Source organism: Bombina bombina, chromosome 4, assembly GCF_027579735.1.
Source record: "Bombina bombina isolate aBomBom1 chromosome 4, aBomBom1.pri, whole genome shotgun sequence".
NCBI classification, from domain to species: Eukaryota; Metazoa; Chordata; class Amphibia; order Anura; family Bombinatoridae; genus Bombina; species Bombina bombina.
Window position 1 is genome coordinate 951,715,038 of NC_069502.1, and position 144,179 is coordinate 951,859,216.

Here is a 144,179-nt window from a genome sequence, read left to right on the forward strand (position 1 = left end):
GTAGTGTGGTCAGTCCACGGGTCATCATTACTTCTGGGATATTAACTCCTCCCCAACAGGAAGTGCAAGAGGATCACCCAAGCAGAGCTGCTATATAGCTCCTCCCCTCTACGTCACACCCAGTCATTCGACCAGAACCAAATGAGAAAGGAGAAACTATACGGGTGCAGTGGTGACTGGGAGTATAATTTGAAAATTTAGACCTGCCATAAAAAACAGGGCGGGCCGTGGACTGACCACACTACAGGAGAAAGGAATTTATCAGGTAAGCATAAATTATGTTTTCTCCTGTTAAGTTGTGGTCAGTCCACGGGTCATCATTACTTCTGGGATACCAATACCAAAGCTAAAGTACACGGATGACGGGAGGGACAGGGCAGGATCTTTATACGGAAGGAACCACTGCCTGAAGAACCTTTCTCCCAAAAACAGCCTCCGAAGAAGCAAAAGTGTCAAATTTGTAAAATTTGGAAAAAGTATGAAGAGATGACCAAGTTGCAGCCTTGCAAAATCTGTTCAACAGAGGCCTCATTCTTAAAGGCCCAAGTGGAAGCCACAGCTCTAGTGGAATGAGCTGTAATTCTTTCAGGAGGCTGCTGTCCAGCAGTCTCATAGGCTAAACGTATTATGCTACGAAGCCAAAAAGAGAGAGAGGTAGCAGAAGCTTTTTGACCTCTCCTCTGTCCAGAATAAACGACAAACAGGGAAGAAGTTTGGCGAAAATCTTTAGTTGCCTGTAAATAAAATTTCAGGGCACGGACTACATCTAGATTGTGCAGAAGTCGTTCCTTCTTTGAAGAAGGATTCGGACACAATGATGGCACAACAATCTCTTGATTGATATTCTTATTAGTGACAACCTTAGGTAAGAACCCAGGTTTAGTACGCAGAACTACCTTATCTGAATGAAAAATCAGATACAGAGAATCACAATGTAAGGCTGATAACTCAGAGACTCTACGAGCCGAGGAAATAGCCATTAAAAACAGAACTTTCCAAGATAACAGCTTGATATCAATGGAATGAAGGGGTTCAAACGGAACACCCTGTAAAAACGTTAAGAACTAAATTTAAGCTCCATGGTGGAGCAACAGTTTTAAAACACAGGCTTAATCCTGGCCAAAGCCTGGCAAAAAAGCCTGAACGTCTGGAACTTCTGACAGACGCTTGTGTAAAAGAATGGACAGAGCTGAGATCTGTCCCTTTAAGGAACTAGCAGATAAACCCTTTTCTAAACCTTCTTGTAGAAAGGACAATATCCTAGGAATCCTAACTTTACTCCATGAGTAACTCTTGGATTCGCACCAATGTAAGTATTTACGCCATATTTTATGGTAAATCTTTCTGGTAACAGGCTTCCTAGCCTGTATTAAGGTATCAATAACTGACTCCGAAAAACCACGCTTTGATAAAATCAAGCGTTCAATTTCCAAGCAGTCAGCTTCAGAGAAATTAGATTTTGATGTTTGAAAGGACCCTGAATTAGAAGGTCCTGTCTCGGAGGCAGAGACCAAGGTGGACAGGATGACATGTCCACTAGATCTGCATACCAGGTCCTGCGTGGCCACGCAGGCGCTATCAGAATCACCGATGCTCTCTCCTGTTTGATCCTGGCAATCAATCGAGGAAGCATCGGGAAGGGTGGAAACACATAGGCCATCCCGAAGGTCCAAGGTGCTGTCAAAGCATCTACCAGGACTGCTCCCGGGTCCCTGGACCTGGACCCGTAACAAGGAAGCTTGGCGTTCTGTCGAGACGCCATGAGATCTATCTCTGGTTTGCCCCAAAGTCGAAGTATTTGGGCAAAGATCTCCGGATGAAGTTCCCACTCCCCCGGATGAAAAGTCTGACGACTTAGGAAATCCGCCTTCCAGTTTTCCACTCCAGGAATGTGGATCGCTGACAGGTGGCAAGAGTGAGACTCTGCCCAGCGAATTATCTTTGATACTTCCATCATCGCTAGGGAGCTTCTTGTCCCTCCTTGATGGTTGATGTAAGCTACAGTCGTGATGTTGTCCGACTGAAACTGATGAACCCACCGAGTTGTTAACTGAGGCCAAGCCAGAAGGGCATTGAGAACTGCTCTCAATTCCAGAATGTTTATTGGAAGGAGACTTTCCTCCTGAGTCCATGATCCCTGAGCCTTCAGGGAATTCCAGACAGCGCCCCAACCTAGTAGGCTGGCGTCTGTTGTTACAATTGTCCAATCTGGTCTGCTGAATGGCATCCCCCTGGACAGATGTGGCCGAGAAAGCCACCATAGAAGAGAATTTCTGGTCTCTTGATCCAGATTCAGAGTAGGGGACAAATCTGAGTAATCCCATTCCACTGACTTATGCATGCACAATTGCAGCGGTCTGAGATGTAGGCGTGCAAAGGGTACTATGTCCATTGCCCGCTACCATTAAGCCGATTACCTCCATGCATTGAGCCACTGACGGGTGTTGAATGGAATGAAGGACACGGCAAGCATTTTGAAGCTTTGTTAACCTGTCTTCTGTCAGGTAAATCTTTCATTTCTACAGAGTCTATAAGAGTCCCCAAGAAGGGAACCCTTGTGAGTGGTAAGAGAGAACTCTTCTCTACGTTCACCTTCCACCATGCGACCTTAGAAATGCCAGTACTAACTCTGTATGAGACTTGGCAGTTTTGAAAAGCTTGACGCTTGTATCAGAATGTCGTCTAGGTACGGGAGCCACCGAAATTCCTCGCGGCCTTAGCACCGCCAGAAGAGAGCCCAGAACCTTTGTGAAGATTCTTGGAGCCGTAGCCAACCCGAATGGAAGGGCTACAAACTGGTAATGCCTGTCTAGGAAGGCAAACCTTAGATACCGGTAATGATCTTTGTGAATCGGTATATGAAGGTAGGCATCCTTTAAATCCACTGTGGTCATGTACTGACCCTTTTGGATCATGGGTAAGATTGTCCGAATAGTTTCCATTTTGAACGATGGAACTCTTAGGAATTTGTTTATAATCTTTAAATCCAAGATTGGTCTGAAGGTTCCTTCTTTCTTGGGAACCACAAACAGATTTGAGTAAAAACCTTGTCCGTGTTCCGACCAGCGGAACCGGATGGATCACTCCATTAGTAAAAGATCTTGTACACAGCGTAGAAACGCCTCTTTCTTTATCTGGTTTGTTGATAACCTTGAAAGATGAAATCTCCCTTTTGGGGGAGAGGCTTTGAAGTCCAGAAGATATCCCTGAGATATGATCTCTAACGCCCAGGGATCCTGGACATCTCTTGCCCAAGCCTGGGCGAAGAGAGAGAGTCTGCCCCCCACTAGATCCGTTCCCGGATCGGGGGCCCTCACTTCATGCTGTCTTAGGGGCAGCAGCAGGCTTTCTGGCCTGTTTGCCCTTGTTCCAGGATCTGGTTAGGTTTCCAGCCTTGTCTGTATCGAGCAACAGCTCCTTCCTGTTTTGGTGCAGAGGAAGTTGATGCTGCTCCTGCCTTGAAGTTACGAAAGGCACGAAAATTAGACTGTCCTAGCCCTAGGTTTGGCTCTGTCTTGAGGCAGGGCATGGCCTTTACCTCCTGTAATGTCAGCGATAATTTCCTTCAAACCGGGCCCGAATAAGGTCTGCCCTTTGAAAGGTATGTTAAGTAGTTTAGATTTAGAAGTAACATCAGCTGACCAGGATTTTAGCCACAGCGCTCTGCGTGCCTGAATGGCGAATCCGGAATTCTTAGCCGTAAGTTTAGTTAAGTGTACTACGGCATCAGAAAATAAATGAATTAGCTAGCTTAAGGGTTTTAAGCTTGTGTGTAATCTCATCTAATGGAGCTGATTCAAGGGTCTCTTCCAGAGACTCAAACCAAAATGCTGCTGCAGCCGTGACAGGCGCAATGCATGCAAGGGGTTGCAATATAAAACCTTGTTGAACAAACATTTTCTTAAGGTAACCCTCTAATTTTTTATCCATTGGATCTGAAAAGGCGCAGCTATCCTCCACCGGGATAGTGGTACGCTTAGCTAAAGTAGAAACTGCTCCCCTCCTACCTTAGGGACCATTTTGCCATAAGTCCCGTGTAGGTGGCGTCTATTGGAAACATCTTTCTGAATATAGGAGGGGGTGAGAAAGGCACACCGGGTCTGTCCCACTCCTTAGTAACAATTTCAGTAAGTCTCTTAGGTATTGGAAAAACGTCAGTACTCGACGGTACCGCAAAATATTTATCCAACCTACACATTTTCTCTGGTATTGCAACTGTGTTACAATCATTCAGAGCCGCTAAAACCTCCCCTAGTAATACACGGAGGTTTTCCAGCTTAAACTTAAAATTTGAAATGTCTGAATCCAGTTTATTTGGATCACATCCGTCACCCGCAGAATGAAGCTCTCCGTCCTCATGTTCTGCAAATTGTGACGCAGTATCTGACATGGCCCTAATATTATCAGCGCGCTCTGTTCTCACCCCAGAGTGATCTCGCTTACCTCTAAGTTCTGGTAATTTAGACAAAACTTCAGTCATAACATTAGCCATGTCCTGTAGTGTGATTTGTAATGGCCGCCCTGAAGTACTCCGGCGTTACAATATCACGCACCTCCCGAGCGGGAGATGCAGGTACTGAACACGTGAGGCAAGTTAGTCGGCATAACTTCCCCCTCGTTGTTTGGTGAATGATGTTCAATTTGTACAGAATGACTCTTATTCAAAGTAGCATCAATGCAATTAGTACATAAATTTCTATTGGGCTCCACCTTGGCTTTTGCACATATAGCACTTAAACTAGCAAGCTTGGAAATACTTTTCACTCAAATTACAAGTAATGTGAAAAACGCACTGTGCCTTTAAGAAGCACAGAAAAAAATTATGACAGTTTAATAATAATGAACTGGAAAAATTATAACAATCAGATTTTTCCCAGTAAAGGCATAAATTTAGCAAAGGATTGCCCCCATTAGCAATGGATAACTAACCCTTAATGGCAGAAAAAAATGTACAAAATATAAACGTTTTTTATCACAGTCAAAGCACAATCTCACAGGTCTGCTGTGAGTGATTACCTCCCTCAAAATAATTTTTGAAGACCCTTGAGCTCTGTAGAGACGATCCGGATCATGCAGGAAGAGAAACAGACTTTTGACTGAATTTTTGATGCGTAGCAAAAGCGCCAAAATAGGCCCCTCCCCCTCACTCACAGCAGTGAGGGAAGTTCAGTAAACTGTCTCAGATTAAAATAAACGATAGCCAAGTGGAAAAACAGTGCCCAAAAACAATTTTTCACCCAGTACCTCAGATATTTAAACAATTTAGCATGCCAGCAAAAACGTTTAAAATCAAATATCATGAAATGCCATTAACAGCCTGTTGCTAGACGTTCCCACTGCAAGTAAGGCTAAAGATTATATGCATATAGTATTACCCAGAGAAGTGCCATTCCCCAGAATACAGAAGTGTACACATATATACATAAACAGCCTGATACCAGTTGCTACTACTGCATTTAAGGCTGAACTTACATTAAATTGGTATTGGCAGTATTTTCTCAGTCAATTCCATTCCTCAGAAAATAATATACTGCAACATACCTCTTTGCAGGTGAACCTGCCCGCTGTCCCCTGATCTGAAGTTTACCTCACTCCTCAGAATGGCCGAGAACAGCAAAATGAATTTTAGCTACGCCGGCTAAAATCATCCAAAAACTCAGGTAGATTCTTCTTCAAATTCTACCTGAGAAGGAACAACACACTCCGGTGCTGTTTTAAAATAACAAACTTTTGATTGAAGATATAAAAACTAAGTATAATCACCACAGTCCTCTCACACATCCTATCTATTAGTTGGGTGCAAGAGAATGACTGGGTGTGACGTAGAGGGGAGGAGCTATATAGCAGCTCTGCTTGGGTGATCCTCTTGCACTTCCTGTTGGGGAGGAGTTAATATCCCAGAAGTAATGATGACCCGTGGACTGACCACACTTAACAGGAGAAAAAGCTCCTGAGCGGTAGGCAACTTCTTCAAGGGAATGCAATGTGACATTTTAGAAAAACGGTCAACCAGCATAAGGATAACAGTATTGCCATTGGAAACAGGAAGCTCGACAATGAAGTCCATGGAAAGATGTGTCCAAAGACGCTCACCATTAGCAATAGGTTGAAGAAGACCTACAGGAAGACGTCGAGGAGTCTTATTCTGTGCACAAACTGAGCAGGAGGCAACATATGCAGCAACAACAGAACGAAGACCTGGCCACCAGAATTGTCGAGTGACAGACCAAATCATTTGGTTCTTGCCTGGGTGACCTGCGGCTTTAGGATAGTGGTAAGTGTGCAAAAGTTTAGTTTGAAGATTCTCAGGAACAAAACACTTACCACTAGGTTTCTCAGGAGGTGCATTGGTTTGTGCAGCCAGGATCTCCTTCCCCAAGGGAGAAGTCAAATTAGTACGTATGGTAGCCAAAATATGGTCAGGAGGTATAACTGGAGTAGGTAAAGACTCCTCCTTGGACAGAAGCGAAAATTGTCAAGAGAGGGCATCAGCCTTAACATTCTTACTACCAGGCAGGTAGGAGACCACATAATTAAACTGAGACAAAAATAGCGCCCATCTGGCCTGACGGGGCGACAAACGTTTTTCTTCAGATAGATAAGTAAAATTCTTGTGGTCAGTAAGAATGAGCACTGACACGCTAGTACCCTTGTGTAGATGCCTCCATTCCTTGAGTGCCAAAATTATGGCCAGTAATTCCCTGTCGCCAATTTCATAATTGCACTCTGCTGGAGACAATTTCTTAGAGAAGAAACCACACGGATGCAAGGAACCGTCAGGCATAGGACGTTGAGACAAGAGGGCACCTACTCCAGTCTCAGACGCATCGACCTCAAGAATGAAAGGCAGGACAGGGTTAGGATGAGCCAGAACTGGAGTGGCAGCAAAGGCAGTCTTAAGACAATCAAAGGCATTAATGGCAGTAGGTGACCAATGGAGTGGATCATTCTCTTTACGGTTCATGTCTGTGATAGGTTTGACAAAGGAAGAAAAGTTTTTAATAAACTTTCTATAGTAATTAGTAAATAGAACCCCAAAAAGCGTTGAATAGACCAAAGACCAACTGGGCGAGGCCACTGCAGAACTGCAGATAACTTTTCAGGATCCATGGAGAACCCTGCAACGGAGATAACATAACCTAGGAAGGTTACTTGAGTCTGATGGAACTCACATTTCTCGAGTTTACAAAACAGGCCGTTCTCACGTAGTTTCTGAAGAACCTGTGTAACATCAGAATGATGAGCCTCAAGTGTGGGTGAGTGTATGAGGATGTCGTCCAAGTACACCACAACACACTGTTGCAACATATCTCTTAGGACATCATTAATAAATTCCTGGAAAACAGCAGGAGCATTACATAGGCCAAAGGGCATTACAAGATACTCATAATGCCCGCTCCTGGTGTTAAATGCTGTTTTCCATTCGTGGCCCTCCCCGATCCTAACGAGATTGTACGCTCCTCTCAAATCAAGTTTAGTAAACACCGTAGCTCCCTTGAAGCGGTCAAAGAGTTCCGTAATGAGCGGAATAGGGTAAGCATTCTTAATGGTAAGATGATTAAGACCCCTATAATCGATGCATGGTCTTAACTCACCACTCTTTTTCTTCACAAAGAAGAAGCCAGCCCCTGCAGGAGAGCAGGATTTGCAGGTGATCCCCCGCGACAGAGCATCGGCAACATACTCCTCCATAGCACAATTCTCTGCAACAGACAGAGGGTAAACCCGGCCCCGAGGAGGAATGGCTCCGGGTTGCAGGTCTATGGCACAATCGTAAGACCGGTGAGGATGCAACGTACCGGCATGCACCTTGTCAAAAAGTCTAGGAACTCTCGGTACTCCTCTGACAATTGAGATACCGAAGAAGTGCACAAGACTTTAACTGGTTTCCGAAGACAAGTAGAAATATATTGCGGAAACCACATCAAAATTTCGGACCTGCTCCACTCAATACTGGGATTGTGCTTTTGGAGCCAGGGATAACCCAGAACAACCGGAAAATGCGGAGAGTTTATCACCTGGAACTGGAGGGTTTCAAAATGGAGAGCCCCAACAGCCATGGATAACGGAGCAGTTTCGTGAGTAACGAGTGCGGGCTGAAGGGGCCTGCCATCAATGGCCTCAATAGCAAGTGGAACGGACCGAGGCAAAACAGGAATGGAGTGCTTTGATACAAAAGCACTGTCAATAAAATATCCCGCAGCACCGGAGTCAACAAGAGCCTGGGTGACTATGGAGGAGTCCACCCAGGAAAGGACAACCATGACTAAAGGTTTCTTCTTAAGTGGTTCCAGGGACGAGGATAAACCACCCAAAGTCTGCCCCCGACAGGACCTTAGGTGTGAGCTTTTCCTGGCCGTGTAGGACAAGACTTCAAAAGGTGGCCCTGTAACCCCCAATAGAGGCAGAGCCCCTCCCTCCTCCTAAAGGCCCTCTCCGCCACGAAGAGACGCGTAAATCCCAACTGCATCGGCTCAGCAGTATCTGGTGACTCGGGACCAGGAGGTATGGGAGGAGAGGGAAGCATGGGTGGGAACGAACACGTAGGAGACAACAGAAAAGGAGGCTTCCGCAAGCGCTCCTTGAAAGAGGGCCTCTCTCTGAATCTGATGTCAATTAGAATAAAAAAAGACACCAATGCCGAGATCCTCTGGTAAATCTCTGGCAGCAACTTCGTCTTTAATCGCATCAGAGAGCCCTTGAAAGAAGGCGGCAACAAGGGCTTCATTTTTCCAACCTATCTCTGCGGCAAGCATACGGAACTCAATGGCATACTGAGCAACAGATCTTGTACCTTGCTGAATGGACATGAGTCGTTTAGCAGCAGAGGAGGAGTGACCCGGAACATCAAATACCCTTCGAAAGGAGGCCACAAATTCTGGGTAATTTGAAATCACAGGTTTATTAGTCTCCCACAAGGAATTAGCCCAGGCAAGAGCTGTGTCAGAGAGTAACGAGATGAGAAATCCCACCTTAGCTATGTCAGAGGAAAATGCCTGAGGTAACATCTCAAAGTAAATGCCCACCTGGTTCAAAAACCCTCTGCACTGATTAGGATCGCCTCCATATCGCTGAGGTAAAGGTGCAAAACCGGACATGCTCCTGGTAGGACTAGGTGCAGCAGCGGAAACAGGAGCAGCCATAACTTGCGGGACACTTTGGTCCAAATGTGCAGTGCGAGTCAGCAGGGTTTGCAGGGCTAGTGCAAATTGATCCAAGCGGTGATCCTGTTCATTCATCCTGGAAATTATGGCAGGTAAAGGTGGATTATTAGCACCATCAGGATTCATTGCCCTTGCGTAATGTCATGATGCCAGGAATCAGACTGAGACGAGAAGTGCAAAAATAATCACACCTTTATTAATAGCAAAAAATAATAAGTTCACAAGTCAAATAACAAGCCAGAAATCAAAACCAGAGAGTGGCAGCAGGATTATGTTAGAATTGTCAATGAGTATAAAGAAGTCCCCTAAAATGAGAGAAGGGATGTTATAAAAAGTTAGTGTGGGAGCCAGGCTTCAAAGCGGTCTAGAAATTGTGATGCTGGGCCAGGAAGCCAATAGATAACAGCAATACGGAGAGCTACAGGGTAGAAGATTCAAAGTAAGATGAGAAAGAAAGGGAGGGAAGTAAATGAATGCAGTGGAAAGTACAGTATAGAGACAGAAGAATGCCTTATCCCCCTCCTTGTCTGTGTCCTGGTCTGGGAGTGTGATTGAAGTACAGGTTACCTTAAAACAGAGAGGCTATAGCAGCTGTGTTAGAGAAGGAGAAATAAGTTTCTGTGGCCTAGATTTAGAGTTTGGCGGTAGCCGTCAAAACCAGCGTTAGAGGCTCCTAACGCTGGTTTTTACCGCCCGCTGGTATTTGGAGTCAGTCAGGAAAGGGTCTAATGCTCACTTTGCAGCCGCGACTTTTCCATACCGCAGATCCCCCTACGCCATTTGCGTATCCTATCTTTTCAATGGGATCTTTCTAACGCCGGTATTTAGAGTCTTGGCTGAAGTGAGCGTTAGAAATCTAACGACAAAACTCCAGCCGCAGAAAAAAGTCAGTAGTTAAGAGCTTTCTGGGCTAACGCCGGTTTATAAAGCTCTTAACTACTGTGCTCTAAAGTACACTAACACCCATAAACTACCTATGTACCCTAAACCGAGGCCCCCCCACATCGCCGCCACTCTATTAAAATTTTTTAACCCCTAATCTGCCGCTCCGTACACCGCCGCCACTTACGTTATCCCTATGTACCCCTAATCTGCTGCCCCTAATACCTCCGACCCCTACATAATATTTATTAACCCCTAATCTGCCGCCCCCGCTATCGCTGACACCTGCATATTTTTTATAACCCCTAATCTGCCGCTCCGTACACCGCCGCAACCTACATTATACCTATTTACCCCTAATCTGCTGCCCCTAACACAGCTGACCCCTATATTATATTTATTAACCCCTAATCTGCCCCCCACAACGTCGCCGCCAGCTACCTACAATAATTAACCCCTAATCTGCCGACCGGATCTCGCCGCTACTCTAATAAATGGATTAACCCCTAAAGCTAAGTCTAACCCTAACACTAACACCCCCCTAAGTTAAATATAATTTAAATCTAACTAAATAAATTAACTCTTATTATATAAATTATTCCTATTTAAAGCTAAATACTTACCTTTAAAATAAACCCTAATATAGCTACAATATCAATTATAATTATATTGTAGCTATTTTAGGATTAATATTTATTTTACAGGCAACTTTGTAATTATTTTAACCAGGTACAATAGCTATTAAATAGTTAATAACTATTTAATAGCTAAAATAGTTAAAATAATTACAAAATTACCTGTAAAATAAATCCTAACCTAAGTTACAATTAAACCTAACACTACACTATCAATAAATAAATTAAATAAACTACCTACAATTACCTACAATTAAACCTAACACTACACTATCAATACATTAATTAAATACAATACCTACAAATAACTACAATTAAATAAACTAACTAAAGTACAAAAAATAAAAAAGAACTAAGTTACAAAAAATAAAAAAATATTTACAAACATTAGAAAAATATTACAATTTTAAACTAATCACACCTACTCCAAGCCCCCTAATAAAATAACAAAGACCCCCAAAATAAAAAAATGCCCTACCCTATTCTAAATTAAAAAAGTTCAAAGCTCTTTTACCTTACCAGCCCTTAAAAGGGCCATTTGCGGGGCATGCCCCAAATAATTCAGCTCTTTTGCCTGTAAAAAAAACATACAATACCCCCCCCCCAACATTACAACCGACCACCCACATACCCCTAATCTAACCCAAACCCCCCTTAAATAAACCTAACACTAAGCCCCTGAAGATCTTCCTACCTTATCTTCACCATGCCAGGTTCACCGATCCGTCCTCCAAAGTCTTGATCCAAGCCCAAGCGGGGGCTGGCGATCCATAATCTGGCTGAAGTTTTCTATCAAGACGCGGCTGAAGAGGTCCAGAAAAGGCTCCAAAGTCTTCATCCTATCCGGGAAGAAGAGGAGATCCGGACCGGCAACCATCTTGATCCATCTTCTATCTTCATCCGATGACGAACGGCTCCATCTTGAAGACCTTCAGTGCGGATCCATCTTCTTCTTCCGACGTCCACCTGAAGAATGAAGGTTCCTTTAAGGGACGTCATCCAAGATGGCGTCCCTCGAATTCCGATTGGCTGATAGGATTCTATCAGCCAATCGGAATTCAGGTAGGAAAATTCTGATTGGCTGATGGAATCAGCCAATCAGATTCAAGTTCAATCCGATTGACTGATTGGATCAGCCAATCAGATTGAGCTCGCATTCTATTCATTTTTCCGATCAGCCAATAGAATGCGAGCTCAATCTGATTTGCTAAACCAATCAGCCAATCGGATTGAACTTGAATCTGATTGGCTGATTCCATCAGCCAATCAGAATTTTCCTACCTTAATTCCGATTGGCTGATAGAATCCTATCAGCCAATCGGAATTCGAGGGACGCCATCTTGGATGACGTCCCTTAAAGGAACCTTCATTCTTCAGTTGGACGTCGGAAAAAGAAGATGGATCCGCGCTGGAGGTCTTCAAGATGGAGCCGTTCGTCATCGGATGAAGATAGAAGATGCCGCTTGGATCAAGATGGTTGCCGGTCCGGATCTCCTCTTCTTCCCGGATAGGATGAAGACTTTGGAGCCTCTTCTGGACCTCTTCAGCCGCGGCTTGATAGAAGACTTCAGCCGGATTATGGATTGCCAGCCCCCGCTTGGGCTTGGATCAAGACTTCGGAGGACGGATCGGTGAACCTGGCATGGTGAAGATAAGGTAGGAAGATCTTCAGGGGCTTAGTGTTAGGTTTATTTAAGGGGGGTTTGGGTTAGATTAGGGGTATGTGGGTGGTGGGTTGTAATGTTGGGGGGGTATTGTATGTTTTTTTACAGGCAAAAGAGCTGAATTCTTTGGGGCATGCCCCGCAAATGGCCCTTTTCAGGGCTGGTAAGGTAAAAGAGCTTTGAACTTTTTTAATTTAGAATAGGGTAGGGCATTTTTTTATTTTGGGGGTCTTTGTTATTTTATTAGGGGGCTTAGAGTAGGTGTAATTAGTTTAAAATTGTTGTAATATTTTTCTAATGTTTGTAAATATTTTTTTATTTTTTGTAACTTAGTTCTTTTTTATTTTTTGTACTTTAGTTAGTTTATTTAATTGTAGTTATTTGTAGGTATTGTATTTAATTAATTTATTGATAGTGTAGTGTTAGGTTTAATTGTAGGTAATTGTAGGTAGTTTATTTAATTTATTTATTGATAGTGTAGTGTTAGGTTTAATTGTAACTTAGGTTAGGATTTATTTTACAGGTAATTTTGTAATTATTTTAACTATTTTAGCTATTAAATAGTTATTAACTATTTAATAGCTATTGTACCTGGTTAAAATAATTACAAAGTTGCCTGTAAAATAAATATTAATCCTAAAATAGCTACAATATAATTATTATTTATATTGTAGCTATATTAGGGTTTATTTTACAGGTAAGTATTTAGCTTTAAATAGGAATAATTTTTATAATAAGAGTTAATTTATTTCGTTAGATTTAAATTATATTTAACTTAGGGGGGTGTTAGTGTTAGGGTTAGACTTAGCTTTAGGGGTTAATCCATTTATTAGAGTAGCGGCGAGATCCGGTCGGCAGATTAGGGGTTAATTATTGTAGGTAGCTGGCGGCGACGTTGTGGGGGGCAGATTAGGGGTTAATAAATATAATATAGGGGTCGGCGGTGTTAGGGGCAGCAGATTAGGGGTACATAGGTATAATGTAGGTTGCGGCGGTGTACGGAGCGGCAGATTAGGGGTTAATAATAATAGGCAGGGGTCAGCGATAGCGGGGGCGACAGATTAGGGGTTAATAAGTGTAAGGCTAGGGGTGTTTAGACTCGGGGTACATGTTAGACTGTTAGGTGCAGACGTAGGAAGTGTTTCCCCATAGAAAACAATGGGGCTGCGTTAGGAGCTGAACTTTTTTGCAGGTGTTAGGTTTTTTTTCAACTCAAATGGCCCCATTGTTTTCTATGGGGAATCGTGCACGAGCACGTTTTTGAAGCTGGCCGCGTCCGTAAGCAACGCTGGTATTTAGAGTTGCAGTGGCGGGCAAATATGCTCTACGCTCCCTTTTTTGGAGCCTAACGCAGCCATTCTGTGAACTCTAAATACCAGCGGTATTTAAAAGGTGCGGGAGGGGAAAAAGCATGCGTAGCACCCCTTTGGCCGCAGAACTCTAAATCTAGCCGTAAGTGATTGTGAAATTAATAGGTTGTGAATAGAAGTGAGCTTATTGCATACAGAGTGTGCATTGCAGATAGGAGAAATGTAGCATATTTAACTAACAGGGGAAATTTAGAGAGATAAGAAATAAGAAACTAGACATGTGCAACATTAAAAAATTAGTTTTGTTTCGTTTTCATTAGTTAAATAAATCATTTTGATTCGGCAAATTAGTTTGGTTAAGTTTAAAAAAAAAATTGCTTCGGCAAATTAGTTATTTTAAGTTAAATCGGTTTTTTTCGGATCCGTTTTTTTTGGAGCCATTCTTTATTCATATGCTTTATTCTATTCTAAAGTTTAGAATAGAATAATGCATATGAAAGGAACATTAAACCCAAATTTTTTCTTTCATAATTCAGATGGAGAATACAATTTTAAACAAAATTCCAATTTAATTAAATTATCTAATTTGTTTCATTCTTTAGATATCCTTTGTTTAAGAAATAGCAATGCACATGGGTGAGCCAATCACATGAGGCATCTGTGGTGCAGCCACCAATCAGCAGCTTCTGAGCCTATCTAGATATGCTTTTCAGCAAAGAATATCAAGAGATCTAAACAGATTAGATAATAGAAGTAAATTAGAAAGTTGTTTAAAATTGCATTCTCTTTCTAAATCATAAAAGATAAAATTTGGGTTTAATGTCCCTTGAATAAAGAATGGTTCCAAAAAAGGATCTGAAAAAACAATTTAATTTAACATAACTAATTTGCAGGCGATTGCCAAAAACAAATGATCAAAAACCGCCGCAGCCACCCACATCACCGACACTAAATAAAGATACTAACCCCTAAACCGCCGTCCCCCCACATCGCCAACACTATCTAAACCTATTAACCCCTAAACTGCACCCCCCCACACATCGCCGACACTAAATCTATTAACCCCTAAACCGCCGTTCCCCGACATCGCCAACACTAACTAAACACTAAATAAACCTATTAACCCCTAAACCGCCGTTCCCAAACATCGACAACACTAACTAAACCTATTAACCCCTAAACTACAGTTCCCCGATATCGCTGAAACTAAATAAACTTATTAACCCCTAAACCGCCATTTACAAACATCGGCAACACTAACTAAACCTATTAACCCCTAAACCGCAGTTCCCAAACATCGCCAACACTAACTGAACCTATTAACCCCTAAACTACCATTCCCAAACATCGCCAACACTAACTAAACCTATTAACCCCTAAACCGCAGTTTGCGACATTGCCGAAACTAAACACACTAAATAAACCTATTAGTTAATAATTGTAACTTTAATTTAGGTCTAATCTAATTCTGTTAAAGTTAGGGGGTGTTAGGTTAAGGGGTTAATATAGTTTAATTTAGGTTGTTGCGATGTGGGAGCCGGCGGTTTAGGGGTTAATAGGTTTAGTTAGTGTAGGCAATGTGGGTGTACGGCGGTTTACGCGTTAATAGGTTTACTTAGTGTCGGCGATGTTTGGGAACTGCGGTTTAGGGGTTAATAGGTTTAGTTAGTGTTGGTGATGTCGGGAAACTGCAGGTTAGGGGTTAATAGGTTTAGTTAGTGTTGGCAATGTTTGGGAACTGCGGTTTAGGGGTTAATAGGTTTAGTTTGTGTTGGCGATGTTTGGGAACTGCGGTTTAGGGGTTAATAGGTTTAGTTTGTTTCGGCGATGTTGGAGAACTGCGGTTTAGGCGTTAGTTAGTTTTGGCGATGTTTGGGAACAGCGGTTTAGGGGTAATAGGTTTAGTTAGTGTAGGCGATGTCGGGGAACGGTGGTTTAGGAGTTTTTAGCTTTATTTAGTGATTTAGTTAGTATCGGCGATGTCGGGGAACTGCGGTTTAGATTAGAACAATGAAAAATTCCGAATATGAATAAAGAATGGATCCGAAAATTCGTACACTGATTTATTAATTTTCGGAATTTTTCGGATGTTAGTTATGGTGCCGATTCTGAAATTCGGATGCAGTCGAATCTCCGAATCGGCCAAAATTCGGCCAAAACGAAACGCACATGTCTATAAGAAACTATCTGTTAAAATGTTGTCCACTCCTGTGTCTAACTCTATGTAAAACTCCAACACACTTATAAACTCCACATATGCTGCATCTACACATGCCACAAGCTAGTAGTATTCAATTTATGGTGATAATTAGTCATAAATCAGAAAAGGAAAACCACAAGGCCTAAGCAAGCAATGGAGATGGCACATTCTTATCAGAAGAGGAAAACAGACACAGGAACATTTTTAAGGTAATAAAATAACATCCCAGAGAATTAAGATTAAAAAGAGCATGGGGCGTGTCTCTGGGCAGCACCTTGAATGGTCGCAATATTGGTAGCTCAGTGTGGAACACAGATAATCTGCCTTTTATTAGTGTAATTAATGTTCATCCAGCAATTCAACTTTGATATTTAGGGTCTATAGACCAAATTGATCTGCAAAATATATTCTTTGGTAAGATTTCCACCTCTGCACACAAATCCGGAGCATTGAGGCCTAAAGCAGGCTCTACACCGAGCAGTTCTCAACCCCCCCCACCGGCCGAACGCCGGTATTACGAGTCTTGGAAGAAGTGAGCAGTAGACCCTCTCCTGTCAAGACTCCTACCGCATTTAAAAGTCAGTAGTTAAGAGTTTTATGGGCTAACGCCATAACATAAAGCTCTTAACTAAAGTGATAAAAAGTACACTAACACCCATAAACTACCTATTAACCCCTAAACTGAGGCCCCCCCCATCGCAAACACTTAAATATATTTTTTAATCCCTAATCTGCCGACTGGACATCACCTCCACTTTAATAAATATATTGACCCCTAAACCGATCGCACTCCCACCTCGCAAACACTAGTTAAATTTTATTAACCCCTAATCTGCTGTCCCTAACATCGCTGACACCTACCTACATTTATTAACCCCTAATCTGCCGACCCCAATGTCGCCGCAACTATATTAAATTTATTAACCCCTAAACCTAAGTCTAAACCTAAGTCTAACACCCCCCTAACTTAAATATAATTTAAATAAAACGAAATAAAATTACTACAATTAAATAAATTAATCCTATTTAAAACTAAATACTTACCTATAAAATAAACCCTAAACTAGCTACAATATAACTAATAGTTACATTGTATCTATCTTAGGGTTTATTTTTATTTTACAAGGGCCGCCATCTTGGATGACATCATTTAAAAGAACCTTCATTCGTCGGGAGTCATCGGAAGAAGAAGATGCTCCGCGTCGGCTGGCTTCAAGATGGACCAGCTCCGCTCCGGATGGATGAAGATAGAAGATGCCGCCTGGATGAAGCCTTCTGCCCGTCTGGAGGTCCTCTCCTGGCCGGGTCAGATGAAGACTTCTGCCCCTCTGGAGGACCACTTGTGCCCGGCTGGGTGAAGACGGCTCAAGGTAGGGTGATCTTCAAGGGGGTAGTGTTAGGTTTTATTAAGGGGGGATTGGGTGGGTTTTAGAGTAGGGTTGGGTGTGTGGGTGGTGGGTTTTAATGTGGGGGGTATTGTATTTGTTTTTTTACAGGTAAAAGAGCTGATTACTTTGGGGCAAAAAGCCCTTTTAAGGGCTATTTGTAATTTAGTATAGGGTAGGGAATTTTATTATTTTGGGGGGCTTTTTTATTTTATTAGGGGGATTAGATAAGGTGTAATTAGTTTAAAATTCTTGTAATTATTTTTTTATTTTCTGTAATTTAATGTTTGTTTGTTTTTGTACTTTAGTTTATTTAATTTAATTGTAGTTAGTTGTAGTTAGTTTAGGTAATTTATTTAATGATAGTGTAGTGTTAGGTGTAATTGTAATTTAGGTTAGGATTTATTTTACAGGTAAATTTGTACTTATTTTAATTAGGTATTTATTATATAGTTAATAACTATTTAATAACTATTGTACCTAGTTAAAAAAAAATACAAAGTTGCTTGTAAAATAAAAATAAACCCTAAGATAGATAAAATGTAACTATTAGTTATATTGTAGCTAGCTTAGGGTTTATTTTATAGGTAAGTATTTAGTTTTAAATAGGATTAATTTATTTAATTGTAGTAATTTTATTTAGTTTTATTTAAATTATATTTAAGTTAGGGGGGTGTTAGACTTAGGTTTAGACTTAGGGGTTAATAGGGGTTAATAAATTTAATATAGTTGCGGCAACGAAGGGGGCGGCAGATTACGGCAGATTAGGGGTTAATAAATGTAGGTAGGTGGTGGCGACATTGGAGGGGGGCAGATGAGGGGTTAATAAATAGCATGTAGGTGTCGGCGATGTTGGGGGAAGCAGATTAGGGGTTTATAGGGATAATTTAAGTGGCGGCGGTGTCCGGAGCGGCAGATTAGGGGTTAATAATATAATGCAGGTGTCAGCGATGTCGGGGCGGCAGATTAGGGGTTAATAAGTGTAAGATTAGGGGTGTTTAGACTCGGGGTTCATGTTAGGGTGTATTTCCCCAGAGGAAATAATGGGGCTGTGTTAGGAGCTGAACTCTGCTTTTTTGCAGGTGTTAGTTTTTTTTCCAGCTGAATCTGCCTCATTGTTTCCTATGGGGAAATTGTGCACAAGCACATTTTTCCAGCTCACCGCTACCGTACCATTGCTGGTATTGAGGTGAGATGTGGAGCTATATTTTGCTCTACGCTCACCTTTTTGAGGCTAACGCCGGGTTTAAAAAAACCTGTAATACGAGCGTTGTCTTAAGGGAGCGTTGAAAAAAATGCTCGTTAGCAACGCACCCCTGTTACCGCAAAGCTCGCAATCTCAGTGTATGTTTCTATGTTTGTAAAATAAAAAATACATTTTTATAGTTCTGATAACAATTTTAAGAGACTGTTCAATTTACTTCTATTATGAAGTACTTTGTTCTTTTCATATGCTTTGAAATACAGCAAATCAGCACATGCTACCCAGGGTGCTGGACCAAAAATGGGCCGGCTTCTAAGCTTACACTCCTACTTTTTCAAATAAAGATACCAAGAGTACGATGAAAAAATTATAATAGGAGTAAATTAGAACGTTGCTTAAAATTGCACGCTCTATCTGAAAAAAATGTGGGTTTCATATCCCTTTAAACATAACATCTAATGGGAGGTTGGGATGACAGAAAACAAGTGTGGATACTCTATTTACCCAACAATTCATACCCCTGATCATGTGATGAATATCTTTCTTGATATACCTCTATCCACACATGCTACAGGGACTTTATATTAATTAGCCTATATAGATTCCTAATAAAAAAGATTATTCTGACATAAGCCTTCTGATTTGATGTGGAAGTGGCATGTAGAGAAGATGAAGAGCCAAGAGTCTGATCTTATATGTGACTGACAATGGTGCTGCAACTCAAGAGGTCTGATAAGATGTGCATGGGTGTTTGACAGAGGGGCTGCAAGTCCAGGAGTCTGATGTGATGTAAGTAAATTGCTGACACAGGGAATGGTGAGAATGAGGTCTAATCTGATGTAAGAGTGCAGGGACAGGAGTCTGATGTCAGATGTGTGCATGTGGCTGACATAAAGGTTGCATGGCTAGAATCTCATTTGTCATCTGATGTGGGTATGGGGCTGACAGAGGTACTGCAGGGGCTAGGAATCTGATCTGATGTTGGTATGTGTCTAACAGAAGGGCTGCAGACCCAGGGTTTTGATCAAATGTGGGTATGGACCTAATGCAAGGGCTACAGGGCCAGGGGATTGATATGGTGAGGGTATATAATTAAGAGAAGAACTGCAAAATCATGAGTCTTGTATGATTTGTGTATGGGCTTGACACCAATGCTGCAGAACCAGTTGTTTTGTTTCTTTTTTATTCTGGTGAGTGTGATTAGAGTGGGAGTGTGATGCCTCCAGATGGGGGCGTGGCCTATGTCCGTTATAGTCTATGTCGCAGTTACTAAGCTGGATGTGTTGTGCAGTCTGTATACTTCTATGCTCTGCAATAAAATTGAGTTGTACCTTCTATGCTAGGTCTTGTATCTCATGACATGGTGTCAGAAGTATTTACCTGCGCTTCTGTTTCCTGATTAATGACGATGTCGAAATTTACTCCACCTGAGCCTTTACATTTCTCTTAGCCTGCAGCGTGGCCCACATGGCGTCAGCAGTTTCAACACTTCAGGATTGCTTCCAAGCTGGACAAGGAGAGTGGTGAAGTACAAGTTAATTCTCTTTTATACTCTATGGGGAAAGATGTGACGCCAGTGTTTAATGCCTTTACATTCCAAGAAAGGGAAGAGTTTGACTTTGAAATAGTCATGAACAAACTCATTGCTCACTTTGTGCCCAAACGTAATGTGATTCATGAGAGGGCCTGTTTCCATAAATGCACCCAGCGTGTGGGAGAATCTGTGGAGTCATTTGTGCGCAGCCTGTATGAACTTGCTGAATTGGTGTTGCTAATGGAAAGCAAATCAGAGACAGAATAGTTATAGGAATTGCAGATGCTGAGGTCTCACTGAAGCTACAGTTGGATACAGAATTGACGTTAGATGGGGCTATTAGGATGGCCCACCAGAGAGAACTGGTGAAAAAGCAAAGTGCTAACATGAGGTCTGAGAGTATTGTGGATGAAGTGCAGCAGTTCAGGAGAGCTGCAGGTGAAAGGCAAAGTGTAAGCGGTAGACTAAGGGCAGCAGATAGGCCCAGAAGCGGATGGGTGCAGCAGGCTTGCTACACGCGGTGTAACCTTACCCATGATCAGAATGTCCTATGCCCCGCTAAAGATAAAAGATGTAGAAAGTGCAACCAAATGGGGCATTTTGAAGTGGTGTGTAAAACTGAGTCCATTAAGGAGATGCAGGTGGATAGTGAACAGGATGCTCAAGAAGTGTCTTTTGTAGGGTTTGTTGTTGAACGGTCCAGTTCAGACAAAGATTGGAGAGTTACCATTACAGTAATGGGAGCCAAGGTTGCCTTCAAGATTGACACAGGAGCAGACATTGCTGTTATGTCCCTTGCAGCATTCATAAAACTGCCTCAACAGCCTCAGCTGGCGAAAGTTACAACGAAGGTTCACTGTCCTGGAGTCCACATCAATTGTGCGGGGAAATTTCTCGCTATCTGCGATTACAAACAGAAGAAATTCCCCATGTGGGTACATGTAATTAGAGGATAGTGTGTTTACAACCCATTGAGCAGGAAAGCAGCTTGTGGTTTGGGCCTTGCCGCCAGAGTATAAGAGATTACGGAAGACATGTTTGGTGAATTGGGCCTGCTAAACTTTAAACCAGTCCGAATATAACTTAAAGTCGATGCAGTCCCATACAGCATTACTGCTCCTCGTAGAATTCCATCCCTGCTCTTGCCTCATGTAGAGAAGGAAGTTCTGCGTATGAAGAATATGGGAGTTATTGTCAAATTCCCCTTTGTCACAGATTACTAAATATGAATACGATATAAGACTAAACAACAAAGTGTGGTATTGTGTCACTGTGACGAACCAAAGTTGATTACTTTTCAAGGTTAGTCACTCTGACTTATTATAGCCAGAAATAAGAGTTTTAAACTCCAATGATATATGGAGCTCAGAACGCTCTATCTGTCAAAAACATTAGTTGTACCTTGAACTCCTGATTTTATGAGACCTCACTGGAAGTAAGGAGCAGTTTACAGCTTTCCTGCTGGCGAGAATTGTTAGACGCTTCTCTGGAGCTGCTTTCCAGTGTGTGAAGGGAGAGGAGTACAATCTGGCCGTAGCTGATGACGTCAGTAAGCAGCGATCTCTCACTGAATGCTGGAGACTGAAGAGTTGTATCCTGTGAGCGTACACAAAAGGGATAGGCTGGAGAAGAAGGTTTCATGTACTGGAATATCGGACTTGCTTTAGGAATCAAGAGGTAGGAATTCAGGAAAAATCCAAGTAGCTAGAGTTGAGAGATTTAAGGCTAATGCAACCTCAGCTTCAATAAACCAGCAAAGACTGGTAGCAAGGTGGAGCTAAAGGTATATCACATACATCACAGTTATTGAAGAAGCAACTGACTGGTGTGCCGCCATTGTGCCTGTAGCAAAGAAGAACGGGAAGGTACGCATCTGCGTAGATTTGAAATGGCTGAATGAGGCGGTGAAAAGAGAGAGATATGTGCTGCCAATGCTTGAAGATATAGCTCCGAAACCGGCTGGGGCAAAGTTCTTCTCTACTCTGGATGCTTCCATTGGCTTCTGGTAGATACCATTAGACCCAAAGTGCCGCAAACTGACTACCTTTGTTACACCGGTAGGTTGGTTTTGCTTCTGCAGTCTCCCCTTCAGGATATCCTCTGCTCCTAAAATCTTTTAAAGAAAGATGAGTTCCATCCTGAGGGACCACGTAGGCATGGCAGTCATCATGGATGATATTTTAGTGTATGGGTCCACACTGGAAGAACACGATCAGAGATTGAGCTGTGTGCTGCAGACCATTAGAGCGTCTGGGTTGAAATTAAATAAAGAAAAATGCCATTTTAGAAAATCTGAGTTATATTACTTTGGGCACATCATCCAATGAGATGGTATCAAGCCAGAGCCTGACAAAATCCTTGCTATTAAACCGATGATGTACATGAGCTGAGACAAATATTGGGCCTTGTGAATTATGTGGGCAGGTTCCTACCAGATTTATCTACAGTATTACACCCTATTAACGATTTGTTAAAAAGAAAAATTGCCTGGGTCTGGGGATCTCCACATGAAGAAGCTTTCACAGAGGTCAAGTCCCTGCTGGGGTCTGCCCCAGTGCTGGGGTTCTACGATCCTTCTAAAGACTGTGGTTAGTGCCAATGAAAGCAGTTATGGGTTAGGGGCCACTCTCCTGCAGCTGAATCAGAACAAACTACAGCCCATCACCTACTGTTCCTGTACATTGACGGCTGCAGAATCAAAATATACCCAAATTGAGAAAGAGTGCCTGGCTGCAGTTTGGGCCTGTGCGCGCTTTCAGCGTTACCTAGTGGGCCTGGAGAAGTTAAGTCTTGAAAATTACCATAAACCACTAGTTTCTCTGATCAATTCCTATGATATTGACCAGACACCCCTAAGATGCCAGAGACTTCTGATGAGGCTGCTCAGGTTCAACTTTCAGGCAGTGCATGTGCCGGGGAAACAGCTGGTAGTGACAGATACACTTTCCAGGCTCCTGCTGACTGCTGCTGAAGGATCTTCAACTGAATCAGATGTGAAAGTGTACATGGATTCAGTTCTGGCATCTAAATCCATCTCGTCAAGAAAACTAGAGCAAATAAGTAAGGAGACACGCTTGGACACAGATCTTCAAGAAGTTATCAAGTATATAAAGCAAGGTTGGCCCGAGAGCTGGGAGCCTGGATGTCTTTGAGCTCTTACCAGTCAGAAAGGTCACAGCTCACAGAGCTGGATGGGTTGGTGCTGTTCCAAGACCGCGTTGTTATTCCTGTTAGCATGCGGCAGGAGATGCTAAGCAGGATTCACGATGGCCACTTGGGCAATACAAAGTGCAGAAAAAGGGTAGCTACGGTGGTATGGTGGCCTGAAATCAGTACTGACATACTGACATTGCAAGTCATGTGTCAAAATGTGCCTTTTGCCGGTAAAGCCAGCCTACTCAGAGAAGAGAGCCCTTAATTTCTATCCCGCTGCCTGCAGGCCCATGGCAGAAGTTAGCCACAGATTTGTGCGAACTCCATGGGAAGAAGTACCTGGTTGTGATTGACTATTATTCCAGGTATTTGGAGATTGCACCCCTGAATGAAACCACCAGTCTGGCCGTCATCACTCGTCTAAAAAACTTGTTCGCTCAGTGGGGCATACCAATGGAGCTAGCAAGTGCTAACGGAATGCAGTTTGCTTCAATGGTGTTCAGTTCTTTTAGCAGTGAATATGATTTCATCCATTCTACGCCAAGTCCGCATTACCCGCAAGCCAATGGAATGGCCGAAAGGGCAGTTCAAACAACCAAGTTCATTTTAAAGCAATCTGAGCCGTACCTAGCTTTCTTGGCTATAGGGTGACTCCCATCCAAGCCACGGGTTTTAGCCTGGCACAGTTGATGTTAGGACGCCAGATCCGCAGCACTCTACCCTCTGTGGGTGTCTTCCAACCAGCCCCCCCCTGTTCCTCGGGAGGAGGTCCTTAGGAGGGATGAAAATGAGAAAAGGGGCTTCTTCTACAACAGAAAACTCTCTGTGAGGCCCTTGCAGAAGCCGAATGTGGGCCAGAATGTAAGAGTTAAACTGGATGATGAGAAGAAATGGAAGATGCCAGCCACTGTAATAGAACGCTCTCCAGAACCAAGGTCTTATGTAGTCCTTACTGATGGAGGGACAGTCACACCTCAAAATAGAAGACATCTTCAGCCAGTACCTGAGAGTTTGGGACTGGATGCTTTAGAGCCACAGCCGATGGGCTGTTTTAAGAGGGGTGACTTTCCTGCAGCAAGACCACAGCAGGGATACTTCTGTGCTTCCTGCAGAGTCTCAATCACCTTCTTCTATATCAGAGGATAGTTCATGTAAAATGACGTCACGTGGCAAAGTGGTGAAACTTCCAGCCCGCTACCGGGTTTAGCACTGTAGCTAGAACAGTGACCAGAAGAATGGACAGAATAATCCCATGGTCACTGTGGACTAGGGTAGTCTACCCCGATGTCCAAGACAGGATTGTATTTCTTGTTGTTTATATATAAATATATTCTTAATCCTTGTTATTTGTAAAAATGTATGCTTTATTCTTTGAAAAGGAGAAGATGTGATGAGAGTGGGAGTGTGACATCACCGGATGGGGTTGTGGCCTATGTCGTAGTTACTAAGCTAGATGTGTTGTGCAGTCTGTATACTTCTATGGTCTGCAATAAAATAAAGTTGTACCTTCTATGCTGTGTCCTGCATCTCATGACAGTGAGGTTATTTAATTAACAGAGGGGCTAGAGGGCCATGGGGCCTGATCTGATGTGTGTATATGTTTACCAAGGAAAGGAATCTCATTTTATGAGGGTATGTGGCTGACAGGCCCACAAATCTAATCTGGTAAAGTGGCTGACAGAGGTGGCTCAGGGTCAGAAATCTGATCTTATGTGTGTATGTGTCTAACAGAAGGGCTGCAGGCCCATAGTTCTGAAAAAAATATGGGTATTGACCTAATGCAAGGTTTGCAGGTCCAGGGTGTTGATCTATTGAGGGTATATAATTAAGAGAGGGACTGCAGGATGTTGGGTATTGTAGTATGTGTGTAAGGGCTTGACTCAAAGGCTGCAGAAACAGTTTTCTTTTGTTGTTTTTTTAATCTAGTGAGGATATATAATTAACAGAGGGGCTGAAGTGCCACAGGGTCTGATCTGGTGTGGATATGGGCCTGACAAAAGGGCTGTAAGTCCAGGGGATTAATCTGTTGCAGGTATATGTTTTGCAAGGCAGGGAAACTGATTAATGTGAATGACAGAGGGGCTGCAGGTCCACAAACATAATCTAAAATGTTAATGTGGTTTACAGTGGTGATGCAGGGCCATACATCTAATCTAATCTGGGTATGTATCTAACAGAAGTGCTGCAGGCCCATGGTTCTAATTTAAAATGAGTATGGGCTTGATGCAAGTGCTGCAGGGCCAGGGGTCTAATCTGAGTGCTGATGTGGGTATGTGGGTAACAGAGGGGTTGCTTTGCTAGTCATATTTCTTCCCAGGACCTTTTTAGCAGCTGTACCACCCAGCTGATTTTACTGACCACCCAGCAAAAATATTAGCCAATATTAAGCTTAAATTAGCCAGTATTAAAAATGTTCAAAAACATAAATTATGCTTACCTAATAATTTCATTTCCATCGTTACGAGGAGAGTACACGGCTTCATTCATTACTTGTTGGAATATAGAACCTGGCCACCAGGTGGAGGCAAAGACACCCCAACCAAAGGCTTAAATATCTCCCCCACTCCCCTCATCCCCCAGTCATTCTGCGGCGGGAACAAGGAACAGTAGGAGAAATATCAGGGTATAAATGGTGCAGAAGGAAAACAAAAGATATTTAGGTCCGCCCAATGGAGAACCGAACGGGAGCTGTGGACTCTCTCCGTAAAGATGGAAATGAAATTATCAGGTAAGCATAATTTATGTTTTCCTTCTAATACGAGGAGAGTCCATGACTTCATTCATTACTTGTGTGAAACAAACACCCAAGCTCTAGAGGACACTGAATGAAAAACGGGAGGGTAAAAAGAAAGGCGGACACTAATCTGAGGGCAGCACAGCCTGTAAAACCTTTCTCCCAAAAACAGCTTCAGCCGAAGCAAAAACGTCAAATTTGTAAAACTTTGTGAAAGTGTGTAAGGAAGACCAGGTAGCTGCCTTACAAATCTGCTCCATAGAGGCCTCATTCTTAAAGGCCCAAGAAGAAGCCACAGCTCTAGTTGAGTGAGCAGTAATCCTCTGAGGAGGCTTATGTCCCGTTGTCTCATAGGCCAAACGAATCAAGCTCCTCAGCCAAAAGGATATAGAAGTGGAAGAAGCCTTCTGCCCCTTACACTTCCCAGAATAAACAACAAAAAACACTGAGGTTTGTCTGAAATCCTTTGTAGCCTGAAGATAGAATTTCAAGGCTCGAACCACATCCAAGTTGTGAAGTAACCGTTCCTTCGAAGAAAAAGGATTAGGATACAAGGAAGGAACCACAATATCCTGATTAATGTTACGATCAGACACCACCTTAGGGATAAACCCCAGTGCAGTGTGAAGAATGGCCTTATCTGTATGGAAAACCAGGTAAGGAGGCTCACATTGAAAGGCCGCTAATTCAGACACCCTGCAAGCTGAGGCAATGGCCAGTAGAAAAAGAACCTTCCAAGACAAAGTCTTAATGTCAAAAGAATGCATAGGCTCGAACTGAGCCCCTTGCAAAACCTTCAGAACCAGATTTAGACTCCAAGCAGGAGCAGAATGTCTAAACACCGGCCTGATCCTGGACAGAGTCTGAAAAAAAGACTGTATATCAGGAAGCTCAGCGAGTTTTTTGTGTAACAACACTGAAAGCGCTGAAATCTGTCCCCTTAAGGAACTGGCAGCAAGTCCTTTCTCCAAACCTTCCTGAAGGAAAGAAAGAATTCTGGATACCCTGACCTTATGCCATGAATATTCACAAGATTCACACCAGAGTAGGTAGGTCCTCCACACCTTATAATAGATGCGACGGTTGACCGGCTTTCTGGCTTGAATGAGAGTATCAATCACCCTCTTTTGGCTAAGACTAGGCATTCAATCTCCAAGCAGTCAGCCTCAGAGAATATAGAATCTGATGCACAAAGGGACCCTGTACCAGCAGATCCCTGCGACAGGGCAACCTCCTCGGAGGGGACAATGACATCCTCACTAGATCCGCAAACCATGTCCTCCTCTGCGATGACTGAGCAATCAGAATAGTTGACGCTTGCTCCTGCTTGATGCATGCCACTACACGAGGTAGAAGTGGTAATGGAGGAAATATGTAAACTAGGGTGATCTATCAGCTCTGCCTGGGGATCCTTGGACCACAACCTGTATCTGGGTAGCTTGAAGTTGAGTCTGGACACCATGAGATCTATCTCCGGAGTCCCCCAACTGTTGCAAATCTCCGCAAACACTTCGGGGTGAAGAGACCATTCTCCCGGATGAAACAACTGTTTGCTGAGAAAATCCGCTTCCCAGTTGTCCACACCTGGGATGTGGATCGCTGATAGCAAGCAATCATGTGCCTCTGCCCACTCCAGAATCTGAGAAACTTCCCTCATGGCTAGAGAGCTTCTTGTTCCCCCCTGATGGTAAGGTAATGTTGTCTAACTGGAATCTAATGAACTTGGATGACCCCAGGGGAGGCCAAGCCCCCAGAGAATTGAAGATCACCCAAAGTTCCAGGATAATGATCAGGAGAAGAGACTCCTTCTGATTCCACCTGTCCTGTGCCTTCCTGGCACCCCAAACTGCTTTCCAACCTGAGAGAATTGCGTCAGTAGTCACAATCTTCCAAGATGGTCTGAGGAAGGATTTCCCCTGGGACAGCTGATCTGGACGGAGCCACCAAGAGAGAGATGGCCTTGACCCAATGTCCAGAGAGATCAGTTGGGATAGGTCCGAATGATCGCTGTTCCACTGCCTCAGAATGCATAGCTTAAGAGGCTTCAGATGGAATCTGGCAAATAGAATGACATCTATAGTGGATACCGTGAGCCCAATCACCTCCATGCACTGGGCCACCGATGGACTTGAATAGGATTGAAGGGCAAGACAGTTGGAGAAAATCTTGCAACGTCTCTGATCTGTAAGGAATATTTTCATGGCTATGGAGTCGATTATTGTGCCCAGGAACTCCACTCTGGGGACCAGAGAACTCTTTCTGAGTTTATCTTCCAACCATGAGATTGCAGAAGAAGAAGGGCTCTCAAATGTTCCTCTGTTACCCGGTAGGACGGAGCCTGAACCAGGATGTCGTCCAGATAAGGAGCAACTGTTATCCCTCTGGATCTCACCATTGCAAGAAGAGCTCCCAGAACCTTCATGAAGCAGTAGCCAGCCCGAAGGGAAGAGCTACAAACTGGAAGTGCTGATCCCGAAAGGCAAACCTTAAGAACCTGAAGTGATCCTTGTGAATTGGCACATGAAGGTAAGTGTCCTTCAAGTCTATCGTAGTCATAGACTGACCCTCTTGTTCTAGGGGCAGTATAGACCTTATCATCTTTATTTTGAACGATGGAACTGACAGAAACTTGTTTAAACACTTACGTGCTCTCCTGTAGTAGATATGAGTTTTACGCAACAAAACTGTTATATAAAACTCATAACTAAACTGTCACAAGGTACACTAAACACCCATAAATTGCCTATTAACCCCTAAACCGAGGCCCTCCCGCATCGCAAATACTATATTAAACTTATTAACCCCTAATCTGCCGCTCCCGACATCGCCGCCACTAATAAAATGTATCAACCCCTAAATCTTCAAATTAAAACTTACCTGTCAAATTAAAAAAACTAAGTTTAAACTAACAATTAAACTAATATAATTATTAAACTAAAATTAAACTAACTACCAATTAAATAAAACTAAAATACATATTAAAAAATCCTAACACTACTCTAAAAATTACAAACTTCTAGATTACGAGTCTTGCGTTAGCCTTCAAAAGCAGCATTGAGAGGTCCCAACGCTGCTTTTTAACGCCCGCTGGTATTACGAGTCTGGCAGGTACAGGTGTACTGCTCACTTTTCTTCCACGACTCGAGCTTACCGCAAATCCCCTTACGTAAATTGCGTATCCTATCTTTTCAATGGGATTTTCCTAACACCGGTATTATGAGTCTTGGAAGAAGTGAGCGGTAGACCCTCTCCTGTCAAGACTCCTACCGCATTTAAAAGTCAGTAGTTAAGAGTTTTATGGGCTAACGCTGTAACATAAAACTCTTAACTGAAGTGCTAAAAAGTACACTAACACCCATAAACTACCTATTAACCCCTAAACCGAGCCCCCCCACATCGGAAACACTTAAATAAAGTTTTTAACCCCTAATCTGCCGACCAGACATCGCCGCCACTGTAATAAATATATTAACCCCTAAACCGCCGCACTCCCGCCTCGCAAACACTAGTTAAATTTTATTAACCCCTAATCTGCCGTCCCTAACATCGCAGACACCTACCTACATTTATTAACCCCTAATCTGCCGCCCCAACATCACCGCTACTATATTAAATTTATTAACCCCTAAACCTAAGTCCAAACCTAAGTCTAACACCCCCCTAACTTAAATATAATTTAAATAAAACGAAATAAAATTACTACAATTAAATAAATTAATCCTATTTAAAACTAAATACTTACCTGTAAAATAAACCATAAGCTAGCTACAATATAACTAATAGTTACATTTGTATCTATCTTAGGGTTTATTTTTATTTTATAGGCAACTTTGTATTTATTTTAACTAGGTACAATAGTTATTAAATAGTTATTAACTATTTAATAACTTCCTAGTTAAAATAAGTACAAATATACTTGTAAAATAAATCCTAACCTAAATTACAATTACACCTAACACTACACTATCATTAAATTAATTACCTAAATTAACTATAATTAAATACAATTAAATTAAATAAACTAAAGTACAAAAAAACCCCACTAAATTACAGAAAATAAAAAAATAATTACAAGAATTTTAAACTAATTACACCTAATCTACTCCCCCTAATAAAATAAAAAAGCCCCCCAAAATAATAAAAATCCCTACCCTACACTAAATTACAAATAGCCCTTAAAAGGGCTTTTTGCAGGGCACTGCCCCAAAGTAATCAGCTCTTTTACCTGTAAAAAAAAATACAATACCCCCCCAGATTAAAACCCACTACCTACACACTCAACCCTACTCTAAAACCCACCCAATCCCCCCTTAATAAAACCTAACACTAACCTCTTGAAGATCACCCTACCTTGAGCCGTCTTCACCCAGATGGGCACAAGTGGTCCTCCAGAGGGGCAGAAGTCTTCATCCGATCCGGGCAGAAGAGGACCTCCAAATGGGCAGAAGGATTCATCCAGGCGGCATCTTCTATCTTCATCCATCCGGAGCGGAGTGGGTCCATCTTGAAGCCAGCAGACGCGGAGCATCCTCTTCTTCCGACGACTCCCGACCATTGAAGGTTCCTTTAAATGATGTCATCCAAGATGGCGTCCCTTGAATTCCGATTGGCTGATAGGATTCTAATTAAGGTAGGAAAAAAAGGATCAGCCAATAGGATTTTTCCTACCTTAATTCCGATTGGCTGATAGAATCCTATCAGCCAATCGGAATTCAAGGGATGCCATCTTGGATGATGTCATTTAAAGGAACCTTCATTTGTCTGGAGTCGTTGGAAGAAGAGGATGCTCCCCGTCGGCTGGCTTCAAGATAGACCCGCTCCGCTACGGATGGATGAAGATAGAAGATGCCGCCTGGATGAAGCCTTCTGCCCGTCTGGAGGTCCTCTTCTGCCCGGATCGGATGAAGACTTCTGCCCCTCTGGAGGACCACTTGTGCCCGGCTGGGTGAAGATGGCTCAAGGTAGGGTGATCTTCAAGGGGTTAGTGTTAGGTTTTATTAAGGGGGGATTGGGTGGGTTTTAGAGTAGGGTTGAGTGTGTGGCTGGTGTGTTTTAATGTTGGGGGGTATTGTATTTTTTTTTACAGGTAAAAGAGCTGATTACTTTGGGGCAATGCCCCACAAAAAGCCCTTTTAAGGGCTATTTGTAATTTAGTATAGGGTAGGGAATTTTATTATTTTGGGGGCTTTTTTATTTTATTAGGGGGATTAGATTAGGTGTAATTAGTTTAAAAAAATTTTTAATTATTTTTTTATTTTCTGTAATTTAGTGTTTGTTTTTTTGTACTTTAGTTTATTTAATTTAATTCTAATTAATTGTAGCTAGTTTAGGTAATTAATTTAATGATAGTGTAGTGTTAGGTGTAATTGTAATTTAGGTTAGGATTTATTTTACAGGTAAATTTGTACTTATTTTAACTAGGCAGTTATTAAATAGTTAATAACTATTTAATAACTTTTCTACCTATTTAAAATAAATACAAAGTTGCCTGTAAAATAAAAATAAACCCTAAGATAGATACACATGTAACTATTTTTTATATTGTAGCTAGCTTAGGGTTTATTTTATAGGTAAGTATTTAGTTTTAAATAGGATTAATTTATTTAATTGTAGTAATTTTATTTGGTTTTATTTAAATTATATTTAAGTTAGGGGGGTGTTAGACTTAGGTTTAGGGGTTAATAAATTTAATATAGTAGCGGCGACGATGGGGGCGGCAGATTAGGGGTTAATAAATGTAGGTAGGTTGCGGTGACATGGGGGGGCAGATTAGGGGTTAATAAATAGTATGTAGGTGTCAGCGATGTTGGGGGCAGCAGATTAGGGGTTCATAGGGATAATGTAGGTGGTGGCATTGTCCGGAGCGGCAGATTAGGGGTTAAAAATATAATGCAGGTGTCTGAGATGTCGGGGACGGCAGATTAGGGGTTAATAAGGGTGTTAGGGTGTTAGGTGTAGACATAAATTTTATTTCCCCATAGGAATAAATGGGGCTGCGTTAGAAGCTGAACGCTGCTTTTTTGCAGGTGTTAGGTTTTTTTTCAGCTGAATCTGCCCCATTGTTTCCTATGGGGAAATCGTGCACAAGCACGTTTTACCTGCTCACCGCTACCGTAAGCAATGCTGGTATTGAGGTGAGATGTGGAGCTAAATTTTGCTCTACGCTCACCTTTTTGCGGATAACGCCGGGTTTAAAAAAACCTGTAATACCAGCATTGTCTTAAGTGAGCAGTGAAAAAAAATGCTCGTTTGCAACGTACCCCTGTTACCACAAAACTCGTTATCTCGGTGAAAGTATCTAATTACAAAAAATAAAAAATACTAAATTACAAAAAATAACAAACACTAAATTGCGAAAAATAACAAACGAAATTATCAAAAATAAAAAAGAATTACACCTAATGTTATAGCCCTATAAAAATAAAAAAGCCCACCCAAAATAAAAAAAAGCCTAGCCTACAATAAGCTACAAATAGCCATTAAAAGGGCCTTTTGTAGGGCATTGCCCTAAGTTAAACAGCTCTTTTACCTGTAAAAAAATACAGAGACCCCCCCAACAGTAAAACCCACCACCCAACCAACCCTTCAAAATAAAAACTCTAACAAAAAACCTAAGCTACCCATTGCCCTGAAAAGGGCATTTGTATGGGCATTGCCATTAAAAGGGCATTTAGCTCTTTTGCATTGCCCTGAAAAGGGCATTTAGCTCATTTAAGAATAGCCCAAACCCTAAACTAAAAAAAAACTTCAAAAAACCTTAAAAAATCCTAACACTAACCCCCGAAGATCCACTCACAGTTTCTGAAGTCCCACTTGAAGGATCTTCATCCCGGCGGCTCCATCTTTATCCAGGCGGCTCCATCTTTATCCAGACGGGTCCATCTTCATGCAGGAGGCAGGCGGCTCCAGCTTCATCCAGGCGGCATTTTCTATCTTCATCCCGGCGGCGTCTTCTATCTTTATCCCAGCGGAGCGGATCCATCCTGAAGACATACGGCACGGAGCATCCTCTTCATACGGTCGCCGCTGTATACTGAATCTTCAATGCAAGGTACGCGATTCAAAATGGCGTCCCTTGCATTCCTATTGGCTGATTTGATGTTGCAAATTCAAATCAGCCAATAGGATGAGAGCTACTGAAATCCTATTGGCTGTTCAAATCAGCCAATAGGATGAGAGCTCCTGAAATTCTATTGAGAAACATCCACGACAGCAGCCGCTCAGGTCCCACACTGACTGAAGACGCCACCGGAAGTCCAGGTGTGAAGCCCAGGGGGCGCACGCCGAAACTACGGCCGGTTCCGCCACAGAGAAAACAAGCAGGAAAGAAAAAATCAGCTGCACTTGCGGTTTTGAAAAAGGTAAAAAATAGAATTTATTAATATGCCTTAAAAACAAGGTACATGCAGGCTAGCAGGATGAACATCCTAACATGTTTCGTGCCTATACTCGGCACTTAATAATAGGACTAGGGTTCATGGTATTGTCCCTTCCTTTTAAAGGGACAGTACCCAATAGCAAACTTTGTACAATTTTAAAAAAAGACAAAACACCAACGCCTAGATTTAGAGTTTGGCGTTAGCCGTCAAAACCAGCGTTAGAGGCTCCTAACGCTGGTTTTGGGCTACCGCTGGTATTTAGTGTCAGTCAGGAAAGGGTCTAACGCTCACTTTCCAGCCGTGACTTTTCCATACCTCAGATCCCCCTACGCCATTTGCGCATCCTATCTTTTCAATGGGATCTTTCTAACGCCGGTATTTAGAGTCTTGGCTGAAGTGAGCGTTAGAAATCTAACGACAAAACTCCAGCCGCAGAAAAAAGTCAGGAGTTAAGAGCTTTATGGGCTAACGCTGGTTTATAAAGCTCTTAACTACTGTGCTCTAAAGTACACTAACACCCATAAACTACCTATGTACCCCTAAACCGAGGCCCCCCCACATCGCCGCCACTCTATTAAAATTTTTTAACCCCTAATCTGCCGACCGCACACCGCCGCCACCTACGTTATCCCTATGTACCCCTAATCTGCTGCCCCTAACACCATCGACCCCTATATTATATTTATTAACCTCTAATCTGCCGCCCCCAACGTCGCCGCCACCTACCTACTATTATTAACCCCTAATCTGCCGACCGGACCTCACCGCTACTATAATAAATGTATTAATCCCTAATCCGCCTCACTCCCGCCTCACTAAGCCTATAATAAATAGTATTAACCCCTAATCTGCCCTCCCTAACATCGCCGACACCTAACTTCAAGTATTAACCCCTAATCTGCCGACCGGACCTCACCGCTTCTCTAATAAATGTATTAACCCCTAAAGCTAAGTCTAACCTTAACACTAACACCCCCCTAAATTAAATATAATTTAAATCTAACGAAATAAATTAACTGTTATTAAATAACTTATTCCTATTTAAAGCTAAATACTTACCTGTAAAATAAACCCTAATATAGCTACAATATAAATTATAATTATATTGTAGCTATTTTAGGATTAATAATTATTTTACAGGCAAATTTGTATTTATTTTAACCAGGTACAATAGCTATTAAATAGTTAATAACTATTTAATAGCTAAAATAGTTAAAATAATTACAAAATTACCTGTAAAATAAATCCTAACCTAAGTTACAATTAAACCTAACACTACACTATCAATAAATTAATTAAATAAAATACCTACAATTATCTACAATTAAACCTAACACTACACTATCAATAAATTAATTAAATACAATACCTACAAATAAATACAATTAAATAAACTAACTAAAGTACAAAAAATAAAAAAGAACTAAGTTACAAAAAATAAAAAAATATTTACAAACATTAGAAAAATATTACAACAATTTTAAACTAATTACACCTACTCTAAGCCCCCTAATAAAATAACAAAGCCCCCCAAAATAAAAAAATGCCCTACCCTATTCTAAATTAAAAAAGTTCAAAGCTCTTTTACCTTACCAGCCCTGAAAAGGGCCTTTTGTGGGGCATGCCCCAAAGAAAACTGCTCTTTTGCCTGTAAAAGAAAAATACAACCCCCCCCAACATTAAAACCCACCACCCACATACCCCTAATCTAACCCAAACCCCCCTTAAAAAAACCTAACACTATCCCCCTGAAGATCATCCTACCTTGAGTCATCTTCACTCAGCCGAGCCACCGATGGAACTGAAGAGGAGATCCGGAGCGGCAGAAGTGATCCTCCAAGGGGCGCTGAAGAAGTCTTCCATCCGATGAAGTGATCCTCCAAGCGGCGCTGAAGAAGTCTTCCATCCGGGCGATGTCATCTTCCAAGCGGGGTCTTCAATCTTCTTTCTTCAGGATCCATCTTGCAGACCTCCGACGCGGAACATCCTGCTGGCCCGACGGACTACCGACGAATGAAGGCTCCTTTAAGGGACGTCATCCAAGATGGTGTCCCTCGAATTCCGATTGGCTGATAGGATTCTATCAGCCAATCGGAATTAAGGTAGGAAAATTCTGATTGGCTGATTGAATCAGCCAATCAGATTCAAGTTCAATCCGATTGGCTGATCCAATCAGCCAATCAGATTGAGCTTGCATTCTATTGGATGATCGGAACAGCCAATAGAATGCAAGCTCAATCTGATTGGCTGATTGGATGGAAGACTTCTTCAGCGCCGCTTGGAGGATCACTTCATCGGATGGAAGACTTCTTCAGCGCCCCTTGGAGGATCACTTCTGCCCCTCCGGATCTCCTCTTCAGTTCCATCGGTGGCTCGGCTGAGTGAAGACGACTCAAGGTAGGATGATCTTCAGGGGGGTAGTGTTAGGTTTTTTTTAAGGGGGGTTTGGGTTAGATTAGGGGTATGTGGGTGGTGGGTTTTAATGTTGGGGGGGGTTGTATTTTTCTTTTACAGGCAAAAGAGCAGTTTTCTTTGGGGCATGCCCCACAAAAGGCCCTTTTAAGGGCTGGTAAGGTAAAAGAGCTTTGAACTTTTTTAATTTAGAATAGGGTAGGGCATTTTTTTATTTTTTGGGGCTTTGTTATTTTATTAGAGAGCTTAGATTAGGTGTAATTAGCTTAAAATTGTTGTAATATTTTTTAAATGTTTGTAACTTATTTTTTTTATTTTTTGTAACTTAGCTCTTTTTATTTTTTGCACTTTAGTTAGTTTATGTAATTGTATTTAATTGTAGTTATTTGTAGTTAATTTATTTAATTAATTTAATGATAGTGTAGTGTTAGGTTTAATTGTAACTTAGGTTAGGATTTATTTTACAGGTAATTTTGTATTTCTTTTAGCTAGGTAGTTATTAAATAGTTATTAACTATTTAATAACTATTCTAACTAGCTAAAATAAATACAAAGTTACCTGTAAAATAAATATAAATCCTAAAATAGCTACAATGTAATTATTAATTATATTGTAGCTATCTTAGGGTTTATTTTACAGGTAAGTATTTAGTTTTAAATAGGAATAATTTATTAAAGTATAGTGCAGTGTTAGGTGTAATTGTAACTTAGGTTAGTTTTTATTTTACAGGTAAATTTCTCTTTATTTTAGCTAGGTAACTATTAAATAGTTAATAACTATTTAATAGCTATTGTACCTAGTTAAAATAAATTTAAATTTGCCTGTAAAATAAATATTAATCCTAAAATAGCTACAATATAATTATAATTTATATTGTAGCTATATTAGGGTTTATTTTACAGGTAAGTATTTAGCTTTAAATAGGAATAATTTATTTAATAAGATTTAATTTATTTCGTTAGATTTAAATTATATTTAACTTAGGGGGGTGTTAGTGTTAAGGTTAGACTTAGCTTTAGGGGTTAATAACTTTATTATAGTAGCGGCGAGGTCCGGTCGGCAGATTAGGGGTTAATACTTGAAGTTAGGTGTCGGCGATGTTAGGGAGGGCAGATTAGGGGTTAATACTATTTATTATAGGGTTATTGAGGCGGGACTGAGGCGGATTAGGGGTTAATACATTTATTATAGTAGCGGTGAGGTCCGGTCGGCAGATTAGGGGTTAATAATTGTAGGTAGGTGGAGGCGACGTTGGGGGCGGCAGATTAGGGGTTAATAAATATAATATAGGGGTCGGCGGTGTTAGGGGCAGAAGATTAGGAGTACATAGGGATAATGTAGGTTGCGGCGGTGTACGGAGCGGCAGATTAGGGGTTAAAAAAAATATGCAGGTGTCAGCGATAGCGGGGGCAGCAGATTAGGGGTTAATACGTGTAAGGTTAGGGGTGTTTAGACTCGGGGTTCATGTTAGGGTGTTAGGTGCAGACTTAGGAAGTGTTTCCCCATAGAAAACAATGGGGCTGCGTTAGGAGCTGAACGCTGCTTTTTTGCAGGTGTTAGGTTTTTTTTCAGCTCAAAATGCCCCATTGTTTTCTATGGGGGAATCGTGCACGAGCACGTTTTTGAAGCTGGCCGCGTCCGTAAGCACCGCTTGTATTGAGAGTTGCAGTGGCGGTAAATATGCAATACGCTCCCTTTTTGGAGCCTAACGCAGCCCTTCTGTGAACTCTAAATACCAGCGGTATTTAAAAGGTGCGGGAGAAAAAAAGCAAGCGTAGCTAACGCACCCCTTTGGCTGCAGAACTCTAAATCTAGCCGCAAATGTGTACAATACACTGGGGATAAAACTTGTGGAACCATACAAAAAGGTACGTATATACATGCATAATAAACCAGGAAAAACAAAATTTATGCTTACCTGATAAATTTATTTCTCTTGTGGTGTATCCAGTCCACGGATTCATCCATTACTTGTGGGATATTCTCCTTCCCAACAGGAAGCTGCAAGAGGATCACCCACAGCAGAGCTGTCTATATAGCTCCTCCCCTAACTGCCACCTCCCAGTCATTCGACCGAAGACAAGCAAGAGAAAGGAGAAACTATAGGGTGCAGTGGTGACTGTAGTTTAAAAATTAAAAAACACCTGCCTTAAAATGACAGGGCGGGCCGTGGACTGGATACACCACAAGAGAAATAAATTTATCAGGTAAGCATAAATTTTGTTTTCTCTTGTAAGGTGTATCCAGTCCACGGATTCATCCATTACTTGTGGGATACCAATACCAAAGCTATAGGACAAGGATGAAGGGAGGGACAAGGCAGGCGCCTAAACCGAAGGCACCACTGCCTGTAAGACCTTTCTCCCAAAAATAGCCTCCGAAGAAGCAAAAGTATCAAATTTGTAGAATTTAGAAAAAGTATGAAGCGAAGACCAAGTCGTCACCTTACAAATCTGTTCAACAGAAGCCTCATTTTTAAAAGCCCATGTGGAAGCCACTGCTCTAGTGGAATGAGCTGTAATTCTTACAGGAGGCTGCTGGTCAGCAGTCTCATAAGCTAAGCAGATTATACTTCTTAACCAAAAGGAAAGAGAAGTTGCAGAAGCCTTTTGGCCTTTCCTCTGTCCAGAGTAGACAACAAACAATGCAGATGTTTGACGAAAATCTTTAGTAGCTTGTAAATAAAACTTTAAAGCGCAAACCACGTCAAGATTGTATAATAGACGTTCCTTCTTTGAAGAAGGATTAGGACACAGTGACGGAACAAGAATCTCCTGATTGATATTCTTATTAGATACCACCTTAGGAAGAAACCCAGGTTTGGTACGCAAAACTACCTTATCTGCATGGAAGATCAGATAAGGGTAATCACACTGCAAGGCAGATAACTCTGAAACTCTTCGAGCCGAAGAGATAGCTACCAAGAACAGAACTTTCCAAGATAAAAGCTTGATATCAATGGAATGCAGAGGTTCAAACGGAACCCCTTGAAGAACTTTAAGAACTAAATTTAAACTCCATGGCGGAGCAACAGGTTTAAACACAGGCTTTATTCTAACTAAAGCCTGACAAAACGCCTGAACGTCTGGAACATCCGCCAGACGCTTGTGCAAAAGAATAGACAGAGCAGAAATCTGTCCCTTTAAGGAACTAGCTGACAATCCCTTCTCCAATCCTTCTTGGAGAAAAGACAATATCCTGGGAATCCTGACTTTACTCTATGAGTAACCTTTGGATTCACACCAATGAAGATATTTACACCATATCTTATGATAGATTTTCCTGGTGACAGGCTTTCGAGCCTGAATTAAGGTATCAATGACCGACTCGGAAAAAACACGCTTTGATCAAATCAAGCGTTCAATCTCCAAGCAGTCAGACGCAGAGAAATTAGATTTGGATGTTTGAAGGGACCTTGAAGTAGAAGGTCCTGCCTCAGCGGCAGAGTCCATGGTGGAAAGGATGACATGTCCACCAGATCTGCGTAACAAGTCCTGCGTGGCCACGCAGGAGCTATCAAAATCACTGAAGCTCTCTCCTGCTTGATCTTGGCAATCAGACGAGGGAGCAGAAGAAACAGTGGAAACACATAAGCCAGGCTGAAGGACCAGGGCGCTGCTAGAACATCTATCAGCACTGCCTGGGGATCCCTTGACCTGGACCCGTAACAAGGAAGTTTGGCGTTCTGACGAGACGCCATGAGATCCAGTTCTGGTTTGCCCCATAGTTGAATCAGCTGGGCAAATACCTTGTTCCCCCCTGATGGTTGATATAGGCTACAGTCGTGATGTTGTCCGACTGAAATCTGATGAACCTGACCGCAGCTAGCTGAGGCCAAGCCTGAAGAGCATTGAATATCGCTCTCAATTCCAGAATGTTTATTGGAAGGAGAGCCTCCTCCTGAGTCCACGAGCCCTGAGCCTTCAGGGAGTTCCAGACTGCACCCCAGCCCAGAAGGCTGGCATCTGTCGTTACTATAGTCCAATCTGGCCTGCGGAAGCTCATCCCCTTGGACAGATGGACCTGAGATAGCCACCAGAGAAGAGAATCCCTGGTTTCTTGATCCAGATTTAGTAGAGGGGACAAATCTGTGTAATCCCCATTCCACTGACTGAGCATGCAAAGTTGCAGTGGTCTGAGATGTAGGCAGGCAAACGGCACTTTGTCCATTGCCGCTACCATTAAACCGATTACTTCTATACACTGAGCCACTGAAGGACGAGAAGTGGAATAAAGAACACGGCAAGAGTCTAGAAGTTTTGACAATCTGGCCTTCGTTAGCTAAATCTTCATTTCTACCGAATCTATCAGAGTCCCTAGGAATGAAACTTTTGTTAGAGGTGATAGAGAGCTCTTTTCTTCGTTCACCTTCCACCCATGGGACCTCAGAAATGCCAGAACAATGTCCGTGTGGGACCTGGCAACTTGAAAAGTCGATGCCTGTATCAGAATGTCGTCTAAGTAAGGGGCTACTGCTATACCCCGCGGCCTTAGGACCGCTAGAAGGGACCCTAGAACCTTTGTAAAGATTCTTGGTGCCGTGGCTAACCCGAAGGGAAGAGCCACAAACTAGTAGTGCCTGTCTAAAGGCAAACCTGAGAAAACGATGATGATCTTTGTGTATCGGGATGTGAAGATAAGCATCCTTTAAGTCTACGGTAGTCATATATTGACCCTCCTGGATCATAGGAAGGATGGTTCAAATAGTCTCCATCTTGAAGGATGGAACTCTGAGAAATTTGTTTAAGATCTTGAGATCTAAGATTGGTCTGAATGTTCCCTCTTTCTTGGGAACTACAAACAGATTTTAATAGAAGCCCTGACCCTGTTCCTCCTGCGGAACTGGGTGGATCACTCCCATAACTAGGAGGTCTTGAACACAATGTAAGAATGCCTCTCTCTTTATCTGGTTTGCAGATAAAAGTGAGAGATGAAATCTCCCTTTTGGGGGAGAGCTTTTGAATTCCAGAAGATAACCCTTGGACACAATTTCCAATGCCCATGGATCCTGGACATCTCTTGCCCAAGCCTGGGCGAAGAGAGAGAGTCTGCCCCCTACTTGATCCGTTTCTGGATCGGGGGCTGCTCTTTCATGCTGTCTTAGAGGCAGCAGCAGGCTTTTTGGCCTGTTTCCCCTTGTTCCAAGCCTGGTTAGGTCTCCAGACTGGCTTAGACTGGGCAAAAGTTCCCTCTTGTTTTGTGTTAGAGGAAGTTGAAGCTGCGCCACTCTTGAAGTTTCGAAAGGGCCGAAAACTAGACTGTTTGGTCCTTAATTTGTTGGACCTGTCTTGAGGAAGGGCATGACCTTTTCCTCCAGTGATGTCAGAAATTATCTCCTTCAGTCCAGGCCCGAATAGGGTCTGTCCTTTAAAGGGAATGTTGAGAAGTTTAGACTTTGAAGTCACGTCAGCTGACCAGGATTTAAGCCATAGCGCCCTACGCGCCTGAATAGCAAAACCTGAATTTTTAGCCGTTAGCTTGGTTAAATGAACAACGGAATCAGAAACAAATGAATTGGCTAGCTTAAGGGCCCTAAGCTTGTCAATAATATCTTCCAACGGGGTTTCAACCTGTAGAGCCTCCTCTAGGGACTCAAACCAGAAAGCCGCGGCAGCAGTGACTGGGGCAATGTATGCAAGAGGCTGGAGAATAAAACCTTGTTGAATAAAAATTTTCTTAAGGTAACCCTCTAATTTTTTATCCATTGGATCTAGAAATGCACAACTGTCCTCGACAGGGATAGTGGTACGCTTAGCTAGAGTAGAAACTGCTCCCTCCACCTTAGGGACCGTCTGCCATAAGTCCCGTGTAGCAGCGTCTATAGGAAACATCTTTTTTAAAAACAGGAGGGGGAGAGAACGGTACACCTGGTCTATCCCATTCCTTAGTAATAATTTCAGAAAACCTTTTAGGGATTGGAAAAACATCAGTGTAAGTAGGTACTGCATAGTATTTATCCAATCTACATAATTTCTCTGGGACTACAATAGTGTCACAGTCATCCAGAGTTGCTAAAACCTCCCTGAGCAATACACGGAGGTGTTCAAGCTTAAATTTAAATGTAGACATATCGGAATCAGATTGAAGTATCTTCCCTGAATCAGAAAAATCACCCACAGATTGAAGCTCCCCTGCTTCAGCTTCAGTATAATGTGAGGGTGTATCTGTCAACAATTGGCCTCTCACTATACCTTTAAGTCAAGTTCTCCTCCCAAACTCAATCCTATTTAAACACCTCTTCTCCCAGAAATCATTGCTTGATTATTGAAAGAGAATTTGGAGACCACTTCCAGTCTCTCTAACTTCTACAGATAAATAAGCCTAACGTTAAGCTGCATTGAAGTATAACTTTGACTTTATTTCTATTACTCCTTAATTACTAAGGAATTCCTGATGATGCTGTTTTATTATTCTCCTTAATAAATTGGAGATAATATACTAGCGAAAATCCTCAGCTGCGTGTACCTGCAGCTCAGACTGAATCAACTCAGAACAGAGACACACGCTGTGAGTGACGTCATCTCCGCTCTCACTGCGCACCATGCCTGAGTCGAAGGCTTTGCTGTCGGCCTGAACGCTGCTCTCACGCTCTGTCATTAGACGCTTTGAACACTTCGCTTCTAGTGAGACAAGCAACTTCTGTTAAACCTAATTCAGCTCTTAAAAAAGGTATGTGCACCAACGTTATATGAATTTAGCATGCTAGGACAAATCCTCTGTGTAATGCATTACTGAATAACCAAAGTACTTTGAGGAATATTATCCTTACCTTGCAAGTTCTATTAAATCCTGTCTTTGGTCATTTCTATGGAATAGATATTGCGATGTCACTCTAAAATAAACATACACTTTTTATTTTTTGCTCTAAAACTTATTCTAGAGTTTGTGATATTATTCACTAAACCACCAATTATGAAATATCAAAATAGGTTTTTCATTATATATAAATTGTTGTATCTTCACTTTCTCATAAACTCATAAAATAGAGTTGTCACAACCATAGAGTGTCATAGTTGTGACATTTAACACAAATCTCTTATTAACGTTGTAATCATACAGGTTCCTAATACTTCAGTCATGGTATTAATGGAGATTATGATTACATACATTTTAATAACACTTATTACTATGAAATATTGATACCTGACCTGTATTTCTCACAGTATCAGACATAGCTACTAAAGCGTCAGAGAGCTCTGTATTTATTCTAGTCCCAGAGCTGTCTCGCTTTCCTTGCAATCCTGGCAGTTTAGATAATACCTCTGTAAGGGTATGATTCATAACTGCCGCCATGTCTTGCAAGGGGCGCGCTAGATGTACTTGGCGTCCCCTGAGCGGGATTTATAGGATCTGACACGTGGGGAGAGTTAGACGGCATAACTTCCTCCTTGTCAATTTCTTCTGGTGATAATTTTTTTATAACCAGAATATGGTCTTTGTAATCTATAGTAAAATAAGTGCATTTGGTACACATTCTAAGAGGGGGTTCCACAATGGCTTCTAAACATAATGAACAATGAGTTTCCTCTATGTCAGACATGTTTAAACAGACTAGTAATGAGACCAGCAAGCTTGGAAAACACTTTAATGCACCACATCTCTCTAGCTACTTCCCTTGTCGAGAGCTGCAAGAGAATGACTGGGAGGTGGCAGTTAGGGGAGGAGCTATATAGACAGCTCTGCTGTGACTGATCCTCTTGCAGCTTCCTGTTGGGAAGGAGAATATCCCACAAGTAATGGATGAATCCGTGGACTGGATACACCTTACAAGAGAAATAAGAAAAATAATAATAGGAAGGTTATTGAAAAAATAAATAATTAAATAAATAAATATTTGAATAAGTAGGTGGATATTTGCTACTGAGTGGTACAAGGTATTCTGAGTACTGATTGTAACTCTGTGTGAATCTAAATATATTTGATTACTCTAAATATGCCTGATAAGATCTCAATTTGCTAAAAAAATCTCTGGCAATTATAACTTGATCGTTACCCTGCAAAAACCACAGAATATGCAATAGATACCTATGTCTATAAGGAGAGACCATGCCACATAGGAAAATGTGTGTTGTTTTTTTTTTTTAAGGTTATTAGAATAGGAGTAATTTTTATTGTTTTAGATAATGCCGTTTGTTATTTTTTGTAATGGTAGGTTTTTTATTTTTGTAATGTTAAGTTTTAGTGTAAGGCAGGTTAGGTTTTATTTCACAGGTAAGTTTGTATTTATTTTAACTAGGTAGTTATTAAATAGTTAATAACTATTTACTAATTAGTCTACCTAGTTAAAATAAATACAAATTTACCTGTGAAATAAAAATAAAACCTAAACTAGCTACTATTAGTTATATTGTAGCTAGCTTAGGTTTTATTTCACAGGTAAGTATGTATTTAGTTTTAAATAGGTATTATTTAGTTAATAATTGTAACTTTAATTTAGCTCTATTTTAATTATGTTAAAGCTAGGGGGTGTAAGGGTTAGGGTTATGGTTAGGTTTAGGGTTTAATAGTTTAATTTAGGTTGTTGCGATGTGGGGGGCTGGTGGTTTAGGAGTTAATAGGTTTATTTAGTGGTAGTGATGTGGGAGGCCAGAGGTTTAGGGGTTAATAACTTTATTTAGTAGTGGAGATGTTGGGTAGCGGCGGAATAGGGGTTAATAGATTTATTATAGTGTATGGGATGTTGGGGTGCAGGAGAATAAGGGTTAATAGCTTTATTTAGGTGGCAGCGATATCGGGAGCGGCAGATTAGGGGTTAATAACATTATGTAGGTGTCGAAGATGTCGGGGGCAGCAGATTAGGGGTGTTTAGACTCGGGTTTATGTTAGGGTGTTAGGTTTAAAATTAATATTTTTTTCCCCCATAGACATCAATGGGGCTGCGTTACGGAGCTTTTCTTTCCGTGATCGCAGGTGTTAGGTTTTTTTCTAACACTCTCTCTCCATTGATGTCTATGGGGAAAGTGTGCACGAGCACGTCAAAACAGCGCTTGGATTATGTGCGGTATGGAGCTTAACACAACCATATCGCACGCACAAGCCGGCTGTTTGAAAACTTGTAATGGCTGCGCTATAGAGGGTTAAATAATGCAACTTTTGTCGCGTAATCTAGGTGAATGTATTTTATTGTTAAGTGATTGATATCTGTTGTGAATATTATATTTATATCAATTTATGTGTTAGGGTGTGTGAGAAGCATACCTCCCAACATTTTAAAATTCAAAAGAGAGACAGCCCCCCTCCCCCCTCGGTAAAAATTTGAAATGTGGTGGTCAGGAACAGGGGCTTAAAAAAATCATAAGACCAAAGTAATATAAATCAAATTCTAAATAAAGTCATATCTTTTAATACTCTTAGGCTGCAAATCAAACACATGCTCAAACCACTGGTATAGCTATGTGAGCTCTGTATTTAATTAGCCTTTGCAGAAACAGTGCTAAATATTTTTATCTTAATTGGACATTTAATAATAGATTCTTTAAAACTGCTTTCTGCATTCCCCATTAATATTCTAAATTCTGGCCTTTTAAAGTCAGCAAAAAATGCACAGTAACACACTACATAGCATACACTTACACATGCAGATACACACACACTACATAGCATACACTTACACATGCAGATACACACACACTACATAGCATACACTTACGCATGCAGACACACACACACACACTACATAGCATACACTTATACATACAGATACACACACACTACGTAGCATACACTTACACATGCAGATACACACACACACACTACATAGCATACACTTATACATACAGATACACACACACTACGTAGCATACACTTACACATGCAGATACACACACACTACATAGCATACACTTACACATGCAGATACACACACACTACATAGCATACACTTACTCATGCAGACACACACTACATAGCATACACTTATACATGCAGATACACACACACACTACATAGCATACACTTATACATGCAGACACACAAACTACATAGCATACATTTATACATGCAGATACACACACACACTACATAGCTTACACTTATACATGTAGATACACGCACACACACTACATAGCATACACTTATACATGCAGATACACACACTTATAGATACAGATAGACACACATTACATCATATATGGGTATCTGTAATTCATTGTATGGGGTCCTGGGGTTGGCAAGCACATTAGCTGGCAGTCTAAGGCTGCCACTGTTCATTACCTGGTGTTAGCACTGCTCATCGTATAAAACTGAAGGCATGCTAGTATTATCACCTGGGGTTAGACGTCATCACTAACAGAGGTTAGAAGTCACCATTACCTGAGGTCAGAGGGTATACAGCCTTCTTACTCCTGCTTAACCCACACACCATTCCTTTTCCACAGGGAATCTAAATGGTATATAACCCTGGGAGAGAAAAGCCAGCTGCTTCTGAGTATGGGCCCAACAGAAATTTTATTTTTATGCATGGGCAATGTGGGACAGATGGCTAGCAACCCAGAACAGTGGGACAGACCCCTAAAATTGGGACTGTCCCGCAAAAATCAGGACAGTTGGGGGGTATGGATAAGTAGAATAAACACCTTTCAAAATATAAAATAAATAGGGCCATAAATAGATGTAGTCTTCTGCCTAACCAACGTAAACAATCACCAGTTATGACTGGTAGGAATTACAGTTGATGATGCCTGGTATATATTATCTAAATGTTTTCAGCATTGCTGCATGTGAAATTATGTATTAGTACCAGTTATAATAATGGCAGCTATTATTTTCATTCATTATTTCATCTTAAATGTATAATTCTATCTTTTTTTAACAGTAAGTTTGAAATTCATGGCGTCTTTTGTTGACATTAATTTTAAGGTTAATTAATCTATGAAGGGTGTTACTTTCCTGAGATTAAATCGTATCTGAACACTAAAGGTTTGGGTATTTATCAGCAGATTGGTTATGATATTCTTAGTCAAATCTATTTTCTTCTCACTCATCATAGCAAATCCACTCCCACGGTTTATCAGTATGTTTATTAAACCATGAAGCAGCAGTTTCTGCAACTTAATTTCAACATCTTAATCCTTTCCTAAACTGTTTTATGTATGAGTCAACATGTCATAAGAAAAACAAATAATTGTGGTAATGCTGTAAAGTGGTGTGTACGTTTTGCAATGTTCATTCTCCAAAACTAAGTGCCATTGATAGAAATCATTATATTACTACTTATATCATAACTATAATTTAAGGGACATAATGAACAAAACTGAAATGTGCGTAAGTATATAGATATTTGTTTATAACATAGAAAAACTTAAATTATGCTTACCTGATAATTTTCTTTTCTTCTAAATGGGGAGAGTCCACAGCTGCATTCATTACTTTTGGGAATACAGAACCTGGCCACCAGGAGGAGGCAAAGACACCCTAGCCAAAGGCTTAAATACCTCCCCAACTTCCCTCATTCCCCAATCATTCTGCCAAGGGAACAAGGAACAGTAGGAGAAATATCAGGGTGAAAAAAGGTGCCAGAAGAACTAATAAAAAATAATTTAAAGCCGCCCAAAGAAAAAAACGGGCGGGGAGCTGTGGAAGAAAAGAAAATTATCAGGTAAACATAATTTAAGTTTTTCTTCTTAAAATGGGGAGAGTCAGGTGAACAAATGGGCAGGGGGTTTGGACATACTTAGTCAACCAGCTAGAGCCTGGAGGCTCATGTGCAAATGGTTGGGCACAAACCATAGAATTAAGCAGCTCCTACCATGGCAAGAAAATCCGGAGTTCCCAGCTGGAATTACCACTAAAGCATTTAAATTTTGGAAGGAGAGGGGACTACACACTGTTGGTCAAACTTTAAAAGACGATAATAAGACTATGTTGACATTTGAAATTCTACAAACCAGATTTCAACTCCCAAAAACATATTATTACGCATATCTACAGGCTAGACACTACCTGCACTCCATCGTAGATGCGACTACTTTGCTAGCACAGACACAGATCACACAGATCATAGACTTGGCAGCAAGTGGCGTTACCTCTATATCACCAATATATAAAAACTACAAAATTCTAGATATATGGACACCAATATTAGGGGAACAGATACCAAAAGAAACATTCATTGAGAGTATATTTAGGGTACGAAAGGCCACCTTATCATCAGCTCTGAGAGAGTCGCATTTTAAACTCTTACACAACATTTATGTAACCCCAGACAAATATCAATATTGGAAGAAGGAAAGGGAAAATAAATGTCCCAAATGTGGGTCCTTAGAAGCAGATATAGTCCACATGACATGGAGATGCCCCCACATAATTACATTTTTTGAAAATGTTAGAACATTGGTTACGCACTGCAATCTCTCTTTCTGAGCTAACTCTGACTCTTCAGACTGTGGTCTCGCTTAATATTACTAATATTCTGAGTACCCAGAGGGCCTGTATTAATAACATAGTCCTAGTTGCTAGAAATCTGATATTCCAGAACTGGTTGAAGCGAAACCCACCTACTGTTACACAGCTAAAGAATGCTTTACTTAAGCAATTATTTATTGAACAATATGATGGGATGGGTGACATACTAAAAAGAGTTAAATCCTTTCTGACTAAATGGGAGCCCTACCTTCACTGCTTGCCTAGAGAGACACGAGGCATCATAATTGCACCCTTTAAAGATACAGAATATGTCATGAATGCAAGATTGAGAGGTGAAGAGTTATATGAGTAAACCAGCCGTAGGGAGAGAGACAACAGGAGGGGCGCCGGACTGAGAGCAGCGTACTGTGAGTTCAATTTAATTTTAATTTTAATTTAATTTTAATTTAATTTTAACTTAATTTGTTTGATGTATGTTAAAAATTTAGTCTACCACAAGTGTATTCAGATATGAGTTACACCTGTGATCATCTGTTCAGTCATGTCTCAAAATGTCCTTGTAGTTCCTACAACTTCTTTACTAATGTAATGACATGTAACCTGAATTGATTACTGTACTTGTTTTGTTTATAATTTATTTTGCCTCTTTGTTACTCTTGTGGTGACAAACAAAAAAAAAAATATTTAAAAAAAAAAAAATGGGGAGAGTCCACAGCTGCATTCATTACTTTTGGGAAATCAATACCCAAGCTTATAGAGGACACTGAATGCAACCAGGCGGGAACAAAGAGGTGGCCTATTCTGAAGGCACTACAGCCTGACACAACCTGGATACCTGATAAAAAAGTACTTCAACCGAAGCAGGAGGTACAAAATATGGAAGAAGACAAGGTAACTACCCATCAACAACCATAAAGATCCCAGTTAGAGATCACACTAAATTTTGAACTCCACTGAGCACAAAAGTCTCTGAGGAGACAAAATCCCACTCTCTAGAAGCACACAAAGAAAAACCTCTCCATGAACAATGGCAAGGGAAACAACAAACAAACTACCACACCACATTCTCCCTAACTTAAAGAAGGGAAGAATCAGATAATAAGGTCCGAAAGAACCTCCATAAACAATTCCTGAAGAATCAGGGACAAAACAGAGAGAGAAGCCCCTAGCATAACTAGAAAAGAGCAGCTACTAGGCTGCAAGAGGACAAAATCCTGTAGAAAAAAACTCTACCGACGGAGGAGAGCAAGGAAATGAAAAATTCCTACATGGATCTAAAAGGAACCAATGGAAAGCCTTAACCAGAACCGAAGTTCCAGAAGGACAAAGGGACAAAAGGTAGAACAAGACTACTCCCCATAGACAGCTACCTAGCACAAAGAAACTGAACACCCATAGGTCAGAAAAAAAAACAGGAGCAAAACAGGAATAGAATAGTAACATCCGTTTATGCCACAAATGAAAGCCACAGGATTCCGTCGGATAGGCAGTCAGACTAAATGTCCAACCATAGTAACTAGCCAACCGAGTAGCTAGCAAACTTGCACCAGGACATTCCTGGATAAGAACAAGAGAAAAAAAACTCAGAAAGCAGGGCGGATCAACTCCCTCCAGACTAGAAAATGTGCTAAGGGAGGACAACACCCTGACCCATAAAGAAGAACCCACTACCTGCTAAGGGAATGTTCCTGAATCAATTGCAAGGCCTCCCAACCTAAGTAAGGATCCTTCAGGAGACAAAAGACATGATCAAAGCCTAAACAAAACAGTCAGAATTCCTGACCCCCTACTCTGAGTGAACAGTCCCATCACAGAAACGACTGTCAATGTCCATAAGGACAAGAGAGATTAAAAAATTCCAGCATCGACAAGGACAATGAATCTCCAGCCACGAATTCCTAACTAAAAGAAGCAGGAAGAGGCACCGACACCCAGAGAGAATAACTCAGGATCCAGGATATCTATCCTGATTACCCCTCAGAAACCCAAAGGGAGGGTACACTGCAGGCAAGAGAAACCCTCGACCCACAGAACTCCTAGAGACAGATGAGGAAAACTACCTCAGGAGGAGTTAACTGGATAGGCACAGTAGACAAGAGCCTTCCAAATAGAAGGAAAACAAACAAACCCAGGAATATTCCAGTTAAAGAAATTCCTCCATCTCTCCAGAAGGGAGAAAGAACCGCCCCAGTAGGAACAAGGAGATTTGCCAAGTCAAAGACAAGGACTAGGTTAAAAAAAATGGACCCCCAAAAACAGGTGCCGGATCAAGACCAAAAACCTTGCGTAACAACCACAAAGTTACCTGGAATGAAAGTAGCACAAAAGTTGATGCATACCATACCCCCATGGGGTCTAGAACTCTGATCTCTCATGAAGTATCCCAGTGGCTGTCCATTCAGCCCCAAAAGGCTTCGAAGATAACACCCACAAAGTCCGAAGACAAAGGAAGGACCCAAACGGATCAGAACTCCATGATTGAGAAAAATGACAGTCTCTAAAGATCCAGACTGAATCAACCCTCAGACAACCTACAGCTCAAGGAATTAACGAATGAACGAGCATCCTAAAACTCCTATCGGTTGACGGCAAGAGAGACTGCATAACAATCCCCCAGATCCCCAAGGATATAGGATCAAAGAGAGGATACTGAAAGGACCAAAACGGTCCCTAAGAACCGAGTCTCCGCAACCAGATGACCGAAAGCCCTACCCCAAAAGGCAAGGGGAAGCAAAAAACACAGCAATCCTCAAAACAGAGGAGAGAAACACAGTCAAAAGAGATCTAAAATCGGACAATCCCCTCCACAAGTAGTATCAATAGGGGGGAATAATCGCCCCCTACACCAGGTACTGGAGATCTCCATGCAGACATCTGATCCTCCCCCTTCAGAAGGGAGGGCTCTAGCTCCTATCCAAAGGACCTAAGGAACTATAAACATACTGCCATAGCATAATTCGGAATCCCAGGAAACCATGCAAGCTATGCAGGGACAAAACACTAGTATCAAGTACTTAAATGTCAGTTAAGGCCATGCAAGAAAAATATCAAACGCCCCACTAAGATGAAATAAAGCAGGGCCAGCCGGATATCTAGGATAGAAGGGCCTCCTATAACTTGTAGAAACAAGAAAAAAAAACAACCTCGTAACAAGAGGTAAGTCAACTTAGTACCCAAACAGGATCAGCCTGTTGTCAAGGATACAAAATGTCTGATATAACCTCAAAAGAACAGAGTGAACTAGTACCAGGACCAGCCTGCTGACCAGGGTACAACTGAACTGTTCAAGGGCTAACTGAAAGTTCTAAAAACCCTAGCAGGGCTAGACTAAACAAAACAGACAAATGACAGACAAATAAGCTCTAAGGCTTAAACATTGTCTCGTAACATTTTTTTTTTTTTGTGACTTCCGCCAGAAGTAACAACCATCGCGACCGTAAAAATCGCTAGTATCAAAAATCCCAGAGAAGAAAAAAGTTTCCTAAAAGGAGAAGTCTACAACAGTCTCAAGCTCTGCAAATAAAAGAAAACACATCCTAATCGGATCAAAAGAAGAAGGCCGCACCCGCAGGTGAACGCCAAGAAAGAAATAGAAACACTAACAGGGCCAGCCTGTCAGAGTCAAAAGCTCAGAATTGGGATTAGATACCCAAGCAAAATAATCCACATCCCTCCCCTCGTCTAGCGCTAGTTGGCATCAGAATCAGAAGACAGAGAATCCGGAGGCAAATGAAGAATAAAATCCTCCCAAGCCTCCAGTACCTACCTAAGCAGTACACGCTGGTGCATCAGACTGAATCTAAGGCAAAACTCATCTCCGGCGGGGCATCTGAAGGCCACAATCCTGCCGGCTGTCTCCCCTGAAGCCTCAGAAAGAACCGCTCCCCCAGAGGAAAGACCCGCCAGGTAAAGAGGACACGGATAAGCTCTTCGCTGGCCCTCAAGAAGCTGTAAATGCGCCAACGCCACTAATATGGCCATGCGCAACCGGGCAGCAACATCTGGTGGAAAGAAACCTCCTTCTGGAGAAGGGGTAACAGAATTTGGGACAACTGCTTGTGTAGGAACAGAAAATTTCAGGGAATGCACCTCACGGGACACAGAATCCTCAGAGGCAGACAGCTCAGCGGTCTCCAATCTCTCCCCAGAGGGAGAAAAGAGCACTCTATTACGGCATACAGAACATAATTGATTGGGCTGGATTACCCGGGCCTCCATACAATCTAAGCAGGAAACAGAATCTGAGTCAGAGAAATCCTCCTCAGAAAAATCAGAATCCTATATAACTTGACCAGACAAATTTGGACAAAAATAACTGGCACCTCACACCCCCATTGGATGGGGCACTCACCACCTCCTATGACCTAGACAAGTAGAGAAACAGGTCCTCTCCACCGACACTCGGTCACGATACAGAAATGGAGAATGAAAACGTGACCACGCCCGGTCACAAGATGAGATATGTAGGCCAAAGAAAAGCGTGCCAGTCCACAAGAACTGCGTAGCTCCAAAAAATTCTACGTTCCGTAATAGCCATGAGCCCCAACATTTCTACACATAAGCAGACAGAATCACATAACAAACATGATTAAAGTCCCCCAATGCTCAATAACCCCCCTCAGGAGATATTAACCCTTGATTCCATAAAGATAAAGGAATCACACTGAGACCATGTCTTCTATCATTTACATTACATTCCCACAATGAAAGTAAAATGAAACGATCTTACCGGAATCTATGCTGTGTAACAGTAACACTGTCCTTCAAGTTTGACAGATAGTAGCGTTGCTTCTGACATGGACTTGAGTGAAGAAAGCAGACAGAGAAACTCTTCAACGCTGATTGCTTGTGGAGCTGTTAATATGAGTCGGGATGGTTTTGCAGAAAGACTCTCCATGCATTTTTGAAAACTCCCATCTCATTTCGAAGAGTACTACCCTCCATAAGAGACTGCTCCGTAATCTTCTGACACTTCTCTGCCAACCTCCTGTGACGAAAGGCAAAGAATGAATGGGGGATGAGGGAAGTGGGGGAGGTATTTAAACCTTTGGCTGGGGTGTCTTTGCCTCATCCTGGTGGCCAGGTTCTGTATTCCTAAAAGTAATGAATGCAGCTGTGGACTCTCCCCGTTTTAAAAAGAAAAGATGTTCTAGTACAAAATTAGCACAGCATTATTTTACACAGAAAAATATATACAGTACATGTCATACTGAGAATGTTGCAGCTTTTTAATTAATTAAGCTTTTTATTTTAATCAGCTCTAGATTGCATAGCTCTCAATAATTCAGCAACAGAACACTAATCACATTTTAAGAAAATATGAACAACATCAATTTAAACTAAAGACAAATATATATATTATTATTATTCTTTATTTATAAAGCGCCAACAGATTCCGCAGCGCTGAATATATATATATATATATATATATATATATATAATATATAATATATAGATATAAAAACACAGAAGGGGACTGCACTTTCAGACTGGACTGGGTACACATCCCATGACCCTGCAACATGCTCAGCCTTGGGTGCTCACTGGCACTCACAGGAAGCTGTGCTGTCCCCAGAGTCACAGGCAGTTAAACCCATACAGGTCTGGGTGCAAGGCTCATAGGGAAAATTACATAACAAATTAATATAACACACAGAGAAAGTCCAGCACTCACTTACAAGCAATCAGCTAAGATTAAAAGCAAAAATGGAAGGGTTAGTTACCGCATTTGGCCAAATGGGACAAGCCCAGATACCTCGTCAATGTCCCTTTCAAAACCTGGGTCCCTAAAGCAGCCACACAATGCAAGCTGTCAATCCAACAAACTGGGAATAAGGGCTTGTCCCATTTCGCCAAACAAGGGCTTGTCCCATTTGTATCCCCTTAATGCACACAATGTACCCTGTATGTCACTGGTCGTTAAGGGTTTTTTCCGGAAATATTAGCACAAGTCTAGCAAGAACACGCTATTAATGCCCTCCCTCCAGCAGGTTTTGTGGAATAGAGCAGTCTCAACGCTGGTGGCAAGATCGCGCTATAAAACAATCAAGTCCCAAAAAAAGGCCAGTGACATACAGGGTACGTCACTGGTCCTTAAGGGGGTATATATATATATATATATATTCACTGGCACAGAAACTATAACTGTGTGGTCTAAATTAGGGCTTGACAAACCCAGGCATCAGGGAGCTGCTGACACCTTAAAATTAGGCCCTGGTGCCCTAGTTTGGAAACCCCAAGACACCCATGGATGCCTCCATCTTGCAATGCTAGAGCTGTCAGTAACATGTTGAACAGATTGGAGGACAAGGAGTGTGTAAGCATACATACGGCTAGATTACAAGTCTTGCGTTATGAGTAAAAAAGCAGCGTTAAGGCTCATAACGCTGCTTTTTTACTACCGCTGCTATTACGAGTCTTGCAGATTTAGGGGCACTGCACACTTTTTTGGCCTTACCGCAAATCAATTTACTCAATTTGCATATAGTCTATTTTCAATGGGACTTCCATAGCGCCGGTATTACAAGCTTGTCCTGGGAGGCCAAAAAGTGAGCGGTACACCCTCTACCTCCAAGATCCCTAACGCATTTTAACCCCTTAATGACCACAGCACTTTTCCATTTTCTGTCCATTTGGGACCAAGGCTATTTTTACATTTTTGCGGTGTTTGTGTTTAACTGTAATTTTCCTCTTACTCATTTACTGTACCCACATATATTATATACCGTTTTTCTCGCCATTAAATGGACTTTCCAAAGATACCATTATTTTCATCATATCTTATAATTTACTTTAAAACAAATTATAAAATATGAGAAAAAAATGGAAAAAAACACTTTTTCTAACTTTGACCCCCAAAATCTGTTATACATCTGCAACCACCAAAAAACACCCATGCTAAATAGTTTCTAAATTTTGTCCTGAGTTTAGAAATACCCAATGTTTACATGTTCTTTGCTTTTTTTGTAAGTTATAGGGCCATAAATACAAGTAGCACTTTGCTATTTCCAAACCATTTTTTTTTTCAAGATTAGCGCTAGTTACATTAGAACACTAATATCTTTCAGGAATCCCTGAATATCTATTGACATGTATATATTTTTTTTAGTAAACATCCCAAAGTATTGATCTAGGCCAATTTTGGTATATTTCATGCCACCATTTCACCGCCAAATGCGATCAAATACAAAAAATCGTTCACTTTTTCACAAATTTTTTCACAAACTTTTGGTTTCTCACTGAAATTATTTACAAACAGCTTGTGCAATTATGGCATAAATGATTGTAAATTTTTCTTTGGGATCCCCTTTGTTCAGAAATAGCAGACATATATGGCTTTGGTGTTGCTTTTTGGTAATTAGAAGGATGCTAAATGCCACTGTGCACCACACGTGTATTATGCCCAGCAGTAAAGGGGTTAATTAGGGAGCATGTAGGGAGCTTTTTGGGGTAATTTTAGCTTTAGTGTAGTGTAGTAGACAACCCCAAGTAATGATCTAGGCCCATTTTGGTATATTTCATGCCACCATTTCACCGCCAATTGCGATCAAATTAAAAAAAAAGTTAAATTTTTCACAATTTTAGGTTTCTCACTGAAATCATTTACAAACAGCTTGTGCAATTATGGCACAAATTGTTGTAAATGCTTCTCTGGGATCCCCTTTGTTCAGAAATAGCAGACATATATGGCTTTGGCGTTGCTTTTTGGTACTTAGAAGGCCGCTAAATGCCGCTGCGCATCACACGTGTATTATAGCTAGCAGTGAAGGGGTTAATTAGGAAGTTTGTAGGGAGCTTGCAGGGTTAATTTTAGCTTTAGTGTAGAGATCAGCCTCCCACCTGACACATCAGACCCCCTGATCCCTCCCAAACAGCTCCCTTCCCTCCCCCACCTCACAATTGTCCCCGCCATCTTAAGTACTGGCAGCAACTCTGCCAGTACTAAAATAAAATATATATTTAGGCTTTTTGGGGTTTTTTTTTAAGCATATTTACATATGCTGCTGTGTAGGAGCCCCCCTTTGCCCCCAACCTGGCTGATCCCCCACCAAACAGCTGTCTAACCCTCCCCCTCTGCCTTAATGGCCGCCATCTTGGGTACTGGCAGCTGTCTGCCAGTACCCAGTTTATAAAAAAAACAGTTGCTTTTTTATTTTTTCCCCATTTTCTGTAGTGTAGCTCCCCTACCCACCAAAGAACAAACCCCCACCCCCTCCTAGATACCTTTGACTGTTTTTTTTTTTTAAAATAAAAAGCTTTACACAAACTTTTAGCACAGTCTTTTCTGTAGTGTAGCGGTTCCCACCCGCTCCCGCCCCGTGCACCGCGCCCGCCCGCCGCCCGACGTGCACGCGCGGCCTGTGCACGCCCCCATCGCCCCCGCCCCCGATCCCGCCCCCCTCTACATTACCCAGCCCATCGATGGCCGCCCACCCGCCTCCCAAGTCAGCTCCCACCCACCAACGTTACCGGCCACCGATGTCCGGTGCAGAGAGGGCCACAGAGTGGCTCTCTCTGCACCGGATGGCCATTTAAGGTTATTGCAGGATGCCTCCATATCGAGGCATCACTGCAATAACCGGAAAGCAGCTGGAAGCGAGCAGGATCGCTTCCAGCTGCTTTCCACACCGAGGACGTGCAGGGTACGTTCTCAGGCATTAACTGCCTTTTTTCTGAGGACGTACCCTGCACGTCCTCGGTCGTTAAGGGGTTAAAGTCAGTAGTTAAGAGTTTTATGGTACAACGCCGTAGCATAAAACTCATAACTAAAGTGCTAAAAAGTACACTAACACCCATAAACTACCTATTAACCCCTAAACCGAGGCCCTCCCGCATCGCAAACACTAAAATAAAATTATTAACCCCTAATCTGCTGCTCCGGACATCGCCGCCACTATAATAAACATATTAACTCCTAAACCACCGCACTCCCGCCTCGCAAACATTAGTTAAACATTATTAACCCCTAATCTGCTGTCCCTAACATCGCCGCCACCTACCTACATTTATTAACCCCTAATCTGCCGCTCCGGACATCGCCGCCACTATAATAAACATATTAACCCCTAAACCGCCGCACTCCTGCCTCGCAAACATTAGTTAAATATTATTAACCCCTAATCTGCTGCCCCCAAAGTCGCCGCCACTATATTAAATTTATTAACCCCTAAATCTAAGTCTAACCTTAACCCTAACACCCCCTAACTTTTTTTTTTTTTTTTTATTCTTTTGCCCAAAAAAAAGAACAATTGACAATAGGTTTTCCAACACAAAAGCAGATAACATAACAGTGTGCATCCACAAGTGTACAATAATACAAAGCAGGATACAGTCTCGCTTAGGAGCTAAAAGGCACCTTCAGCGGATAGAGATGCACACCTTACCACTCAGCAAAGAAAACAGTTCTGACATGGCATATTTTCTTAATACACAAAACCCTTATCAAGACTGCAGGCTCCTATAATGCTATATTCTCCAAGCCCTAACCGACACACACACAGAAAAAGAAAGAAGAAAAAAAAAAAGAGAGAACCCCCCCTACTAGTCTCCACCACATTCTCTCAGGCAAACTGCCACTCACCTCTTAAGTTAGCTTCCAATAAGTAGAGAGAGTTCTTAAATGGCTGCAGGACCAATTTTTGAGTTTCCTGATATAGAGATTTGATAAATATCCCCCATTTATTTAAGAAAGACCTGATATTATTATCTAACTGTGCCTGTACTGAAGCTTGCTCTAGGAACATTTGAGATATTATCCCATTTTTAAATTCAGAAAATTTAGGTTCTTTTTAGACTGCCAATGTTTTAATACAAGTTTCCTACCAATCAATACCATTGTGTTTATTAATAACTGGACTAGGACCTGATTCTTCCTGGGTTACCAAGAAAAAAACTGCGTGTTTACTTACTTGAAAGTATTGATTTAGGATTTTAGTGGCCCAGAATGAGATTTTCCCCCAGAATCTTTGAATTACTGGGCATAGCCAAAAGAGATGGATCATATCTGCTGCATAAAATTTACATTTGCTGCAGACTATCTTCTCATGTTTTTTATCCCATCGGGCCTGCCAGCTGGGTGTATAGTAACATTGGTACAAAATCTTTACCTGTTGTTCTTTAAAGTATTCTCCTCTCATCGCCTTTGCCACCCTATCTCCAAGTTCTTAATTAAATCTAATTCTTGTGGATTTTTACCTAGTAAATCCCATTTAAGTTCCAAATATCTTTTATTACTTTGTTCTTGAGAGGTGAGTAAGGCATAATATGAATGCGCGATGGAAAATTTTCCCACCTGAAACAGACTAATTATCTGCCTGAGTGTATCATTGTCCCATTCTATTGCCTTTATTTTCCTACACTGTTCAACATAGTGGCGTATTTGTAGATAAGAAAAGAAAAGATGATTTGGCATATTATATTCTGATTTGCATTCATTAAAAGTTTTAATCGAGTTATCTTCTTTTTTAAGTAGCTGTGAGATATAATTGATCCCTAGATCTGACCAAGCACTAAATCTAGCAGAGTCAAAGCCTTCCTCGAATTCAGGATTGCCTTTAATTGTTAAAAAAGATGACCATCTATGATTTATCCCAATTCTAGAACAGAATTGGCGCCAAGCCCGTATTGGTTGGTCTATAATTAACATCCCCCTTATTTCTTTGGGGATTAATTTTAAAGGCATGTGTGTCAATGCTTTAAGGGCATAAGGTGCTACTAAGGCTCCTTCAATTTCAAGCAGAGAAAAATGTCCTTTATCAGAAAACCAGTCCCAGACAAATTTTAAATTGGAAGCAATATTATAAAGCTCAAAATCAGGAAGAGCCATACCTGCAGCCTCTTTCCTGGCACACAGACGTTTTAATGCTATCCTAGGGTTTTTTTTGCTCCAAAATAAATTGTGTTATTAATTTATTGATTAACTGCCGATCTTTTCCTCAATAATAGAAGTGGGAGGGCTGGAAGATATAAATAAATTTGGGAAGGGAGATCATTTTTATCAAATGTATTCGGCCCATAAGAGATAGGGGCAAATTTTTCCATTTTTCTAAATCTTCCTGAAATGATGCTATAGCTGGTGCAAAATTTAGATTGTACCATCTCTTGGAATTAGATGCAAATTTTATCCCTAAATATGTAATATGATCTTTGGCCACCTTAAAAGGAGTTTCTGGAAAGCTTTTCAATTTGATAAGCCACATAAGTTTTCTTATTAATTGCAAAGCCGGTAAAGGCCTGAAAAGCTTCTAAGGCTTCCATAATTATAGCCAAGTTGTATTGGAGATTTTGAGCAAAAATAAGAAGATCATCAGCATATATAGCTTGAGTTATTCTATGACCTTCGATGTTAATCCCTAGCAATTTTTGTCTAAACAATATTGCCAGAGGCTCTAGAGCCAGGTTAAAAAGCAACGGGGACAGCCTTGTCTTGTTCCTCGATGCAGAGTGAATTGTTCTGAAGTTAAGGAGTTAACACTTAGGATCGCCCCTGGATTAGAATATAGTAGGGCAATAATTTGAGGAGAATTTACCCTGGATACCAAAATTCGTGATGGTTGTAAACATATGATCCCAAAGTAGCGTATCAAACGCTTTTTTGTGTATCTATCGAGATAATCGCAGCGTCTTCTATAGGCTTTTACTCCCCTTTTCTTTTTTTAATTCACAATAATTAATTGCTATCTCTAGTTTCCTAAGATTTTTAATAAGTGTCCTACCTTTAATAAATCCAGTTTGATCAGGATGGACCAGTTCACTAATCACTTTTTGGAGTCTGTCCGCTAATATGTGGGTTAGGATTTTGTAATCCACGTTTAGCAGAGAGATGGGGCCTATAAGGACTCCATTGTTTCTCTATTTTTACCTTGTTTATAGATTAAGATTATTCTAGATTCTATAAAATATTTAGAAAGGTGTTTGATTTTCCTGGAGGAAACAATTAAACAGCTTACATAGAGTAGGGGTAATCGTATCTGCAAGGATTTTATATAATTCGCCTGGGAGATCATCCGGGCCTGGCGCTTTGTTTAACTTCAATTTCGCAATAGAATTTTTAATTTCCTCTTCCTTAATTGGAGAGTTGAGGAGATCTAGGTCGTCTTTGGCTATTTGAGGTAATTTAATCCTATCCCAAAAGAGATCTCTTTTAATTTATCTATAGGTTGATCCTGATATAGCTGTTTAAAGTAATGCGCAAATTCCTCTAAGATATCATGAGGGAGAGTACAAGTTTTATGTTTAGTTTTAATTACTGATATAATACTATTTGTTTTCCGTGTGCTTACCAGTCTGGCCAAAAATTTCCCTATCTTATTGCCAAATTGCATATAATTACTGTTTCTTTTTAGCTCATGCTGTATTTCTTTTGAAATATGCCAGTTGTCTCTTTGTTTTTTAGCTTCCAGGTAGTTTCGCCAGTTATCTTGATTATTCTCTGCTTACATATTTTTGAAATTTATTAATAATCTGTTTAGAGAGTTGAATCCAGTAGGCATCATTTTTTTCTTTTACTTTATCATATAAGCCAGTATTTCTCCCCTTATCACTGCTTTAAAAGCTTGCCCCCTAACTTAAATAGAATTAAAATAAATCTAAATAAAACCTACAATTAATAACTAAATAATTCCTATTTAAAACTAAATACTTACCTGTAAAATAAACCCTAAGATAGCTACAATATAACTAATAGTTACATTGTATCTAGCTTAGGTATTATTTTTTATTTTACAGGCAAGTTTTGTATTTATTTTAACTAGGTAGAATAGTTACTTAATAGTTATCAACTATTTAATAACTACCTAGCTAAAATAAATACAAATTGACCTGTAAAATAAAACCTAACCTGTCTTACACTAACACCTAACCTAACCCTACAATTAAATAATTTCCCTAAATTAAATACAATTAACTAAATTCAATACAATTAGCTAAATACAAAAAAACACTAAATTACAGAAAATAAAAAACAAATTACAAGATCTTTAAACTAATTAAACCTAATCTAATAGCCTTATCAAAATAAAAAAATCCCACTCAAAATAAAAAAAAAACATAGCCTAAACTAAACTACCAATAGTCCTTAAAAGGGCCTTTTGCGGGGCATTGACCCAAAGAAATCAGCTCTTTTACCTGGAAAAAAAAACAACAAACAACCCCCCCCAACAGTAAAACCCACCACCCACACAACCAACTCCCCAAAATAAAACCCTAACTAAAAAAACCTAAGCTCCCCATTGCCCTGAAAAGGGCATTTGGATAGGCATTGCCCTTAAAAGGGCATTTAGCTCTATTGCAGCCCAAACCCCTAATCTAAAAATAAAACCCACCCAATACACCCTTAAAAAATCCTAACACTAACCCCCGAAGATTCACTTACAGTTTGAAGAGCCGACATCCATCCTCAACTAAGCCAGGAGAAGTCTTCATCCAAGCAGCAAGATTTCCTCAATGAAGCTGGCAGAAGTGGTCCTCCAGACGGGCAGAAGTCTTCACCCAGACGGCATCTTCTATCTTCATCCTTTCGACGCGGAGCGGCTCCATCTTCATCTTCAAGACCATCCGGCGCGGAGTATCTTCTTCAATCGATGGCTTCTTCTGGGAATGAAGGGTTCCTTTAAATGACGTAATCCAAGATGGCATCACTTAGAAGCCAATCGGAATTAAGGTTGAAACAATCCCTATTCGGGCTGATGCAATCAGCCAATAGGCTTGAGCTTGCCTTCTATTGGCTGAATGGAACAGCCATAGGAATGCAAGCTCAATCCTATTGGCTGATTGGATCAGCCAATAGGATCAGCCAATAGGATTGCATCAGCCAATAGGATTTTTTCAACCTTAATTTATTCTAAGGGACACCATTTTGGATGACGTCATTTAAAGGAACCTTCATTCCAGAAGAAGCCGTCGATTGAAGAGGATGCTTCGCGCCAGATGTCTTGAAGATGGAGCCGCTCCGCGTCGGAAGGATGAAGACAGAAGATGCCGTCTGGGTGAAGACTTCTGCCCGTCTGGAGGACCACTTCTGCCGGCTTCGGTGAGGACATCTTGCTGCTTGGATGAAGACTTCTCCCAGCTTCGTTGAAGATGAATGTCGGCCTCTTCAAAAACTGTAAGTGGATCTTCAGGGGGTTAGTGTTAGGATTTTTTAAGGGTGTATTGGGTAGGTTTTATTTTTAGATTAGGGGTTTGGGCTGCAATTAGAGCTAAATGCCCTTTTAAAGGCAATACCCATTCAAATGCCTTTTACAGGGCAATGGGGAGCTTAGGTTTTTTTAGTTAGGGGTTTTATTTGGGGGTGTTGGTTGTGTGGGTGGTGGGTTTTACTGTTGGGGGGGTTGTTTGTATTTTTTTTTACAGGGTAAAAGAGCTGATTTCTTTGGGGCAATGCCCAGCAAAAGGTCCTTTAAGGGCTATTGGTAGTTTAGTTTAGGCTAGGTGTTTTTTTTATTTTGGGTGGACTTTTTTTATTTTGATAGGGCTCTTATATTTGGTGTTTAAAGATCTTGTTTTCTGTAATTTAGTGTTTGTCTGTTTTTTGTAATTTAGCTAATTGTATTGAATTTAGTTAATTGTATTTAATTTAGGGAATTTATTTAATTGTAGGGTTAAGTTAGGTGTTAGTGTAAGACAGGGTTAGGTTTTATTTTACAGGTCAATTTGTATTTATTTTAGCTAGGTAGTTATTAAATAGTTAATAACTATTTAGGTAACTATTCAACCTAGTTAAAATAAATACAAACTTGCCTGTGAAATAAAAATAAAACCTAAGCTAGATACAATGTAACTATTAGTTATATTGTAGCTACTTAGGGTTTATTTTATAGGTAAGTATTTAGTTTTAAATAGGAATTATTTAGTTATTAATAGTAGGTTTTATTAGATTTATTTTAATTATATTTAAGTTAGGGGGTGTTAGGGTTAGGGTTAGACTTATGTTTAGGGCGGCAGATTAGGGGTTAATAATATTTAACTAGTATTTGCAATGCGGGAGTGCGGTGGTTTAGGGGTTAATATGTTTATTATAGTGGGCGGCAACGTTGGGGGGCGCAGGATTAGGGTTTAATAAGTGTAGGTAGATTGCGGCGACATTTTGGGGCGGCAGATTAGGGGTTAATAAATATAATGTAGGTGTCTGTGATTGTTGGGGCAGCAGATTAGGGGTTATAAGTATAATGTAGGTGTCGGTGATGCCCGGAGCGGCAGATTAGGGATTAATAAGTATAATGTAGGTGTCTGCAATGTTCGGGGGCGGCAGATTAGTGGTTAATAAGTGTAAGGTTAGGGGTGTTTAGACTCGGGGTTCATGTTAGGGGTGTTAGGTGTAAACATAACTTTTGGTTTCCCCATAGGAATCAATAGGGCTGTGTTACGGAGCTTTACGCTGCTTTTTGGCAGGTGTTAGACTTTTTCTCAGCCGGCTCTCCCTATTGATGTCTATGGGGAAATCGTGCACGAGCACGTACAACCAGCTCACCGCTGACTTAAGCAGCGCTGGTATTGGAGTGCGGTATGGAGCACAATTTTGCTCTACGCTCACTTCTTGCCTTTTAAACGCGGGTTTCTGAAAACCTGTAATACCAGCGCTGTAGGTAAGTGAGCGGTGACAATAAGGTGCAAGTTAGTACCCGCACCCCTCATAACACAAAACTCGTAATATAGCCGATAGTTACTAATGTTTGAAAAACACTTTCAGGGACACTTTACATGACAGCCACACCCATTTATGGTTTGCATAGCTCTGCCCACTCAGACGCCCATAATGATTGCTTAAAGGCACAGGAAAGATTAAATTTAACTTCAGATAGAGAATGCAATTTTTAAATTCACTTCTTCATTCTCTTGGGCAACTTTGCTTTAAAAAAGCATATGTGCATATCCTCAGCAGCAGCAATGCACTACTGGGAGCTGGCTGTGTGATTGGCGGCTACACGCAATTTTCTTTTGTTCTTCACTCAACAGATGTGTTTAGCTAGCTCCTAGCATTGCATTACTGCTCTGGCACTGACTTTAATTATGTGCTTAATCACTTTGCAAGGGTTATGCATGTGGTTATATGCAAGTAATAGTGCAATAAGAAAATTGCCCTAACATATTAAAGCATTTTCTTTATGTACTGTTACAGCCCTTTAATGCAGGATTAAAGTATCAAGCTCCTCATCACCTCATCAGCTTAAGCACATAACTGATATGGGAAGAATAACTTTACAGCAAGTAGCAAAATAAGTAAGAACAGGTTAAATTATAAACTCTTAAGCATCTGTATAGCAGAACACTACAAAGCACCTTAGTTTATATAGATGTTACACAGCCTGAAATTAATAGAATATGTTTAACCTGCTAACTGCTGTCTTGGAGCTGTTGAGAACAATATATGCAGCTATGTTGAGTTGAGGATTTGTTTTTAATGTTTTACTTTTGCTAAGACACTATTGAAAGTTTCACATGTAGGTGGCATTTTATGAGGTAACTATACATGTTTTTTATTTTTGCTGCTGCAGTGATTGTGAGGTTAATAGACCCAGAAATGCCTCAGTAAATCTGGAATTTGTGTATGTTTTGTGAATTCCAGTCCCAGTACATGAAAACAGGGATAGGCAAGGTGTCCGTACACGGACACTGGTGTCCGTGACTGGCCCTTGCAGTGTCCGCGCGCCCATTTTGCTGTGGGGAGGGAGGAGTAAGACAGATGAATACTGATCCTGACTCCTCCTTAACACACTCGGCGCCACATTTCGCAGGGTTGTGGCCACTCCCACATGATGCCGCTTAGTACCAGAAAATGACTCTGAGTGAGACAGAGAGAGAGGGAAGATTCAATGAAGCAAGCTGCCACTGTGTCCCTGGAGCTTTATATGCAAAGGTAAAGCACTTTAACCAGCACCTGAGGTTTATTTTAAGTAGTATTTAAATAGAAAGAAAAGATATAGTAAGGTTGTGATTCATAACCTTAGTATATATTTTCTTTCTGATTAAATAATAGGAGAAGGGAAAATATTTTGTGTGAATAAAATTAGTGGCTTGTCAGAGACTGCTAGCAATATTGGGTGATAAGTTATGGAATAAATAAAGCCTGAGTGAAATACTGGATGTGTATCTTCTGCATCTGTATAATAACACCCAGCTCTATACAAAGACACAGAAGTGACACTGGGCTCATGGGTATAGCCAGACAAGGGTTGGTTATAGGGTCAGTGGTATCTGCATCAGTGTAATAACACCCAGCTCTATACAAAGACACAGTAGTGACACTGGCACATGGGTATATGCCAGAGGAGGGCTGGTTATAGGGTCAGTGGTATCTGCATCAGTGTAATAAAATTCAGCAATATAAAATAATAGTTTTAATTGTAAATGTACCTTGGTGTCCTTCACTAAAGGTCTTTACTTTAGAAAATGTCCGCCACAGCCTTGGCTTGTGCCTATCCCTGCATGAAAAGCCTGATTTGTTAGGCCCCTGCTAAGCAAAGCCTCAGTATATCTATATGGGGGAAATTACAACACTATTGAGATGCCTGGCTTCATCACCCCTTGCTTCCTGCTCCTACACTCCCTGGTATTATATATCACATATCATGGCTTTTCTTTACCTGACTACACACTGCTAAACTTCAGTGAAAACCACTGAAAAAAAACATACTTTAAGCAATTAGACTAATGCCACAGCACCATCTGTGGTGGGAGTACTGTACTGCACACATTATTTATAAACTATATACAGACTGAATTGAATAAGGGACACATTTACAAAGGCAAGGTCAGGAAACCAAAAAAACGGTACTGTGCCGGAAAAAACAGGAGTACACTCTAATTACCCAGAAGAAAGCTAAGGTCATTGCTACAACGTAAAGTGAAAGAAGGGGGGAAAAATGCTCACATTTTTCTAATTTATGTACAACCAGCAAGAAACTGTAGGGTTAAACTCTCAGCACCCACTGGTGGTAGTGTTGTTCTATACCTGTGCTGGCTATCATAGAGAGCTGCTCTCACATAAATCAGTCCTTAATCTCTGGGGTAAATTTCAAATCCTTGCAGGCGGACAGGTTTGCAAGAAGTGAACCTGTCAGCCTGCAATCACCACTTGCGATGTTTCATCACAGGGCAAATTTTAACATTGCACATGAGGATTTTTGTGCAATTCCAACCAATTGCGCTAGAGAAGTTAATATAAATCCCCCAAAATGAGCAAGTGTTGGGGGTGACTGATCTAGTGACTTCTAAGGAAAGAAAAAGAAGTGGTTCTTAAATATGTGGCAGCAGGCTTGTTTATGCAAACCTGCTCCACATAGCCCAAAAAGCTGCTTATGCAGCTTAATACATCTACCCCTCTGTCAGACACTGCATCAGAGAGAGGCCTCTCCCCCACACAATTACCCCAGTAGTACCTAAAAAACAATCTGTCAGAATTTTCTTTCTGTGAGTCCTGACCCTATAGCTTGTATTTTTTTTCTAGCTGGCTCTTAACTCTTCTGATCACAGATGCAAAGTGCAAATAAAAAAAATGTTTTTTTTACAAAAAGGTTGTTCATCTTATCTTGTTATTTATGAAAAAAAAAATGTATAGTTAAGATTTCTTGTTTATTTATATTATGTAATTATGTAACGTGTGTATGTAATATATCATTTCATAGGGATGGCTTTAAGTTTCTGGGTCCTAAATTTCTTGGCATTTAAACAAATTTGTCGAGCCCTGGTATTAATAGTGAACAGATTATCATAAAACCACCACATTAAGCATCCATTATTTATTTCTGCTTTCCATCCAGCGCCACAGAGGGGCCTAGATAAGTGGTGCACAAAAATATTAATGCTACTGTGCGATAACATCACTTGAACGCAATCAATAGCGCTTCTAATTTTGCACTTATATTACAAGCCCAAAGTTATGTTATATCTCATGAGTGATAGTCTAAAGTGCACAAACATCTGCATGCCTGAAAGCGCCAGTGCTCTAAATACATAAAAAAGACTCTTATGGGGTGCACAATAAAAGTCATGTTAGATATTGCTTGAGCACTAAGCAGATGGTGCACTAAGCCACAAGTAGTGGAACGCTTCATGTAGTTCTCGGCTATACTGTTAACAATAATCGTTTACTTCAGTTCTTAAAAAGCGCTAAACTTAACAGTGGTATTTTTGATTGCACAACTCTTAAAGGACCACTAAAGTCAAAATTAAACTTTAATGATTCAGATGGAAAGTTATTTAAAATTGTGTTCTCTTGGGCTATCACTAAACATACAAGAATCCATACTTTCAATACACAGATTTCCAAATAGGATAGCACTCTGTTATCACAGAACTTATTTTGAGAGGATAACATCACCCAGAGAGCCGTTACAGATAGTGAGCTGGGAAAGGCTGCTGCCTGTGACATCAATTCTAAACCCCCCCCCCCCCCCGGCCTGCTGGGTATAGCAGCTTCACTTAACTAAGGATCTCAGTCAATAGGAAGGAGGGATTCCACAGATCCATATATGCCTTGCTACTGGAATTCGATCGTAAGCTAGACAGTAGATTTCACAACCTACAAGCTATTACTAAGCGGGGCCTGCAGGGAAGATGGCGCCCAACACCTACTACAATAGAGCAAGCCACTACAGCACCAACTAAAGGCCCCTCCGCTATAAAAAAGATACCTACCTATCCAACCATGGAGTGTGGACGAATTCCGGGCTGCATTGGGAGGGAAAGTGTCGATCTTGGTGTGGAGGCGTCCATCTTGGCGGCCTGCCAACTCTCACTGCAGCGGAACTGAGGTATAAGGAGAAGCGCCATTGGCAGCGGATGTTGGACGACGAATGAACCCTAAACGTAGAACGTCTGACACTATGCCAGTAAGTCACCCCTGCTCTGTGTTCCAGCGGTGACCTACAGCTTTACCTCAGGGAGTTTCTGTGTCTTTGGCGAAAGATGCAGCCGACTGTGGAAAAGGTCCGGAACTGTCCAGGGAAACTTGTGTCACCGGGAGCTAGCAAAGGGTCTTAGAGGATATTCCGTTCTCCGTAATCATAAATACGGTTGATAACTGAACATCTCTGGGGAACCTCCAGTGGGTGTCTTTACATCCCCAACAAAACCTGGGGACTCATGCCACAGTATGTTAGACATTGTAATCCTATGCTCAGTCTTCTAGCATATGGTTTAAAATTAATTCTTATCCCCACATCCCTTCTAAACAGACGTTATCCCTAGTATAAGGTAAATGCAGACAATAGATGTTTAGTATACTGGATGAATTATTAACCTAACCATGGAAACACTGCATTATTGAGTCATATTAGGACTAATCTACACCCTTGTACATTTCGCTCTCATTTGTGTCTTATCATATATTTAGGAGCCTATTTGGAGTTCCCTATAATGTTATGCTTCTTTGTTAAACTCTTAGTTCTGCTGTTTTAGTCCAGTGGCAGGGAAGATGCTCACTCTTGGTTAATCTATATTACACAAAGGTACTATAAGAAGTTGGATATGTATTCATGGCCACTAGCTAGTTTGTGTGCTTCTTATATTTTGATGTACCTTGGTTCTTCATATATAACAGAGAGTACCAAGAGTACATTACATAGCTCATAATACACACAGTAGGTTACCCCTAATCATTCGTGTAACTACTAGCACTTCATAATATCTAGGTTACACTCATTTAATTAAGAGTTTTACAAAACCCAGTTTGCTCTATTAAGGCTAGCATATGTACCTACTTCCAAGCCCCGAAGTATCAGCCATCTTTAGTACCTTCCAGGGGTTCTTTGAGTATCTAATGTCTAGACGATATATATTTCCCATCCTCAGATTTGTATAAGCACACTCTCCATCCTATTTCGATTAAAGAAATTAGTCTATTGTATTATCTCAAGCGGTGCTTACCCGCTGAAAACTAATATGCAAATGTGTATATTATTTACATATCAACTTATACTCTACTACTTCATAACAAGATTCCATTCTCATAACCTACACGTGACATGGGATCTAATAAGGTCCTCGAAATAGGCTAACTTACCAGTATAAAAAAGGTCATGAGTGGCCAGCTAATTAGCCTTTGCTAATTGCTTACAAAAATTAAGAAAAATAGAGGTTTCTACTGTTCATACTCTGTTAATTATTTTACTTTCAACTTGTACTATTGTACTGTATTTTATGAAAACGTTATCTTCTGTGTCATTTGACATTTATTCTCTGTTATTGTCATGCGCAAACCCTCAATAAAAGATTATTTAAAGGAAAATTGTGTTCTCTAATTCACATCCATCATCTAAATGAGTCCTTTCTTTTTATATGAAGAATAAGGAAGAACAGAGGGGTGCCTTAATGTGTGGTATCATCAAATATAACAGGATAAAGTAAGCAAAAAGCCAAGTGGGTACTCACATATTCCTGGAGCACACCAATGTGCTGGTAGATGCAGGCTGTAGATTTTAACAGGTGTAACAGCTCACCCACAACAAGAAATAATTCCCGTATGTTGTAGTGCTAGGATGGAGCAAAGACACAGAGAGGCACTACATGTGCAGATCACTTAGAGTACAATCAAATTAGCTTCAATGAAATGCCAAATGGGTACTCACATTTAAGCTGAGCACACTTATGTGCTGGTAGGAGCAGACTGACAGATTGGATGAAAGGTGTGTCAGCTCTCCCCACATGCAGGACTCCAAATAGTCTGTATTTCAAAAGCAAGGAGGTTTAAGTGGCAGGTCTCCCATGTGTTATAAAAAGCAGCAGGTAGGTAAGGTATGTCCACTCAGAAGAGTTTTTCATAAAAACATATAGTATGTATTAAAAACAAAGATAAAAACAACAATGCAAAAGAGTGGAACAGGGGTGTTCAATAACCCCCTGAAAATACAACGCGTTTCTCGACTTAAAACGCAGTTTCCTCAGGAATATGTTTACCTTACCTCTCACCCTGCTTTAAGTACATTCTCCCTAACAAACATGAACATGCTCCCTCCCTTTAGGAGGGGCGTATCCTCTAATTAATGTGATGCACCTACAGGCCCTAAATCTGTCTCTGCAATTGATTAACCAGTGTTCAAGTTAAATTATTTTGTATTTACAATGTAGCAATTCTAAAATATACATTGCATCCATAAAGTTACCATTTTCACATATATATATAACAACCATCATAAAACGTAATATGAGTTAAATGCCTTTTCCCATCATATATATCTCTTACTTTCTCTTTGCAAGAGCTTATTAATTAATTTTATTTCACAATCTTAAGCTGACGATATATGTATCCCCATTAAATTGAACTATATGAATACATAAATATATATAGAAATCGACAACAATAGCAACCTGGCAAAACAAAAAATCCTTTACCATCCCAGATTAAATACATTTCATTTTGTCTGGGGCATAATCAGACAAAAAACCATAGTGGTTTGTTATTATGATTTGTGTTGTGTCATATCTACATTAATAATATATACTCATTGCAATCAACTCCACTATTCACAATGTTCCAAGTATTAAACTAAATTTTCATACTTAGTTGTCAATGTTTATGGAAACCCCAAAAAATTATTTCATGATTCAGAATAGAGAATACAATTTTAATCAACTTTCCAATTTATTTCTATTATTTAATTTGCTTCCTTCTCTTGTTATCCTTTGCTGAAAGTTTTTCTAGGCAAGCTCAGGAGCAGAAGAGAACCTAGGTTTCTAGCTGTTGATTGGTAGCTGCATATATATATTATATATATATATATATACAGTATATATATATATATTTATATATATATATATATATATATATATATATATATCGACTGTGATTGACTCACCCATGTGTTCAGTAAGAAAACCATTAGTGCATTGATGTTCCTTCAACAAATGATACCAAGAGAATGAAACAAATTAGATAATATAAGTAAATTAGAAAGTTGTTTAAAATTCTATTCTCTGGCCTCTAGTTATGAAAGTCTCTGGCGGACCTGATCCGCCAGTGCGGATCAGGTCCCGCCAGACTTCGCTGAATACGGCGAGCAATACGCTCTGCCGTATTCATCATTGCACCAGCAGCTCACAAGAGCTGCTGGTGCACACGCCGCCCCTGCAGACTCGCGGCCCATTGGCCACCAGCAGGGGGTGTCAATCAACCCGAGACGTACTTGATCGGGTTGTATTGTTGCGATGTCTGTCCGCCTGCTCAGAGCAGGCGGACAGGTTATGGAGCAGCGGTCTTTGTGACCGCTGCTTCATAACTGCTGTTTCTGGCGAGTCCAATGACTCGCCAGAAACACGGGGCATCAAGCTCCATACAGAGCTTGATACATATGCCCCTCTATCTGAATCATGAAATAAAAAATGTTGGATTTCATGTCCCTTTAAAAGCACTTTTGGCCTGTTTCTCATATCTTTGAGCCATTATAACTTTTTATTGCTATTTTTTTAAAAACAAAATATTAGATAGTGTTATTATGAGTGTAACTGTACTGTTAAATGTATATTTGATGTGTTTTTGTGACAATTTTTGACTCGTGCAACCAGTTATACTGTTATACTTGCGTATACACTGATACTGAAGTTGCGGTAATCATTCTAGTGTAAATTTCGGCTGCGTTCATGCGTTCAAACACTAACACGTCACTTGTAATCTAGCCCCTTAGTTTTAATTCCCAATCCTTTAGAAAAATCTTATCTAATGTTATTCTATAGAAAACCACCATTAATGTCTATGAGGATTTTTATAGATAAATAATTAGATGTCTTTTTTAATAATTGTCATCAACCCAAGAGGAATTACATCACATGCTATTGGTTACTTAGGAAAGTTTGCTAAATGATGTTAACAGTATACTTTCTATATTAATTCATATGCACAAAAATAAGTACACTTTTCGCCTTAATATATAAATAAGAGTTAAAGAGACATAAAACCCTAAAAAAAAAAAATCATGATTTTAGATAGGGCATACAATTTTAAACAACTTTACAATTTACTTTTATTTTAAAAAAATCTGTTCTCTTGATATCCTTTGTTGAAAAGCATACCTAGGTAGCCCTCAGGAGCAACAATGTTCTAACTGGGAGATTGCTGCTGATTGGGTGGCTGCACATATATGACTCTTGTAATTGCCTTACCCAATGTGTTAAGCTAGCTCCCTTTAGTGCATTCATGTTCTTTCAACAAAGAATACCAAGAGAATTAAGCAAGCTTGATAATAAAAAAAATGTGATAGTTGTCAAACATTGCATGTTCTATCTGAATTATGAAGAAAAATGTTGGGTTCTCTGCCCCTTTAAGATAGCGTTAGTTTTCGCTTCATTCCTACCGCCATGCGTTAAACTGACCACAAGATTTCACACGTATTGTATGCTTTCATGGAATAAATAATTTATACTTTTTTAAATAATTCTCAAGAATTTACTTATATTTTCATGCATTAAAAAACACTAATTTGTCCATATATTAAAAATGTTACCTTTAAAAGTCATAATGGATGCCAGGCTTTACGAAACGCTGCGTAAGCTTTATACTTTCTTATCCATGGGAGCCATTTTGACCACCTAGAAGGAGAAAGCATAACTTTTATAGAAACATACGGCTAGATCAATGCAGCTATCCAGTGTAGCAGTAGGGTCACTATTTAGCAATAACCCTGTCGCTACAACATGTAAAATTCTATTCAAGTGGTTTGTGCTTAGCTAAAGAGGTGTATGAAAGTAGCTATATATAATTACAGACATCAAACTTAAAATCCTTCTATGATGCATAAAACACAAACAACATTTTTTTTCTTTCATGATTCAGAAAGAACAAACTATTTTAAAACAACTTTCCAATGTACTTCTATTATCAAATGTTCTTTGTTTTCTTGTTATCCTTTGTTGTAAAGCATAAAGGTAAGTTCAGGAGTGTGCACGTGTCTGCAGCTCTATATGGCAGCAGTTTTGCAACCATGTTATACATCAGCAAGAGCACTAGATAGCAGCACTATTTCCTGTCATGTAGTACTTCAGACTAATGCACCTATTTAGATATCTCTTCAACAATTAACAACATGAGAATGAAGCAAATTTGATAATAGAAGTAAATTGGAAAACTTTTTAATAATTGTATTTTCTATCTGTATCATGAAAGGAAAAAAAAAATGGTTTAATGTCCCTTTAAGTCAAAATTGATTGTTAAACTAACAGAAAGTGCAAATCTTTGTCTGTAAGATAGAGTCTCACTGGCAGATCCCCATCAGCTCTACTAGTGGCAATGACACCCAAGACCAACTCGATTACTTTACAGACCATCCTGGAGTCATTTGATGATCATCAAGCTACTTTAGAAGTCATTTGCACTTAATCAGACATCATCAGGATTGTAAAGTCATCAGCTAGAGTAAAAATTTCTGGGTGATGCCTTCAGAATGATTAGCAGATTACCTTACTGATTACTTCACAAGCATGAACAGCCAGGGAATGCAAAATATATATAATTAGTGTGTTACATATGTCCACTAAAAAATAACAAGAAAAAAACAAAACTATAAGTAATATTGCATTATATAGTATTATTAAAAAAAGCACCTAATAGTATGATTTGTGTCAGATTCAGTAATAAACTATGCCTGCTATTTGCCAGCCTGAACATCAGCTACATTTTCATCCCCATCTGAGCTAGCTCCATATAGCAAAACTAACACTCTGTATGATATCGCAGTAACTTGGAGCGTGGACAGATGGGGATATGCAGGTACATAACCTACTTTCAGGGCATATACAATCCATTTAACCAAATGGGCCAAAAATCATTCTATAGCATTTTATAGCATTAGAACATTTTAGATATGGCTAAATCAATTTTGCATAATGTGCAGATCGTATATGATTATTTTTTTGTAAGATCACTATACGCTGATAAGGCCTCGACCTAACCTCACACCTGACTGATTCTCAATGTGGCTTAAAATGTACAGCATCATGATGTATTATGCAGTGTCAAACTGGGAACAAAAAGTGACCCTGCAAAAATTGCGAACCAGTCTTCATTTTGTTGAAGCCGTAGATCTTGTGCCATAAATTTAAACACTGTTTTCTAAGACCTCCCAACTGTCCCTATTTTAGAGGAACAGTCGCCGAATTTTGAGCTTTGTCCTGCTGTTCCTCTGAGACAGCATGTGTCGCAATTTGCAGAATTTTGCTTAGTCCACACCCAGAAACCACCCAGACACACCCACCATCTCACAAGGCATGCCCATGACCCTTCCCACTATCTACCCATGACCCTGCACTCTCCCAACACAGCCCCACCCACAAATGGCGATGGGCCCCTCAACCTCCTGAGTCTCTAATACCTAGCCACAAATGTTCGGAGGTATGTATGTATACTTTAATGTAGGGGCACACATATTACCCTACATTTATGTCAGTATAATAAATGTTAAAAATTGCTTATCACCTCTAGCAGCAAAGGGATAGAACGCATTGAGCTGTAGAGAGAGAGGCTGGAAAGTTCTTGCACAGGCCAGGACAGCACTTGAGGACAGGTGCAGATGTGCAGATTGTGCAGTGCTGTCTGAGAAGGTGCTCTGAAAAATCCAGCATAGCGGGAAGATTGTGGGCAGGACCCCAACAATTATCTAACCTGACAAAAACAAAAAAAAAGCAAGAACTATTGTGTTTCCCCTGTGCAAAGTTCTATAATGCTGGAGCTGCCTTTACATCCCCAAAAATTGTGGCTGACCCAGCCCCAACTGCTGCGGTGCATTGGAAAATATCCTGGTATCCCAGTGTTCCAGGTCTGGTCCTGTTATTATAAATGAATGCTGCAAAATGGAAAATCTCCTAAACTTATGTCCATCATAGGCCACTGGTAATTTTACATGGCCCATGATTTGCAATATAGAACAGGAATTTCACCTATTAAATTTCTATTATATTAGGTGCCGTTTATTCTTATTACACTTTTGTGATTGAATACCTAAATGTTATACTGTAATTTATATTTTGTTATTCTAGAAAATTATTCCTATGCAATTAAAACCTTGTTGCTTACTGCTTGTAACATCATATGTATCTCCCTGGATATCTGATACTATAAAATGATGCTGTATACTTGAGGGGGGAAAAAACAGAAAATACCACATGATTCACCACATTCCAATCATATGGTAGACAACAGGCGGTACATCTGTATCCTCATCTTGCATCAGTTCATCAGGCATATTCTTAGTCAGTTTGCGGGATCCAGGTTAGGCAGATTAGCATCTGCTATGATAATATATATACTATATATATATATATATATATATATATATATATATTGTAAGCCAAGGCTAGATCTGTCTCAGCATTAATACCCAGGCCTTCCTTGACTTCCTGTAGAATCAGTCTGACCTTCCCTTTAAAGATATTGCAGCCCCAAAATACCAGGCAATTGTCCCCCCAAACAAGATCAAACCAGCCCACACCACAATTACAGTTGGGCCTCTCTGGACCTTGTCAGTAAGGTTTAGATGCCTCTCTTAAACATTTGATCACAGTCCACATATATTTTACTCTTAGGGTGACTATATACTCAGACATATTTACATATGCAAAAAGAAAGACACCCTTAAATGAGAATGAACATAGCTGGAAAATCTGGGTTTGTTCAATGGGATGGTACCCACTCAGGGTGTAGTATTTTTTAGATAATCACATGTTCCACACAGGAGAATTATCGTCTGACTTTGGCTTACAGGACAGTCTATCCACAAAATAAAAAGCAATTCACTCTGAACAAGGGAAAACAAACAATCTCACATGAAACTAAGATAGATTACACCCTAAATGGGTTCTCTCCAACTGAAAAAAAAACATTGGATTTTTCCAGCATTGTTCATTCTCAGTTGAGTGCATCTCTTTTTTTTTTTCAATAATAAACTTTTTTTCCAATTTAATATGTATAACTATGAATGAAAAACTTTCATTTATAGTTCAAGTGTTTTGTTATGCATATATTCAAGAATTAACACTTTACGTCAGGTCTCTAAAAGGGCAAAATTATATGCCAAAGCAATTAAAGAATACAAATTAGTTCACAGTCAAACATGCAACTAAGTTATCATATTTCACTAGAAACATTCCCTTGTTTAACAAATAAGTACATGATGTATTACTTGAAATTGCTATGTATTGAGGTTCCCCTGAGATCTGAACTTGGATCAGGTTCCAGAGTTGTAACCATTACACCATAGAACCTTCATACATTCCCAGTGAAATATTTTGAGCTATTTTAACATGACATTTCATCAAGGCAAGTTCTCTGATCAAAGAATACCTGCACTGGTCCTTACATCCAAGTATTTCTATTAGGTATGTATAGATTAACAGTATAGTTCACAATTAGAAAACAATATATAAATAATAATCCAAAAATGTAAAAGTAAATAATTACATAAAGTTTCAGCTTACTACATTTTATTATATTATAATATTGTAATGCAAAATAATGTTAAAATTATTACAAACGCATTGAAGAAAAAAAAAATAAAGACGCTCATGTAGGAAATATTATTATTGAAAAAATTCCATCTTGGCCAGGATGGTGTCTTACAAACAGGGGTGTGGTTCTAGAGTTAAAACTTTATTTAAAAGCAGTAGCTTTTAGAGTTAGTTGACTGTCCAGACAGGTGTGGATGCTGGTGTTAGTGCTAGTGAAAGGAGTTAATGTTGGAAATGTGGATCAATGAACATCTAGTATAATTGCCTACACCATTCCGAGTACTTTAGTCCCATTTCTTGTTTTTATCATCCATGATGACCATGAAGAAGAACCTTTCAAGGTGTCACTCCTCTCCCATGGCAAACACTTTCTTCAATCCCTCCTCACATGAGACCTAGGACATAGGTTTTTATAACTTGATAGCTACATTTATATAATGTTCTGTTTGTAATGTCTACAGAAAACATATGTTTGTTATCCCTAGACTTTACTTGTGATAAGCAATAATTAATAAATGTTTGTATTTAAATTATATTAATAATTTTTTGATACAGCAAGAAACATGTTAGATGTTAAGGGGTCCAAATGTTAATTTAAGGATGACCTTTTTAACTGGTGATTTAGTCCTCTGGCTTATACTATCTACTGTAACCATATGTACATTCTAAACCAGGTATATAGTGATCTGCAAATAGATCTTTAAGATCCCAAGCCTGTATAATTTCTTTATACACTTATCAGATGCTTAGAGTTCTCCACTATTTGTGGCTAATGTGCACTTCTGTGACAATCTCTGTATTAACAAAAATGACTAAATGGCTTTTTTACAACAGGGAGTATAGTGCAAACTATTCTGGAACTAAATAATTGCTGAAGGAAAGTCCCTTTTACTTTGCCAATACTGGATTTAACATTCAAAATATTCAGGCCAGGGCCAGATTACGAGTTGAGTGCAAAATATCACTTACGCTAAAACGATATTTGCACTCAACTGAGTAATACCAGTGCGCTGGAATTCCGAGTTAGGTGCAATGCGAACACAACCTTTTGTTCACGATGCATTGCGTTCACGAGAGCACGCTTTCATAGGCTCCAATTATTCACTAATGATCATGATTAGCATGATTAAGGGTGAATAACCCGAAACGTTGCTTGTTGCTTTGTGTGCCTTGATGCTACAATAAACACCAAAAGTTTCTTTATAAGATTTGGTGCTGTCGACATTGCATTTTGTTCATAGGCTCCAATTGGAGCCTCATTCTGATGCTGTCATACACGGCACAGAACCTAAGGGCAGCGAAGGGGGTTAGTAGCGCAGCAATTTTATATATATATGTATATGGATATATACATATATATTTACGTGTTATTATGTGTATATACACATATTAATACAATATATATGTATATAAGCATATACATATATATTTACAGGTAACACATAGTTCCCACAGACCGCAATGTAAAGGCACTTTTCAGTGCCTTTTTTTTCTAACAAACCACAGCTGCCAACTTTTAACCCCTTAAAACTGCCTAGTACAGTATGTTTTATTTAAAAAAAATGCTACAAAAAAGACCCTCTATTTTGAAGGAATTTGATGCACTTTTAGAAAATTAACAGAGATCTCATCTCTGGTTAATTTTCTGAGCACTAAATGTACTGGCTGGTTATTTATCGCGTGCCCGCAAACAGGCGAATTTGCCCGTTTGCGGGGAGTGCGTAATAAATTAGCGATCCACTAGTTAATCTAGCCCTCAGTCGTTAACAGTTAAATGTTGGCTCTCATACACTCATACATTTATACCATTTATCACTACATATAATAATCAACATAATACAATTAATAAAATATTAAAGAACATTGGAATATTTTAAAAATGGATCCAATGATAGGAAAAAATTTAAATGATAGACCTTAATTGATTTTTTAAAAATCCATGAATTTTAAAAATATATTATGTCCTAGTGACGTTAAACAAAAAGATACAAAAGAACAAGTAGATTTATATAAAAGAAGTCTGAATGGATTTTATCCATGCCATTTGTGCACTGCTTGTAAATATAGCTCTAAGACAAAAGAAGTAAAATATACTGTAACTTTAAAAGAATATAAAATTAAACAAATGATTAGATGTAGAGATAAAGGGGTCATCTATTTAATACAATGTCCATGTTTAAAACAATATTTAGGACAAACGAGTAGACCCCTAAAGGACAAAATTTGTGAACATCTAAATAATATTAAGAATGGATTTGAAGGACATTTATTGTCTAAGCATTTTAAAGAAAAACATAATCAGAGTGCAGTAGGATTAAAATTTTGGGGTTTAAAATGAGTTAAAAAGAATTGGAGAGGAGGAAATCATGAACAGGACCTGCTATATAGTGAGGCAGAACTGATATATAATTTTAAAACATTTTATCCTTCAGGATTGAATGCCTGAATTAGATTTAAATCCTCTGTTACATAGAAAATAAATATGTAATATTATAAGAGGTATTTAAAATGTTTTAGGTTTGTTTTTTTTTTTGTTTTTTTATAAAAAAGAGTTATTTTTAGAATAATTGATTTTAAGATTGTATGAATGCTAACTATTTAATCAACTATAATAAGGGTTTTAAATGTGTGTAAATATTTAAATTTAAGGGAGATATTTTTTAGAAAAGGAATATCCTTTAAAAGATCCCTTCATGATATGTCCCTTTAAGGAATCGAGTTACCAATTAAGGATCAATTAGTAGACTATAAAACAATCTGACTCATGGTATACATCTTGAAAAAGGATCACAACAAACTGAAATGTGTTGATTCTATACTATGTGAAGCTTTGGGAATAAAAATAAAAAATAGCAGCTAAATGGAGGAACAAAATATACTGGAGAATTTGAAAGCGGACATCTGAATTGTAAGTGCCGTTACAGATTCCAGTTATCCTTTTGTGCTGCATAAGTTTTTAGAAATGTTTGGAGAAAAATCAGGTACAGTGAAACATCACCGGCTCTGTGTGAACCCTGAGGCACCGATGTGGATTGTTTGGCCTGGAGACACATAACAGCTGAGAACGTTGTGTCATCGGAAGGCAAATTAAAGAATCCTAAAAATAATAGGGCCACAGCAGGGGCCACAGCGTCTTGGTGGGAATTGATGCAGCTATAAAGAAACATCTGAACGGTTTTATTAACAAACAACAGTCTGGAGAAGAAACGGATAATTCTGAAAAGATTGAAATAATAAGATAGAGCAAAGAGCACAACATTTGGATTAATCCTTTTTCCTACACTAGAATCTTTTTAACATTTTGGATACTAAAATTCGTTACAATTTGAATTTAAGGGTAACGAGATTACAGGTATATTATTGGCCAGTGTAGGACACGTGTTCCATAAAGGAAACAAAGCTGTTTGTTTTAACAAGCTGTTTGCTTTGACAAATTACAACGGGACTATCAAATATATGATAAGTATTCTCTATCATTGATTTTAAATTATATGTTAATGATTTAAGTAAGTATTTTAATAAGTGTGATAAAGTATTGAGTGTGCACTCATTTATATTATAGTATTACTTGTTTTAAATAAATGTTGATGTCTTTAGCCTATTGAGCGCTTCTCTATATTTATTTATTTAAGGAACAATAACGTGTCCACAACAATGGCTGTGTTAAATTATTTTTATTTGTCATGGTTTCATGTCACTTTAACAATGATGTATCCCACAGCCAGCGTTTGAATACTTTATCTGTCCATAAATGTCCTCAGCAGAATAGAATGCCCATTACTTTAAAAAAAAACTCTGGGGCAATAGTTGAATTATAAGAAAAGGGGCAAAACATAATGAATGTATATTGCAAAGCTTTTTACTGCAGATAATACAACATTTTATATTACAATCTCAAAGTGTTTTATGACCCATTAAGCGTGCATGCATTTGTTAGACAAGATGCGTTCATTTGGATTAACCGGACAGTAACATAAAATTTTAGTGTTTATGATTCAAATTTGCGTTGTTCTCCTGGTATACTTTGTTGAAAAGTAAAGCTGGTTAGGCTGATTTGAGCTTAAGAGTGTGAACATGCCTTTATCATTCTATGGTAGCAGTGTTTACAATTATGTATAATATTGCTATAAACATTGTTGGAAACTCTGCTTCCAGATTGCTAAAAGCATGTGCACACTCCTGAGCTCACCTAGGATTACTCTACACCACTGGTTTTCAAACCTGTCCTCAGACCTCCCTAACAGGCCACATTTGAGGTTATCTGAACTAGAGCACATATGAAATAAGCAGCTGATTAGAACACATGGTTATTTTACCTGTGCTTATCCAAGGTAATCCATAAATCCTGGACTGTTTGAAAACCAGTGCTCTACATCAAAGAATACCAAGAGACAACTTAAAAATTCCCTTCTTCATCAGTTGACCATTGAGTTTACATGATTCTGTGGGAGACATGTCTCACAGAACACATGGCTTTATGAATAAGTGGGGATGCTTTATACATAATCTACCTCAGCAGGTACAAACACAGGTGCTACACCCTATAAGGAATACAGAGTTCATACCCAATGCCAGACTGAGAGGAGAATGGTTATTAAACTTTGATCAATAATGCCTAAAAATAGACATAGCTGGCCCACAAATGCAGTATTAGGGAACTCGAAGAACGGTATTAATTGGGGGACATGAATCTTAAATTGACCAAAGGGAGTCATGACTTACATGATTGAACATTACTGTACTGTGTTATTTTGTTGATTAATTAGTTTGTTGTAAAGTTTTGTTTGTCTGTTTATTAAGTTAAAAATTATATATATATTCACTGTAACCACAGGAATGAACATGTGACGTTTACCTATAATGGACATTATGGCCTGTAAAAGACATTTATGATTGTATGTGAATTTGTCTGGAGGATTTTGGTTGTACCCAATGTTCTATTCCCGACTGTAAACATCTGAGATGATAAACAATTATAAAAAAAAAAAAAAAAGAAGAGAAGTAAGCAAAATTAGTTGTAGCAGTAAATTGGAAAGTTGTTTAAAATCCCATTTTTAAGTTTAATTTTGACTTTACTGTCCCCTTTACGTTGAGCAAATGAGGTAGCCTACTTTTAATTGCACGACTGCTAAATCAGCCAATCTACCTGCATTACCACTGTAAAAAAAAGTCATCTCTTTGATGTTAAAATTGACCTACTTGGCTATTTAAGCACTGATAATTTATGACAGGCTTACACAAAAAGGAACTCTGATTCAGACCACCCACACTGAAACTACAAACTTTACTATACAGATGATCAAAATGATTTTGATGTGGGCAACTTAATATTAGAAAACATATTCAACTATGAAAAAAGAAATGACTGTAACTTACTAATATAACAACATACATAATTCACATTCTCATGATGTTAGCACTTTTTTTTCTTTAATTAGCTAATTGTGTTGTAAATTAGAGTTAAGATGAAATATAATTCAGAAATAATTACATAAAACTAAGGAATACAATTCCTTGTAACATTTTTAATTTTGTTTAGTAAAGACACTTTGCAATGCAATTTTTGTTACTTTTCAATGTTTTATTTTATGTGAAATGCCTGACTTGTTTTCACCAACCAAGACATTCACTTACAGCTTATTGTTGTTTTTGAGTAGAACCAGCATAAAGTTATTTTCTCACTTCACATAGATCATTGTTTAAATCTAGAGAATTTAAAGGGACATAATACGTATTCTACTTTCAAGTGATTTTATATACCTGTGAAATGCTGACAAGAAAATATCACATGAACATCTCTATGTAAAAAAAAAATTACCTAAATATTTCTTCAGCCCACAAAAGTACTCAGCGAATCTTCAGCCACTGTCCAGCTGCAGGTTGAAAAAAACAAAAACAATAGCCAATCAGCATCAACAGTACTGAGGTCATGCTTTGCTTTAGTGTAATCCCATGACAGTTCACTGAAATCTTGTGAGATTTTATAGTAAGCTTTTTTAAACTAAGTAGGGAAATAAGATGAGTGTGCCTGAACATGCCAGATGCACGTCTTCCCTTGCAAGTCCTGGGGATAGCATTCTGATTGGCTGCTTAAAGTTCTTTTACAATGGGATGTGGGATGTTCTGTGGAAATTTTGAGGTAAACGATCTACCTTTTTTACATAGAGATGTTCAGGTTATATTTTCTAGTTTTTTTCAGATATGCTGCATCACTTTCAACATTTGGGTATCATGCCCTTTAACCTTTTAATTGCTGAGCCATCTCCACCCCAAGTGCTAAGCTAATTTGCAGTTTTTAGATGCTGCTTATATTTAGGCCCCACTGAAGTAATTTTCAATGAGAAACACATACATATTATATTATTATTTTTTCAGAAGACCCAGAAGATTCAAATTATACCATTATTTTTTGTATAAATCACCACAATGTTTTAATTAACATTTTAATAAACAAGGTTGTAAAAAATAATGTATGTGTGCTTTTTCCACCTGCTAAGCATTATAGTAAAAAGAAATGGTTAACCAGATATAAATAATGGGCTTTCAGTATAGCTATGTAACTTTGATCTGAAAAATGGAGGCTCCCATGAGCCTTTGTGCAAATAAATGCACTTTATTCACGTCAGGTGATCACTATTACCAAAGTAATCACCTGGCTATTAAACCTATTTTAAGAGGGTTTCATGGGCTTTAGAACAAGGGATCTTTGGGGTCTCTAGGCGTTTTTGATGGTCAGTTGGAGGGGAATTTATATGTAGTGTTTTCACATTTGTAATTTCTTTTACTTTTATTTTCAAAAAAGATCTGTTTATATTTAAACCCCCATGACACACACTGTTTGAAAGAACATGTAATTAACTTTCAAACAGTGGGTCTTAAGAGAGCTGAGATTGAGATTGAGGGGGTTGAATACCAACCCCTCCATCCAGCTCCCTTAAGCCTCTACTCCAGTGCTTTCCAAACTAGTGTGTCGGCAGCAGTGTGTAGGTGTGTCCCTGCTTCAGCACACATTTTTTTAAATTTAATTTAAATTAAAATAAATGTTTGGGTTTCTGACTTTCCGCCTGCCTGCTACACATATCACATGGTTGACACGTTGATACCTAGGGGTCACAGATCATCTTAACCTATTGGTGCAGCTCAGTGGGAACTGAAACTATTCCAATTGGTGGCTTTGGCAGCACATTGGCTCCTGACTGCACGTGTAGTCTCCTTAATTGGCTCATGACTGCATGTGTAGTCAGTGAGTGGGACAGCAGTGTGTTTGCAGAATGGGCAGTAGTCAGTCTGACTCAGAGCTCTGAGGGTGGCAGCTTAAACGCTGAGCTGAAGTAAGAAGTCAGTGGGTTTTTTTTTTGCAGCTAACTCCCAGTAGTGCATGGCTGCTCCTACTCTTGATATATGGATAGGAAGAGGAAGCTTAAAAATGCTTGATGATGAAATGCAAGTGTCTTTACCTAATATTCCACCAAATATTCAGAAATTGTGTTCATCCCATCAACCTCATACATCCAATTAAAATAGTAAGTAGCTATTGGTGTAGTTATTATAAACTTTTCTTAATTATTGCACATACTTACAAACCGTTACTTGTAAATACATGTAGTTATTATATGATTTATGTATGTGTCTGTATCTCTTAAAACAAGTTAGTTTAACCTCTTTGCTAGTACAACTGATTTACTGTGTCACAAAATGATGTAGGTCTAAAAAGTGTGTCACCAAGATGAAAAGTTTGGAAAGCTCTGCTCTACTCTCTTCTGACAGTTCCCGGGTTTCCGGGGCGTGGTGATGTCACCATGCAAATACGTGATGACATCACAGGCATCCCCGGATTCCCCGGGCGGTGCTCTCCTACTAGACCACCAGGGATTAGGTGACAGGGCGAAGGAGGCCGCAATGAGCCCCCCAGCATTACGGCTGGACCCTCATATGCCACCGCTCCCATGGTGGCTTCCCATCATCACAATGCCCAGGTACTGCAGCAACCCACCCAGCCTTGCCCAATCCTACCCATGACACACGTGACTCCATCCCGGAAGTGCCCCTCCCCACCTAGAAGACATTTTTGGGGATGCCTCTGTGTTAGGTAAAGTTTGGTTGATCCAGGGGAAAAGCAAGGTTGATTGTGGGTGCGTTTGGACATTCCTTTGCTGAGTTTCGGCATTCTCTCATATAAAAAAAAAAATCATAAACAGTGGAAAGAGGGAAAACAAGACAGAATTCTCAGATAGGGTACCGTAGTCCAGCAAATTGTAGAATAATTTGGACCCTTGATTTTATTTAAAAATGTTTATTAAGGTACCAGTAAAATCGATAAATTATTTTAAATGTTTGCACAGTAACTAAAAAATAGGAAATTCAGTAGCAAAAAAAACCTTACATTCTTGATAGAGTATAGGTTCATGATCTAACAGTAAAAAGCATGTACATTCTTAAACTCACCTACTCCAACATAATTCAATATAATTTGATGCTAAAAAAAAAAATCCTCCAAAAACAGGATCAATATTTGTAAAATGACATGCTATAATGGATAGAGATTTTTCTACTATTACTGTCTTTTAAAGCACTGAAATTTATATTTTATGGGATCAAGCTTACAATGAAATATTCTGAACCTCCCAATACATGCACAGCTCAGTCACTTTAATAGTGTTCCTGGCTTGTGTTGATATGGTTTTTCATTGGCTCCCCTTGGTCCCCTTTATTATTCAGAGAAATTATAGAAAGTCAGTGTCAAAAATATAATTTTTTTTACTGTAAAAAATTATATGCATGTGAGTATGAGCAAAGCACCTTAGTGAGCTCACGTGTTTAATCTGTTGACCTCCTGCAAAATGCAGGACAGTTGAGTACTCTTATAAAGTGTGATATTTTATCAGTTTTAGCAATTAATCACTAATCTCTACATAATTCCTTTTTACTGCTTGCATCAATATCTTGGGAATCTCTTTAATTTCCTGAACAGAAGAGAAAAGATAACCTTCCAAAGTTATCATTATTTACGTTTTGGACTGCAATCATGTAATCTGGCATATCTTTTAGGGATGCACTTTGATGCCAAAAATGATATTATAATGATTTGTGCTACCTATTTTACAGTAACATTATTGTTTATTCAGCTTCATTTAAAGGGACATGAAACCCAACATTTTTCTTTCGTGATTTAGAAAGAGCATGCAATTTTAAACAACTTTCTTATTTACTTCTATTATCTAATTTGCTTAATTTTCTTGACATACTTTGCTGAAAAGCATATCTAGATAGGCTCAGTAGCTGCTGATTGGTTGCTGCACATAGATGCCTCGTGTGATTGGCTCCCTATGTGCATTGCTATTTCTTCAATAAAGGATATCTAAAGAATAAAGCAAATTACATAATAGAAGTAAATTGGGATGTTGTTTAAAATTGTATTCTCTTCTTGAATCATGAAATAAAAACTTTGGGTTTAGTGTCCCTTTAACATTGTTGTATTAGTTTATATATGCATATTCTACTGTGTAAATTAGCAGAAAGTACAATCCATTTTTTTTTTAACTGACGCAGGAATTTGCTGCTTAAAAATATTTAAGAAGATAAGAATAACTTTGTGTGAACTGCTTGTGCAATGCTGCCCCCTGCACATTCGTGGCCACTAGCAGGGGGTGTCAATCATCCCGATTGTATCCAATTGACCGTTGCTTCTTAACTTTTGTTCTGGCGAGCCTGAAGGCTCACGCGGAAACTGCTGCATTCGCAGCATGATAATTCAGCCCCTGTGTCTTAATCTAACCATCCAGAAGACAAATTTGAAATAAGACCAAGATCAACTAGCGTACAAACCATTCTGAACCGCTCTTGACAGTCTCATGATTAGAGAATTCACAAGAGGTTATATTTGAAAGACAAAAAAAAGATGTAAAAATACAATCCTTACTCTTATAAAAACAAACAGTGCATAAAGCTTTCCTAAAAGCTATGGAGAAAAAAAAAGAGAATCAAGGGAGAAAGTATATAACAATGAAGACTCCAACAAAGTACAGATTCAAGGTATATTTTAAAGATCAATACTAGAAAAAGTTAATAATAGACTTATATTAAATATATTAAAAAGACAAACCAGCGCTCATAAGAAATGTGTAGTAGTAAAATACTTTTATATGAATCCTTTATACAAATTATGCTACAAAAGTATTCAAACTTAAAATTGTTCTCCTTTTTTCAGAAGACATATACAACATGTTAAAAGTACTCTGCACATGATATTTAAAACATTCTGAAGCCATTCCTAATTAATAGGGTTAATTCCAATCTTGTTGTTCATGTATATTGATACATATATCAATATAGATATTTCTTTTTCAACACTGGAATGATCACAGTACAAACTCTAACCATTACTGTATGGAAAAATACTGGATAGGAAATTGGACAAGTCATTTATACGATGCATAGACAGCTTCGACTTCAGCAATTAGAATCCACCTGATCAATAGTTTTCCACAAAAAATTAGATACATCAAATTCAAAAGCCAAAAGCATTTGATAAATTCATAAAATCTACAGATTAACTGATCACAGATTGGATAAAAGATAAAGACTTTGGCCCCTTGGCCTCTGCATGCTCGGACCTGAAAAATAAGAAAACGCTGCCCATGCCAACAATGGTAATTGCCTTTATGATGAGGACTGAAATGTGGCAAATATCACTATCAATTAAATGTAAAAACACAAACGGCCAGATTCCGAGTTTTGCGTTAGAGGCTGTGCGGTGCTAACAAGCATTTTTTTCTCACCACTCACTTAACTGCAGCGCTGGTATTACGGGTTTTTACAAACCCGGTGTTAAAAGGCAAGAAGTGAGCGTAGAGCAAAATTGAGCTCCATACCGCACTTCAATACCAGCGCTGCTTAAGCCTTAAGTCAGCGGTGAGCTGGTCGTACGTGCTTGTGCACGATTTCCCAATAGGAATCAGTGGGGAGAGTTGGCTGAGAAAAAGTCTAACACCTGCAAAAAAGCAGCGTAAATCTCAGTAAAGCAGCCCCATTGATTCCTATGGGGAAATAAAAGTTATGTTTACATCTAACACCCTAACATGAACCCCGAGTCTAAACACCCCTAATCTTACACTTATTAACCCCTAATCTGCCGCCCCCGACATCGCGGACACCTACAGTATTTTTATTAACCCCTAATCTGCCGCTCCGGACATCGCCTCCACCTACATTATACTTATTAACCCCTAATCTGCTGTCCCCAACATCGCCGACACCTACATTATATTTATTAACCCCTAATCTCCCTCCCCCAATGTTGCCGCAACCTACCTACATTTATTAACCCCTAATCTGCCGCCCCCAACGTAGCCGCCACTATAATAAACATATTAATCCCTAAACCGCCGCATTCCCGCCTCGCAAACACTATTTAAATATTATTAACCCCTAATCTGGAGTCCCTAACATCGCCGATACCTACCTACATTTATTAACCCCTAATCTGCCGCCCCCAATGTCGCCGCCACTATACTAAATGTATTAACCCCTAAACCTAAGTCTAACCCTAACCCTAACACCCCCTAACTTAAATATAATTACAATAAATCTAAATAAATATTAATATTATTACCTAAATAATTCCTATTTAAAACTAAATACTTACCTATAAAATAAGCCCTAAGATAGCTACAATATAACTAATAGTTACATTGTAGCTAGCTTAGGGTTTATTTTTATTTTACAGGCAAGTTTGTAATTATTTTAACTAGGTAGAATAGTTACTAAAGAGTTATTAACTATTTAATATCTACCTAGCTAAAATAAATACAAAAGTACCTGTAAAATAAAACCTAACCTAAGTTACACTAACACCTAACACTACAATTAAATAAATGACCTAAATTAAATAAATTAAATACAATTAGCTGAAGTACAAAAAAAACAAAACACTAAATTACAGAAAATAAAAAACAAATTACAGATCTTTAAACTAATTACACCTAATCTAATAGCCCTATCAAAATAAAAAGCCCCCCTAAAATAAAAAAAAACCTAGCCTAAACTAAACTATCAATAGCCCTTTGAAGGGCCTTTTGTGGGGCATTGCCCCAAAGTAGTCAGCTCTTTTACCTGTAATTTTTTTTTACAAACAACCTCCCCAACAGTTAAACCCACCACCCACACAACCAACCCCCCAAATAAAATACTAACTAAAAAAAAACCTAAGCTCCCCATTGCCCTGAAAAGGGCATTTGGATGGACATTGCCCTTAAAAGGGCATTTAGCTCTATTGCAGCCCAAATCCCTAACCTAAAAAATAAACCCACCCAATACACCCTTAAAAAAACCTAACACTAACCCTGTGAAGATCGACTTACAGTTCTGAAGACCGGACATCCATCCTCAAGGAAGCGGCAGAAGTCTTCATCCATCCGGGCCGAAGTCCTCAATGAAGCCGGGCGAAGTGGTCCTCCAGACGGGCAGAAGTCTTCATCCAGACGGCATTTTCTATTTTCATCCATCCGACGTGGAGCGGGTCCATCTTCAAGATATCTGGCGCGGAGCATCCTCTTCATCCAGAGTCTTCTTACTGAATGACGGTTCCTTTAAATAACGTCATCCAAGATGGCATCCCTTAGATTCCGATTGGCTGATAGAATTCTATCAGCCAATCGGAATTAAGGTAGAAAAAATCCTATTGGCTGATGCAATCAGCCAATAGGATTGACGTTCAATCCTATTGGCTGATCCAATCAGCCAATAGGATTGAGCTTGCATTCTATTGGCTGTTCTATTGGCCTGCAATAGAGCTAACTGCCCTTTTAAGGGCAATGCCCATCCAAATGCCCTTTTCAGAGCAATGGGGAGCTTAGTTTTTTTTTAGTAAGTATTTTATTTGGGGGGTTGGTTGTGTGGGTGGTGGGTTTTACTTTTGGGGGGTTGTTTTTTTTATTTTTTGTTACAGGTAAAAGAGCTGATTACTTTGGGGCAATGCCCCGCAAAAGGCCCTTTTAAGGGTTATTGATAGTTTAGTTTAGGCTAGGGTTTTTTTTATTTTGGGGGGGGGCTTTTTTTATTTTGATAGATCTGTAATTTGTTTTTTTATTTTCTGTAATTTTCTGTAATTTAGTGGGGGGGTTTTGTGATTTAGCTAATTTAATTTAACTTTTTTTTTTTTAATTTAGTTAATTTATTTAATTATAGTGTAGTGTTAGGTGTTAGTGTAACTTAGGTTAGGTTTTATTTTACAGGTCAATTTGTATTTATTTTAGCTAGGTAGTTATTAAATAGTTAATAACTATTTAATAACTATTGTACCTAGTTAAAATAAATACAAACTTGCCTGTAAAAGAAAAATAAACCCTAAGCTAGATACAATGTAACTATTAGTTATATTGTAGCTAGCTTAGGGTTTATTATATAGGTAAGTATTTAGTTTTAAATAGGAATAATTTAGTTAATTATAGTAATTTTCTTTAGATTTATTGTAATTATATTTAAGTTAGGGGGTGTTAGAGTTAGGGTTAGACTTAGATTTAGGGGTTAATACATTTAATATAGTGGCGGCGACGTTGGGGACGGCAGATTGTATGTATTGGGTACTTGTACTTGAGGATTAGGGGTTAATAAATTTAGGTAGGTGGCGGCGATGTTAGGGATAGCAGATTAGGGTTTAAAATTATTTAACTAGTGTTTGCGAGGAGGGAATGCGGTGGTTTAGGGGTTAATATGTTTATTTTAGTGGTGGCGATGTCCGGAGCGGCAGATTAGGGGTTAAAAAATTTATTTTAGTATTAGCGATGCGGGAGGGCCTCGGTTTAAGGGTTAATAGGTAGTTTATGGGTGTTAGTGTACTTTTTAGCACTTTACTTATACGTTTTATACTACGGCATTGTACCATAAAACTCTTAACTACTGACTTTAAAATGCATTAGGGATCTTGGAGGTAGAGGGTGTACCGCTCACTTTTTGGCCTCCCAGGACAGACTCGTAATACCGCCGCTATGGAAGTCCCATAGAAAAAAGACTTTACGAAGTTTACGTAAGTCGTTTTGCGGTAAGGCCAAAGAAGTATGCGGTGCCCCTAAACCTGCAAGACTCGTAATAGCAGCGGGCGTAAAAAAGCAGCGTTAGGACCTGTTAACACTGCTTTTTTACCTTAAAGCACAACTGGTAATCTAGCCAAAAGAAAACATATCTACAATATATTGATAGTTGTGATATGCAGAGAGAAATAAGAATGTTGGACAAGCGAAATGAGCATGAGTAGCCTGGGCAATTGTCGAGAGCGGTTAAGTAGCTAAGAGAGCAGTTGTATTTTTTCTTCAATTAATTTAATTTGCCATTATTGGCAGTAATTGGTGCCACTGTGGAGAAGCAGAGATTGAATATCGTAAGTGTTAACAACAAGCTTGACTTGGAAGGTTGTGAACATTTTATTATTAATAAAAAAAAAAGAAATTAATTTGACTTTAGAAAAAAAGGAGTATCTGGGACACAAATCTATATATTAAACATAGAAACATAGATTTTGACGGCAGATAAGAGCCATAGGCCCAGCAAGTCTGACCGATATTTCCAAAAAGTACAAACTTATCTAGTTCATAGGATTGCCTTATGCTTATACCAGGTTTTCTTAAAGACCCCCACAATGTTTGTCATTACCATCGCTTGTGGAAGTTTATTGCATAATTAAATCACCCTTACTCTAAAGAAGTGCTTCTGAAAATTACTCCTGAATCTACTACCCTTCAGCTTCAGATCATGACCGCTTGTTCTTAATTTTCTCTTTTTATAAAAAATTCTCACAGCATCAGCTTTACTAAGCCCTTTAAAATACTTGAAAGTTGCTATCATATTACCTCTTTCCCTTCAATCCTCTAAGCTATACATATTTAGGTCATTGAGCCTATCTTGGTACGTTTTATTGTTTAGACTGTGTACCATTTTGGTAGCTTTCTTTTGCACAGATTCCAGCTTGTTAATATCCTTCTGGAGATATGGCCTCCAGAACTGCACACAATACTCATAAATAGGCCTAACTAATGATCTGTAAAGTGGCATAATAACCTTCCTAGTTCTGCTGCAAATACCTCTATCAAAACATCCAAGCTTTCTATTGGCCTTACTTGCTGCAATACTACATTGAATCTGAAATTAACGTTTGGATTTTTTTACCCTTAATGCATTATTTTAAACTTTGCAGTGTTAAACTTTAGATGCCAGCCATTTGTCCAATCCTCCAATTTTTGAATATCACTTCTCATTTTGACTTTGGGAGTAGTGACAGTTAGACATGGGCAAACTTTCAGATTTGGAATTTGTTTGCTAAATAAATGCCAAATATGGTGGCAACCAGCAGAATTCAACTATTTTTTGGCACTTTCACACTAATATGTCTGGGATGGAAAATAGCTGAATAGCGATGTCTGTGGCCATATTTGAATCTGTAATTTCACCCGACTAGTGACCATGAACCTGTGATCCTGATGTGCTTCATGTCAATAACTCAGATTCAGTAAAAACGTGTCTGTTCACCTAGTACCTTACATTACAACCTCACAGTAACTTACAAACTTCAAACTGTAAAATTCTAAGAAACTTGTATCTGCCTCTCTTAACATCCATGAGATACAGCTGGCTCGCCATTACAATTAATTAAAACAGAAAAAACTTCTTTGATAAAACAGTTCACTTTAACATAAGCAAAAACTGTTGCACAATTCAAAACAGTATATGCCCACCATATAATCCCCTGGCCTTAATGGGGCAGGAAACCCACATTTTTCAGATACAGCAAGCAATTTTATACTTATTTCCAATTTACTTCTATTATTCTATTATCAAATTTGCTTCATTATCTCGGTCTCCTTTGTTGAAGAAGCAGCACTACTGGGAGCCAGCTGAGTACATCTAGCGAACCAATAGCAAGAAAAATATATGTGCAGCAACCAATTAGCAGCTCACTCTCAGTAGCGCATTGCTGCTCCTGAGCCTTTGTATGCTTTTCAACAAAGGATACCAAGAGAATGAATCAAATTACATAATAGAAGTTAATTTAAAGCTGTTTAAAGTTGCATGCTCTATCTGAATCATGAACATTTAATTTTGACTTTACTGTCCCTTTTAACATCAGGGTGGTTCTATACTATAAGATTTTTGGGTGCAAAATGCTAATCTCAAAGCTAAATATATTAAGATAGCAGTGAGTAAAGTTTTGCAATACCTAGTATACTTAGTCATTTTGCGATACCCACTAGTATCCTTTGTCCCTCCATTATGTCTCTCCTTTCTCAGCGAAGAGCACTGAAATGCAGAGATTATAGCCATCCCTAACTTTGTAGGACTATCACTGTTTGAGAGTATTACCTGCTGTACTTCCTGAAGCTCTCAACACCTTATAACATTGCCCCCCCCCCAATTCCACTCTGAATCTCCCTGACTAAGTCATCAGCCTCCCCATCTTAGATAGTGTAAATGTTGAGGGAGTGTGGAAATGTAAAAAAATGTTCTACATTGCAAATTTAGGGTAGCTGAGGTGCTACAGTAAAGAAAGGGGGTATATAGAAATTCCCAGCCCACCCCACAGATTTACCACGTACTGGCGCACAATAACACATAACATCACCTTCCCAATACATAAACTGCAGTAAGCCCCTGCTTACCATTCATGATATTATTCCCCAAAGCAGATGTTCCTGAACAGAAGGTCTGTGTAGACAGTGACATTACTTTTAAACACATTCTGGGTTTTCTCAACTTTGTGTCCTCTTCAGCAAAGACGCATGCTTTTTTACTTGCCTTCACACATAAAGCATTAGCCATTTTACCTAGATCAAGGTCGTATCTTCTTATTGCTTACTGACATTAGTTAGAGAAGTTACACTGACTCCCCCAGATAGAATCTGGTATCTGTTTATAATCACTGTCGTGGTTTCACTATACACCATTTAGGTGTCAAGGTTCTTTTAAGTTTTACACAATGTTTTTGTGGTGCTTGAAAAAATTATGTTTTTGCAACAAAATGTCAAATAAAAACAAACAATATTAAAAAGGGAAATGAAACTCATATTTTTTCTTTCATGATTCAGATACAGCATACAATTTTAAACAACATTCCAATTTACTTCTATTATCAAATTTGTTTAATTTTCTTGGTATCCTCTTTTGAACAAGCAGCAACGCACTAATGGGAGTTATCAGAACACATCTGGTGGGCAAATGACAAGAGACAAAATTATGTAGCTGCCAATCAGCAGCTAGCTCTCAGTAGTGCATTGCTGCTGCTGCTGAACATATATATAATTAGTAAATTGGAAAGTTGTTTTTTAAAATTGCATGTTCTATCTAAATCATAAAGAGTTTATATTTGAGTTTACTGACCCTTTAAAAGGACATAAAATCTGTATTAAAATTGTTAAAAACATCAACAGAGTTTCAAGGGACATACAATGTTGATAGTATGCTGGCTGGCTATATAGGGTTGCCACCTTTAGTTTTTCTGTAGAGTACACACTATGGGGTATATTTATCAATGTGCGAGAGGACATGATACGAAGTAGCGTATCCTGTCCGCCGTGCATCGATAAATGCTGAATGCATACGCTGTCTGCATTTATCATTGCACCAGCAGTTCTTGTGAACTGCTGGTGCAATGCCGCCCCCTGCAGATTTGCAATGCCGCCCCCTACAGATTTGCAATGCCGCCCCCTGCAGATCAGCCGCTAGCAGGTGTCAATCAACCCGATCGTATTCGATCGGGTTGATTTCTGTCCGCCGCCTCAGAGCAGGTGGACAAGTTATGGAGCAGCGGTCTTTAGACCGCTGCTTCATAACTTCTGTTTCCGGCGAGCCTTCAAGGGGCATCAAGCTCCATAGGGAGCTTGATAAATATGCCCCCATGTATAATAGCAAATCAACACAAAATTGCACATAGATATTCACACTCTCACACCCTCTATCTCACACACACACTTTCTCTCACATGCTCACACTCTTGCACACACACACCCACACTCTCACACACACTCTAGCACACTAACACACACACAAAAACACTGACACACACTCATACTCTCTCACACACACACAAATATAATGACACTCATGCTCTTACAGACACGCACTCTCTCTCACACTAACACACATTCTATCTCACCCACACTCTCTCTCACATACACACTCAGACACTCACTCTTTCACACATAGACTCACACACAGTGTCTTTGTCAGTGGCTTTCTCTCGTACACACAGAGACACTCCCATACTCAGACACATTACCACACAAAGACACATGCACTAGAGAATGCCACAGCTAAGCATCATGTAGGAGCCGTCACTCAGTAAGAAAAACAGTACTAGTACAGTACTACTAGGCAGTGCATATTTGCACTGCATTTCCCTTCAAACGCTGACATTTGCATGTCTGGGCCTGACTCAGCTTCAAACCGGGACACACAAACGGAAATCTGATCTGTCTGGGTCATTCCCGGACAGGTGGCAACCCTATGGCTATACTGAGCAGTTGCCACTATGTGTTAAAAGATCCCCTGTAATTGTATACAGGGTCTGTACTGCTGAAGAATATTATTTACTTCCATATCCAAAAAAGTAAATTTATGTTTACCTGATAAATTGATTTCTTCTACGATACGACGAGTCCACGGATTTCATCCTTACTTGTGAGATATTAACCTCCTGCTAACAGGAAGTGGCAAAGAGCACCACAGCAGAGCTGTATATATAGCTCCTCCCTTCCCTCCACCCCCAGTCATTCGACCGAAGGTTTAGGAAGAGAAAGGAAAAGCTAAAGGTGCAGAGGTGACTGAAGTTTATAAAAAATTTAATATAATCTAAATCTGTCTGACAAATGACAGGGAGGGCTGTGGACTCGTTGTATCGTAGAAGAAATCAATTTATCAGGTAAGCATAAATTTACTTTTCTTCTACAAGATACGACAAGTCCACAAATTTCATCCTTACTTGTGAGATACAATACCAAAGCTACAGGACACGGATGAAACGGGAGGGACAAGACAGAGACCTAAGCGGAAGGCACCACTGCTTGAAGAACCTTTCTCCCAAAAACAGCCTCAGAAGAAGCAAAAGTATCAAATTTGGAAAATTTGGAAAAAGTATGAAGAGACGACCAAGTCGCAGGCTTGCAAATCTGTTCAACAGAAGCATCATTTTTAAAAGCCCATGTGGAAGCCACAGCCCTAGTAGAATGAGCCGTAATTCTTTCAGGAGGCTGCTGTCCAGCAGTCTCGTATGCCAGGCGGATGATACTCTTCAGCCAAAAAGAAAGAGAGGTAGCCGTAGCTTTCTGACCCCTACGCTTTACCGAATAAACAATGAATAATGAAGATGATTGACGGAAATCCTTAGTCGCCTGCAAGTAAAACTTCAAGGCACGGACCACGTCCAGGTTATGCAACTTACGCTCCTTCTTAGAAGAAGGATTAGGACATAATGAAGGAACAACAATTTCCTGATTAATATTCTTATTGGAAACAACCTTAGGGAGGAAACCAGGTTTGGTACGTAAAACCACCTTATCAGAATGGAAGATAAGATAAGGTAAATCACATTGTAATGCTGAAAGCTCAGAAACTCTACGAGCAGAAGAAATAGCAACCAAAAACAAAACTTTCCAAGATAACAGCTTAATATCTATGGAATGCAAAGGTTCAAACGGAACCCCTTGAAGAACATTAAGAACTAAATTCAAAGTCCAGGGCGGAGCAATTGGTCTAAATATAAGCTTAATTCTGGTTAGAGCCTGACAAAAAGACGTTTGTGTAGCAAAATCGACAAAGCAGAAATCTGTCCCTTTAAGGAACTCACTGATAACCCTTTCTCCAATCCTTCTTGGAGAAAAGACAGAATCCTGGGAATCCTAACTTTACTCCATGAGTAGCCCTTGGATTCACACCAAAAAATATATTTACGCCATATCTTATGATAGATCTTTCTAGTGACAGGCTTACGTGCCTGTATCAAAGTATCAATGACCGAATCTGAGAATCCCCGCTTAGATAAAATCAAGCGTTCAATCTCCAAACAGTCAGCTGCAGAGAATTTAGATTTGGATGTTGGAAAGATCCTTGAATGAGAAGGTCCTATCTAAATGGAAGTTTCCACGGTGGCAGAGAAGACATGTCCACTAGATCCGCATACCAAGTCCTGCGTGGCCACGCAGGCGCGATCAGAATTACAGAAGCTCTCTCCTGTTTGATCCGAGCAATCACGCGTGGAAGGAGAGGAAACGGTGGAAACACATAAGCTAGGCTGAACAACCAAGGCACTGCCAAGGCATCTATCAGTTCGGCCTGAGGATCCCTCGACCTGGATCCGTATCTTGTAAGCTTGGCATTCTGTCGAGATGCCATCAGATCCAATTCCGGTCTGCCCCATCGGAGAATCAGTGAGGCAAATACCTCCGGGTGGAGTTCCCACTCCCCCAGAAGAAAAGACGGTCGACTTAGAAAATCCGCTTCCCAGTTCTCTACTCCTGGGATGTATATTGCCGACAGATAACAAGAGTGGGCCTCCGCCCATCAAATTATCTTGGATACTTCTATCTTCGCCAAGGAACTCCTCGTTCCCCCCTGATGATTGATATAAGCCACAGTCGTGATATTGTCTGACTGGAATCTGATGAATTTGGCCGAAGCCAACTGAGGCCACGCCTGAAGCGCATTAAATATTGCTCTCAATTCCAGAATATTGATTGGAAGTAGAGACTCCACCTGAGTCCATACACCCTGAGCCTTCAGGGAATTCCAGACTGCACCCCAGCCCAGTAGGCTGGCATCCATTGTCACTATCACCCACGAGGGTCTGTGGAAACACGTCCCCTGGGACAGATGATCCGGTGACAACCACCAAAGAAGAGAGTCTCTGGTCTCTTGATCCAGATTTATCTGAGAAGATAAATTTGCATAGTCCCCATTCCACTGTCTGAGCATGCACAGCTGTAGTGGTCTGAGATGAAAACGAGCAAACGGAATGATGTCCATTGCCGCTACCATTAATCCAATTACCTCCATACACTGAGCCACTGATGGCCGAGGATCGGACTGAAGGGCTCGACAAGTATTTAGAATCTTTGATTTTCTGATCTCCGTCAGAAATATTTCCATGTCTACAGAGTCTATCAGAGTTCCCAAGAAGGGAATCCTTGTCTGTGGAACTAGTGAACTCTTTTCTAGCTTCCATCCATGAGTTCTCAGAAAGGACAACACTGTGTCTGTATGAGATTTCGTCAGATGATAAGTCGACGCCTGAATTAAAATATCGTCCAGATAAGGTGCCACTGCTATGCCCCGCGGTCTGAGAACCGCCAGAAGGGACCCTAGAACCTTTGTGAAGATCCTGGGTGCTGTGGCCAACCCGAAGGGAAGAGCCACGAACTGAAAATGTTTGTCCAGGAAGGCAAACCTTAGGTACTGATGATGATCCTTGTGAATAGGAATATGAAGGTATGCATCCTTCAGATCCACAGGAGTCATATATTGACCCTCCTGGATCATTGGTAAAATTGTTTGGATGGTCTCCATCTTGAAGGATGGAACCCTGAGAAACTTGTTTAGACTCTTGAGATCTAAAATAGGTCTGAACGTTCCCTCTTTTTTGGGAACCACGAAAAAATTTAAGTAAAATCCCTGTCCCTGTTCTAGTCTTGGAACGGGGCAAATTACTCCCATAGTGGAGAGGTCTTTTACACAACATAAGAATGCCTCTCTTTTTATCTGGTCTACAGACAATCGTGAAAGAAGAAATCTCCCTCTTGGGAGAAAATCCTTGAATTCCAGTTGGTACCCGTGGGTCACGATTTCCAGTGCCCAGGGGTCCTGAACATCTCTTGCCCAAGCCTGGGCAAAGAAAGAAAGTCTGCCCCCTACTAGATCCGGTCCCGGATCGGGGGCCGCCCCTTCATGCTGTCTTTGTAGCAGCAGTGAGCTTCTTGGGTTGTTTACCCTTGTTCCAAGCCTGGTTGGGTCTCCGGATGGACTTGGACTGAGCAAAATTCCCTTCCTGCTTTGTGGTAGAAGAGGAAGCAGAGAGTACTCCTTTAAAATTTTGAAAGGAACGAAAATTATTTTGTTTACCCCTCATCTTAACAGACTTATCCTGAGGTAGGGCGTGGCCTTTACCTCCAGTAATGTCAGAAATGATTTCCTTCAATTCAGGCCCGAATAGGCTCTTACCCTTGAAAGGAATAGCTAAAAGCTTAGATTTTGATGACATATCAGCAGATCACGATTTGAGCCATAACGCTCTATGCGCTAAAATGGCAAATCCTGCATTTTTCGCCGCCAATTTAGCAATTTGAAAGGCGGCATCTGTAATAAAAGAATTAGCTAGCTTGAGAGCCTTAATTCTATCTAAAATGTCCTCTAAAGGGGTCTCAACCTTCAGAGACTCTTCTAGAGAATCAAACCAAAAAGCTGCTGCAGTAGTAACCGGAACAATGCAAGCTGTTGGTTGTAAAAGGAAACCCTGATGAATAAATAATTTCTTTAGAAGACCCTCTAACTTCTTATCCATAGGGTCTTTGAAAGCACAACTTTCCTCAATAGGAATAGTTGTACACTTAGCCAGGGTAGATATAGCTCCCTCCACCTTTGGGACATTCTGCCAAGAGTCCCGAATGGTGTCTGATATGGGATACATTTTCTTAAAATTAGGGGGAGGAGAGAACGGTATACCCGGTCTGTCCCATTCCTTCTTAATGATTTCCGAAATTCTTTTAGGAACCGGAAAAACATCAGTGTAAGTAGGTACCTAGATATTTGTCCATTTTACACAATTTCTCTGGTGGTATTACAATAGGGTTACAATCATCCAGAGTCGCTAAAATCTCCCAAAGTAACAGGCGGAGGTGTTCAAGCTTAAACTTAAAGGGGCAGTCTAGTCAAAATTAAACTTTCATGATTCAGATAGGGCATGTAATTTTAAATAACTTTCCAATTTACTTCTATTATCTAATTTGCTCAGTTCTTTAGATATCCTTTGTTGAAGAAATAGCAATGCACATGTGTGAGCCAATCACACAAGGCCTCTATGAGCAGCAACCAATCAGTAGCTACTGAGCATATCTAGATATGCTTTTCAGCAAGTGATATCAAGAGAATGAAGCAAATTAGATAATAGAAGTAAATTAGAAAGTTGTTTAAACTGACATGCTCTTTCTAAATCACGAAAGAAAAAAATTGGGTTTCATGTCCTTTTAAAGGACATGACATCCGAATCTGTCTGAGGTAACATACTTCCTGGGTCTGAAAGTTCTCCCTCAGACAACAATTCCCTGACCCCCAACTCAGAGCCCTGTGAGGGTACATCGGAAATAGCCAACAAAGCATCAGAGGACTCAGTATTCACATTAATTCCTGTCCTACTACGTTTACCCTGTAACACTGGTAACTTAGATAATACCTCTGTAAGGGTAGTTGACATAACTGCAGCCATATCCTGCAGAGTAAAAGAATTAGAGGCACTTGAGGTACTTGGCGTAGCTTGTGTGGGCGTTAAAGGTTGTGACACTTGTGGAGAATTAGATGGCATATTCTGATTCTCTTCAGACTGAGAATCATCCTTAGGCACACTTTCTTTACATAAAATATGATTTTTACATTGTAAGGCTCTTTCAGTACAAGAGGTACACAAAGTAAGGGGGGTTCCACACTGGCCTCTAAACACATAGAACAAGTATTTTCTTCACTTTCAGACTTGTTAAACAGACTAGCATTAGCCACAATGGACGTCTTTTAACCTTAATTGTGGTATCAAGAAAATTTAAAAAAAAAAAAAATACTGAGCCTTTAAATAATAAAAGTGCAACAATTTTTCTGTCTGCACAAAAAAACGATCTTTAGCACTTAAATCTTATGCTAAACAGTTTAATTTTTCCAAAAATTATTGCACTAGTTGAGCAATAAACTAAATCATCCTGTAAAAAGTCTCTTTTATCTAAAATAAACTTTAAACAACAATAACAGCCCCTGCACCTCGCCACAGCTCTGCTGCGTCCCCTACCTGCCCCCTGGGTACACAAAATGGATTCAACAACGATCCGGTGACTGAATCTCAACTTTTAGGCCCCACCGGAGCTAGTGCCTGCTGCCTGCTAGTGAGGAGAAACTCTCTCTCCATAACCACATGGGAAGCGGTTTATAAAAGCCATGAGGTCTTTCTAACGTTTTCACCCCAAACAAATTTATGCCATAATAAAATGTCTCCTTAACCGCATGGTAAGCAGTACTGATAAGCCATGTGGTCCCCTGATGTTATCGCACACACTGTATGCCATACCTAAACATATAAAGTGTCACAGATGCCTTCCCCAGTGTCAAGCCCCTCTTGAATACATACTAATTGTAATCAATATGGTTAACTAGTAATGTCAGTAACACCCTATGCCATCCAGGTCTACTGCTTTCCCCTTCCCTTACAGGGAAAAATGTCAGCCAGTTCTGATATAACATGTCTCCTCAGAAATAAAGACTGAACATACCTCAATGCTGCTTGTAGCATGACACCAGTCTCCACACTGATGATTTCTCTTGCACTACCTTCAGAAGCTCTGTGGGAACCAAAATGGATCTTAGTTACATCTGCTAAGATCATCAACCTCAGGGCAGAAATCTTCTTCCTTCCATATCTCCCTGAGGAAAATAGTACACACCGGTACCATTTAAAATAAAACAACTTCTTGATTGAAGAATCTAAAACTAACACCTCACTTTACCTCTTCCTATTACTAACACAGGCAAAGAGAATGACTGGGGGGTGGAGGGAAGGGAGGAGCTATATATACAGCTCTGCTTTGGTGCTCTTTGCCACTTCCTGTTAGCAGGAGGTTAATATCCCACAAGTAAGGATGAAATCCGTGGACTCGTTGTATCTTGTAGAAGAAATATACATCTCAAAATATCTTTCTTGCAAAGTTGTTTAAACAATCAGACGCTGACTCCATTGTTAGATGCAAATTTGTATTTCTGTGCATCTCTCTCATATTTGCTCTAGGCTGTAAGTGTGCCTTTAATCAATGCAGAGTCATTATGGGTAAATGCAATTCTTCAGTGTACTTTGGGCTTCAAATACTGCAGGGAAGCCATTCTGATATAAACTTTTTTTTAAATGTAAACTCTTTTTTTTGTTTTTTTAATTCAAAGGGCCTTATGTTGAACTGGAACATTTATCTCCCTCATCTGAGGGTTTTTTTCAGAGCATAAAACAGCATGATCTTTTCATATAAAAGGGTTAATGTATCTATGAAAAGAAAACGTCACCCTCTGTTCTGATATAAAAAGCCTTATCAAGGCCTCAGTAAAAAGCAAGTTGAAATAATGCTTTAAAAACCTCTGATCCTAAAAATATCCGCGCTGATCCAGCTGCATCCTATCATCCGTTCTGATCTTGATTATTTTGGCATTTGTTACCACTTTTGGATAGGAGTCAGTGTGTGAAAGCTTTAGGTCCAGTAGTTTAAAAGCCTTTAACGAAATGTGTAAAGAGAAAAAAAGCAGAGATTGAACATTTTAGTTGCGCTTCTGAGAAATGAACAATGTATTAGAATTTATGTGGAGGGGTTTCATATGTGGGGGGTTTCCGTAAACACTTTTTTCACAAAACAAATCATATCCTAGACATACTACATAGATAATTTGATGCAATTTAATATTATAAGTGTACAAATTACACACTTACGCACATGCCTACAACACTGATTTCATGGTCACTTGTATTCCTAAAACACCTTATCCCACTTATGCTGCTGCAAGATTTAAAAATCTATCTGGGTGGGCAAATGATCTGTTTTGAATCATTGGAGAACGTTTTTTTTATTATTATTATTATTTCTTCTGATACATTTTATAATATATTTGTTGTTGTTTTAACTTTAAAAAGAGAGCATATATTTTAATTTTGAAGGCTTCTATTAAGCAATTCATCCATGGCGGTCCCCATTTACCATTGCAGTTTTGCCATAGAGCACTGTCTGCTGCCTTGCTTACCAGCAATGTGATATTACAACAAGAGCATATTTCCTATTTATATCGCCAAAAAATAAAGCTACAAATATTAGAATTGTAGTATACAACAGGGGTAGAAAGTCAATATGGGTGGAATTTCCAAAGGTACAAGTACAAACTTGTATGTATGTTTTATTGTCTGACTTTTCTGGATTATCAACAGTGCCCTTTATAGGTTGTTTCTTTCTATAAACATTAGGAAAAGATTGAGCATTTTTTTCCACACATTTATATACCTTGTGACCTAAAAAGTTTACAACATGCACTTTATTTCCATCATTAAAGCATATAGTTACTTGAAAACATTATTTGCATACAGAATTTGTTTGTTAACATGTTTCATCAGGCCCTAAAAATATGAAAATGGACTAGAAAAAAAACCTAGAAAAACCTAAATAAAATTCTGTGGTGCATCACGTAGGATATCTACATTTTTAAAAAAAAATTTTTTTATCATCTATAAGAATTTAAACAAAGGTGTCCTACGTCATCCAAAACATGCGAAAGCTCAAGTAGTGTTGTGTTCAGTTCAACTACCTTAGATCAATATTATTATTCTTGCACGTGCACACAAAAAGCAGGAAATGTATGTCAATTCCAAAATTAAACTTGGCACCACATTGTTCAGGAAGTCTAACAGACATTAAATGCAAGGACCGCAATCAGAGGACTTTACCTCAATGTCACTTTTTTTAATGTAGCAACCAAAGATTAGAATTTTTTATTCAAATATTTTTAGGGAGAGTGCGGCATTTACATCAAGTAAGCAATATTCCTGTTATTTGTTTAATCTAAATGTTGGCTTTAAAGACTAACTTTACGCATTAGGGCCAGATATTGAGTGGAGTGCTAACAGTTAGTAAGCGCAAAGGGGTTATCACAGTTGTTTGCGTGTGTCAGGTTTTTCGCTCGTATTACAAGTTGAAAGTAAACGTGATCACTTGAGTGCAATTGAAGTTAACGAGTGTTAGGATAGCACATCCCGATTCCTCAGAGCTCTGGTTAACTGTTTCGCAAAACAAAAAAGTTGCACAAAACACATCAAAAATACATTACAAAGTACAGTTACACTCATAATAACACTATCTAATAAAAATTATTTTAAAAAAAAACATTGCACAAAAAGTTATAAGGGCTCAAGTATATGAGGTCTCCGGTGTTAGAAAAAAAGGCAGGCAGAGGGCTTTAGCATTGCAATGCACACATATACATGTCTAAATTTATATATACTGTATATAATATGTGTGTGTACATATGTTTTTATGTATTTATATGTCTATATATGTATTTACAGACATATATACACATATAAATACATACATACATACATACATATGTATACATATATAGACATATATACACATATAAATACATACATACATACATATGTATACATATATAGACATATATACACATATAAATACATGCATGCATACATATGTATACATATATAGACATATATACACATATAAATACATGCATGCATACATATGTATACATATATAGACATATATACACATATAAATACATACATACATACATATGTATACATATATAGACATATATACACATATAAATACATACATACATACATATGTATACATATATAGACATATATACACATATAAATACATGCATGCATACATATGTATACATATATAGACATATATACACATATAAATACATGCATGCATACATATGTATACATATATAGACATATATACACATATAAATACATACATACATACATATGTATACATATATAGACATATATACACATATAAATACATACATACATATGTATACATATATAGACATATATACACATATAAATACATACATACATACATATGTATACATATATAGACATATATACACATATAAATACATACATACATACATACATATGTATACATATATAGACATATATACACATATAAATACATGCATGCATACATATGTATACATATATAGACATATATAGTAGTGCATTGGAGCCCTTTGCAGTCAAGTAGATGAAAACATGAAAAAGCATATTTATGCAATATTCATATTTAATAAAGTATTATACTTTATATGTACTGTGAATATTTCACATTCCAATGTTCTGCACATCGCAGTATATATGCATATATATCCAGAAAAACAACCAAAGGTGACCTCGGCAGGGACCAGACAACGCTAGGGACGCCTGACGCACGTTTCGCAATACAGCTTTGTAGAAAAATTTATTTTTGATAAATAGAACATAATCAGCTATGTGAGGAACATTTTAATGTGAAATATTCATATTTTCATTTCTGGTTAGTACACTTAAGAATATGCAATCGGGTTTGCCACGAGTAGGGTGTTAGTTTCCCCCCCACACTTTTTTGCTCCATTGACTTATACGTTAATGCACACAATATTCTAAGTTCGCTTTTTTGTGCACATCGTGTTATTGATCGGAGGGAAAATTAAAGTAAGTTTAAAAATGTCAGAAAAAAATCTGTTTATCTGAGAGTGTAATTGTGCTGTCCTTTTATTGCGCATGCGTTAATTATGCAATGTTACTACCTACTTCTACCTTTAATTACCAACGTTAAACCTCAAAAGTTCACCATCTATTATTTAGTTTAAGACCAATGTCATCAATTTTCCTGGTCACTAGCGCCTGCCAGGTGGGGCAGTACAAAAATGACCTTACAGTATTATTATGTACCACTTAGGTAGTCAATAAAGGGATAGCGAGAGAAAATAAATGCTATGCAGTGGGACTGTTGGGTTTTTATAGACTGTGAACAAAATAAGCACTGAAAAAGATACAGAGAAAGAGTAATGTATATAATCAGTAAGAAAAGACGACCATTCAGGAAATCATTAAATTAGTCTGCACATGGAAAAAGAATCTAAGGGGCTTTTTAATTCCCAAGACATTACTCTGCTTCAAAAGACAGCTTAATTCCTGTAATTGTGGAATCTCGGTTGCTTTTTTCTCCCACATAATACTCTTACAGGAAGCTCATAGCACAACACAGAGATGTTTAAAACTTACAATAAGAGTTTTAAGTTAAATGTTTAGTCAATGATAACATATTATGATTTAAAAAGGCTTAATTTCAGTATTCTGAAACAAGAATAAACATACCCGCACATTTACATAATTTATGCTGATTTGTATTTCTATCAGAAAAGGAAATATCTAAACAGGAGAAAAAAAATATCTTATTAATATATAAATTTTAATACTGATCATAAGTGGTTATAAGATGATAAATAGATATAGATGATAAATAGATAGCTATAGATGATAAATAGATATAGATGATAAATAGATAGCTATAGATGATAAATAGATAGACCATTCATGCTTTCCTTATTTTTTAAATTTAAATCTCCAAAACATCAAACAAATCAAAGTTTAAAAACTCATGAGAATGCTGATTTGTTTATGCTGTGAAATATTGGATTCTTGACTAGCAAACATTTTGTTTATATATAAAGGACACACACCTACATATGAATATTTTGGTTATGTAAAAAAAAGTTACTTATAAGCATAATATAAATGTATACAATCCTAAATTATATGATATATAAAAGTAATAAAGTTCATAATTATATAAATATGATAATCTTTAAAACCATGAAGAAAAATATTTTCACTAAAAACAAGAGTCTGGCATGATGTAACTTAGTAGTTTATTATATAATTATTACAATATATTTGCATGTCTATTGCAGCTGCGTTGATCACAGGTTGCACATGCACTGATTTAGTGCTGCTAAGCAACATACTTTACAATGAAATGCAAATTTTTGTCTAAAAAAGATTAAGAATGTTTAATGAAATGGGGTAGGGATACACTTAACCTGACAAGTTATTTGTGTACTTCTAAAATGAAATAAGAATGTATGTAAATTTAGTGCAAATTGGAAGGCAGTTTCACTTTACAACGCTTTGCATGTCACAGTTAAAGGGACAGCCTACACCAGAATTTTTATTGTTTAAAAAGATAGATAATCCCTTTATTACCAATTTCCTAGTTTTGCACAACCAACACAGTTTTATAAATAGACTTTTTACCTTTGTGATTACCTTGTATCTAAGCCTCTACAAACTGCCGCCTTATTTCAATTCTTTTGACAGACATCCATTTTAGCCAATCAGAGCTGGCTCACCTGAACTCAGCACAGTGTTATCTATATGACACACATGAACAATCACCCTCTAGTGGGGAAAACTGTCAAAATGCCGAGAGAAGAGGCGGCCTTCAAGGGCTTAGAAATTAGCATATGAACCTCCTAGGTTTAGCTTTCAACTAAAAATACCAAGAGAACAAAGTAAAATTGGTGATAAAAGTAAATTGGAAAATTGTTTAAAATAACATTCTATATCTGAATCATGAAAGTTTATTTTGGACTAGGCTGTCTCTTTAACCCCACCAATGTAAACATGTCCATTGTATTTTTTATTAATTCATTAATTTAATTAAGAAATTAAATTTAAAAGGACAATCTACACCAGAATGTTTATTAATTAAAAAGAAAGACAATCCCTTTATTACCCATTCCCTAGTTTGGCATAACCAACACCGGTATATTCATATATGTGTTTTACCTCTGTGATTACCTTGTATCTAAGTCTTTGCAAACTGCCCCCTTATCTAAGTGCTTTTGACAGACATGCAGTTTAGCCAATCAGTGCAGACTCCTAAATAGCTCCACGGGAGTGAGCACAATGTTATCTATATGACACACATGAACTAGTACTGTCTAACTGTGAAAAACTTTCAAAATGCTCTGAGCTAAGAGCCAGTTTTCAATGGTTTATAAATCAGTTTGAGCCTTCCTAGGTTTAGCTTTTTAAAAATACCACCAAGGGAACAAAGCAAATTGAATGATTAAAGTCAATTGGAAAGTTGTTTAAAATTGCATGCCCTATCTGTCCCTTTAAGCCAAATATGGACTTGTTGACAGTAAAAAACTTACTGGGATCTACAGAGACTCGCCATTTGTAACCTTTCTCTCTCCAAATTGATTTAAAATTGTGATATCTGAATTATTTTTAATGTTTTTTTCCAATAATGTTTGTACAAAATTTTACTCCAATTAAAAAAAACTGTAATGTGGTTATTTATTTAACTCTCTCTGATTGATGATAGCAAGGCAAAAACATATAACAAATAACTGTGTGGGAAAATAGCCCTTCCTCTTCTAACAGCAAATGGAAAGACCACAACATGCAGAGTGACATTACAAGAAAAGGGGAGACAACAAAAAATGGAAATATATTGCAAAGTGATTTACAATATATATTTAAAAATGTTATATGACAAATTTCAATTGTTTAATATCCCTTTTAGAAATAATGTCCCAAGAATACAAACGTGTTTTTGCATTGCCAGAAAAGCCCGACAAAACAGTAGAATGTATATGTAAAAGAGATACGGCAAAAACTAAACAAACATACAAGCAAACAAAAATAACTTTAAATCCTGCATCATCTGTATATATACTTTGCAAGGAAGCATCAATAATTATTGCAAAAATCTGAGTACATAAATGGCTTTACAAATAAAGACAGTTCAATGCAATAAAAAAACCCATCAAAGCAATAATAACATTCTACAAAAAAAAAGTTGTGTTTCTATATCACAGCAAAAATGGCAAACACAATCCTTGAAATAATGTAACAAATTGATTAAAGGGATGGTAATATAAAATTATAAATCATATATACATATACAGTGTGTATATATATATATATATATATATATATATATATATATTCCTGTAATTCCATTCTGAAATTGTGATCTTTTCAGTTCCTGTTAGAAGTGGAAATGCAGAATACAGTTATATTCCACACAGCCATTGGCTGTACACTCTAATGACCTATTTATAACTGTCCCTAATTGGACATATCAGAGAAGGTAACCTAATTTACAACATGGCAGCTCCCATTGTTTTATAAACACTAAAACTACACTTATTTTGTCAATATTTAAACAGCTAATGAAACTTAATCTTTTCTTTGAATGCATCATTCTAACTAGCATTTATTTAGTATTTAATGTCCCTTTAATAACTTACAGGATCATTTCTGCAGTGGATCCTGATAAATAAATAAAAACACAATATACTCTAGTACCGACCTTGTTTAATTACTTTATTGTATTGCCCCTATTTATATTTTTAAACTACATTGAAAATTCTATTAGATAATATTCAAAGCAAGGAAATCACACAGTTGAAAATCTCAACATTTCTTTAATTGACTAATGTCTGCATTCATAGCTCAATTTCTCCCCCTAATGGCCATATTCTGACTTTACATTTATTCTATTTTAAGCTCATGGTGAGCACAAAAGTGACAGAAGACTCTTACTACACAAATTTAGTAATAAAGAAAAAGAAAAAAAAAACACTTAAAATCCAAAATTCTGTTACAATGGCTCCTTATAAGGCATGTGACATTCATTACAAGTACAGTAATATTTATTGAAACTTTTTATTTATGTAGCACAGAATCAAAATTAAAGGGACATGAAACACAGTTTTTTTCTTCCGTGATTTAGGAAGAGCATGCTATTTTAAATAACTTTCCAATTTACTTATGTTATCTAATTTGCTTCAGTCTCTTGATATCCTATGTTGAAACAATTATAAATAGGCTCAGTAGCTGCTGATTGTTGGCTGCACATATATGCCTCATGTGATTGGTTCATCCATGTGCATTGCTATTTCTTCAACAAAAGAAAACCTAAAGAATGAAGCAAATTAGATAATAGAAGTAAAATTAAATGTTGTTTAAAATTGTATTCTCTATCCGATTCACACAAAAAAATTGGGGATTTCATGTCCCTTTAAACATTCAGGGCTAGATTAGAAGTGGCGTGCTATACCTAGTGCAGGTCGAGATAAGCAATATCGCGACCATGCTAACTTGCACGTGTATTACAAGTTTGAAATTACCAAGGTGCGCTTGAGTGCAAACAAAATTTGCTCTTGTTAGCACGAGTGAAGACCAAGCATAAAGTGTAAGGGGTAAAAAAAAAAAAACACCAAACACAATATAATAAATAATAAAATAAAGTGTTACATGTATATATACACTATCTGATAAAAAGTATTTGTATTAATATTAAAACATTTTTTTAAATGGTTAAAAGGTATATGATATAATACAAGGTGTTTGATTGGAAAGGGCTATAATGAATATATATATATATATATATATATAGATAGATAGATAGATAGATAGATAGATAGATAGATAGATGCAAAGAAGACAAGCACTCCAGATAACAAGTCACAGGTGCCTGGGGTGCAACAGATAGAATTGTAGAAGCAAAAGAAGGAGTGCACTCACCAGGTCTTTTCAAAAGTTTATTCCAAATGTGTTTGGAATAAACTTTTGAAAAGACCTGGTGAGTGCACTCCTTCTTTTGCTTTTATATATATATATATATATATATATATATATATATATATATATATATATATATATATATATATATATATGCAAAAACTTAAATTATGCTTACCTGATAATTTTGGAATTCAGAACCTGGCCACCAGGAGGAGGCAAAGACACCCCAGCCAAAATCTTAAATACCTCCCCCACTTCCTTCATCCCCCAGTCATTCTGTCGAGGGAACAAGGAACAGTAGAATAAATATCAGGGTGAAAATGTGCCAGAAGAACAAAAATAACAGACGCCCCACAGAAAAAAATACGGGCGGGGAGCTGTGGACTCTTTCCATCTGAAGAAAAGAAAATTATCAGGTAAGCATAATTTAAGTTTTTCTTCATAAATGGAAAGAGTTCATTACTTTTGGGGAAACAATACCCAAGCTATAGAGGACACTGAATGCAAAAACGGGAGGGTACAAGAGGCGGCCCATTCACCAGGCCTGAAAACCCCTACCCAACAAAATCCTGCTTTGTCTGAAGCCGAGAACAACTTTGAAAAAAAGGAAAAGGCCATAGTCCACAAGCCTTGCTAGAGACCGCAGGAACTAGACTCGACTGAGTCAACAGCCTCCAAGAGACACCGTCGCCCAGCAGTCAGTCTCCAAACAACGCATCCCTTACGAAAGAAAGGGAACAAACTACCGTATTCTTCCACAAAAGACATGGAGAAAACATGATTGTACTTGTAAAGCGTGGCTAATACCCCTTAAGGGACTCAAGGCGCTGCTCATTTTATCAACCTCAAAAAGAGGAAAGGCTGAGTAGACCTCGCCGGGGATCGAACTTGCAACCCTCGGTTTGCTACAGTGCAGAGTAGCCACAGTGCATTAGTATGCTGAGCTAGCTGAGCATAAGGAACTCCAGAAAAAAACCCTAAAAAGGGCACAAACACAGAGCAAAAAAACGGAGAAACCGGGTCAGGCTAACAGAGACCCAACCAGACTCATAGAAACAAGGGGAGGCAACGCCCAGATCCCAGGAATACAGAAACCACAGGATAAGGCCGGGAGTCTGAAACAGAGAGAGGATCTTCCCCTAACACAGTGCAACCGCACTCTAGAAGCAACTGAAGACGAAGGTCCCCAAGTCACAAAAAGGCAGCTCAGAATACCGAAATATTCAGAAACGAAACCTTGTGCAGCAAGCTCAGATAGGTCTGATGAGCAATACCTGAAGCAAAAATACTGCACGCTGCAGTTATCTAAAAATGACTCTGAAACTTAATACTTGCAGGGCAAGTAGAAAGCAGCTGAAGATAGGATCCTTCAGATTTTTAAGTATCCACTAACCAGCGGATAACGTCGCAGGCTATCTAAGAGCCGCCAGTCCTTCCTTTCTTATTCTTGTGGGAGTATTTCTGTGGGAAGGATTCCCTGTTCATATACTTGTATAGTGTCGGGTATAGTTTGTTGTTTTAGTGTCGCTATCCACCAACACAGCTGTTGTAGTTGTCCTTAGCAGCCTATGAACAATTTGTCCCTGTCATGTGTTGTTCACAAACATATATTACTTTAAAAAAAAAAGTCCACAGTCCTCCATAACATATGGGATATATTTCCCGCCACTAGGAGGAGGTCAATAACCCATATCAGAGCTTAAAATCCCTTCCACCTGCCATTGTGTAGACGAGTAGAGAATAGGAATATACATATAGATAGGAAAGACAAAGCAGGGTCTGTAGAGGTGTCATTAGTACTGTTGCCCAAAATTTTAAACGGGTCTGTGGACCATCATCATTTCTAAAGAAAAGAATTTATGAGTTAAGCATAAATTTTGTTTTGTTTCGTAAAATGATGATGGTTCACAAGCCTCCCTAACATAGGTTATTAATACCTAAGGTGGTCCATGGTTAATTTTATAAGTGCTAATTGCTACCACGAGGTCGCAGTAACAATAACCAGCCACTTGTAATGGCTGGTTAATTATATTGCACGCCCCACAAACAGGCAAATTTGCCAGTTTGCGGGCATGCAATAATTTAGTGCTACACTAGTAATCTAGCCCCTTATGCTTTTGCTATTGGCTCACCAATGTGTTCATCTGGCTCCCAGTAGGGAATTGATGCTGCCATTTAAACCTCTAAATTTCTGCCTGTTTTAAAGGCTCAATTGACAGCCTCTTAATCACATGCTTTTTTATTTACTTTTCACAACAGGAGACTGCTAGTTTATGTGGGCTGTGATGGAATCGGCTACCCCGACTGGGTAGCTCCACCAAAGGATCTTTCCAACACCTGGAACCTGCCGCTATGTAGCGGAGAAGAGCCCACCCAAATAACTAGACAGACTAGCATTCAGGTGAAACAAGAACACATTTTATTGGGAATGGGTAATAAAGGGATTGTCTATATTTTAAAACAATAAAAATTATATTGTAGACTGTCCCTTTAAGAACAAATACCGTTTATGCCTTCAGGTAGAGGATGACCTTCATCTGTTTGTGACAACACTACAACCGAACTTAGTATTCTTTGTGCAGTAAGGAAACAATTACATCCCTCCCACTAAGGTAGGTATCTATTTTTTGGGGATATTTATATGCAAAAGGAGTACGTTTTAGCTTTTCTTACACTGCTCTCCACTTTGCTACAGCTCTTTTGACTGGGATGGACATTTCAAGCAATATTATAGCAAGTTTAAAAGATTTCCCCTTTCTGGTTAAAAATTTTTTAGTATTCTCTGTGCAGCAAAGAAACAATTGCATCCATCCCATTGACATTTTCAAAATTGTTATGCTAAAATTATTATATTCCTGCACATTGTCATATTTCTACCTAAGTTCCATTTAAAACAAATGGTTATACTGAAAATGTTATATAATTGATATTTCTACACTTTCTTATTTCTGCAATTTAAACAAATTCATTACAAGCATTCCAAAGCTTTGTGTCAAAAAGTTCATAACATATTTTGCATGTGTGTGTGTGGGGGGGTTCATCTTGAAAGTTTTGCCAAAGGGGAGACCCCCTGTCTAAGACATTTAAAACCTTTGGTCTAAGTCCAGAGAGTATCTGTTGTGATTTGGATATATATATATATATATATATATATATATATATATATATATATATATATATATATATATACAGTATATGCATACATACATTCAGCAATTTACATGAAAAATAATAAAATCCATATAATGTCACTAGGGAATATTATATTTTATACCCTCCACAGATTTTAACGCTTGTCAACATGAGTCTGGAAACTTCTACTGTGGCGTCTAGAAAGAGCCAAACTAACAGGCAGATATCTAATAACACTAGCAATGTGAAGGGAAATCTCCTTGTGACTTTAATTTTTTTTTTACGTATATAAATGTTTTAAATAAATAAGCTTTATATTTATATCTACAGAGTCCCTTGATCCTAGGAAACGGAGCTACTGCCCTGTGAAGGGTAATGTATGAGCCTGAAGTCATACGACAAGTGGTGAAAACAGTGCAGTGATTGCTCTGCAGTATGGGAGTACAGTTTGAGGAATCTATTATTGAAAATAAGGTATTAAACATATTACACTATTTTGGTGTGCTTTCTCCTCACATGTCCTGTGTTGAACTATCTGTAAATTAGAGGCAGATCTCTTCTTTTGAGAGATGTAATATTTGGCCAAAGTTTGTCTGTGGTTAAATGATAATTTGTGTAGTGAAAACTTGGTGCAAATTAATGTTTATCGGTTCCCATTAATTGTATTCGGAGCCGAGAATAGTAAACCACTACTGATATTTAGCAGGACATAGCATGCATATCCTTTGACCCACTGTCACACTGTGTAGAAATAGCTTTAGTCTCCAGAAGCCCCTTTAAGCTTATGACACCAAAATCAATCTATCTTGTTTTGACATTACTCACTTGTACCCACTCATATACCACATAAAAATTGAGTTGCTACCTACTGCCCCCTCTTTGACATATCCTACATAGGAAAGCTTACATCAACGACAACTCCAGCCTAATGATGCCACTTTGGGAAGTCACACTTTAATCCAAACTCACCGTTATGCCCCATCTAAAGACTTGTCAAATCCTGATGCCTTCATCTACATAACACAGAAAAACACCGCCAAATGTTTATTAATTTGTTCATCTTAACTGGCATTAATTATTGCAAACTTCTCCTTATTATATTTCTCCACACATACCTTTAGCATCTCCAACCATTGTCTCTGCCAGATTCATACATCTAACTAGCCTATCAATATCATTTGCAAGTCTCTGTCAGTTGATAAATCACATTAAAAATATTAATCCTAACATAGGACCTCATGATCAAAATCTTGCCACCGTGGAAAGAAATATCTAAATATCTTTTGGAATTTTTTCTAGACCATATACTGTAATAGAGGAGTATTTCCTTCACATAAAGAACCTTCGCCATACTGATGAGACTTAGATCATCTTGTCTGAGAGGAGAGCTTTAGATTATTGGGACCATAGTCCAGTAAACATATATGAAACCTCAAACAAACCAAAACAAACACATTGAACACTTGCAGATCCAACCTCATTACCCCTGGCCCAGGCCTACTAGCATGCCCTGCCAAAAATAAAACAACTATTTTAAAATAAAATAAGTCAAATTATCCACAAAAGTGTTTTCTGCCTCACAGTGTTCTTCTTCTCATTCGACTGGGGGAGCCTCTTATCCATGCTATTTTTAAAGAATCTCTGAAGTCTATGGGGTCTATCTATCAAGCTCCGAACGGAGCTTGAAGGCCCGTGTTTTTGGCGAGTCTTCAATGGTGAATTTTGTAGAAATCATTTTATAGAATAAACTTTTCTAAAGGATTGTGATCAATCCTTGGGAGGTTAATACCAACATGGACAAAAGAGCTGTGCTTTTTCTATTTGTTTAACAATCACTTAAGTAGTACAGTTTCCAAAATCAGTATTATTTTAGAAATGTAACAATATATTGTAAGCTTGGAATAATTACTTCTAATTCATTGAGAACATTTGACTTCAGGGTGTGTTCTTAATGCACTAGTAATTTGATTATTAAAGTTTTAATTACTGGTAACATTTCTTAGCTAACAATGCTCAATTTTTAAATTCTAATCTGAGCCTCCAAAATTAGTCTTTTAATTTTTCATTAAATAAATATTAATATTTTTTATATTTAGATTCAGCACTGTGCAAGATGTTTTTATATATTTTTTTAACCTATATTTTTATATGGAATTAAATAATTAAGAAGTTAGAGAAATTATACGCTATACTTAATTTCAGCCATATGAAACTTTAAATTATTCTCCTTTTTTTAATTTCTCTTCCTAATGTTTTTCTATGCACTTATGAGTCATTATTTACTGTGGCTGCATGGTGACATTGAAAACATAACTGCTAGCCACCTGCAGTCTCCCTTTGAAAACTGATGGTCAGCATTCTCTTTGTCTACTTGAAAACCAATGTAATCAACTGCATTAACACTAACCAGATGGCTAAGACCATCCTCTTGCAGAATTGACACATAAAACAAAATGACTAAGTAAAGTTGGCAGAAAGTGCTTAGAACTTGGTGTGTGGGAAAATTATTCGGAGAAATGAAACAAATCCCTACAGATAGGGCTTCATCTACCTCTCAATGCACAAAGAACTGGAAAATAATGAGCTAAGCTACTTTTTATGTTTAATGCAAAGCTCTTCATTTACTAAACCCTAAAAAACATATATATATATATATATATATATATATATATATATATATATATATGCACACACAAACATATATATTCTTTTTAAGTAATGAAACATATATACCAATATATTCATCTATATAATACTTCATGTGCATAGTAATTTTCCTGCTCTGCTTCCATGAACATTACTTTTTTTCATAAATATTTACTAATAAAACCAGGGATTTAAAACAACAAACCCTCATCTTGGAACTGTCCCTCATAGTGAGACCAGGGGTTCCCTACCATGCCTAAAACCACCTCACCCCCACCTGCAGATGGCTGACCCACACAAAACAAATACAACCCCATAACAGCCTGTCCTGACTCCACTCCTGGCCACTCTGTGTCCAACCACAGGCTCAAGGTTCCTAGGCTGTTAGTTACCATAAGCCATGAACCACCTTTATGCAGATTATGAGAGGAAAGGGGAGGGGTCTAAGACAATAAGAAGAAACATTATTCTGTTTTTAGCAGCTGATAAAGAAAATGATATAAGTATACTTACTGCATGGGACACTATCATTCTTAACATGCTACGTCAGAGTACAACATGAAGTACTGTGAGGAGAGAATCAGCAGGGAGTCAGCATCACACCATCATGGGACTGATTGTAAATTAAAAGGGACATTCCGGTCAAAATTTATATACACATAGTTGAATTACATCTTTAATTAAAAACATATTTGCAGCATACATGTATTGGCCAAAATGCTTCTAGTAAAAGTTACCACTGTTTTAGTATTTACATTTTTCTCTGCACGTGCATGTGAGGCATAGCTGGATATTCTCAGGGCACCAGCATTTTAAACACTGCAGCTGGTCAGAGTGTCAGTGGAGCTTGTATCATGTCAGAAAATAACAAATTCATTACCAGATGGTACAAGCACTTTTAAAATGCTGGTGCACATTGGATACTTAAAGGGACAGTCTACACCAGAATTTTTATTGTTTTAAAAGATAGATAATCCCTTTTTTACCCATTTCCCAGTTTTGCATAACCAACACAGTTATAATAATATACTTTTAACCTCTCTGATTATCTTGTATCTAAACCTCTGCAAACTGCCCCTTTTTTCAGTTCTTTTGACATTTTTGCAGTCTAGCCAATCAGTGCCTGCTCCCAGATTACTTCACGTGCACGAGCACAGTGTTATCTATATGAAATATGTGAACTAACACCCTCTAGTTGTGAAAAACTGTTAAAATGCAATCTGAAAGAGGTGGGCTTCAAGCTCTAAGAAATTAGCATATGGACCTCCTAGGTTTAGCTTTCAACTAAGAATACCAAGATAACAAAGCAAAATTGGAGATAAAAGTAAATTGGAAAATTGTTTAAAATTACCTGCTCTATCTGAATCATGAAAGTTTATTTTGGCATAGACTGTCCCTTTAAATACACATTTGAAACAGCTAAAGCTTTTATTAGAAGCATTTTTGTTAATACATGTAAATTACAAAAATGCTTCTATTCAAAACTAAAATATATCATTAATTATAAACATCATCATAATAAATGATCTGCTGATCAAAATTACCATGTCGGGGGCGGAGCCAGCTGGAAGCAAGAGTGGTCACATACAGACACAGCGCCGTCAATAACTTTCTTAACATAATGATCCTAGAACATATCCTTTCCATAAAAAAGGTCCGGCCAGTCATCTCAATCTCCTTGGGATTCATGTACTTACCTTTTGACCACAGAGCTGTTATTGCAGCTAACTGATTCTGCAGCTGCGAACATGTGGCCTGCAGTGACTGGGGAGGCGGCGGCCATCTTCATATACTGCACAGCATAAAGTGTACTCATAACTACCAACAAGCGCAAGTGTTTACACCCTGTACTCATGAATATCATGTGAGGGGCAAGATTTCTAAACATTGCACAGTTTTAACTATGGTAGCTGCACCGGAAGGTTTGTGAGAAATCTTATAGCAATCATTATTGGCTTCATTACATGCATAGCACAGTCTCTATTATATTTAATATTAGTGAACTCTCAAATATTCTTTTACAAACTGGAAGAACTTACAACACTTCCTTAAAGAAAAAACACCTGCAGATAATAAAGCAATTTTTTTTCCCAGCCAGACTGGACCTTTCAAGTAGTACAGAAACGCTCTCCATTTTTTTTCCATGCTACACTTAAGGAAACTATGGCAACTTCTCCTAATCTACTAGATAAACTAGTATTATTGCTTAATGAACACCATGAAGCCTTTATTGTAAATCTGGAAGGAGCATTTATCACTCACACAATAGATGCTATTGTCAAAGGTCTTCATAAAAGTCCTGTATCTACATGCCATGTGGGCGATAGTGCTTTGGGGCCCTAGCACCCCTCGCCACCCCAATACTGAAGATCCAGAGGTAGCAAAACCATTGTTGATGGAATCTTACGTACTTAAGTTGAAACAGCTAAGTGAGGTAATCAGGACCAAAGATATGTCTTTGAAAGATGACACATTGAACAATGCAGAGCATTTAAATGGCCACAGAAAAAATAAAGAAATCTTTTGTTTTCCAAGAGACTGTTAGAGACATTCTCAACTCAGATGTAAGGATACCTATAAGGAAATTACTACAGCAGTACTCTCCAATACAATCCCGAGAGTTGAAATTGGCTGGCTTTCCTTCTCAGTGGAGCTAAGATTGGCCATACTGTAGGGCACCTGACTAAATAACTCTAAATCTAATTGTCAGGGTATCTGTGAGTAACATTAAATAAACTACAGATGTATCATATAATCTAATATTCCTTTTTGAAGTGAATTGGTCTCATAACAGACCAGCCCCAACCCCCCTTTTTCCTGATTACAATACATCCAAATGAGAACAAAAGGAAAACATTTGGTCTCATTAGTTCATGCAGTCATTTCAAAGATCAGGCAGTTATTTCAAAGAGATATTCACCATGTGGCTGTTATGTTTAAGGTTGATTTCCTGCCCAAGATGGGTAATAAACTTATCAGACCCCTGTAAATAAACAGACATGGTTTAAGTGTATGCAAGAGTTGATTGCCCCTGCTGTGTTGAATCCACGAACTCTAGACGTTACGTCTAGATGAAGATTAGCTAAGCAGAGACACATGTTTTGCATTACAACTTGTTTAAATTTCAAGTAAAATATACCTCAGTATTGTATAAAAATATATATTTCCATGGATCTGAGAAATGCATTTCAGATTTGTAATAAATCAAATGAATAACTACATTAGTATATATAAATACTCGTTATTTCAAGATAAATATATTTTTCTCTGGAAGAACTGATGTGAAGATGACATTTCTAAATAAGATGCTATGAGTTGACATAGAGACATGTATTAATAAATAACTATAATACTCATGTATATCTATGATATAAGATGCAACTAGGAAATTAAATATGTGCCAGTATATCCAATGAGCTGATATACAGAATAAGTCAGATAGATTTATATATCCCGTTGATTGATACTACTAGTCCCTCAGGAAAAATGCAACTTTTAAAACATCTTCCAAAATATGATCACTAGAAATATACTGATGTTTCATATTAAAATAATCATGAAAATTGGCACAATATGATCCATGTATATTAAAATTGTAACGGCTAGATTTAGAGTTGGGCGGTAGCCGTCAAAACCAGCGTTAGAGGCTCCTAACGCTGGTTTTTACCGCCCGCTGGTATTTGGAGTCAGTCAGGAAAGGGTCCATCGCTCACTTTGCAGCCGCGACTTTTCCATACCGCAGATCCCCCTACGCCATTTGCGTATCCTATCTTTTCAATGGGATCTTTCTAACGCCGGTATTTAGAGTCTTGGCTGAAGTGAGCGTTAGAAATCTAACGACAAGACTCCAGCCGCAGAAAAAAGTCAGTAGTTAAGAGCTTTCTGGGCTAACGCCGGTTTATAAAGCTCTTAACTACTGTGCTCTAAAGTACACTAACACCCATAAACTACCTATGTACCCCTAAACCGAGGTCCCCCCACATCGCCGCCACTCAGCCAATCAGATTGAGCTCGCATTCTATTGGCTGATCGGAACAGCCAATAAAATGTGATCTCAATCTGATTGGCTGATTGGATCAGCCAATCGGATTGAACTTGAATCTGATTGGCTGATTCCATCAGCCAATCAGAATTTTCCTACCTTAATTCCGATTGGCTGATAGAATCCTATCAGCCAATCGGAATTCGAGGGACTCCATCTTGGATGACGTCCCTTAAAGGAACCGTCATTCGTCGGGAAGTCGTCGGTGAAGATAGATGGATCCGCGCTGGAGGTCTTGAAGATCAGCCGGTCGTCATCGGATTGAAGAACATAGAAGATGCGGCTTGGATGAAGATGTTTGCCGGTCCGGATGTCCTCTTCTGCCCGCTTGGATCAAGACTTCAGCCGGAGGATGGACGTCACTCTTCAGCCCCCGCTTGGGCTTGGATCAAGATTTCGGAGGCTTGGATCAAGTCTTCGGTGGACGGATTGGTGAACCTGGCATGGTGAAGATAAGGTAGGAAGATCTTCAGGGGCTTAGTGTTAGGTTTATTTAAGGGGGGTTTGGGTTAGATTAGGGGTATGTGGGTGGTGGGTTGTAATGTTGGGGGGGTATTGTATGTTTTTTTTTACAGGCAAAAGAGCTGAATTATTTGGGGCATGCCCCGCAAATGGCCCTTTTCAGGGATGGTAAGGTAAAAGAGCTTTGAACTTTTTTAATTTAGAATAGGGTAGGGCATTTTTTTATTTTGGGGGGCTTTGTTATTTTATTAGGGGGCTTAGAGTAGGTGTAATTAGTTTAAAATTGTTGTAATATTTTTCTAATGTTTGTAAATATTTTTTTTTGTACTTTAGTTAGTTTATTCAAATGTATTTATTTGTAGGTATTGTATTTAATTAATTTATTGATAGTGTAGTGTTAGGTTTAATTGTAGATAATTGTAGGTAGTTTATTTAATTTATTTATTGATAATGTAGTGTTAGGTTTAATTGTAATTTAGGTTAGGATTTATTTTACAGGTAATTTGTAATTATTTTAACTAGGTAACTATTAAATAGTTCTTAACTATTTAATAGCTATTGTACCTGGTTAAAATAAATACAAAGTTGCCTGTAAAATAAATATTAATCCTAAAATAGCTACAATATAATTATAATTTATATTGTAGCTATATTAGGATTTATTTTACAGGTAAGTATTTAGCTTTAAATAGGAATAATTTATTTAATAAGAGTTAATTAATTTCGTTAGATTAAAATTATATTTAATTTAGGGGGGTGTTAGTGTTAGGGTTAGACTTAGCTTTAGGGGTTAATACATTTATTAGAATAGCGGTGAGCTTAAGTCGGCAGATTAGGGGTTAATAATTGAAGTTAGGTGTCGGCGATGTTAGGGAGGGCAGATTAGGGGTTAATACTATTTATTATAGGGTTAGTGAGGCGGATTAGGGGTTAATAACTTTATAATAATAGCGGTGCGGTCCGCTCGGCAGATTAGGGGTTAATAAGTGTAGGCAGGTGGAGGCAACGTTGAGGGGGGCAGATTAGGGGTTAATAAATATAATATAGGGGTCGGCGGTGTTAACTATTTAATAGCTATTGTACCTGGTTAAAATAAATACAAAGTTGCCTGTAAAATAAATATTAATCCTAAAATAGCTACAATATAATTATAATTTATATTGTAGCTATATTAGGGTTTATTTTACAGGTAAGTATTTAGATTTAAATAGGAATAACTTATTTAATAAGAGTTAATTTATTTTGTTAGAATAAAATTATATTTAACTTAGGGGGTGTTAGGCTTAGGGTTAGAATTAGCTTTAGGGGTTAAAAAATTTATTAGAGTAGCGGTGAGCTCCGGTCGGCAGATTAGGGGTTAATACTTGAAGTTAGGTGTCGGCGATGTTAGGGAGGGCAGATTAGGGGTTAATACTATTTATTATAGGGTTATTGAGGCGGGAGTGAGGCGGATTAGGGGTTAATACATTTATTATAGTAGCGGCAAGATCCGGTCGGCAGATTAGGGGTTAATAAGTGTAGGTAGGTGGAGGCGACGTTGTGGGCGGCAGATTAGGGGTTAATAAATATAATATAGGGGTCGGCGGTGTTAGGGGCAGCAGATTAGGGGTACATAGGTATAATGTAGGTTGCGGCGGTGTACGGAGCGGCAGATTAGGGGTTAAAAAAATATGCAGGGGTCAGCGATAGCGGGGGCGGCAGATTAGGGGTTAATAAGTGTAAGGTTAGGGGTGTTTAGACTCGGGGTACATGTTAGAATGTTAGGTGCAGAAGTAGGAAGTGTTTCCCCATAGAAAACAATGGGGCTGCGTTAGGAGCTGAACGCTGCTTTTTTGCAGGTGTTAGGTTTTTTTTCAACTCAAATGGCCCCATTGTTTTCTATGGGGGAATCGTGCACGAGCACGTTTTTGAAGCTGGTCGCGTCCTTAAGCAACGCTGGTATTTAGAGTTGCAGTGGCGGTAAATATGCTCTACGCTCCCCTTTTTGGAGCCTAACGCAGCCATTCTGTGAACTCTAAATACCAGCGGTATTTAAAAGGTGCAGGGGGAAAAAAGCACGCATAGCTAACGCACCCTTTTGGCCGCAGAACTCTAAATCTAGCCGTAAGTGATTAATACAAGAAATTAAAGTAATTTAAATAATCACTTTATAAGGATTTATTAGAAGACTGTAGCAATAATTGATGGTGAAACTGCATTTGCGGTTGTCTACTGCCCCCTAGGGGATTAAAACTGGTATGACAGCCAAATAAATTAACTATTGGGACACATGCAGAGCCAGATGAGCCAATAATGGAGGCGTCTCCCAAATAACCAATCAATGCTAAGCATCCGAAGGGCCACTACAAAAAGACAAGCACCATGGGGCATTTCCAAATAATCACCTTTGATTAGAATAAAAAGGGGTGGGATTATATTGCGTGATATAACCCCAGGCAAGAGAAAAAAAGGGCCTCTGTGCTGAATTTTGACTGACAAACTGTTGCCTTGGGATCCAGTCTATTATAAAGCAATCTTCCAAAATTGAAACATTAATTTGCTTATTTGGGTAAAGTATAAGAAACTGTTAAGTATATTTAATATTTTAAAGCAAAGGCTATAGTTAGATTACACTTAGTAATTTTAAAAGGGCACAAAATAATAAACATATTAACCCCTAAACCGCCGTACTCTGTAAAATAAAAATAAACCCTAAGCTAGCTACAATGTAACTATTAGTTATATTATAGCTATCTTAGGGTTTATTTTATAGGTAAGTATTTAGTTTTAAATAGGAATAATGTAGTTAATTATAGAAATTTTATTTAGATTTATTTTAATTATATTTCAATTAGGAGGTGTTAGGGTTAGACTAAGGTTTAGGGGTTAATACATTTAGTATAGTGGCGGCGACGGTGGGGGCGGCAGATTAGGGGTTAATAAATGTAGGTAGGTGGCGGCGATGTTAGGGACGGCAGATTAGGGGTTAATAATATTTAACTAATGTTTGCGAGGCAGGAGTGCGGCGGTTTAGGAGTTAATATGTTTATTATAGTGCCGGCGACGTTGAGGGCGGCAGATTAGGGGTTAATAAGTGTAGGTAGGTGGCGGCGACATTGGGGGCGGCAGATTAAGGGTTAATAAATATAACTAGGTGGCGGCGATGTTGGGGGCAGCAGATTAGGGGTTCATAAATATAATGTAGGTGGCGGCGGTGTCCGGAGTGTCAGATTAGGGCTTAAACATTTTATTCTAGTGTTTGCGATGCGGGAGGGCCTCGGTTTAGGACCTCTTAATGCTGCTTTTTTACCTTAACGCACAACTCGTAATCTAGTCGATAAAGTGCTACATATTTTACATATCAACTGAGTTATATCAACTGAGTTAGTCTTCTATACACCAATATATTAAATTAAAGTCAATTTATACATCTGAGTAAACAGTTTTATAGTTTTCAAATGTTATTTTGGGATCTACTTGCATTAATCTCCAACTTATCGATACTATCTTTCTTAAATAATCCTTAGAAACTATAGTTAAAGTTGGCACTTTCTAGCCAAGTTTTTTCCAATTTTTATAACATCACAGCCTTCCCATTGCATTTGTACAATTTATGGGATAAGGCCTAATAGTGGCCTATGTGTGTAGGGGAGGTTATGTATCTGATGACATACTAGATCTATAAGTATAATTAATCCCTCATGTTACGTAAATGTGAACCTTAAAGGGACAGTCTAGTCCAAAATAAACTTTCATTATTCAGCTAGAGAATGTTATTTTAAACAATTTATCAATTTACTTTTATCACCAATTTTGCTTTATTCTCTTGGTATTCTTAGTTGAAAGCTAAACCTAGGAGGTTCATATGATAATTTCTAAGCCTGTGAAGGCCGCCTCTTCTTTCAGGGCATTTTGACAGTTTTTCACCACTAGAGGGTGTTAGTTCATGTGTGTCATATAGATAACACTGTGCTCACGCACATGGAATTCCAGTGAGCCAGCTCTGATTGGCTAACATGGATGTCTGTCAAAAGAACTGAAATAAGGGGGCAGTTTGCAGAGGCTTAGATACAAGATAATCACAGAGGTAAAATGTGTATTTATATAACTGTGTTGGTTATGCAAAACTATGGAATGGATTATCTAACTTTTTAAACAATAAAAATTCTGGTGTAGACTGTCCCTTTAAGGTCTGAGAGTGGTCGGTAATATACAAGAAAGAAAAAAGATGTTCATATATTAGTTTGCACCTTACCAACTAGATTTCCTGTTTAACTTTGCATTTTTTCTTATTAATCCGTATGCTTAGCATGCACATTTGTATGTGCACATATTTGTTCTTATGTTCTTGGATGTATCATTGGCATTTTATGTTTATATTTTTTATATTTTATGTTTTTATTTTTTATGTTTTATGTCATTTTCAAACCTTAATAATAAAATAAAATATAGCTGCAAGCAGCGATAGAGGTGGCCATGCGCATCGACATTGCAATGGCATACAAGCAGCTAAATCACAATATAAAGCTTTATAGAAGTTTTTACAATTCTAACATTAACAGTTGGAAAGAAAACACATTTTCGAAATGTTTGCGTTTTTCAAGATGGCTGCCCACCATATGACCAATACTTTCATCATGATCAGATGTAACTCTAGGTGACAATATATGGTTATACAGCAAATTTCACAGCTTTAACATAAGCGGTTGGAAAAAAAACAAATTTTCGAAATTTTCGCGCAAACCAATATGGCTGCCACAGCTTGTGACCAATTCCTTCAACATAAACAACTGTGACTCTAGGTCACAATATAAGGTTATATAACAAGTTTCACAGTTCTAACGTAAGCAGTTGCAGAGAAAATAGATTTTCTAAATATTCGCATAAAAAAAAATGGCTGCCAGATCATATGATATACAGCCTCCATATTATGCACAATAATTGTCACCATAGATGTCAATTAACATTGCAAAAATAAAGCATTTTTGTAAAGCGGTTTTTGTTTTATTATTAATTTAAAAATATCGTTAAGCGTTTTTGAACAATTCAAAATGGCTGCCAAACCACATGACCTATCAACTTCTCTTGAACAAATCTGAATGTTAGTCATAAGATAACTCTGTAAACAAAATTTCAACTGTGTGCCTTAAGCGGTTTCGGAGAAGAAGATCTTTATAGTTTTTAAAAACAGCGCATGCGAAACAAAATGGCCGCCAAGCTATGCATTGTATGGCTTTCAAATTGTACACACTAATGCTCACTATAGACCTCTACAATTTGCAGAAGTTTTATGAAAATTTGCAAATGTTTTATTTCACGAAGGCGACTGCGCAGTGCGAATTTTAACTGCAATATTGCCTTTAGGGATTGTGACTATGTGTAATTATGTGTCTGCTACACTGTAATATAGTTAAATAGTGTAAACATAATGCATAAGTTGCAAATTTACGCAATTAAACAGCGATAAAAAGGCGAATGGCTCATAGCAGCCATGTTGATAATGGAAAGTTCTCAGTTTGAACAAACTTGGTAGAGGACCTTGCAAGGAGCAGATGTGCAAAATTGCGCTTCATTGCACTTAGCGGTTGCAGAGAAGAAGATTTTTAAATATTTTCGCACATTTCAAAATGGCAGCTAGATCATGTGACTAAATCACTTCTCTTGAACAAACTTTATTCTAGGTCAGTACAGCAGTACACACAGCAAGTTTCACAGCTGTAGCATAAGCGATTCTGAAGAAGAAGATTTTCAAGCGGTTGTCAAAATTTGTCGCAAAAGCAATATGGCTGCTACATCACATGACCTATAAGATTTATGTTGCACAGGATTATGCACAGCATAGATCTCTAGCACTGTGCCAAGTTTCATGAGTTTTTGATCTATGCTGTTGTTTTTATAAGCACTTGAAAAAAACGGCGGAAAAATAATTATAATGATACAAGCAATAACAAATAATAATATAGCTGCAAGCAGCAATAGAGGTGGCCAAGCGCATTGCCTTTGCAATGGCAAACAAGCAGCTAAGTCACAATATAAAGCTTTAACGCAAGTTTTTACAGCTCTAACACATGCAGTTGTTAAAAAAAATACATTTTCGAAATGTTTGCGTTTTTCAAGATGGCTGCTACAGCATATGACTAATACTTTCAACACGAATAGATGTAACTCTAGGTCACAATATATGGTTATACAGCAAATTTCACAGCTTTAACATAAGTGGTTGCAAAGAAAATACATTTTCGAAATTTTCACGTAAACCAATATGGCTGCCACAGCGTGTGACCAATTTCTTCAACATGAACAACTGTGACTCTAGGTCACAATATAAGGTTATATAGCAAGTTTCACAGTTCTAACTTAAGCGGTTGCAGAGAAAATATTTTTTTAAAATTTTCTCGTAAAACAAAATGGCTGACAGATCATGTGATATAAAGCCTTCACATTACGCACAATAGTGCTCACCATAGATGTCAATAAACATGGCAAAAAAAAAAGCATTTTTGTAAAACAGTTTTTGTTTTATATTTGGTTAAAAAATTTCGTTAAGCGTTTTTGAACAATTCAAAATGGCTGCCAAACCACATGACATATCAACTTCTCTTGAACAAATCTGAATGTTAGTCATAAGATGACTCTATAAACAAAATTTCAAGTCTTTTCTATGAGCGGTTTTGGAAAAGAAGATTTTTGTAGTTTTTAAAAACAGCGCATACGAAACAAAATGGTCGCCAGCGATGCAATGTATGGCTTTCAAATTGCACATACTAATGCTCACTATAGACCTCTACAATTTGCAGAAGTTTCATGAAAATTTGCAAATGTTTTATTTCACGAAGGCGACTGCGCAGTGCAAATTTTGACTGCAATATTGCCTTTAGAGGTCATATCTGTGTGTAATCATGTGTCTGCTGCACTGTAATATAGTTAAATAGTGTAAATATAATGCATAAATTGCAAATTTACGCAATTAAACAACGATAAAAAGGCGAATCGCTCATAACAGCCATGTTGATTATGGAAAATTCTCAGTTTTAACAATCTTGGTAGATGACCTCGCAAAGAGTACATGTGCAAAATTGCGCTTTATTGCGCTTAGCGGTTTCAGAGAAGAAGATGTTTAAAGATTTTCGCACATTTCAAAATGGCAGCAAGATCATGTGACCAAATCACTTCTCTTGAACAAACTTTATTCTAGGTCAGTACAGCAGTACACACAGCAAGTTTCACAACTGTAACATAAGTGGTTCCAGAGAAGAAGATTTTCAAGCGTTTGTCAAAATTTGTAGCAAAAAACAATATGGCTGCTACATCACATGACTTATGAGATTTATATTGCACAGGATTATGCACAGCATAGATCTCTAGCATTGTGCCAAGTTTCATGAGTTTCTGAGTTATGATGTGGTTATTATAAGCATTTGAAAAAAACGGCGGAAAAATAATTTTAATAATACAAGCAATAACAAATAATAATATAGCTGCAAGCAGCGATAGAGGTGGCCATGCACATCGACATTGCAATGACATACAAGCAGCTAGGTCACAATATAAAGCTTTATAGAAGTTTTTACAATTCTAACATTAGCTGTTGGAAAGAAAACACATTTTCAATTTTTTTGCGCTTTTCAAGATGGCTGCCTCACCATATGACCAATAATTTAATCACGATCAGATGTAACTCTAGGTCACAAGATTTTGTTTTTCAGGAAATTTCAGAGCTTTAACATAAGCTGTTTGAAAGAAAACACGTTTTCAAAATTTTCGCGTAAACCAATATGGCTGCCACAGCTTGTGACCAATTCCTTCAACATGAACAACTGTGACTCTAGGTCACAATATAAGGTTATACAGCAAGTTTCACATTTCTTACATAAGCAGTTGCAGAGAAAATAGATTTTCTAAATTTTCGCATAAAACAAAATGGCTGCCAGATCATATGATATACAGCCTCCATATTATGCACAATAATTGTCACCATAGATCTCAATAAACATGGCAAAAATAAAGCATTTTTGTAAAATGGTTTTTGTTTTATTATTAATTTAAAAATAGCGTTAAGCGTTTTTGAACAATTCAAAATGGCTATCAAACCAAATGACCTATCAACTTCTCTTGAACAAATCTGAATGCTAGTCCTAAAATAACTCTGTAAACAAAATTTCAAGTGTGTGCCATAAGCGGTTTTTCGGAGAAGAAGATTTTTATAGTTTTTAAAAACAGCGAATACGAAACAAAATGGCCGCCAAGCTATGCATTGTATGGCTTTCAAATTGTACATACTAATGCTCACTATAGACCTCTACAATTTGCAGAAGTTTTATGAAAATTTGCAAATGTTTTATTTCACGAAGGCGACTGCGCAGTGCAAATTTTTACTACAATATTGCCTTTAGGGATCATGACTATGTGTACTCATGTGTCTGCTACACTGCAATATAGTTAAATAGTGTAAACATAATGCATAAAGTGCAAATTTACGCAATTAAACAGTGATAAAAAGGCGAATGGCTCATAGCAGCCATGTTGATTAGGGAAAATTTGCAGTTTGAACAAACTTGGTAGAGGACCATGCAAGGAGCACATATGCAAAATTGCGCTCCATTGCACTTAGCAGTTTCAGAGAAGAAGATGTTTAAAGATTTTTGCACATTTCAAAATGGCAGCTATACCATGTGACTAAATCACTTCTCTTGAACAAACTTTATTCTAGGTCAGTGCAGCAGTACAATCAGGAAGTTTCACAACTATAACATAAGCGTTTCCAGAGAAGAAGATTTTCAAGCGTTTGTCAAAATTTGTCGCAAAAAGCAATATGGCTGCTAGATCACATGACCTATGAGATTTATGTTGCATAGGATTATGCAAAGCATAGATCTCTAGCACTGTGCCAAGTTTCATGAGTTTTTGAGTTATGCTGTTGTTATTATAAGCATTTGAAAAAAACGGCGGAAAAATAATTATAATAGTACAAGCAATAACAAATAATAATATAGCTGCAAGCAGCAATAGAGGTGGCCAGCGCATAATTTTTGCAATGCTAAATAAGCAGTTATGTCAAAATATAAAGCTTTACAACACGTTTTTACAGTTCTAACATAAGCATTTGTAAAAAAAAAAACACATTTTCAAAATGTTTGCGTTTTTTAAAATGGCTGCCACACCATATGACCTATACTTTCAACATGAACAAATGTAACTCTAGGTTACAATATATGGTTCTACAGCAAATTTCACAGCTTTAACATAAGCGGTTGGAAAGAAAACGCAGTTTAAAATTTTTCGTGTAAACCAATATGGCTGCCACAGCTTGTGACTAATTCCTTCAACATGAACAACTGTGATTCTAGGTCACAATATAAGACTGTACAGCAAATTTCACAGTTCTTACATAAGCAGTTGCAGAGAAAATAGACTTTCAAAATTTTCGTGTAAACCAAGATGGCTGCCTGATCGTAAGATATACAGCCTCCATATAACGCACAATAGTGCTCACTATAGATGTCAATAAACATGGCAAAAATAAAGCATTTTTGTAAAACGGTTTTTGTTTTATTATTAATTTAAATATATCGTTAAGCAATTTTGAACAATTCAAAATGGCTGCCAAACCACATGACGTATCAACTTCTCTTGAACAAATCTGAATGTTAGTCATAAGATAACTCTAGAAACCAAATTTCAAGTCTGTCCCATAAGCGGTTTCGGAGAAGAAGATTTTTATAGTTATTAAAAATGGCGCATACGAAACAAAATGGCTGCCAAGCTATGCAATGTATGGCTTTAAAATTGCACATATTAATGCTCACTATAGACCTCTACAATTTGCAGAAGTTTCATGAAAATTTGCAAATGTTTTATTTCACGAAGGCGACTGCGCAATGCGAATTTTAACTGCAATATTATCTTTAAGGGTTATGACTATGTGTAATCATGTGTCTATTACACTGTAACATTGTTAAATATTGTAAAACTAATGTATAAAGTGCAAAATTATGCAATTAAATGGCGATAAAAAGGTTAATGTCTCACAGCAGCCATGTTGATTATGGAAAAATCGTAATTTTAACAATCTTGGTAGAGGACCTTGCAAGGAGCATACGTGCAAAATTGTGCTTTATTGCACTAAGCGGTTTAAGAGAAGTAGATGTTTAAAGATTTTCGTAAAATGTAAGATGGTTGCTACATCATGTGACCAAGTCACTTCTGTTGAGCAGTGGAAAATCTAGGTCATAGCATCACTAAGCTCAGCAAGTTTCAAAGTTGCAACATAAGCAGTTCCAGAGCTAAAGATTATTAAGCAGTTCTCGAAATTTGTTGCAAAAAACAATATGGCTGCGTCACCTTATGACCTATGAGTTCAATATTGCATGAGATGTAGCATAGCAATAGGCTGTACCAGCATACCTGATTTCAAGAGTTTAGCATAAGTAATTTGTGTTTTGTGAGCAATTGACTCAAAAGAGGAAGTATTGAATTACAAATAATTACGATAAACATAAAACCGATATTGCTGCTGCATCATGTGACTGATTCTCTCCTAATGAGCAATTATGAATCTAGGTAACAATATAAGACTGTATAGCAAATTTCACAGTTCTTACATAAGCGGTTGCAGAGAAAATAGACTTTCAAAATTTTCGCGTAAACCAAGATGGCTGCCCGATCGTAAGATATACAGCCTCCATATAACGCACAATAGTGCTCACTATAGATGTCAATAAACATGGCAAAAATAAAGCATTTTTGTAAAACGGTTTTTGTTTTATTATTAATTTAAATATATCGTTAAGCAATTTTGAACAATTCAAAATGGCTGCCAAACCACATGACGTATCAACTTCTCTTGAACAAATCTGAATGTTAGTCATAAGATAACTCTAGAAACCAAATTTCAAGTCTGTCCCATAAGCGGTTTCGGAGAAGAAGATTTTTATAGTTTTTAAAAATGGCGCATACGAAACAAAATGGCCGCCAAGCTATGCAATGTATGGCTTTCAAATTGCACATACTAATGCTCACTATAGACCTCTACAATTTGCAGAAGTTTCATGAAAATTTGCAAATGTTTTATTTCACGAAGGCGATTGCGCAATGCGAATTTTAACTGCAATATTGTCTTTAAGGGTTATGACTATGTGTAATCATGTGTCTATTACACTGTAATATTGTTAAATATTGTAAAACTAATGTATAAAGTGCAAAATTACGCAATTAAATGGCGATAAAAAGGTTAATGTCTCACAGCAGCCATGTTGATTATGGAAAAATCGCAGTTTGAACAAACTTGGTAGAGGACCTTGCAAGGAGCATATGTGCAAAATTGCGCTTTATTGCACTAAGCGGTTTAGGAGAAGAAGATGTTTGAATATTTTCGCAAAATGCAAGATGGCTGCCACATCATGTGACCAAGGCACTTCTCTTGAGTAATAGCAATTTCAGGGCATAGTAGCACTAAGCACAGCGAGTTTCAAAGTTGTAACATAAGCAGTTCCAGAGCTAAAGATTTTTAAGCGTTTGTCGAAATTTGTCGCAAAAAGCAATATGGCTGCCAGAGCATGTGACCTATGAGTTCAATTTTGCATGAGATGTAGCAGAGCAATAGGATGTACCAGCATACCTGATTTCAAGAGCTTTGCACAAGCAGTTAAGCAGTTATGGTCAATTGAATACAAAGCTTGGCGGAATAAAAAGAATAATAATAATAATAATAATAATAATAATAATAATAATAATAATAATCCGAACAATAACAATAGGTTGTCCTGCAACTTTGTTGCTGGCCACCTAAAAATGACCATGTCCAGGGTTTCTGAGCAGTGCCACATTAGATGGATGAATAGAGCAGTAGCTCTGAAAGAAATTTTTACTTAAAGACATATTTTCGTAGTTTCTCAAAGGAGCTCCCATGGATTGGCAGAGCAAAAGTTGGTTTGATCAGAGCAAAAGAACCAGATTGTATTTAGTGGGGGCTTCTCCGCTGAAGATCATGCACACTGCCATAGCAATATAACTGTACAATGTATTACGGCTTTTCTCTTTTAACTATGGCTACATCAGAAGTAAGATTTGTTTCACTGGTCTATGTTTCTGTCTACCCACCTTGATTGAAACAGATCTGACAGAAGGAGTCCTGATTATTTATTATACTCCCCTAGAGTGAGCCGAGTAAGCCTGTCAGTCTGTTTAGCCAGTGGCTGTCTCTGATGCAGTGAATGTCCCTGTCACAGTTACCAGATTCTTATCTCCATCTTATTCTTTCAGTGGCTAATTGCAGAGCAAATTGTGAAGGGAGACAAAATATTCCGGCCTGAAAGTTGAGATGGGTTGCAGGTGTCATAACAAATGAGTGTTCCTCTCTAGTGCTGTTTACCAACTTTACAGATCTTCTATATGGATGCCTTCCAAGCAGTTTATTGGAGGGTTTTTGTGTGCAGCTGAGTGGGTCTTCACTCAGAGTTACATGTATCATCGGCGTAAGCCTTTAAATCACATGAATCGTGCCTTCATTGACATCACCCATGTCACAGGACATTCCTTCAGTTGCTGAACAAAACAGCACGTTATGGCAAGTAAACAATCTAGATTTTGTGTCTTAATCGCACATTCATTTTGTAGGATATTAAAGGGATACTGAACCCAAAAAAAATTTCTTTCATGATTCAGACAGAACATGCAGTTTTAAGCAACTTTCTTATTTACTCCTATTATCAGTTTTTCTTCATTCTCTTGGTATCTTTATCTGAAAAAGCAGGAATGTAAGCTTACAATCTATAAATATAGATAGGGGTCGGCCACCATCTTTTTTCTAATAACATCTCCAACACTCGGCAATGTAGCCACCAATCATTAAGCGCTACCCAGGGTTTGAACCAAAAATAGGCCGGCTCCTAGGCTTACATTTTTGCCTTTTCAAATAAAGATACCAAGAGAATGAATTAAAATTTAAAATAGGAGTAAATTAGAAAGTTGCTTAAAATTGCATGTTCTATCTGAATCATGAAAGAAAAAAACTTTGGTTCAGTGTCCCTTTAAGCATTGCATAGAGTGGAAACAGGATAATGATCAATTTCTTTATTTATTTACATACTTTACGCTACAAGCACATCTGAATTGACTTGTGACCTATTAACCTATACACCTGGTAACATTTCTTTAACTCTCCCTTACATTACACCTGCACATATTACACCTGCACTTGTATTATGGAACCTATAGAGAAAGTTGGGCTTGATAATTTTCTTTGCTCTTACATTCAGTTTTAGTTAATGGTAAAATACATAGAAGATAACTGTGGATTTTTTTTTCTAATCTGATCTATTTTGTAAGTGTTAATTTAGCATTATGATGCTTTAAATATGTTTGAATCCTATAGGTAGTGTAGAACAAACTAGAATCAGCCGCACCAGTATATTTCAAGTGGTTTTATTGCATCAGTGAAGGAATTAAACACATAGGACTACTTTCGGGCCTTGCACCCTTAGTCATGTCCTATAGGTAGTGTGAGAGTACACAAAAGATTTGTTTTACATAACAAATGTATTAAAAGCTTTTTAAACGTATTCTGTTCACAAAATTAGCACTAATTTCTAACCACTTTAGTATTCTTTATTTTATATGATGTAACCAATCAGGGACAGCTATAATTTGTTCCTGCAATAACCAAGCAATCACTATGTAGAAAGGCCAGAGGTCAAGGGTTAAGACCTGCATTTTCAGGAAAAGCAAAAAGTAGGCAAAATAGTTCAAATACATCTACTCTGCACAATTAAATATGGGTAGTTTTTTAGGTTAATTTCCCTTTAAGGGTCGGTAGACTTTCATGAAAGTTGCCAGGTTAGAAGACTGCATAATGAAAAAAATTTAAAAACTCCCATACTACCATGGAAAACAAATCCATTTTAGGCCTATTTTTTTCTTCATATGACAAACTTATTGTGGTTTTGATATATTTGCTGCCAAGAGACAAGGATAAACAACCTAATTTTATGTCTTTTAAAAGAGACTCTTGGTGGGGAATGATAAATGAACTACCATGTTGTGTATTATGTTGTTTCTAGATCTGACACTTACACAATGATATAAATTATTATATGAGATGTTTAGAAACATTCTCCTACTTTCAAAGAATGTAGTAATTTCCTACACTCCTTCCCATCAGATAACAATTGATAACAAAATATTGTTTGTTGAAGCAGAACAAGAATAAACTAAACAATCCATAAAATTTTCTAATTACACTTCATATTATATAGAAAATATTTTGCTGTGTATTTCTGTAAGGTGCATTACATGTTCCAGCATGTCCTGGGAAGACCTCTTATGGGTTATAGAGAACTATTGCCCATAACTGAACAATTTTCATTGCTAAACTGATAGAAATACAAATATGTATAAGATTCATACGGCCAGATTACGAGTTTTGCATTATGAGGGGTGCGGTGCTAACTTGCACGTTATTGTCACTGCTCACTTAACTACAGCGCTGGTATTACATGTTTTTACAAACCCGGCATTAAAAGGCAAGAAGTGAGCGTAGAGCAAAATTGTGCTCCACACCGCACTCCAATACCAGCGCTGCTTAAGTCAGCGGTGAGCTGGTTGTACGTGTTTGTGCACGATTTCCCCATAGACATCAATTATGAGAGCCGGCTGAAAAAAAGCCTAACACCTGCAATAAAGCAGCGTAAAGCTCCGTAACGCAGTCCCATTGATTCCTATGGGGAAACTAAATTTATGTTTACACCCTAACATAAACCCGAGTCTAAACACCCCTAATCTTACACTTAATAACCCCTAATTTGCCGCCCCCGACATCGCCGACACCTACATTATACTTTTTAATCTGCTGCTCCGGACATCGCCACCACTATAATAAACATATTAACCCCTAAACCGCCGCACTCCCGCATCGTAAACACTAGTTAAATATTATTAACCCCTAATCTGCTGTCCCTAACATCGCCGCCACCTACCTACTATTATTAACCCCTAATCTGCCACCCCCAACATCGCCGCCACTACACTAAAGTTATTAACCCCTAAGTCTAACTCTAACCCCCCCTAACTTAAATATAATTAAAATAAATCTAAATAAAACGTACTATCATTACCTAGCTACAATATAACTAATAGTTACATTGTAGCTAGTTTAGGGTTTATTTTTTATTTTTCAGGCAAGTTTGTATTTATTTTAACTAGGTAGAATAGTTACTAAATAGTTATTAACTATTTAATAACTACCTAGATAAAATAAATACAAATTGACCTGTAAAATAAAACCTAACCTGTCTTACACTAACACCTAACCTAACCCTACAATTAAATAAATTCCCTAAATTAAATACAATTAAATAAATTCAATACAATTAGCTAAATTACAAAAAAACCACTAAATTACAGAAAATAAAAAACAAATTACAAGATCTTTAAACTAATTACACCTAATCTAATAGCCCTATCAAAATAAAAAAAAGCCCCCCCAAAATAACTTACAGTTTTGAAGACTGGACATCCATCCTCAACGATGCCGGGAGAAGTCTTCATCCAAGCGGCAAGAAGTCCTCAACGAAGCCGGGAGAAGTATTCATTCAAGCTGGCAGAAGTGGTCCTCCAGACGGACAGAAGCCTTCACCCAGACGGCATCTTCTATCTTCATCCTTCCGACGCAGAGCGACGCAGAGCGGCTCTATCTTCAAGACATCCGGCGCGGAGCATCCTCTTCAATCAACGGCTTCTTCTACAATGAAGGTTCCTTTAAATTATGTCATCCAAGATGGCGTCCCTTAGATTCCGATTGGCTGATATAATTCTATCAGCCAATCGGAATTAAGGTTGAAAAAATCCTATTGGCTGATGCAATCAGCCAATAGGATTGAACTTCAATCCTATTGGCTGATCCAATCAGCCAATAGGATTGAGCTCGCATTCTATTGGCTGATTGGAACAGCTGATTTCTTTGGGGCAATGCCCCGCAAAAGGCCCTTTTAAGGGCTATTGGTAGTTTAGTTTAGGCTAGGGTTTTTTTTTATTTTGGGGGGCTTTTTTTATTTTGATAGGGCTATTAGATTAGGTGTAATTAGTTTAAAGATGTATTTTTTATATGGAATAAATTTACTTTTCCTCAGTAGCTCAGTAGCCGCCTCACTTTTTCTCTTCTCTCTCCCCCTCTCTTTTGATCTCTCTCTCTCCCCCATCTCTTTTGCTCTCTCTCATTCTTCCCCCTTTCTTTTGCTCTCTCTCTCCTCCCTCTCTTTTGCTCTCTTTCTCTCCCCCTCTCTCTCCCTCTCCCCCTCTTTTTTGCTCTCTCTCCCCCTCTCTTTTGCTCTCTCTCTCCCCCTTTTCTTTTGCTCTCTTTCTCCCCCCTCTCTTTTGTTCTATCTCTCCCCTTCTCTTTTGTTCTCTCTCTCCCCCCTCTCTTTTGCTCTCTCCCTTCTCTTTTGCTCTCTCTCCCCCCTATCTCTTTTGCTCTCTCCCCCCTCTCTTTTGCTCTCTCTCTCTCTCCCCCCTCTCTTTTGCTCTCTCTCCCCCATCTCTTTTGCTCGCTCTCTCACCCCTCTCTTTTGCTCTCTCTCTCCCCCATCTTTTGCTCTCTCTCTCCACCCCATGTCTTTTGCTCTCTCTCTCCCCCCCATGTCTTTTGGTCTCCCCCTCCATTTTGCTCTCTCTCCCCTTTATTTTGCTCTCTCTCCTCTCTTTTTCTCTCTCTCCCCTCTCTTTGCTCTCTCTCCCCTCTCTTTTGCTCTCTCTCTCCCCTCTCTTTTGTTCTCTCTCTCTCCCCTCTCTTTTGTTCTCTCTCTCTCCCCCCTCTTTTGCTCTCTCTGTCCCCCCTCTTTTGCTCTCTCCCCCCATTTTGCACTCTCCTCCCTCTCTTTTGCTCTCTCTCCCCTCTCTTTTGCTCTCTCTCCCCTCTCTTTTGTCCTCGCGCAGTCTCTACTGCACATGACTGCGTCTGACAAACATACCTGGCCTTTTATTATATAGGATATATGTATGTATGTATATATATATATATATATATATATATATATATCATATTGTTCCGAGTATAAGCCGCACCTGATTATAAGCCGCACCCTTAAAGTTTGATGTCAATTTAAAGAAATTAAATTTTTTAACTTTTAAAGAAAATTATTACAAATTAGTAGAACAGTAAAACGCCCCACCCCAGATGGTAGTTCTTCCTTATGGCCAACTAAGCGGTTACCTAGGATTTCACATACCCGGTAAATATAGGCTTTGCCAGACCATAACTAATACCACCTGTCAGTTTAGCAACATTATTAAACAGGACATACTCGGTATTCCAAATTGCACTAGTGAATATGTATTACTGTAAAATTTGGGCAAGACACCTAAATTACCTGTATGTGTCCTGGAGTCCTTTATATTGGCACCTTTCTCTGCTTAATAACTGCTGCCCACCATGTGGCTAACTCTGCTAGCGACTGCATATGTTAAAAAATGCCTGCATCTTTTAAATGTAAAAAAAATATAACCTATATGCCTGCATTGCTTTTTTGTTAAAAAAATAAGTCAAAGAAAACATAACTAAGAGCTGTTCCAAATAACACTCACAGTGACCAGAGTCATCTACACCCGGTCTGCTGTATATGCCAGGACTTATCGGCTCCTTCCACACGACCTCACTGAGTCACTCTCCACCACTGCTGCACAAACGTGAGAGCCCGCCCCCTCCCAACAAACATACCGATTATAGGCCGCACCCCAAATCTAAAGATTTAAATTAGGGGGAAAAAGTGCGGCCTATACGCGAAACAATACGGTGTATATATATATATATAAAAATGTAAAGAAGTATGAGGTTGTCATTATTATGTGAAATGTTGCCACCTTCTGGTTAACGCATTAAAAATAGACTTGTACTAATTTGTTTTACCTTCGACCTGGTTGCAGCTGCTTAATCTTCTACACAGTTCACTATATACACAGTTTAAAGGGTCTTCTTTGCTACACAAAATAAGAGTCAAAAGTGGCTAGAGCAGCTTTTTCTAATTTGCAGTGATCAAGGGCTAGATTACAAGTGGAGCACTATTGCGTGCCAACACTGTTCAAGTTAAAACGATACTGCTCCTGTCCTTGCACTCATATTACAGGTAAAACGTTTTTATTCATGCTAAACACTCTGCACACTAACACTTCTATATAGAGAACTACAAAATCCTTCTCTGGCTTTCACTCAAGTGCTAGGCCAAGTGTGCTTAAGCCGAAGGTGCCTTCAAAAATAGTATTGTTCTTCACTAAGAAGAAAATGGTATTGTTATTTTAATATATATATATATATATATATATATATATATATATATATATATATATATATATATATATATATATATAGGAGAAGCCAATGGCATCACCTAGTGGGATAATTATTGGCCTGTATTATAAAACATTAAAGGGACACTGTACCCAAAAATTTTATTTTGTGATTCAGATTGAGCATGAAATTTTAAGCAAATTTCAAATTTACTCCTATTATCAAATTTTCTTCATTCTCTTGGTATCTTTATTTGAAATGCAAGAATGTAAGTTTAGATGCCGGACCATTTTTGGTGAACAACCTGGGTTGTCCTTGCTGATTGGTGGATAAATTCATCCACCAATAAAAAAGTGCTGTCCAGAGTTCTGAAAACAAAAAAAAGCTTAGATGCCTTCTTTTTCAAATAATGATAGCAAGAGAACGAATAAAAAATAGGAGTAAATTAGAAGGTTGCTTAAAATTGCATGCTCTTTATGAATTACAAAAGAAAAAATTTGGGTTCAGTGTCCCTTTAAGTTTAATAAGTGATTGGCCTGGAGGTGCTGTGTATTAGAGATTCACTTATTTACAACAAGCAAACAGAGAAAAAAAAGGGAGAATCCGCTGTTTGCAAAAAGAATACACATTTAGCACTCTCATAAACCCACATGAACAATAAAGAGAGTAATTGTAGTTATTTGTGTAGATAGTGCTTGGTGTGATGTTATTTCACAAACTAAGAATTAAAACTATAAATCTTTATTACTTAATTATTAAAACTTGGGTAAATTAAAAACAATGTTCTGCAACCATAGGACCTGAAATATCAACAGTGAGATCGCTGTCCCAAAAGTAAACTGGGAGCTGAATAAGGATAATGCTACCTGTATGTGTTGTTATTAATCAGACTGGCAGTTCGATATAAATTGGCAAGCTAGTAAACCAAATGAGCTAGAGATTAATGATGTACAAGCAATAATAAAATAACAGTCCCCTTTGGTACAGTTGTATCAGAAAATTGTGCTATTATAGATAGCAGTGTTATAGGAAATTTGACTATGCTGCTTTTAAATATTGCTACTGTATCAAGTCAACAATAGAAAGGATAAATAAAAACAGAGAAGTGCTCAACCTGGGCATGAACAATAGTATAATAGCTTGTTCTATGGCTAATTACCAACCAAGAAGCAGCCTCCTTTTGCTCAACATGTGCCTTTCACAGAGAAGAACTTTCCTAAAGCCTATCAGTCTGATCCTGACTTAAAAGTGCAGTCCATCCGCGAAATACTAGGCAATCCCTCTCTGAACGAGAAAAACGGCAAAACCCCAGATGTACGTTTCAGCCTATTGTGGGCCTTGTCAGTGAGGTGTAGCCATATCCCTCTAGGCACACTGAGCAACAGGTCCACGTCTGGCTTCCCTCAGGGTTATAATTTGCATAAATAAAAAACTAAATTTATGCTTACCTGATAAATTTCATTCTCTTGCGATGTATGGAGTCCACGGATTCATCCAATACTTGTGGGATATTCTCCTTCCCAACAGGAAGTGGCAAAGAGAGCACCAACAGCAGAGCTGTCTATATAGCTCCTCCCCTAACTCCACCCCCCAGTCATTCGACCGAAGGTTAGGAAGAAAAAGGAGAAACTATAGGGTGCAGAGGTGACTGAAGTTTAATAATAAAATATATTACCTGTCTTAAATAGACAGGGCGGGCCGTGGGCTCGATACATCGCAAGAGAAAGAAATTTATCAGGTAAGCATAAATTTACTTTTCTCTTGCAAGATGTATTGAGTCCACAGATTCATCCAATACTTGTGGGATACCAATACCAAAGCTTTAGGACACGGATGAAGGGAGGGACAAGAGAGGTACCTAAACAGAGGGCACCACTGCTTGTAGAACCTTTCTCCCAACAATAGCCTCTGAAGAAGCAAAAGTATCAAATTTGTAAAATTTTGAAAAAGTATGAAGCGAAGACCAAGTCGCCGCCTTACAAATCTGTCCAACAGAAGCCTCATTTTTAAAAGCCCATGTGGAAGCCACTGCTCTAGTAGAGTGAGCTGTAATTCTGTCAGGAGGCTGCTGTTCAGTAGTCTCATAAGCCAAACGGATGATGTTTTTCAGCCAAAAAGAAAGAGAGGTTGCTGTAGCCTTTTGACCTCTCTGCTTTCCATAATAGACAACAAACAATGAAGATGTTTGACGGAAATCTTTAGTTGCTTGTAAGTAGAACTTTAAAGCACGAACCACATCTAGGTTATGCAACAGACATTCCTTCTTGGAAGAAGGATTAGGACACAGAGAAGGAACAACAATTTCCTGATTGATATTCCTATTAGAAACAACCTTAGGAAGGAATCTGCATGGAAAACAAGATAAGGTGAGTCACACTGCAAAGCAGATAATTCAGAAACTCTTCGAGCCGAAGAGATAGCTACTAAAAACAGAACTTTCCAAGATAGAAGCTTAATATCTATGGAATGCATAGGTTCAAACGGAACCCCTTGAAGAACTTTAAGAACTAAATTTAAACTCCATGGCGGAGCAACAGGTTTAAACACAGGCTTGATTCTAACTAAAGCCTGACTAAATGCCTGAACGTCTGGAACATCTGCCAGACGTTTGTGTAAAAGAATAGACAAAGCAGATATCTGTCCCTTTAAGGAACTAGCTGATAATCCCTTCTCCAATCCTTCTTGGAGAAAAGACAATATCCTAGGAATCCTAATCTTACTCCATGAGTAACCCTTGGATTCACACCAATAAAGATATTTACGCCATATCTTTTGATAGATTTTCCTGGTGACAGGCTTTCTAGCTTGAATCAAGTTATCAAGAAACCACGCTTTGATAAAATCAGGCGTTCAATCTCCAATCACTCAGCAGCAGAGAAATTAGATTTAGAAAAAACGGTACTGTGCCTTCAAGAGAAAAAAAGTGCACAAATTCTGCAAAACAGAGTAAAAAAGCAGTAAACTTTTCTAAATTTTTACAGTGTATTCTTAAAGCTTTAATAAGATTGCCCCACCAGCAAAATAAACAATTAATCCCTTAATGCAAAAACCGGATTGACAAAACGTCAAAAATCGGAAAAAATTATCAGCACCTTGCCACAGCTCTGCTGTGGTGCCTACCTGCCCTTAGGGATAGATTTTGTGGGGAAAATACTTCCTTTAGGCCCTCAAATTACAGCAGGACCCTTCCGGTGTAGCAGCTTGATGTCTTGCTTTGTAAAAACAACTGCGCAACTGAAGCGCGAAAATAGGCCTCTCCCACCACACTCGATGTCTGTGGGACCTAAAAGAAACACACCAAAGTGTTTCTAAGCTAGCCATGGGGGTTAATAACCCTTAAGTAAGCCTAAATGAACCTCCAAAAGTCCCTCAAAAACGTTTAACTTAATAAAAAACGTTAGCCTTTCTTATAAGTGTCAACCAGTATTAACTTAGCCCTTTATGTAAGCTGCTAATTCCCCACTAAGTCTCTGAATACAGCTTACCCTTCCCTCATGGGGATATCGTCAGCCTTTTTCTAGAATTATCACAGTCTGTCTAGAAAAAAATGACTGAACATACCTCAATGTGAATTAGCATGCAAACCGTTCCCCCAACTGAAGTTTCCTGTACTCCTCAGCCTCTGTGGGAACAGCAGTGAATCTTAGTTACAAAGTGCTAAGATTATCATCCTCCATGCAGAAATCTTCATCTCCTTTCTGCCTGAGAGTAAATAAGACACACCGGTACCATTTAAAATAACAAACTCTTGCTTGAAGAAAATAAAAACTAACATTTTATCATCTCTTTCACTTTACCCTTCCTAGTACTTCGAGTAGGCAAAGAGAATGACTGGGGGGTGGAGTTAGGGGAGGAGCTATATAGACAGCTCTGCTGTGGGTGCTCTCTTTGCCACTTCCTGTTGGGAAATAGAATATCCCACAAGTATTGGATGAATCCGTGGACTCGATACATCTTGCAAGAGAAATAGAGAAGCTCTTAACCTGGGAACGAACAATAGCATAATAGCTCGTTCAGATAAGGATTACCTGGTATTTTGGGAATGGACTGCAGTGTGCCTAGAGGGATATGGCTGCACCTCACTGATGAGGCCCACTATAGGCCGAAATGTACATCTGGGGTTTTGCCGTTTGTGAGACAGCATGTGTGTGTGTGTGAGACAGCATGTGTGTTTGTGTGTGAGCCAGGATGTGTGTGTGTTAGACAGCATGTGTGTGTATGAAACAGCATGTCTGTGGGTGAGACAGCGTGTGTGTGTGAGAGACAGCATGTGTGTGAGACAGCATGTGTGTGTGAGCGCGTGTGTGAGAAAGCATTTGGTAGACATATCCCAACAAATTCTAAGAAGTATTTTTTTTTATCTCACATGGATGAAATGTGAGAAATAACGTAAATCTCATACAATCAATTTAAACAAAAACGATACCAAATACACTGCATATATAATTTGAAGAAAGTATATTTTTAATTTTATTTAAGTGTATTTTAATTGGGGTTAAGTCAGGGATGTTAGGTTAGGGGGCTTAGCTATTAGTTTAATACTTCGCATTGTGGGGGGATGGCGGTTTAGGGGTTAATAGTTTAATTCGATATTTTGCGTTGTGGGGGTTGGCGGTTTAGGTGTTAATAGGTTAGTTAGGTGTTTGCTTTGTGGAGGGTTGGCAGTTTCTGTGTTAACAGGTTAATTAGGTGGTTGTGATGTGGGAGGGTGGCAGTTTAGGAGATAATAACTTTTATTAGTGATTGGGATGTATGGGGATGGCGGTTTAGGGGCTAATATGTTTATTTAGTATTTGCAATGTGGGGGGATGGCATTTTGACGTATCGGTTTAATAAAAAAAATTCCGGTTTAGATTTTTTTTTTTTTTTTTTTTTTTTTTTTTTGTTTTCAAAAAAAGCTTTATTGAGGAAAATACGTATAAAAATTACAGACTTTTCGTTTTTTTCAAGATAAATGTGTATACAAAAGTGTTCAAACATAGCTTTACAAAATGTGACTATCCAGTGTGAACATATGCTAATCATTCTCATTCTACCCCTGGCACCCCTCAGCAAGGTAAAATATTAACTGTTCATAATGCAGGTAAAGCTTAATTCTCCAAGAAAGGAGACATGTTGCAGAGTTCCAGTGGCACTTAGTAGATGAAAGTCCAAGAGTCCGTTAGTGCATTGTCCCAGACGCTCTGCGTCAAGTCCCGCAAAGTTATATCATCATATGCTGGGGTTACCAGGGGGTGTGAAACCAGGGGGAGGTAGGAGGTGGGTGAGGGAGAAGAGGGGAGAGAGGGGGAGGGGAGGGGGAGGGGGTGATACCTGTCTCCTTTAAGCTATTTGGGGGGGAACAGACCTTTCCTTGTGTTCCCATTGCCTGAGTTATTTACAGATCGTTTGTGCATGTCTAATGGGGGATAGGTGAAAGTAATGAGGGGAGATGAGAGAGGGGGTAGGGGAGTAGAAGAGAGGAGAGTATCGGTTGAAGAGGTATAGGGCCAAATTGTGACCTAGCTTATCTTAAACTGTCTGTCGTCTGTGTGCTGCCCAGCCCTCCAGCATTATCTCGTGTGTGTCTACCGTCCCTTGTCGGATGTGGTGGTATCTTTCTAGACGTAAGAGTAGATCTATTTGCTCTTGCCACTCTTGGAAGGTCGGTGTCGTTCTGGACTTCCAGTGCTTAGGGATTAGTAGTTTGGCTCCATTTAGCATGACCAACAGGAGTGCCCTGTTTGCTCTGCAAGTTAGTTTGGGTAAGGAAAGGAACAGTAATGTTCCTGGGTTACTCTGCAGGGGTTTCCCCAAGACTAATTCTATGTGATTAAAAAC